This window comes from Typopeltis vanoorti, chromosome 2 (genome assembly GCF_054136105.1).
Source record: "Typopeltis vanoorti isolate ZY-2024b chromosome 2, IOZ_Tvanoo_1.0, whole genome shotgun sequence".
NCBI classification, from domain to species: domain Eukaryota; kingdom Metazoa; phylum Arthropoda; class Arachnida; order Uropygi; family Thelyphonidae; genus Typopeltis; species Typopeltis vanoorti.
The window spans coordinates 158947292-159091470 of NC_143550.1; the positions used below are offsets into that span (position 1 = coordinate 158947292).

The 144179-nt window shown below is 36.4% G+C and overlaps 1 protein-coding gene across 1 annotated transcript; it reads left to right on the forward strand.

Annotated features, from left to right (window-relative positions):
• Positions 1–46687: 46687 nt before the first annotated feature.
• klu (zinc finger protein klumpfuss) lies at positions 46688–93494 on the forward strand. Its single transcript, XM_090413583.1, has 2 exons — positions 46688–49053; positions 90133–93494. Exon 1 carries the CDS (start codon positions 46845–46847, stop codon positions 49029–49031), a length of 2187 nt encoding a protein of 728 aa, XP_090269709.1. The 5' UTR covers positions 46688–46844; the 3' UTR covers positions 49032–49053; positions 90133–93494.
• The last annotated feature ends 50685 nt before the right edge of the window (positions 93495–144179 follow it).

Consider the following 144179-nt stretch of genomic DNA (forward strand, 5'->3'; position numbering starts at 1 on the left):
AATGGATCTCTATGTTTCCTGGACGTTAAACTTACTAAAACACCTGAGTCCATAAAAATCTCCATCTTTAGAAAACATACACACAGAGACAGATATCTGCATGCGTCCTCACATCACTATCCGACACAGAAGATGGGTATCATCTCAACTCTAGCGCATCGTGCTAGATCTGTACTATCAGATGAAGAGGAACTAAAAAATGAGCTACAACATCTAAAAAGGACCTTCAAAAACAATGGCTACTCTTCAAAAAGTATCAATAAACAACTATACCACCGTCAACAAAACAACGTAGTAACGCAGGATGACCGTCAACAAAACAACGTAGAAATACAGGACGACCCCAAAGGCTATATCTCCTTGCCATACATCAGCACGCTCTCCAAGAAACTGAGTAGAATTTTAAGAAAGTTTAACATAAAAACGTGCTTCTCTACTCTTCCCAAACTAAGATCAAGTTTAAGCAATCACAAACAAGCTCACAACCATCTACAATTCCCAGGTGTGTACAAAATCACATGTGTAACTGCGGGAAACCATACTATGGCCAAACGGAAAAGTCCATCCTCCTACGTCTCGAGGAACACCAAAGAGACATCGCTTACAAAAGAACTAGAGCTAGTGCCCTCTCAAGCCATGTCCTGTTTTCGGTTAACACAAATAATGAAGGCCGCCAACATGAGATAAACTGGACAACAACTTCAAACCTGCACATATGCCACGACGAGGTAGAACGCCGCATAATCGAGTCTAAAGAGATTGTCATGGACCCTCTTCATATAAACAGTAACCTCAGCTACAACTTGCCTGACTCATTCAGCTCTGCTGTCAGATATTGGCGCACTCGTGAAATCACACGCGCACAGGTTTCTAGCAATAGAACTTTAACACGACTGTAGCTCCAGTTCAAAGTTAACTGTGGTTTATAGTCGATTTTATAATTTATGGTTTTATAGTGACTCGATGTTTCTTTACAGTGTTTTTTATTGGCTTTCTATGTACTATCACGCCTGAAGAAGTCGGCCACCCGATGAAGCATGTTGCGTATTTTAATAAATTTCATTATTTATTCTAATTATATATATTATATATATATATATATATATATACACACACTGACTGAGCCTCCATAGGTCAGTCAGTATAGAAGGGTCGGAAAGACCTGAGTTCAATTCCCATCTATGACGTGAGGAACCTTTATCTGGTCTCTTTCGACTAAAGGTGAGTTAGCTGGTCTCATACAGAAGTAGGGTTTTTTCACCCGGAAACTCTTTTTCTTCCTCCAGAAACAGGCAAACCGACCCATGAACACACACACACACACACACACACACACACACACACACACACACACACACACACACACACACACACACACACACACACACACACACACACACACACACACACACACACAGAAACCAGGACGCATAGGGTTAACCACCTTATTCTCGATACGGTAGCGGTTAAATGAATAGAAAATCCTTGACACTGCAAGGTAAAAGAGGAGGGAAGGACTAATAATAATAAGATATATATATATACATAATTGTGTATAACACCATTATTTATCTGTTTTTGACAATATATACACTGCTTGGAAAGCAATGAATGGACACCATAATGTGAAGAACAAACAGCCATGGCGTCCACCTTAATAAGATGTAGGCCCTCCTTTCGTCGCAATGACTGCAGCAATTCTACGGCGCATAATTTCCACAAACGTACGATATCAATCAATGGAAATTTTGGACCATTCTTCCTGTAGGCTTGGAATGAGTTCCTGGACTGTTGTAGGGCGGATGTCTCTTAAACTCACCCGACGCTCCAGTTCATCCCATAGATGTTAAGTATGGTTGAGATCAGGGTTCTGTGGAAGCCAGTCAAGTGTGGTGACGTCCATGTCCACAAACCATGCAGTTACCGCAGCAGACTTATGACACGCTGCATTATCTTGCTGGAATAGACAAGGGGAAGTTCCGTAGAAACGCCACAAAGTAGGAAGCATTGCATTGTCCAGAATGTTCAGATACCTCTCGGAGTTCAATGTTTATGGCACCACTAATAGAGGTCAGAGGCCAAACCAAGAATAATAGGACCATAAGGCACCACAATACTAGGGGATTGTAGTGCCACTAATCAAAGAGGTCTGAAGTCAAACGAGGAAAAACAGGATCATACCATCACACGGCCACCTCATAAGTAGGGTTGCATATTCTGGTAAGAGACATTCATCGGGCATCTACCACATCTACACTTGTCCATCTGCTTGGTAGATGGGGTAGTGTGATTCATCGCTCCATAAAACAGCTTTTCAAGCTTCCATGTTCCACTATACACGCTCTTTGCGCTACTGAAGATGACACTGCTTCATGTTGGCTTAGGTAATACGGGGCTTGAATACTGCGGTCCTACCATGGAAACGCATGTTTTAAGCCTCGGTTCTGAATGATTTTGCGAAGATTCGATGTTCGGGACTTCGCCTTCAACGTGTCGGCAGACGAATGGCGTTTTTTTTTTTTTTTTTTTTTTTTCATATTATCATTTTCATATTATCACGTTTCGTGAATGTGGTGGGTCGTCATCTGCGGTAGCACTTGCAGTTGATTCCCTGTACTTCCATCTCAGTATGGTATCGCTGAATGTTGACCTGGGATAGCCCAATTTGCGGAGTAGATAGTTCTGCAACATGGCATTTTATCACAACGCTTCTTTCAAACTCTATCATTTCCCTTCTCGCAGCCATTTCCTCCGGACACAGTTGCACTAACTTGGGAGCATCGTATTCTCCTACAAACACGTGACTCGTTACATGGCGCGATGCACCTTGCGCATGGTGGTGTCTAATGACTTTTTTTACCCAAGCAGCATATATATATATACACGAAAAAAAAATTCTTTGTATACAGAACATAAAAAGAACAAGTACTCAATATGCATTACTGCTAATTCGCCATACATTATAATAAAGACGAATATTGAAGAGATCTGTAACGATAGCAAATATTGACGGTGATGAGATAAAGACGAGACAGCGGACTATCTACGAGTAATTAGTTTTTGCAGCAAGATAGCCCATACAGACCATAAACAAAGGCATGATCAGGTAGCAAAAGCTATACACTGGACCTTGTGTAGGAAATACGATTTCTCAACTTGCAAACTCCTTTGGGAATACGCAGCGGAAAAGTTACTGAAAATTAAAATGTCAAGATGTTATGGGACTTTAAAATTCGGATCTTGAACATTATATGCGATACATCACTGTAGTCAAACGGTTTATTAATATGACAGTACCAGAGAACAGTAGAGTAGAAGAAAATGTGCATGAAAAACTGGCCAAGTATTGGCTGGAGATTGAAATTCAACGACTTTGGTGAACAATTGTCATAGAAGCGCTAGAATCAAGACCAAGAACATTTATGAAACATCTGGAAAAGATGAGCCACCCAGACATAACACATCTCAATTGCAGAAAACGTTTAGGGACATCTCACATTTTACGACGATATCTAGTTGATTCCTAGGCCCGAATTGGACTCATTTGCCAGTCAAAGATTTCATTATGTTTCTTGTTACTTTTTGACTGTGAACTCTTTAATTGAATATAATAATAATAATAATAATAATAATAATAATAATAATAATAATAATAATAATAATAATAATAATAAGTAGGTGAATAAAAAGTGCTGTCTTTACTGCTAAAGCTTATAATACATTTCAAACATTATCTGAGGTAATAATTAGAAAAAAGAAATAAAAATGTATTGAAATCTAATACAAAAATCTACGATTACCACTATCGATATCGGAGTTTCTCTTAGTATTGCACCATTTAAAAGACACGAATTCTGCACACGAACCGGTATGTTCGCCTTTTATCACTGCGTTTGACAGCTGTTTCGAGCTGTTGATTCTCATCAGAGACACGGAGAAAATTTAATGATTTGGCTATGAAATAATAATGTATTTATAATATATTCTTCTATGGTAACTTTATAATGCCAAATGAAAGCTTTCGTGACTCTCTTTTAAACTATAATAATACCAACTTTTTGTTTAAAAATATAATTCTGGTATTCATTGATTTAGAGTACCTTTGCCTTTATATTTGGATTTTGATGTCGACCGTGATATGCGGTGATTATTAATACCTTGATATTTGCTGAATCGACCGTGAGATGCGATGATTAATACCCTTGGAGGGTAATGGATGGCAATGCTGCAGCCAATGAATTTCTAACTGAGACTCGGCTATTGCTGTTACCCTCCTGCCATGATCAGAGCTTTAATAGCTCAATAACACCTTATCCCTACACTGTCCTCTACAGATAACGGGGAAGATGAAAAGCATTCTTGCTTCGCCCCTTTAAGCCAGTCCTTATAAGGATATATAAGGAGGAATTCCGCAATACCCTTGGAGGGTAATGGATGGCAATGCTGTAGCCAATGAAGTTCTAACTGAGGCTTGGCTATTGCTGTTACCCTCCTGCCATGATCAGAGCTTTAATAGCTCAATAACACCTTATCCCTACACTGTCCTCTACAGATAACGGGGAAGATGAAAATCATTCTTCCTTCGCCCCTTTAAGCCAGTCCTTATAAGGATTACCTTTACATTTGGAGAGAGAATGACGATACCACCCGGGGAGGGTAATGGTTGGCAATGTTGTAGCCAATGAAGTTCTAGCTGAGGCTCGGCTATTGCTGTTATCCTCCTGCCACGATCAGATCTTTAATAGCTCAATAACACTTTATCCTTACATTGTCCTCTACAGATAACGGGGAAGATGAAAAGCATTCTTGCTTCGCCCCTTTAAGCCAGTCCTTATAAGGATTATAAGGATTACCTTTACATTTATTTTTTTTTGTAACCCCGTGTGGTGGCCGGGATAAGAATAGCCCCACTGTAGTCCATGTATGTCGTACGAGGCGACTAAAATGGGTATCCAGGGAGGGTAATGGATGTCAATGCTCTAGCCAATGAAGTTTTAATTGAGGCTCAGCTATTGCTGTTACCCTCCTGCCATGATCAGAGCTTATAGCTCTATATTACCCCATTCATACACTTTCTTCTACAGATAACGGAGAATATGAAAGGCACTCTTGCTTCACCCATCTAACAAAAAAAAATGTAAAATACATTTATTTTTTACATTATAATCCCTTACTCTTCTCTATATACATGGCAGATCTTCCCAAGTTGTCCCCATCCATCACCGTCCTCCGTGCTCATGACACGATCATCATAGCCAGATCCCTAAGACCACAACTGGCCATAAACAAGCTGCAGATAGCTATCAACAAATTAGAGAATTGGTACAGCAAATGACGTATCTCAATCAACCCAGAAAAAAAGCTCCGCAGTACTATTCACCAAACGTAAAGCAGAACTGAACACAACCATACAAATGTTTTGAAAAATTATCCCTTGGCACAACTCAACCAAATATCTAGGAGTTCAGCTTGATAAATGCCTAAACTTCAAGACACACATAAATAGTGTCTCCACTAAAGCCAATCAGACCACAGCACAGCTATACCCACCCCTGAATAAGAACAGCTTCCTAAACATAAACAACAAAATTTTCCTCTACAAATCAGTGATAAGACCTCAACCAACTTACGCCTCACCAGTCTGGGGGACACACGTCTAAACAGACCATCCACAGATTGCAAACGATCCAGAACAAATGCTTAAGAATGGCGTTTAATGCCATTCATCAGTTATACCTCCAGTTATACCGAGAAGCTATCCTGCCAGATATCAAGACCTACATGACAGGCATTGCAGAAAAATTCTTCACAATCACAGATAATCACCCAAATCAACTAATTCGACAGGCAGCGGACTACAAACCCTCAGATCGCTTCAAATATAAAAAACCGAAATCCCCCATCGCAAGAGAAAGCTAATACAGCTTACAATGCTCACAAAAAGTGGGTAAATACCCACAATAATCCTCTCACCTACAAACTAAAACTCAGAGTCAAGGACTTAATCCATCACCCAAAGAAGTTCAAAATTCCAAGTTCATTACATGCTACAAGCTCCTACACATTTATCATATTATTTTTTTTTCCTGCAGATGCTTTGGGGTTTTTCTTTCCCCTTAAATAACTTGATATATATTAGTATTCTTGCTGTTACATTTATTTGCTATTTTTTGTTCATCATACATAAATACTGCCGATGGAAAAGAAAATTTTGAGGAAAGAGTAAGCATAAATTTTTATGCCTAAAAGCCTTGATATATTTCATCATCCTGCTTGTTGGAGGCCTGAAGTGGCTTGAAAAAATTTTATGTTTGGCCTCTAGAGTAGGATTTCCACTGTCTTCTCCTTAGACTATTCTACGGAGTTAAAAATAAATTAAAAAAAAAAAAGAAAGAAAGAAAAATTCCTGACCGGAATTAGATCTTAAGACTTTTTTTTTTCTTTTTAAAATCGCCTTGACAACAACAACAACAACAACAACATGGGCTTCTATTAGTGTTTCATCATTTCAAATTTAGCAAGAAAAAAAGAAAAGAAAAGCCTTGATCGCATTGAAACTCAACTGTCGGCGGAAAAGGTGCTGACAAAGAAAACTTAGATCGTAATGCCCTAACGCCTGTTTATTCACCACCCACACCTTCTCTTGCCGCCGAGAGATTAATTCCCTATGTCGCTCCCTCCGTCTTATTATTAAGGGAACTGATATGTAAAGGGCATGTAGGGTCTACAGGTTTTGCCCTCTTCACCTCACCACCGATGAGCTTTTTGCCTTAAGGGGAGAGTGGGACACAGAGCGGGTTGCTCGTCTACAAGCCTAACCACTTCCTACCCTCAATCTCTAGTTCTTTTTTTTTTTATGTTCCTCAGACGTTGTAATGGGGACTTAATAACACAGGCCCTGTCTTATTCCTGCTGTCTATACATCAAAGTAAACGCTGTCACTTATTACGGTCCTGGCCCGTCGATATAAATTAGGTGCACATGACACTACCATCGAGGCCTGTCCCCTGGAGGTTAAAAAGCAATGTGCCTATTATCGATCCTCATTTCTTTGCCTTCCCCACATCTAATTTTTACCTCCTTTTCCCGTCTAGCAGATGTTTTGGTGTGGAGTGACATGGGTGACGAATGATCAATAGGGCCATTGAAAATTATAATTTGTGGAGTAATTTTTGGTTTCTGCGTTCAGGGGGTGTGCGTTTTACATATTTCTTTCTTTTTTTGCTTCAATTCTACGTGCATGTCATACCGACAATGGACCGTGTTGTCCCAACGTGTAATTTGCATCTCCTACTATTAACGATTCATTAGCAAATGGTAGATGAAAAATTTCTTTAAGTATATGCTGCGAATGGGAAGACAATCGCTATTTAGGAAAGATCATATGAACAAAACACCCCCAAACTTGAAATAATGGCCTTTGGAATGTTACAGGTCCATTCTGTTCACTTGAGCTAATTCTATACATCAGTTACTACATGCAAGGAAAAACAAATGACTTCACACATTCCATTTCGAAAATTTGTGTGTCTGTGTCCGTGTGTGTGTTTTCCCCTACCTAAATACGCAGTTCTATTAAAAAAAGTTCTGAATAAATAAATGACAATAATTAAAAATCACTTGATAGCCATCGTATTCTTTTATTACATCGTTCATATACTGTATTACCCCGTTAGAAGAATCCCAACAGCAAAAATGTCAACTAAATTTGATGACATTTTAATAAATTTAAGAGATTTAAAAGCCAACATGACGAAAATGTTAACAGACATCACTGTTGATATTTCATATGGAAGTTTCCAGGTCGTGCCCATCTTTATACATGCTGATAAGAAACACACAAGCAGACGCAGAAGTCGTTACCATATCACTCCGTATATTAAAATATTTTGATTTTTTTTTTTTTTGGCTTAACACCAATGACGTAATGCCTCCATATTTCCATGGCAATAATAACTTACATCGTGGGGATCTTTTTTCCCTAGATATAACATGATCAGTATGGACCATCTTCTTGTGTGTTTCCTAATTCTCGAGTTTTATTAAATTCTATCCAATCAGGGTGAAATTATTGCGATATATAATTATTTCAACATGTTTTTTGAGATTGAAATAAAAGTTGGACCGAATCGATATTATTTTAATGATTCCAAACACCAAGTTTGAGTAAACCTAACTGGAGTGCTAGAATAATTTGAGCACTTGTCGGGTTTGTTTATTTTTATTTATCTTAATAAACATGTGGTCACAATACCGGGATCTTTCTTTTGAACTGCTAAACCACAGAAACCTACGCCTACAATTTGAGTACCGACGGACAAAATGATTCTATAGTTAAGCGTTTTGCGTTACAAACCTAATAAGATATTCGTTCCTCTAACAAAAGCCATTTTTCGTTCGAGACGCATATGGTTGGTTTATGACTACATGAAATATACAAGAACACGTGATTAATGCTTTTATGTTTCCATGACAACAGTAGGTTCTGGGTTCTGACATAGTTACAGCCTATGCCAATAGAGGTCACAGCAGCAAGTCAAGATGCACGCTATTATCGTCATCTGAATCCAACTATTTTCTTTTCTATATATATAAATAAAAGTTTCTTATATATATATATATATATATAAGAAACTTTTTTATATATAGACAAAAAAAGTCGCGATAATTCTCTTTAAAAGTCTAAATCCTCGTAGAAACAGAGGGATTGCGGGGGGGGGGGTGTAGGTTCCTTCTATGATTGCAATCATTTTCTACATAAACAAAGTTTCTGTCAAACTTCCGTACGAAAAGGAAGAAACCGAGAGGAGGGGGGGGGTAGAGAAGATCTCAATGCGATTAATTTTGTCCTCAGGGAGACGATTTCTCCATTAGCACCAAGGCAAGCTGCCGAATCTCATTAGCCAAAGCTGACCCGAGACTTCATTTTATGCATATTAACGTCTATCGCTACCCTGTTGCATGACGACCGTAACTTTGTGTTGTAGAAGGCAAGGAGCCGACTTGCCGTTAAACATGTCGCCATTAGGGGGTGGATGTAGGCGCCAAGGAGCCCCCAAGTCTGCTGTAAGCCAGAGTTACATGCAGGGGGCGGAGTTGCACGAGGTGTTTAAATTCTGTTGCTGCTAATGATGTATATGATTTGATGGTGCTTTCGTGTGTGTGTCCCTGATGTGTTGGACAGTCTTCTCATGCACTGTGGTATGCGCATGCATGTATGTGCGTGTGTGTGTGTGTGTGTGATATTTTAAGTCAGAAGTTATTACAAAGAACATACAAACTTGCAGTTGTAGGTGATTTAAACTATTCCTTTAGAATAAGTTTAGTCACAAATGTCTTACTACGAAAGGCCTCTGGAGATGTGAAGATTTTTTTAAAAATTGTAATGATACGAGGGCCTGTTTAATCCTCTCCCTCCTGTCCCCAAATCCATTCGAAAAAGGCGACATTGAACTCAGTTTATCTGGAAAACATTTTAAGCCGGATCGCTATCTCTTCTATAACAAAAATTCCACATCCTTTATGTGTGTCGCCTGCCAAAAGTTAAGGAATTCTTTATCATTTTTTAAATTATTTTATTTATTTTTTTTAGTTTTTTTTTTTTTACTTAGTCCTTAAACCCTGCTCTACAGACCAAACAGAACTTTAATTGTGATACTTAGTTTACACGGAAGCAACTGGAGGAAACAAAACTTTGTACCACTTTTTCGACAGAGCGGGATCAAAGTCCCGATAAAAAGTGTGACATCGTTTTAGGATAACCTCTTATTGATAACTGCAATAATTTCGACCACGGGATACATGGCAGCTGGTTGGAACATTGATCCGACAGTTATAATGCCTGGTGGGAACCAGGTGGCCTGTCAGTAGATAATTCTCATAGTCATCAAGATAGGAAAACGTGATGGCTACTTAAGTATTCCATGGGCGCAGTATTTAGGCCTAACTTCTTTGTCAAGTACGTGATAATCCAGTTGATTTGCTCAGTTTTACTTATCTGGAGATCTGATTTATATATTAAAAATAAATAAAAAAAAAGCTTAAACATATGAATTGTCAGCAAAGGAAAATAAACAGTTATTTAAATATAAAATTATAAAAAAATATAAATGTATAATATAGATTTCGAAAAATACACATTTAATGTCTGATCACGTTTGATTTTTACGTATTTCCTCTTGGAAATACGTCGTTAATTCTTGGAAGAATGCTTCCGACTAGCTAGAAGGAATCATCTTTCCCGTGCCTTATAATCAAGCATGATTGCACAACCATACTGACTACAATCGCTCGGCATCTCAACTTATGAGTTTTTTCTTTCGAGATCAATAGATTACATTCGCCTCTCCACACGACTGTTTCCGAAGTTAACTTCTCGCTGTCTTGACTAACTGCGTCACTGCTTTTACCGAAAACATTTTTGTGTAAGGACGACAAATTGTGAGTTGTACACGGCAAGTTTGATATATGGATTTCCCGCGTTGTAATAGCTTAGCAAGCTGCTGTGACCAAACTTTAACTTAATGGCAGGTTAGGGGCACATCCCTGCTGTTATCTGCCAGGGGGAAGTGATGGCGATCATTCCGTCACTACGAAAAACAAGGGGTCGGAGACTAGTGCGAGCTCAGACCACTTATTAGGCTTGGTTGGGACAATTATGACTGCGGAGGTCGGGAAGTCGGACCAGTTGAACAGCTCCTGCCGTGCTGCTGGTGGTAGCTACCTAGCACGTGATGCGAGTGCTAACTGAGCGGAAGATCTTGGGGATTGCAAGGAGGGAAGGGCAGGTTCTCCAGGTCTGCGATAAAATACTAAAGCGGGCTATTGTTTTGTACAAGCGGTGGTAACTGCCGCGCGGTGAAACTAGTCAATGCAAAGGGAGGCTTAACAGGCTTAATGAAAACTGTTAAGGGGTTCAAATGAAAGCTGGTCTGCGAAGGGGACGGTATTTTTATATCTCCCCTTCTCTGCATAGAAAGCAATATCATAAACGGTGTTCTTTACCAGGACTTAGAATTTATATTAGATTATATTATTAGATTATTATAAATATAAAAAATTAGAATAAATATTTACAGGGTGTTTCTAAAAGAATGACCCGATTTCAAATAATTATATTTAATAATGAAAATGTGGTACAGTTACAAAGTTACAGTTTGATATTTTTTTTTAAATAAAAGAAATCTGGGCCAAGGCCGTTCACATGGTACAAGTCGCATTCATTTGTGGTTCGTGGTTGCAGAGATATACAATTTTCCAATCGGGACATTCTCTTTGAAACGTCCTGTATATCGCAATCTCTTTAACCTTTGACTTTCTCCATTAAACTAGGGAATGTATCGCAACTGTGTAAACAACTCAAGACAATATTGGCAACACGTCAGTGCTGCCAATGTCTTCGTTTTAAATATTTTATTATTAAAAAATAGTTAAGTGCAATCTCCATCCAGGAGATTGACTATTGTAGATCTCTACCTCAAATCCATAAGGTGCAGTCGAAAGATAAGATGGTAAGGCTCCAATCTCTTCCATCTTGCAGTTAGTATCCTATATCTGTAGATATGTGTGTTCATGAGAGTAGTCTGTCTGATTTTGAGAGAGATAAAAAACCCGAGTTTTCCACGGAGGAGAACAGGATAACTCACCATTTGATTGAGAACACCTGTAAAGATTCCTCTCATCATAGACGAAATCTTTCCAACCAACTAAAGGACTCATCTATACCAAGTGAGCTACGGAGGGTAATTTTTTCCATTAATATATTTATATATATATTTATAACGAACATCGCCCAGCTGTACTTTGTCAAGAAGTACTACAACGAACCACTAGAACCTAGAAAGTTAACAGCTTTCTCTACCACCAAGACCACAAGCTGCTATTGCATGGTATATTTCCAATATTTCTATTTCCTGCTTCGTGATAAATGTTTTCAGTGGTTGAGAAATGCATATTCATAACGCATGGGCAAATATTCAATGAACATGACCCAGACTATGATATAAACCCAACTATAGTGATAATATTTCATAAATTCACTATCATCTATTTGCACCTAACAACTAAGTTTCATTAAAGACTGGAAATGAATGCTATTCTAAGATCACCTTCGTGGGTTTGTTTCTGGGCTTCTTATAAAGGCTCTGAAAGCCTTTGACATTTGCAAGCAGTTAGACATCTGCTGATGCATCAATGCCGCAAAGTACCATATGGAAGTTTGCAGCATTTATAGCGATGCTGCAATACATATGGAAGAATGCAATACAAGAATAAAATGGTGTTTAATGATCATAGTTTTTTTTTATGTGGTATCAAATGTCTGACAAACGATGGGAAAGGCAGCCATTAGTATAAGATTTACTGAGGGGAAAAAATCAATAGAATTTGTCATAGCTCTACTCGCAATATACCTCACCAGACTTTTATTTTTTTCGAAATTGCAAAACTGACCAACGTGCATAGTTGCAGTTAGAAATGCATCCAATGAATGCAATGTCCAAAATCACCATCAACCTAATTATGTGCAATTAAACTCCAGCAAATTCACTTGACAAATTTTGCAATGACGTAATAGAAATTGACCAGAACTCTTGCAAACAAGAAACCTTAAACAGGGGACGGAAGAGTAAGCAAATGTGAGAGAAGGTATGACGTCAATGATCTAAGCGACACAAACACGATTGAAAAACAATATTCTGCCAATTCCTATTGCGCAGCAGGTAAAATTGATAACTCGCTGATAAACACACACACACACACACACACACACACACACACATAGAAAAAATAAATAAAAATATAAAAAAAAACATCGGTGCATGCACCACTAGCAAACACGCACCACAACGTATGCCTAGAAGAAAGAGACATTAAGTTGATCCGGCTATGACGCAAAAACTCCTACTTTCTTGGTTTGTTTGTGTGCTGGCGATGCACTCGATGGTAGCGCTCCCTAGAGACGGCGAAGGTACAACCCGACCTTGACATTGAACCATATTCATGTCGGCAAGTGGGGGCTTTTCCGCTCGTTGTCATAGCAACTGCATCCGACATGCGTCAGTGCGGTTGCTATGACAACGGCGGGTCTGGAAAGAGAGAGAAGCTAAGGGTGAGGAAGCAAGGAGAACTCTTTGCCGTCCGGTGCTATCGATGCATTGATGACCTGTGCTCAGCCGAAGAACAAACCAGGGTCAAAGGAGAAAACGTCGTAGATCGACATTGTCAATCCAGACAGGAGTCGGAATCCGAATTAAAAATCCAGCGTCATTGTCATCTTCTCCAGAATCCCTATCCTGGAAGAAAGATCTACCTGACGCAATTCGCTAACGTTGCATACCTGGAGAGGGTACAGTAAGTTAGTTTTGTCTCTTTTTGAAGAATGTTCTTTGTGTTGTGTCTGCTTAGAAGTGGTATGTATGGATGATAAGAGTGTCTGCAGAGATTGTGCAGTGAGGATGCATTGCAAATATCGATATTTACATTTAGATTTATGTATAAAAGAACTATGTGAATGCGAGCTGACTTCTAAAACTTGAAAACTTGGTTTAGAAAGTTGTTGTTACGTCCTAGTTAGAGCTAGTTCAGTTCCATCAACTATTACGGCGAATAACTCGTAATTTTTTAATAATAATTATGTTCATTTTGGATGTCTTCTTACACATTCGTTTGCATATCTGTGCTAGAAGTTTATGAACTTTCTTAAATATTGATGTAAACTAAAAGAAAATATTGCATTCATGGAATGAACATGCGAAAAGTGAAATCAGATATATTTGATCTTAAAGATAAGCAAAGTTTGCATTACTTTAGATTATGTTTCTTAAAATCATGTCTTCCCGACACTGGTAGCATCCCTGGCGTATGCGTGCCCTGGAATGACGTCATTTGAGTAGGTTCCCCTTAAGACGCATTTAACCCTTTGCAGCAAACATCGACATCACTCAATCATTATATTGGATACGATATCTATTTTACAAAAGTTGTTTTTTCTTTAACAATTGCAACATCTCTCGTATATAAAAAAATTTATCGTAATTATGCGCGTGCCAAATGGTTTATATTTCACTCCAATTATTTATAGATAGATAGTTTTTTTTTTTTCATGTGGTTCACAAATTGAAATCTAGATGGCAGCATATGCAATTTCTAAGAATTCCAAAAACCGATATTCGATATCATTTAGGATGCTTGGAAAACAAACAATTATTTTAAGATCATGTTTAATCTATTTTAGTCTATCTCCGATTACCTAAAGGTCATTATTAATATTACTTTATAGAATAAAATTTACAAAAGAAATAAAATATACTTCATATTCATAGAGAGCACTGTTTATCAAATAAGTCATCGCGGTTATAGATGATTTTCACCGCCAGATATGACGCTACCACATTAATTCCCAGAGTGGCAAGAAAAGCATCTGTGGTCTATATAGAGCAGCTCCAGAATTATCTAACATTTAGCTCATGATTTTTATACATTTAACCTTTAACAGAGCAATATAAATTTATATAAAAAAAAGCATGTTATACGCATTAATATAAACGAAATTATTATTATTTTTTCTTCAAATTCATTCACCTGTATTTATATATTTTGCATGCAAACTGTTTTTCTCAAAAAAAGTTGCACTCAGTTTATTACGCCAATAGTATAAGAGAGAGAGAGAGAGAGTATATGAAAAAAAAATATTTATATTAATATATGCATATTCTATGATTTATATTAATTGGCATTATATATTAGTGACAATACTAAATTTCTTTGAATTATTATATATTTAATGCATGTCAAATTTTTGTCTTTCCAGGGAACAAGAACAGGCTATAATGAAGCACTTTCCTTTCGACAGGGTAATCAGGTTTAGTTTTTAAAGATCTTATGAATTTAGTGGTCTTTCTTAGATTACTACAAATATATATATAAACAAGAAATATCGTATTTCGTCAGATTATATAAATATATATATTATTATATTATACATTTTTATATATTATATAAATATATTATATTATATTATAAATTTTTATATTATTTTATTATATTATAAACAAGAAATATAGCATTTCGTCAGATCTTTTTTGCTAGATGGGCGAAGCAAGAATGCTTTTCATATATTCCCCGTTATCTGTAGAGGACAATGTAAGGATAGGGTGTTATTGAGCTATGAGCTCTGATCATGGCAGGAGGGGTAACAGCAATAGCCGAGCCTCAGAACTTAATTGGCTACAGCATTGTCATCCATTACCCTCCCTGGGTACCCATTTTAGTCGCCTCTTACGACATGCATGGGCTACAATAGCGCTTTTTTAAAGTAAAGCCCTGTTTAAAAATTAGAAAGAACTCTAGACCACTCGATAGTGGCCGAAAGATCGTCCAACTCAGTGCCAGGCTCACCCCGCCACCGAGCAGAGCCGCTCATATTCCAGGGAATGGAGTCCACTGACAAGGCCCCTCACGGGCCACGCCGGAGAACACCCTCCCCCAGAGACTCAAAATGCGCTCTCAGGACAAAACATCCCTTATCGGGAGCAAAATTCCGGAAGAAATCTAATAATAGACGAAACTCAGTGTCCCATTTCAGTCGCCTCATACGAGCCGGCCACAAAACGGGGAGATCATTCTTATCCTTATATAAGGACTGGCTTAAAGGGGCGAAGCAAGAATGCTTTTGTCTTCCCTGTTATCTGTATAGGACAATGTAGCGATAAGGTGTTATTGAGCTATTAAAGCTCCGATCATGGCAGAAGGGCAACAGCAATAACCGAGCCTCAGCTAGAACTTCATTGGCTACAGCATTGCCATCCATTACCCTCCAAGGGTCCGTCTTCCTCGATCATTCTTATTTACATGCATGATATGAATATACCGCTCTTATATTAACAAATAAAAGATGTTCTTTCAAAACTCGCAATATAATTTAAAATTTTGTAAATTAGCATTAATTTTAATAAATAACATGTGATATAATACTTCCCTTTGTATTTTATACAAAATATATAATTTTGATGCATAAGTAGAATGCTGTACTTTATTTTAATAATTACTTATAGTTCTTGTTTAAAACAAAAGTCGACTTCAGAAAATTATTCGTTTCATAATTATTTAAGCCAGGGATGTCCAAAGCACTGCCCGCGGGCAGCCTGTGTGTTTTGATTTTCACGAGCGAAAGAATAAAATAATAATTTGAATCGAATGCGTATTAGATATTTTAATTCTATCACTAATCGATAATCTCGATGTTGATAATTTTATTTGGTGTTTTTATCACTATATACCCACATATTTTTCAAGTATTAGATGTGTCAAAGAAGCGTTCTTACACTGTTTTGTTCCAACGCGTATGCTCCGGGTGCTCATGGGGAACGTGAGCGCGCGATTATTGTGCAATTAGTGTTGTTCGTTTGTTCAGCTTTCGAGGTTGTGTCGCTGCTGCTCACCAAATTACTAGACACGCATTGTGATGCGGCCATCGGATATTTTTTTTTCTAATGCGGCTCTCGGATTACCTAAGGTTGGAAAGCCCTGACTTAAGCAATGAGTATAATATTTCTGAAGGAATTTCTCATCATCCAACTGTGTGTTCTATACAGATTAAATAATTTCTTGTATAGATTGAATAATGATGTCGTAATCAGCACATGGTAGCTCTTCGTATAACAGTTCTATTAGTTTGATTAAGACGTATGTGAAGTTTTGCTTCCATGTTTCCATAGTAACGGTATGTTCCAATTTAATACACCAGGTGGCAGCGTATTCTCGGTTTATTTCAACGCTATCAATTGTTCAATATCCTGAATTTTACGTCAAAACAAAAACAAACAACAACAAAAAAAAAAAAAAAATCTTTAATCCATACGCAAAGTGAAAATAATAAAAAATAAAAATAATAATGAACTTCGTGCATTATTATTATTATTATTATTATTATTATTATTATTATTATTATTATTATTATTATTATTATGTGACAACTCCAAAGAGTCGAAGAGACTCATCATACAAAACTCCACTCCACTCCTAAAGACAACGCCATTAACTCGCGTGTATTCTCTTGCCGATTTTCCTTCACGAGGAATGAAACATCCGACATTTTCGGCAGAAAAAATTCTGCTGCCTATGTATGAGATCGGCCAACTCAATCTTAACTGAAAAAAAAAAAAAAAAAAAAAAAAAAAAAAAAAAAAACAGCATTGGCAATGAAACTGTGCATCAAAAATAAATGAAAAGTTTTAAAAAAGGGTCTGCTCCATTGCCAAAAATAACTTAGCTTTTTCTTTCATGTTGTCAATGAATTTTTTCTTCTAATGAAAGATTTTTTTTTTATTCATTTATTCTCGGCAAGTGTTTGTTGTTTATTTTATTTATTATGTTTTTTTTTTCTTGTGGAAATTGCGTGAAGCAAACGTGATAATTTAATTGTAACAAAACAATCATAGTGGTTTTCAGTTTTTCATTAAATATTAACTGTAAAGTGAGAAGATTCTGCTGAACATTAACAAAAGAGGAGAGAGAGAGAGAGAGAGAGAGAGAGAGAGAAGAAGAAAACTATTAATAAATAGGAATTTATCCATTATATGTCTAGTTTCTGCTAAAAAAATATTAACTAAAAACTTTCAACAAATTAATGATTAGAGATTTATATATACATACATGGACATATGTATATTTTATTTTTATAAATAAAATTAATAATAAATAATTCAAACTATATATTAAAAAATAAATATTTTTAATCATATTTCTATTTGTGACGATGTGAATCGTACTCAAGTCTTTTTCAATTGAAAGGCGCTCTGTCCGTTGTTTTTTCGATTGCGCTACGGAGGCAATAACGAATAGCTAAACTAATCTGTGCTGAAGAGAGCTGTTAAATGCATGATCTTTGCAATTAAAAATATTTAAAAGAAAATTTATAAATCTCTCAATATTTATTTCTTATTTAAGTAATCAAACCGATGTTAGCTATTAAAAAAAAAAAAAAGAGTTTTTGAGAGGGAAAAATAAGATAGCATATAATGTATGTCATGCGTCATCTAATTAAAACATGATCGTGAAGAAAATCTTATTTTGATTTTGAATGCGATTTCACTGTTAAAAGTTGACAGTTCAGTAGGTTTCATATTATTGTTAAGATTGGATACCGTTCAAAATTTTAATATTGTTGCTAAGTGCAGTACTAAAAGCAGAAAGAAAAATACTACTGATATTTTTCCTTTTTTTGTGTGGGAGGGAAGGGAGGGGAGGGTTTGCGAATATGATTGGTTTAGTTGAAGAAAATTCTGTATAAAGGAAAATAAAAAGAAATATTTGCGAAATATTTGCCATTTGGCAGGAATAACTGCGTCTTCTCAAAAGCATTTTTTTCTTTTCTTTTCTTTTTTTTTTTTAATTGAAAAAGAATAATTGTATTGATTTCTAGATCACAATTTTTTTAATAAAAAACTAACTCAAATAATAAATTAGCTAAATTTCTAAGATACTGTTTACCGTTATTTTTTTTGGGTACACGTGCAAGCGAATGTGGATAATTTGTCTAGATATTATTAGCCTAATAAATAATACACTACATTGAATACAGTATATTCTAAGATGGCAGATTAAAAACGAATAAAAATTCACTGGAAAATTATAGCAATAATTCCTGCCATCTATCGGGAAGAAGAAAAAGTAATAATAATCTATACAATCATCAGTAGTGGTTAAACGAAGTTAAGATCTACGAACCTGGAAGCAAAAGTATCTTAGGCTTCCGTAACCATATCATCGAAATCATTGTAAGTTCAGTTTCATTCGTTTATCACAAGGTGGCAGGTCATACACGCATGACATTCCCCAAATTACTGTTAGTGTTTATTAAATATCAACTCATTAGCCCTCGTGTCCCACCTCTCATTCTTCATCTTCGTCTGTCTGTCTACATGGGTAGCACTTGGTGGCATTGTCGTTTCCCCTCGTGCCTGTTAAAGATAATTAGCCTTAGATTATTGTTAATTAGTCTCCTGGCGACGCTAAGCTACCGAGATAATGCGTACTTCATTGTGTACTTAACCCGTCTCTCTCTTTGCTATGTTCTTTTTTACTTTGGCCAAGTGACACAAAGGATATTTCATGCTCGCTAGCGTAAAGTGCAAGGCAAAAGGGGAAAAAATTGGTGCGATTGCACAACTTGAACAATTCTGCAATTCAGGAAAAGTAGTGGAATCTGCTTTTGTAATTTCCCTAGAATTCCAAACCATAATTATCCTAACTTCGCAACTTACATGTAAATGCATGAAATTCTCATTTAAAATAAAACGAAATAAACAAAGAGATCTATTTCATATTGATGAATCAATATTCTGAGTGATAAAGGTTACTATGGTAACCGTGAAACTTTTTAAACTGTTGCTTTAGTTGTCAAGACAGCACGAGTTAACGTCAATTTCACCACACGTTCGAGCTGTGACGTAATTCGTTGTTACACCAGCGCACTCTTTTCTACCGCGCGTGCATTAAGAACACGTGATAGTTTATTAACTTAAATTATCGCATATTACATCGCATTTGATTTATGATAATGGTTTAGCTGTAATAGTTTAATTGTGTTTCATTAAATATTCAGTTCCTCGGAGAGGATGTTACTTGAAAGGGTTGCTTGACAGTGTTTTTATATCATTGCTTGCTTGCCGAATCACTAAAAAGCAAAGACGGCTTCGTCCAATCAAATTATTAATTCCAAAATTTACATTTATTATCCTTGAAGTTTTACTCCGGGTGCTCCGGATTTTCTCTCACTGTCTTTCATGCCAAATGCTTTGTTGTGTTTTGTTATGACGGTCGCGAAGTGCTGATCGTAATGTCGTAAATCATACCCGCTCTGACCAAGCGTACGTGATGCAAATTGCGCCTATACAATTTCATGTAAATGAGAAGGATAATGTTTTCCGCAAGCAAATCACGGCATGCGATATTCCGTGAGTGGGGTGATTGCTGAGGATCGATCGTCAGCGAGAAGACTAACTTTCACGCGAATGAGACAAAAAATGTAAGGAACGAGAAATTACAATCGTAATAGAAGCAAGATTTTTCTTAATACTGTGACAAGTTCACGTGATCAAATGAATTACAACATTATGAGATTTTATAGTAGCACAGTCATAAGGTTGGTTGGTTGAAACAGACATCATAACAGAAGAAATCTACTGCATACAGGAAGTGGTAGATTTTATTTTAAAAATGTTTAATCCAAATTATGTGCGGTATTATGAAAAAGAAAGGACACAAGCGCAAAAAAAAAAAAGCTGTTCACAATGATAAGGGGAGGGAAGAAAATAGAGGGACTTGACCCTTTTTTTTATCAGTGAAGATGGTACGCAATAAAATAGTTAGTCACATGGAACTGTCAGCTTGTCTTGGATGCAGTTCATTTTCAATGCCGAGCCAGAAGCATGGCGTTCCGGCAACAAAAACATATCGGGCACCGATATGTTTTTGTTGCCTAAGAAGTCCATTCTTATATTATTTCTATAATCCTGATGGCAATAAATGATAACTACACTAAACACTAACAATATTATCGAAACCGAAACTTTTGAAACAAAAGTATTATACACAAAGAAAAGGCTCTGTATAAACTCTATAGCTTGCATTCAAAGCTCAATACCAAATACTTCATCATCATCATGCCTATCAAGGATTTAGGCCTACAGTGGTCTGTTCCGGCCTTAGAAGTCATCGTTGAATCTTTTAAAAGGATGTCCTGGTTTTCTTTTTCCTAATGGCTTGTACTTTATTTTTATTTATAAAAATACTTCTAAATACGAAAAACTTTGGGTCAAAATCGTTTTAATCTATAGAAATGATGCACAATTATTTCTTGCTTTTTTTTATAAAATGTTCACGCCGAGCTGTTACCGGAAAAAAAAAAATAATGAATGGCCTTTCTTGTATTTATGATTAGAGGAATAGAGGAGTTGGAGGCTCTGAATAGCCATGTATGTGTGTGCCTGTTCGATAGTATGTCGACATACAATATTTAGCTTACGTGAGACAAATGGCATTACATACAGAACTTTCACTGCCATAAAATTGCATTTGTGAAAGACCTTGCAGTTTGTCACGTCATCAGCAAAGTGAGAAGGATAGAGCATGTCTGTGCTAATAGTGACAAAAGAAAAAATCGTCTGTTGTAGTCCAGAGTCTGCTTACGAAAGAGTCATTTGGGGTAGTTTCCAAAACATTCAAGTTCCATTTGATGGTGAACCTGTTTTTTTTTTTTTTTTTTTTTCTTCCCCTTCTTTCTTTCATACTAGTCTAAACGAACAGGAACTGAGATGGGATTTTGATTATTACGATTTTCAAAATCATAAAATAAAATACAAAAAAAAGTGTTGATTATTCTGATAGGTAAATACAGTGCCGTTGGTTGGAAATATCAGGGTTCGAATTCCGTCTATGAGGGGGGGGGGGACCTTCATCAGGTCATTTTCGATGAAATGGTAGGTTATCTGATCGCATAAGGAAGTGGTAGACTTTCTCAAAGAAATTCTAGTTTTTGTCCCTCCTCAAACAGTCAAACGGGCTCGTGAACACACAGATTTACAGGCAAATACTTATCCTTAGAAGATGCAGACTGCATTAATTGGTGATCCCTAACCAGGAGACGAATGGGTTGAAATAAGTAAAGAAATGTAACCTTTTTTAATGCAAATAAAAAACTGACGTGTATAACATCCAGTTGTTTTAGTAGAAATTACGGCCAAACAACCTAAGGCTATGAGTCTGTTAAATGCGTGTGTGTGTGTGTTCCGCGGCTGGTTTGTCTGCTTTGAGATGTCAATTTCGAGTTTGGGGGAGGGAATCTTGTCCCTGTCTGAGAATGAAGAGCACATTTTATTAAAATCCTTATAAAAGCCTTGCACCCTGTATTCTGGAAGTAATGGCGTACTGGATTAGACTATAAAGAATTTAACTGGATTGACTTCGTATTATTTGAATTTTAGTTAAATGTAAAGGAGGAGAACTTTTCTTCTTATAATAACTATCCCGTTTTTTTATATTGTGAGTATAACTTTACTATCTATAACAGCATTTAGCTGAATGGGGAGCATTTTAAAAGCATTTAGCCTTTAAAATTTTTTTTTAATTTCCTGACTTTGCACTAGCTGATAAACACGATGATCTTTAACGTTCCACGATATGCCAAAGTAGTCGTAATCTATTGTTTCTGAATGGTATGGGAATTATCAATTTAAATTTAACAACAGTGATAACGCGCGCGCACGCACACACGCACACACACGCCACGAGTTTGACGCAACTCTTTTGCATGAATATATAAGCACAGAGTTTAAAACTGTATTAAACCACAACAATTCCATAATAACTGATACAGCTATTCGAAGGTAAACGATCGTATTATAGAAGTTTTATTATGGTGTCAGTGTACGACAATCGGCAGTCGAGCATGCCGATTCTTTCTGGAAGATCGTCACCTTCCAGATAAGGACCGCATGTTGTCCCACCTTGCTAGAAACCATGGTTACAAGACAAAGCGTCACCAAAGTGTAACCGAAAAAGGGACAAAAAGAGCAATGCTGACTGCACGCAATATTAGTGTGTGTGTGTGTGTGTGTGTGTGTGTCTAAAGTAGCTTCAAGAGTAGGCGGTGTGGTATTGTTCTGCTCGCGTGTGAGCTTCAAACACGGACGTCTTCGTTGAAGTTCGCGTTACGGTAGAGTGTGTCTATGAAAAATGCAACAGTGCAGACAATTCGCGAAAAACCTTGGTGTGTGTGGCGATGTCCCTAACTTCCCAAACATCTAAACTGTTCTGTTTATTGTTGCTATGACAACGTCATGGTTCCAGCTGGTTACTCGTTCGTATAAATGTAGGATTGTCATCTTGGGTTTTTAGCCGTATTTGGAGATGTTTTTTTTAGCGTATATTTTTTTATGTGTTTGTGTATGTCATTTGTTCGTATGGAATGGGTCCGATGGTAGTACGGAAATGTGCGGGTCAAAGGATTTAATGAGAATAATAATGGCGTGAGTTATTTCAAACTATTTATTAGACTTGAAAGAAATCCTGATATGCATATTTATCCTGTAATGTAAGTTCTATTTTATCATAAAATAAAGAATTTATTATTATTATTATTATTATTATTATTATTATTATTATCATTAATGTTTTTTAGAAGACAAGTCGCTCTGGTTAGGCAATTATATGAGCTACCCGACTTCTATTTCATCTAATTGACGTTTGCCAACCAAAAGATTTGGATGCAGATCTTGTCCCTACATGGACGTGCGTAATGTGTTGCCACACACACACACACACACACACACGCACACACGAGCGCGCGCGCGCGCACTTTTATCCAAAATAGATATATCCATTATATATTGGTGTCCAAACCTAAGGACGAACAATATTTTTGAAGATTACAACCGAAAATTCAAACGAATCAGCTTGTGGCTATTTGTATAACTGACGATTTCGAGTATAGAGTGACTACACATTCAAATTTTCGAATCTCACGCAAAGGAGTCACGTGGTAGCACTCAACAAGATAAATAGCAAAAGGAAGCACTGAGTGAATTGTGTTTGAAGGAAGCTCTTTTCGTGAAGGAATAAAGTTGCAAAGTCGGATGCCTTGTAATGTCTCAAAGACATCATCTAGATGATTTCACGCGGGGAAGAATTATTGGAAAGATTGAAGAAGGCCGCAGAATTACTGAGATTGCCAGAAAGTTTGCAATCTCACATAGAGTTGTATCCAAGATCTGGACAGCGTTTCAAACCAATGGAATGTGCTCCAGAAGGTTGCTAAGAGGTCGCCCTCGCTCTACCACGGAGCATGAAGACATATATTTGGTTATAACAGTTAAAAGTAATGGACGGACCACAGCAAGTTTAGTTTCATTTATAATAAATGACACTAAATTATATTAAAAATTAAAACGTTTGCAGTGTCTTATCGAATTCCTTGGATTTAAAAAAAAATGCGGTTGGAACAAGATTGTTTCCGAGTTGTACATTAATCAATGTAACAGAATCGTTTTGATAGATGAGTAAAAAAAAAAAAAATAATAATAAATAAATAATTGGTAACTTAGCAACATTGAGCATGCGTACATTGTCTCGAAGTTGCATTTGTTTAGGTATCTATCGTTCAGGTGTCATTGACTGCATCCGGTAATTGCAATTAGGGTTTCGATTGGTGTGTAGGACATAATGGATTGCCCTGTGCGCAGAGTGGTTCGTGTGTCGGGACATAAAAAAAAAAAATAAAAGTGGTCGACTCTCAGATGAAGAAATAATCACCGAGCCAACACGTAACCGTTCCATCAAACCAAGACGGTGCGTGACCAATACGTTCGTCAGGAACACGTTCCAGCCAGGACAAGAACTCACGTGTAGGAGATTCTTGACAGCAGACACACTAACTCTTAAGGTTAAGCATCTTGGGAACAAGACACCTCCGCGTGTGTCTTTTAAGGTCATCACCTCTTCGTGCACGGAAGGTATCATCAGAGATAGCCAATGCACCTATGATGAAAGTTCTTCATTCTTCCCTGCCCCCTCCCCCTTTATGAAGTCCTGTCTTTTATTAAAGATTTTAAGATGATCAAATATTAAAACCAATCTAGAGGTTCTGCTTGCTAAGTCTCTCTCTTGTAATGAAGGCACAGAATCCAGCTCTTCTTCAGTTCAGCACCTGACTCATAGATGGCGTTCGTGTCTTTTGTTTGAAGAAATTTACATTTTTCAATTAGTATAAATGTAACCGTTTGCTTGTTCTCATTTGACTCATAGATGGCGCTGATGTTTTCGTCTTCCGGATAAATTTAATTATTTTTATTTATTTATATTATTAAGCGACCGGGAACAAATTGATAGAGATACAACTGATTTTCTTTTAATTCTTCGAATAAAAGGTAATTATTGTTAGCCTGAGTGGTTATATCTTTGGCAATGTTTAAATTATATTTTTAAAAAAATCACGTGTGATGTCATCGCAAATTGGCACATGTTGAAACAGATGCAAATGCTCGTGTTAAATTTTAAAACTACCACCAAACTGTTACAAAATAAGAAAAATAAAAATTAATGCCTTTCAGCTAAAGATGTGTTAGCCAGTCTTATACAGGAATATGAAAGTTTCCCTCCGGAATCTCCGGTTTTCATCTCGTAAAATGAGCAAGCGCGCCAGAGAGCACATGCCATTTACAATAATAATTACACTACCGTCGTAATTTATTAACAAATTATTATATCAAGAAAATTATAATTATTTATTAAAAATAAATATTTCGCAATCGTTATTCTCTAACATTGCTTGCATCACTCACTAAATAAAGCCCGGATATCTCGCCGAGCTTCATCCATTCTAAACATCCCATACCTTAATGCTAACATATTTACTGAAAGTCTTTCGCTGGAGGCGATGATCCACATCACAAGTGGCCACGAGATCGAATACGATGCTTATCTGTTTCGCAACTATCCTCAGATATCTTGCACAGAGCACTCCTTACTGCCAAGATGTTGATACAGAGTCATTTATCCAGATTATTGGCTCTTTTGTTCAGGAGCAGATATTTTTGTTTTGATTCTTCTACTTTTTTTTTAACATTCTTCTTTTTTTTGTTGCATCCTTCAATGCAACAAAAACAATGCCACGTGCGGGAAGAAAAAAATAAGCTAAACAAATCTACCCACATGACTTATTTTCTCAGAAGTAGGGGTTATTATTATTATTATTATTCCCACGTGGATAGATTTGTTCAGTTCATTCACGAATCGTATTTATTAATACAATGCAAATAATTCTATGTATTCGCATGTGATTTGCCTCTATAAATGTATACAACGCATTAGTCTTTATTTGTAAACATGAAATAGAAATGGACAATAAAAACACCATTCACTGGTTCCGTACTTCGCTTGTTATATAAATCCTCTACAGTTTTTTATTATGCAAAGAAAGTAGGCGGATCCCCTCTAGCCACAACTATCTTTCTCAAGACAGAGAAGCAGCTAATCTTCCTCGTTCGAGCCTTCAGTTTTCCGTGGAGAGAGAGAGAGAGAGAGAGAGAGTATGTGTGTACGGCAGATAACTGCCACTATCTCGTAGTCTTAAACCCCAACGCTCGTATTATTATCTGTAATAGTGTGAGTTCTACGGTCGATTTATTTTTCTTGATATTCATAATTAGAAGCCCGAGATTTTAACCTTGCATCTCAAAAATCTGGGAGAAAAATCTACTTGCACATGCAAACACATAAACTTTATTCCATATAAAAATGTGAACCTTGCACGTGTTTTTTCGATCGAAGTAAAATCAAAATTCCAAAAATAGTTTGCGACCAATTAAGAGCATTCCAACTACTTTTTTTAAATAATAATAATAAAAAAAAATTGAATCCACATATGAGAAACGCAAAACCTAAAGTACAGTAATGGCACATATTGAACAAAGATTAAGAAGATAGGGAAATGATTCTTTGATATTCTTTTTGAACAGCTGGGGGAGAGTGTAAAGCCCTTGAACAACTAAATGTGGATATTGTCTTGGATTAGGTTGAAATTGCAGTCAAAGCGAATGTCTGAAGCCAATACAACAAAATTTTTAAAAATTTAATTCATTATATATATATATATATATGTGTTAAAGATACCAAGAAATTTTATACTTGGTTTTAATCCTTTTCCCAAGCAACTCGTTTGAAAAAAAAAAAAAAAAAAAAAAAAGAACAATGTTCCTTCAATTAGCAAAATTTTTCTTCGGATGGTCTAGCATTGCGAAACCAGAAGCTTTGCCACAAAACTACATAGACCTCATACATAATTATTATTTGAGCTCCAATATGTAGGCTTTCTATATCCAATTCTACTGTAAGTTGAAATATCTCTTATGTGCGTAGGCACATGCGTATGATGGATTCACTTTTTTTTTTTTTTGCTGACTCTTAGTTTTATTGTTACCTCCGGATTAACATTTAGCATCCAATTATGTTTTTTTGTTGTTGTTGTTGGAAACGGGGGATATGTTGGGGTGGGTTACACCTTTTAATCGGGGTCAGCAATCATACACCTCATCATATTCTTGGCGTCCTGTTGTAGCATGTAGGATTAATAGCTTCTCTGGGTAAAGATATCCTTGCCCTGGGCTTAGCGGAAAGGAAAAAAAAAAAAAAAAAAAAAACTACACGCGCGTGAGGTCCTGTCTTCCTTCTGTTAGATAGGTTGTCTGGCTAAATGATTAATATGTGACCTGGACGGAAGGACACCTGCGCCAGGGAACTGACCGAGGGAAACCTGTATTCTGATTGCAGTGCGAGATCTGATTGCCTTGCTAATACATTGTGACGTTATCTGAACCACAGAATGGAAGAAACAGCACTTCAAATTGGCAATGAATTTCTTCACGCCAAATGTGCTTACCTATTGTATTGTGACTCCTTAGAATGATTAAGAAGAGAAAATATGAACTTAGAACTCTTATAACGAAGGATGCGAGTTGGAATAACAGTCAGTATAAAAGAAGATGGTATTATTGTTCAGTTAATTAAATGATTGGACTCATAGTTGAAGTCTTGATATCAATACTACTGGTGTTCCCATAGAAATGCATGGCATCGTGATAAACAAAGCTGGAATTGAGCTATAGAAATAAATCTAATGGGACAAAGCTAGAGTTGGTTGGTTGACTCTTTAAGATAGACTGCTCTCAAGGTTTGTCTGTTTTTGACAAATAGAAATTCCTGAGTTTAAAGGGGAGGAAAATCCCACCTCCGTATGATACCGATAACCTCACCTTCAGCTGAAAAGTCCTAAAAGTTCTTCCGTCCTACACGGAATTTAAACTCAGTTCTTCTTTCCAACAGCAGCAAAGAGAAGAATGCAGTGTCTGTAAATTGTATGCGTTTTGGAATGAAATGCTTACCATCTCCGTATGAAACTCACTAATCATTTTCAATAGAAAAATCATCATAAAGTCATGAAAAATGAATTCTGCTTTCTCCAACCAGAGGGCGTTACTTACCAACCAACTCAAGTTTATTGTCCTTACGAGGTGTTAGGAAACTTAGGAATTTGATGCAAATAACAGATTAAGTAGGACAAATGAATACTCAACAATGTAGGCTATCATTGTTGAGTATTTCATATGGAAGTTGCCAGGGTATACTCAGAGTTGATTTAGGAATGCACATTTCATTAAAAAAAAAATAGTAACAGACAGGAAAAAGAAAGATAGAATACCCTTCATACTTACTAGGTTCTTCTCCTTTGCTAAATTTTAATGCATTTAAATTGACGATAATTTACAACTGGCAGCAGAAGGATATTCTACAAACCACGTGGTATATGCAAGCAGAATTACTTATTGGAACGAAAAAATGAATCATAGATGTAATAGAACCAGAATTCTTCAAATGAAAATAAAAATAACATAATTTCCTAGATTGGCTCTTTATTTAAGTAATAAAATTAATGTCCGTCAAAACTGCAATGAAGATAAAGTATCTAAAATCATCAATGCTGTATTTCTAAAATCCATTCATTTATGTCTATTTTGACTTTGCTTATTCCTCCAAAAGCGTGCTTATGAGAATTTTAACCCTTTATTGACTGTTCTCTCCGATAGAGGGCACTGCATTCATCTCCACGCATGAGTTGCACAAACCATAACAGAGCGGGAAATCATTGGAGCGATCTCGTCGATTTCATCACGTGGGAAAACAGTTGCGATGCTATCCGTTGTCATGACGACCGTCAAGTGTAGTGCAACAGTTCCATAGAGCGGATCACAGCATGACACATCACTAGAGTGACAGCAGCTTGATGGAGAAATAAGAGCTTCGTGCCTGGGGCTTGGGGTCCTTGACCTTGGCGCCGTGGAGCTGCTCCGTCCTTGACGCCTTTGTAGCCTTCTCTCTCTCTCTTTCTCTCTTTCTGGTGTGTGTGTGTGTGTGTGTGTGTGTGTGTGTGTGTGTGTGTGTGTGTGTGTGTGTGTGTGTGTGTGTGTGTGTGTGTGTGTGTGTGTGTGTTGATTATTACACCCGGAAGTGTCGCAGGTCCAAAAAACTTAAGAAGTAAAAAAATTTTTTCCCTAATATTAAATCCAGATGAGGAACAACTACAGCTGTATATCACATCAGAAATAAACATACATCCGGGCGCTTAACTGCAATACCACGTGACAACCAAGTCTCAGAAATATGTAATTTTCTGACACACGAATTATAATTACATATTGTATCTTCAGATGCAATAGGAAATGATGGACGGATATATTTCTCACTACTGTTTATTTATAAATTTAAATAATATGTAAGAATGTAATTTGTTTTTCGAGTAGGAAAAGAATCAATAGATCTGATTGGACAGTTCTTTATTATTATTATTATTATTATTATTATTATTATTATTATTATTATTATTATTATTATTATTATTATTATTTATTTTAGATGTAAATATTGAATGTTTGAATGGCTAAAGAATTTGTATTTTTCGGGATTTTTCCTCCCTGAGAGATTTAGCCAGAAATAAAAATAAATATATTTTTGAAATTAAAAAAAAAAATGGGAAAAACAATAAATTTTATTTTATTTATTTAAGGTGAAAAGATTGCATGGTATAAAAATATCCCTTTTTTATTCTGGGAGGGACGAAAAGATCGTATTCATCTATTCTGTCTCTGTTCGAAGACTCAACAACTAATCAATTTAAACGAATTACAATGTTTTTAGTTGCTATACTGTAAATTGTTTCAATTGCAGTCACCCATGTAGATTAAATGTAACACTCTTGCCAGATCGCAGTCAGAAACAAACAAACAAATAAACGAATTTTTCTAAAGAACTTTGTTCTTTTCTGATTTCCCAGACAAAACAAATACAATGCAAGTCTGTTAAATCAATGAAAGGAGAGGAGATATCTCTACAGTGTTTGCTTTGTTTAATTTAGACGTACAAATTCGAATGAATAGGTACTAGAAGGACTTAAATGTTTCTTACATTTATTTTCTTAAATGTCTGCAAAATTACGGCAATAGGAATAATTATCTGCAAACAGAAGGCTTAGTGTTAAAGGATTGTGTGTAGCCCAGTTAGCGCTGGATAAGATCTGTCAGAACTTTTATTTACAGTCAGAAGCAAGTTGGCTGTAAATAAAAGTAAAACCTAATAAGAATAAGAGTGGGTTAAAGAGGGGAGGAGAGAATTAGAAAGATGAGTCGATCCAAAGAGGTAGGACAGAAGTGGTTTAATAGTGCAACAAGATAGTTAGCATAGCAAGTCTGGGGACAAGAGTAGTTATTTATCCTTCAGTATGTCAAGGGGATACAAACTACCCATAGGGCAGAGAGAGACGCTTTGGGGGAGGTAAGACGCCTAATTAAATTCCAGCTGCGCTACTTACTTCATATCGGTGTCCTGCGCAATCACGTGACTCTCTTTACAGCCACTAAGGATTGCTTCAGTCGAAAACAGGAGGGGGGGGAGGAATACTTGTAGTTCCGCTAGTACCACGGAGTCATTTGAGGGTAGGTGGGGGACGTCACATCCAACAGACCCGGGCCACTGGCGGCGGTCCAACGCTGCTAGCGTGTGTGCCCCGCCCCCGCCCTAAGCCCACTTGCCGACGTGGGATGGGGGTTAGGCTGCGGTAGCAGTGGCGGGGGTAGCAGTGTTGGCTACCCGCTGAGGGAGGTGACTCAGGTGAGACTGCCAGTCGTTTGTAGGGTGCGCGAGATCGCGTACTTGCGACTTGCGAGTTACCGTGTGCCGGAACTGTCGGGAGTGTGCGTGTGTGTGTGTGTGTGTGTGTGCACACGCGCCCGCCCGCCCGCGTGTGTTTGTGTCCTCTTGGGTGAGCGTGTTTATGGGGGAAGTGCCACCGTGTCGGACTTAGTGTCCTCTAAAAGTATGGACTGCCAAACAGGTGTAATATTTGCCATTACCAGCAGAATAACGGTGAGTATTCATTGGTCTTATATACAGTCAGTTACCTAGCAACGTCATTATATAGCTGAAACTATGATACTAGTTAATTCCTTTAAATTAAACTGTTAGAAGTTTATTGATAAAAACTAGTAAACAAACAGTACACCCAAACGTAACTTTAATTTTTCCATTTGGTAGATTTTTTTCATAATTTATTATCTATGATCAAATTTATTATTATTTTTAACGATTTTTTTTTGCATTGTACCAAAAATCCGCTAGATGGCAGAGTAGTAGACTTGATAGATTTACTGGGAATCCATGGCTGAATAAAGAATAATTTTCTGTAACCATGTAGTTGAGATTTTTGTATTTCTATTTGTCACCAAACTCTTGTAACGAGGCCTCTTTTTTTTTTTTTTTTTTCTTAAATGTTTTCCGAAATACTCTTAAAGATATCAACCTCTCATTCTTGGTAGTTCGAATGGCGTAACGAAATTTACACTAAGCTATATCATTCGTAGAGGGCGCAACATCTAATTTGCGAACTCAACAGGAATTCTATGAATTTAAAATCCTATTCTAAGAGGCAACGCTATACTGTATGTATTTTTCAATTATTCCCACCATAGAAACAACATGAACAATTAGTATACAAGAAATATATTTGTAACATGTAATAATGCATCTTATAGAAGTTCTTAAAAATGAAGTTTTTGTTCCATAGCTTCCATTATTACTATTTTAATGAAAAAAGTCTTTGCCCGTCAAAATAAACAAAAAAAAAAAATCCTATAAAGTTCTCTATGGAGATCTCAAAAGGTAGAAATACTTTTTCCATCCCTTCAAGTATGTAAAAAAATGAGACCGTATTCCATCCCAAATAACATAAATCGACTACGTACGATGTGAATTTGCATTATCAAAGACAACATCATAAGACATATCTTGTTAACAACAAATGAACAGTTTAAAATTCGTTACAAATGTCGTAAGAAATTGAATTTTTGAAACTTAAATAGTGAACAAGATTATTCAACACAGTTTTTAAGTGAGGTTGACCTCGTAAGTTTGAAATTTAAAAAAAAAAAAAAAATCTGAATATTATTTCATTCTTTGCTCCAGATGGAGCAAATATCTGTTTACCTCTCGGCGCCACCACACATTAATTAAAGGTAGCAACCAATGAAGCAATGCAATATAAGGTTTTGTCCTTTTGATACTTTCATACAACAAAGACTTCAAATGACATTGATTTATTCTTGAATCGCTTACTACTCAACTAATCGATTTACGATATCAGAAGCGCAATCCCCCCCCCACCCTATTTTTTTTTTTAATGTGAGCAGTGATACGTTTATTTTGTGACTTGAGGGTAGATGAGGGATGTTGGATGGAGAGAGAGAAGTCGGTACTGGAATAGGTGGAAGGATGTAGCCCCTAGTTATTTATTTTATGTTTTTTTTTTTCTTTAAAACTATCAAATGTAAGCAATGGGAAATACGACATGGTGTTTATAAATGATTGCACCCACAATATAATCCAAATTATGGAGTTGGATTTGGATTATATTGTGGTTGCACCCACAATCATTTGTACCCACGAGGGATAACATAATGACCCATTACGTTATCCCTCGAAAACGTAATGGGTCATCATGGTTAAGTAATTTAGTTTTCCTTAACCCACTTCTACTTGGATTGGATGGTTAATCCTACATAGCCTGCTACGTCTGTCCATGAGGTGTGTTCTCCAGGATGACTTGTCTGTTCTGTGGAAGGGGAAAAAACTGAATTTTTCGGGAAATAACAGACGTTGCGTCTGCATAAGAAGGGCTACTCACCATCAGACGAAAAATACTAATATTTTTGATTCCTAAGACAGATCTGAACTTGGATATTAATTGCAACCAGGCATCATCGCTAACGGCTGCACCATGCAGACCCTGTCAGTGAAATTCTGAAACTAAGATATACTAAATATAAAAATATATTTAAAAAGAGAATCTCAAAGTGAAATGACCTCTCAAGGAAAAGCTTTTTATAGAAATCAACGACAGTATTTTAGTAATGCTTTGCGACAAACGAGATCTATAAATAATTTTTGAATTCCCCAGAATTAAACTGATGAAGTCACTGCATAATTGTATCCTGATTATCCGCTCCTGGGATACCACGTTAATCAGGCTTATAATCACCGATTTGGACCATCCAAATTGGATGGTATTTCGGTATGCCACATCTGAAATTTTATAAAATTAAAATGAAAATAATATTATTATTTTAAAAAGAAAAAAAAGAAAGAAAGAAAGAAAGAAAAAGAGAGCCAAAGATGTGTAATTAGCGATATACTGCCATTATCATCTGTTATGGCTTCCTATTTTAATTTTGTGGCCATTTTTGTGTGTGTGTGTGTGTGTGTGTGATATTATTCTTATATCTTTCTACTGAAAGGCCACAAGAAGTGTTGCTGAGCACATGGTTGAGCACCATGTGCTTCCTGTGGTCTTCTACGTGCTTCTCTATGATGATGCTCAAATGGATGTTTGAGGATCATCATAGAGAAGCACATCTTTTCTGTTGACCAGTGGACTGAAGTCTCAGACAAAAAGGCTGGTTTCATCGATCCATCTTCTGGCTCCATCCATAGAAGATACTCTGCATTTAGCAAGACATGAAAGTAATGATTCATTTTATCTTCTAAATATGAAGCAAACAGTGAATCACTTTTCTCATTGCCACTGAAAATAGAGCATTATCTTCAGGATAGGGACTTTTCAATTGAAAGTAAGTTAGCCGGTCTCATAAGGATGTGGCAGAATTTTTCCTTCCGAAAACTATTTTTCCCCCATCCCTCAAAACAGACAAATCGGCCAGAGAACACACGTCATTTACAGAAAAAATTACAACCAATAGCAATATACTGGTTTCAGAAGATGTCATACCTGCTCCTGTGGCATAGGATTCACGACCGTTGTATCATACACTAATTAATAAAAATAACTTCAGGAAGCTTTGATCTCGTATCGTGCCTACTTAATGAAAAATAAATATTTTATCGCAACGTTCATTCAGTTTTTGGTGCGAATCAACAGTCTCCCAATGTGTTTGTGCTTAACCATATAATTTTCAAATAACTTGTATTTTTTATTCTGCTAAAAAGATCTACAGAGCCGAATATTTAAATCATTATACACAGTTCGTGCGTTTGGCGCATATATTTCTTACTAAAAATTGATTTCTCATATGAATTGTGATTGCGTCTTCACCCATCATGTAACTTCAAGCCAATGCTTTCTTTCTTACCATCTGTTCTAACTAATCCTTGATTTGTACCTCTTCTATGAAAGCCATGCGTGTCCTCAGAGTAACGTAGATCAAGGAAATCAATACGTGGGATGTTCAAAATATTTTCACTAGTTTCCCGATTACACGGACAAACTTCATTTGGTATCATATTTCATTTTCATTTAGAGAAAAGCGTTTAAATTTACTTAAAGGTGATATAAAGGACAACTTCCCTTCCCCGTCTGCCGATGTGACCTTATAATACTTACATTAAACATTTCCGCATCTGTAACTTTCCATTACCAACCTTTCCTTGTTACAGACGGAAATTGTTTATATGACTGATCACTCGCGTGCAACAGAAACATCCAATCTATCTTAGTGATGACCCAATGAACGTGCCGCAAAGGTCGCCTCTCGAAAAGTTGTGGCTTCTCTCTTTCTCTCTCTCTCCCAGCTAAACCGTAGATATATTAAATAGATAAACAGAAAGATAAGGAATCTAGTAGAGAATGAACGAAAAAAAATAAGAGAAGTGACTGAAGATAATATAAAAGAATGAAAGATAAAGAGTTGACAAACCAATGACAATAACGCATTCCTTTTCCTAATTTATCTTTCACGATAGTTAAGTGTCCTTTTGTTCGTATAGGATAATCAGATTTCAAGATCATTTGTTATATTTTCCAGTATACCGATACTGGAAAATATACCAAATACTGATACGAAAATAACTCTTTTGAAAGTATTTCAAGAACACTGTAACAGGTACTTTCGGTTGACGGAATGCAGACTGCAGAAAATCCAGTGATTTACTGTTAACCTGGATAGAATTATATCAGACTTCTAGCTATAGACATTAGTACTACCACTATGACTGGGCGAAGTTCTTTTTTTCAGTGGGGACTTGGCATTTATCTAGTGGCACCTGCTTAAGTTCAAAATATTATTTTCTCCAAATTTTTCAACGTTTAGAGGGGAAGTATTACGTGATGAAAAGGCTCTTAGATCTTCCCAACTAAAAAGCAAATTGTCCTGATGACATCTGATCTTCCCTTTCAGTCGTTTCCGACCGTAGGTGACTCCCCCCCCCCCCCAATTTTATCCGGGTTCGGGACCGGCACATGGCTGGGCCGTAATCATGACTAATCCATGTGTGTTCACGGAGCCGGTTTGCCTGCTCTGGGGGACGAAACACTCAAGTTTCCGAGTGGGAAAAAAAAAAAAAAAACGTACTTCTGTATGAGACTGGCTAACTTACCTTTAGTCGAAAGAGACCAGATAAAGGTTCCTCACGTCACTGACAGAAATCGAACCCAGGTCTTTCCGACCAAAGGGCTTCGTCTATACAAGGGGTGTTCAACCCGTCGATCGCGGAGCGATTTTTGGTCGATCTCTTATGTATTCCTCCTTACTAATTTAATTAAAACTGAAAACATAATATTTTATTTATCATTATTTTGTATTAGTTTTAATTCGCTTTAAGTGTATTCTATCCCAATGGCTTTAACAGGCCTTTAAGGCCCACAACCTTCCAAGCATGCTTGGATTTCGTAACCGAAATACGACGATAGAATGGTCACTCCTATGCCTCAAGGTGTTCTTGGCTGTATCCCTGTGTGTTCACGGGGCCGGTTTGCCTGCTTGCGGGATGAAAAACACCAGATAAACTGGCGGAAAAAACCCTACTTCCCGCGCCCAAGACCGGCTAACTTGGCTATGGCTGAGGAAGATCCTTAAGCTCCTCACGTCTCCGACGAGAATCGAACCTAGGACACTCCTTCCCCAGGCATATGGTTGCGAAGCGCAAAGCCACTAGGCTAACTGCGCGAACTTTAAGTGTATTGCTATTGTTTATTTATTTTTCGTTAAAATTGTCAAATCAGTAATTTTCTTATAAGTCCGGGTAAATGAATTAATTTGGATTAGTGGAAATCAAACAGCGAGCCGAGTGAATACGATTATAAGCAAAGTGTAAAAACTCGATTGTAGCTTAAATATTAAATATTCCAAAGCACATTACATCGATTTTTTACTTAGGTTAAGCCCCATGAATATGGTAAAAAAATAAACTTTGTTTGTCTCGGTATAGTTTGTATTAGAAGTTTTTGTAAATAACTCTTTTGAAGCTAACTGTATATACTGCTTTAATAAGAATATGTTAGAGTGTTAAAAACAAAGGCAATGTTTTTGTCGCCGAAGTGTACATGCGGTATTAGAAAGATTGTTATTGAAACTTGTATGTATGAGAAAGTCTTGCAGGCTCTAAGTGTAAACATCTCCGAAGTCAGTCAGAAAGAGTTCAAACAACTTTCCGATGACCGGCAACTTACAATCAAAAAAAAGCGGAGGGGAACGAAAGGCGTGATGAACTTGAAACTTAAGATGAAAGACTCATACCGATTCTTTGTGGGTTGCCAAACTTCATGCAAGGGCTCAGAGGAGGCCTAATAAAAAGGGGCTGAAGCAAGCAAAAGGGGTCCCGGTTCCAGAATTGCTGTCAGAGAGGAGATCGTCCGGTCCAGAGTCGCCGTCAGAGAGACTGCCCGGATGTTGCTTGAGAGAGGAGTTTCCCGCTTCCAGAAAGGAGCTTCTCGGTTCGAGACGTTGCTAGAGAGAGACTACTCGTAGGCAGCAGACAAGGTTTCAAATTGCCCAAAGGAAGAGTTCCAATTGCCGGAGAAAAGTTTCCAGGCTAGGTTAATGTCAGACATTCACCAGTGTGTTGCGTTTTCATTACAATTTGATGAATCAAACGACTTCACTGATATTGCTCAGTTAATGGTATTTATTCACATGGTATCTCAAGATTATTCAAGTAAGAACTTTTGAAAATTATACCATTATTGGGAAGGACTAGGGGAGAAGACATTTTTTCGGCATTTGATGAATTTGAGAAACAACACAAACTTCCCTTTTTAAACTTGTGTCTATTACTACTGATGGTGCTCCTGCAATGATAAGTAATAAATCAGGCTTCATTTCATTATGTAAAAACGATGACAAATATCCAGATTTTTTAACGTACCAATGTATTATTCACCAACAAGTACTGTGTAGTAAAAGATTTAACACAAAAGATGTTTTGGATATTACATTTAAAATTGTAAATTCTGTTCGAGGAAAAGCCCTGCAACGGCGGTTATTTAAATTACAGGCAGATGATGATAGGGAACTTCGGTTGTACAATAATGTTCGCTGGCTCAGCAGAAGTCAATTTTTAGAAAGATTTCTTGTATTAATTAACGGTATAAAATTTTTTCTTGATGAAAAAGGAGATATTTATCCACAATTGAGTGATAAAAGATGTTTTGTTACACTTATCATTTTTAGTAGATTTCTGTACGAAATTAAGCAATTTAAATTTAGAGTTACAAGGTAGAGATAAAAATTAAATTGACATGTTAAGTTCATCCAACAATACTTACTTTTATTAAAGAAAAATATAAATGACTGCGAATTTAGACATCTCTCATATTTATTAAAATTTTTTGAATAAAATCAAGAAATGCTTCGCTATGATTTAAAAGAATTTATTCGTAAAATAGAATTAGTTGAGGAAGATAATAAATTCAAGATTTAAAGATTTTAATAAAACTGAAATGACTGTATCTTTTATCAATAATCCATTTCAAGAAAACTTGAACATCACAGAAATTTCAAATAAAATAAGTGGGCTGTTTGATATAAACCAAGCTGAAGTAGAACTTGAGATAATAAACATTCAGAATAGTTTACGTTTAAAATCAATAAACAATGAAGTCATTTGGAAGTACATGTACATGAAAAATTCCCAAAAAATTAACTGATATTGCGCGAAAAATTCTGTCGTGTTTCGGATCAATATACTTGTCAGAATTCGCTTTTTCAAATATGAACGTCATAAAAAATCAATTAAGAAACCAAATTACAAATGATCATTTGGATGATTGTCTGCAATTGGCCACTTCTTCATATCAACTTCACTATGAAAATATTGCGAGGGCCAAACAATGCCAAATTTCACATTAACTTTTTTTCTTTTTTTTAATCAACCAGCATTTCCTGTAACTTGTGAGTTTGTAATCAATCTGTTGTTTTTTCTAAGTTTGGTTTTCCAAAATAGGGAAATAAATATTTTATTCCAATATATTTGTTTTTTTTTTGTTGTATTAAAATAATTAAAAGTGATAAATAAATTTTTAAATACACAAATAAAGTTTTTAGTTGTGTATTTTTTGTTGTTTATTTTTAGTTGTTTATTTGTGCGTAATCAGATATCAGGTTGGGGGAACGTGATCTATATAAGAGAGTAGATCGCCGAATAACATTTTATAGAAAAGTAGCTCGCGTAGTAAAAAAGGTTGAACACCACTGGCTGAGCTACGGAGGCTCTGTCCTGATGACTGAAATTAAATAATATATACTTAACTTACAACGACCCTTGTTTCTTTAGACGTGTATTGCTTAGTACTCAATACCTGGAAAACGTACTACTTCCCTTGTTAAGAACTTCATAGACTGTGATCAATCTCCTTCCCTCTTACTCGTAAGTTTGGTTACAAAGTCTAAGCCTTTTGTGTGAGGGCTGCACGTAATACCGTGTTTTGATTATTACTGTGATCTCTGGCTCTCTTCTTTGTATTTTGCCCGTTATTATTGTTGTTGTTCCACCTGATGACAACGGCATACCTCAACAATTTCGCCATTTATACTTCATTCCCAAAACTGTGTTCAGAATCGGTTTTATGTTTGTAAGGAAAAAGTGGAGTGGGGAAAAAAATCAAATACAGTCGACTACAGACCGACTTTGAAGTGATAAAAATAAATAAAATAAAAGAACAAGTGAGTCATAGATTAAGACAGTGTTTTCCAATCTAATTATATTGCGGAACTCTATCCGAATTCAATAAAAAATAGGAAAACCCTAACTAGAATTTTTCCATTTAAAATGAAATGGAAAATTAAGGTTTGTGTTTAGCAAACCTTGTGTTTCATGTGTCGCTTTGGCGATACATGAAACTCAGGATCCGACATCCCATGTTGGATCCTGATATATATATATATATATGTCATGATATTGTATATATATATATATATCAGGGGCCGCACTTGGTAATCATTAATCACTGACTGAATGTTTGGTGAATGAATGTGATAATGATCAATGATTTAGCACGTTAATAGTAGATTCTTATATGGAACGCTATCAATGACGTTTCTGAAATTCAAATAAATCACATCTCTAACACATCACCTTGGCCTATTTCCCTACACTTCATCATAAAAAGTAAACATATTTGTCATAACTGATGTTCCCTTGAAACCACTGTACTCCGATCAACGGGTAATCTATATCAAGGGTATCTGGGATACGGTTCCTAATTATTTCCCTCCCCCCCTCACCTTGTCATTAACATTAATAAAACTAAGTGGTCTATAATTATTCAATTTATGCAATGAATCGCTGTTATGAATTGAACTAGTTTTCATTCAGAAGTTTCTATCTCCAATCGCAGCGATTCATTGAAGACAATCAAAATCCGACTGATTAACCCTGACATGCATCTGCTTACTAGGAAAACAGATATTAAAATCTCTACTTTTAACTAGCAGTTAAAAGTAGAGATTATAATATCTGTTGCTAATTCACTAACAATAACACTTTCGCTTAATACATCACCTCTCTATCTATCTATCTATCTATCAATCTTTCAGGTGTTACTATACACATGCAAACTCGAGCTGGGTCACTCAAAATTATTCCTCCCAAAAAAAAGCTTAAATGTTAAATTCCTTTCTTTGCCTTTTTATTTTTTTCTGTAGAAGCTTTTAGATTGATCCTAACAGGTTCAGTTAAATGTTTAAAATAATTCAAATATTTCTTTATAATCCGAGTTTATCTATAGAAGTACATTTCACAATACATTGTATTGTGAAACATACTTCTATGGATAAACTGAGATTAAATTGTGTAAGATAGTCCTCGGTGTTTCAATCGAGGCTTTCTAATTACTACTTCTCTCCCCTCCAAGTCTTAATTCCATTTCCAAAGTCAAACGATCACTATCGCAAAGGGATTCTAGATAATTGAGATGGTCTATCATTAATTCCTCTGATTTATTATGAAATCCAAGTTTCTGTTCTCTCCAGTAAGTTCACGTATATCTTGCCTCACATAATCATCACGAATTGTTCCAAATATTCCTTTTTTTTTTTTTTTAAGTAACGAGTCCATAATATTATCATTACTTCTTCTACTATGGTCACACATTTCCACCCTCAACTTTTAAGACACCATGCTTACTGACACCACACTACGCGAACTTCTCTGCTGAATAGATAATTCAATATATTTGGTCTCTTATGACAATATTATAATTATCGTTATACATTTCAATATCGAGTACATCTTAGACATCTCCAAACTTATACGACTTAATTTCTACGGTTTAATTATTTGAATGACAGGAGCTTATTCTTGAAGTTTCGTACACTACTCATAACACCATTCAAAATAATTATTTTGAATGGTGTTATGTTTGAATTTCCCCTTCCGTCAGATCGAACAAGCAACCTTTCACTCACTTTCAATCAATCAGAGAAAAATCTAATGAATTTCCGTAATATTTTTAAAATAAAACAAAAACAGTTATGGATTTCATCGATGGATCGACCACTATTTAGATTGACATAGTCGTCGCCAAGGTTGGATTCTAATCGTCGACTAGAGGAGCTTTTTTAGGCTTCATTTTTCATCCGGTTCTCGAGTGATTTTTTGGCAGAGGCAAGTAGACTGTTTTCTCGCGTAAACTTGGATTTATAACACGATATCTTAGAAAAATCCACCGTATAACTCTATCTCTTTCTCTCTCTCTTCGATATTTTGTTTCTAAAATCACCGATTGTCATGGGGTCAGCTATTCGCGACGCTAAAGGTGAAAACTATATGTTTATCGATTTCCAAAACTCATTTAACGCAAAAAGTACTCCGTCTACTCCCTTTGAAGAATATAAAGAGGTTACACAGTTTATTATTATTATTATTTTTTTTTTTTTTTTGCTCTTTATAATAAATTAATCAAGTCACAGATGTATACAGCGCACAGCCTACTTGCAATTCAATTAGCTGGTTTTCTCTCTAGAATCCTTGCTGTCAAATCTGAATATTAGAACAGTTTAAAACTAACACAATTCCTGTATTTTGATTCAGAAGTTCATATAAGTGCTAATAAATTCTCGAGTTGTCTAATTCGATCTTGGAACACTCCTCCACGATACACCATCACCCCCCCTGCACGCACACACGCGCGCACACACACACACACACACACACAAACAAAAATTTATACGCAGTAATATCATTTCCTAGACAGAGATTCCTAACTTGTATATGTTATTCTAAATAACGTGCAATAATATAAGAGAAAAATTACATCTAAAAAAAAAGTTCCTGCATATTAGCAAAATAATTTCAATTATATTTGTTTCGTTTGGCCGTAGTTTAAAATTTTAGTTTCTGGTTCATATTAAAAAAAAAAAAAAAAAAAAAAAAAACGTTATATTTACATTAAAACGGAAGAAGAATAATTGTTGAGTAATTTGTTTTCGATTTCTCCAGCATTGCCCAATTATATTTAACAACATGACTTCCAGCTGAGTATCTGCATATTATCTTTTATGTACAATATGGTTTAAGGTTAAGCTAGACGGAGGCCAATACTATTTTCATAAACAACAAACACAGCTCTCTTATTATTATTTTTAAACCAGATGACATAAACTGTCAGCAAGTTGGGAATTATTTAAAGAACGGTCACAAACAAAAACAGAAACTTCGTTCACATTATGGCATGTTTCTGTTTTGTTTTGTCTTTTAAAGATGTGAAAAGAGAGAGTCAGCGGAACATTGGAGCTGGCTGACATGAGGAATGAGCCAAGAAAGCCATAAAAGGAAACAGAAAGAGAAAGAGAAAGAGAAAGAATTAAATGGACAGTTATGTAAAGAGTAGGATAGTGAGAAGGTTTTTTCATTACTCTTTCTTCAAATATCATGTTTCTCCCACGTACACTAGTCATCCCCTTTCCTCTAATAGTTTAATTGCTCAACCGTGTCGACAAATTGACGCCTACGCTTGCGACTTGCGTTGAACTCAGCGTCTTCCCGAAAACTAAAAGGCATCCTAAAGCCTTCTTCCCAACAGATCATTTTTATGGCTTTAAGAACCTTCTCTCATTCTTCCATACGCACGGCTAGAAATGGCATTTCTCTATAAAGATGAGACTTATTTTTTAACGTATGCAGGAGACTGTTCTCTATAATAGCTTTTTAGTTCTTCCAAAGCTGTCTTCTGGTTGGAAATTCTAACTCACATCAACCAACAAAAGAGAATTAAAGCAGAGTTGCTATCGGCAACAATGGTATCCTAGACGCCTCGTTACCAAGGTAACAAAACGAATTACAAAATAACACAAGTTTATAGTGTAAGTGAATCGATATATATATATATATATATATATATATATATATCTATATATATATTACTAGTATTTTAATAGAAGTCGATTCTGGAGACGGCAGTATCTGGCAAAAAAGGAGGAGTTTAGAATTGTAGACATTAATTCTGTCATTCTGTTGACAGAAGTCGGTAATGACTGTATTTTCATGGATACGATATGTCACTATCGCTACAAAGCAATTAGCATGAACGAGCCCTGCAAAGTCTTTTTTCCCCCTGTCTCTAAGCCATCAGTCGCTGCAGAAAACAGACTGACATCGGGTTTTAGAATGACTCATAAGTGTCAGTTGTGAAATGTAGTGTCACGTGGTTGCATTAACCAAATATAGGATCGGTTCTCAAATAGGAAGACACAAAGGCTATGTACGAGCTCTTATGGTCTGTATAACGCCATCGTTCTCAATTTCCGGAAGTCATGTAATGACGTAGAGGAATGGCCTGAAAATGTTCTGACCTTTGAAAAGAAAGGACCCCGCAATTTGAAGAGAACATGACCAAAACGTATGTCACAATTTACTGCAAAGTTGTTGTTTTTTTCGCTTCTTTTGTTGTTCGATGTATGTCAGTTAGATTTTCAAACCAGATATAACAAATAAAGGAACCACAAGAAGTGTACAGCTTCCGTTGTACAGTGAACATCAAAGAGCTATTATATTTCTTTAAATATTTCTTTAATGTTCAGTTCCCAAACCCTAAACACCAATCTAAGTACAGGAAGGGCAGAAGCATAGTTGAGTAACGATCTTAGCTTACAATGAAGTATTCTCCAATATGATTATTCAATACGCTACTTCATTATACATACATTTAATATTATTTGTACATAATCTGGAAATGTGTTTATACTTATTATGTATCAATATTTTCCATAAATTAAATAAATATAAATTAAAAACAAATGTGTTTTACTCAACCACATATATCTAGAAGAAGAGGACAGGTATACGAGATTTCGTTCCTGAGTTGGTATCGACGATGTCTTTGGGTATGAAAGACCTGGGTTCGAATCCCGTCTAAGACACGAAAAACCTTTATAAGAACTTTTAAACTGAAGAAGCTGAGTTAGCCGGCCTTCTAAGGAAGTGGTTAAGTTTTCCTTCCTGGAAACTTGGATGAAACATCAAAATCATAAAACAGGCAAACTGACCAGAAGAATAAACGCAATCATCACATAAACTAACTGGCCTCATAGTCTTGTTTATTTCGGCCATAAATCCAAACGAGATGTATTAGTAAGTCACTTAACACTGCACCAAAATATACAATACGCTTTTACAATTATGAGGTATAATGGGGGGGGGTAAGCATGCCATTTGGTGCAAGCTATACAAAGCTTATATGAAGATACAAAAACGCTGTTAGGTGATAAATTAACAGAAGAGGTTGAAATTAATCAAGGTGTTAGACAGGGATGCAGCTTATCTCGAACTCTATTCCATATATATATATATCGATCAGATTATTAAAATATGGAAAACAGTAATAAAAAGGTATCCAGTTAACCAGAAGAACTGTTATCAACACAATGCTGTATGCAAATGATCAGATTATATGACAAGACAATGAAGATGACCTTCAAAAATTAGTTTATCAGTTAAAAGAGGAATTAAACAAAATAAGTCAACAAAACAGTTTAAAAATTGCACCAAAGAAAAGTCATGGCATTTAAAGGTCGAGATCATGTCAGATCAAAAATAGTTATAGAAAATGAAATAAGAGAATAGGTGATGACACAGTTTAATTATTTAGGCTGCATAATAACATATCTAAAAGATAAAGATGAAAAATAACGAAATTTCAGAAAATCTGTGGAACAATTAAAAGGACACTGAATAATAATAATACAAAAAAAAAAAAAGACAAGAAACTCAACTAAAATTTTACAAAGTAATGGCCACTCCCACACTGTTATATGGTTCAGAAACATGGACTGTTAAAAAGAAGCATGAAAGTAAAAGACAAGTTGTAGAAATGAGATTTTTAAGAGCAGTTAAAGGATGCAAAACTGGACCATATAAAAAGAAGAACATATCAAAAGAGCTGGATATTTACAACGTACGTGGGCTGTTCAATAAGTAATAGGACTAATTTTAATGTGGCGAAACCACTCATCACAATATTAATTTCTGTGGAATAAAGAAATGTTGCTGTATGTATTAAGAAAAGAGGTCGATACATGGCGTATAGGGCTGATGTGCCAGAGTGTCACGTGACTAAACGCAAGTGCTCATCGGTGCGCCTACGAGGTGCGACCAGTCTTCGAAATGGAAGCGTCCTTGGAACAGCGTTATGCGATTAAATTTTGTGTGCGTTTGCAAAAATCGGCATCGGACACTTTCAACATGATACGCGAAGCTTTCCACGATGAAGCAATGTCGAGGGCAAGTGTTTTTCGCTGGCATAAAACTTTTAAGGAAGGAAGGCAAAATGTGGAAGATCTTGAACGTGAGGGAAGACCTTCAACGTCCATCACAGAGACAATGATCAACACAGCAGCGATTATCATCAAGCACGTCAAAAGGAAGCGTCCATTGCTGAAGAATGGCTTCTTATTGCACCACGATAATGCAAGGCCACATATTGCTAGTTGTGTAGTGGACGTTTTGCAGAAGAACAACACAGATATCCTACCACACCCTCCATACAGTCCTGATCTCGCACCGTGCGATTTCTGGCTGTTTCCTCAGCTCAAGAAACCACTAAGAGGCCGCCATTTCGAAAACGACAAAGCATGTGTAAAAGCTGCGGAGGCGGTTTTGAAAGAACTCTCAAAAAACGGACTCTCACATGTGTTTAAGAAGTGGAAGCAACGTTGGGACAAATGCATCGCGTCTCACGGTAGTTACTTCGAAAAAGACCATGTAAATGATGACGATTAAAGGTAATCTGTTTTCTGTATAAATATAGTCTTATTACTTATTGAACAGCCTACGTAAATGAAAAGATAGAGGAATGTGGAGAGAAATGGAAAGCGCATCTATTTAGGATGGAAAGATATCGACTACCAAAAGAGGTGGATAGATATAGACCAAAGGGGAAAAGAGAGAGAGAGGGAGAAAGACCCGCGGCAAGATGAAAAGACTAGTGAAGACGTAACAGGCAAATACCTAATCTTTGATGAGAAGAAGGAGAAGTTTTTATTTTTTAAGCACAGAGATTGCCTCCATTGATGTAAACAACTGCGCATGAGGTTCTAAGTTCCAAGCATGTGATTCTTCGTCACGTGCTTGGAACTTAAACTTGTCTTCGTCATTTTGTATATTCTTTGTTGAATGTGGGTTGTGTGTTTTGGTGCACAAACGGTATCGGTTTGTTTTTTGCTTTTTTCCGACCTAAATGAGCCCCGAACAACTCCCTCAAGGCTCCAATACGTTTATTGGAGCCTTGAGGGAGTTGTATAAGAGATCATTTTAAAGCTATCTAAAAGCTCACTGGAAGTTTTTTGCACGTGTTGCTAGATAAAATTATTGGGGCGCTAATTGTAAGAAAAACATCCCACTGGTGCCATTTACTCCCTACACGAACAGTGTCAGAATGTTGACGTCGATGAAAAGTGTAGGTATCAAAGGTGTTATTAAACTTATAAAAATATAACCTTATGTGCGCAAACGCTAACAGAGAAACAAGAGCAATAGAATCAGTCTGAATACCTTTTTGTTTCCCTGATGAGTGGTGAATCCAGAGTTAGTCTTATAACGGAAATGCTGTTAACCAATATTACGAATTTTTAGTATGTATTTTATTTCAAAATTTTGATTTCCGTTATAATTTTGAAACTAATCGGTTTCTTTTTTGCTATTTGAAGTATTCTGATTGAGAAGAACATTGTCCTTATATTATCTTTCCCTCTGGATCCAGCACCAAATCAGATCTCGTTAGAGCTAATAAATAAGCATTCATGTTCAATCCACACTTTGACTAACAGATAATCTTTTTTTTTTTTTTAACTATTTCAGGTAGAACCCAATTAGCCGTCTACAGCGCCACTAAAGGATTGCTCAACCACGTGATTTTTTCGCACCATTGACTCTATTATCCTTAAATTCAACCGTCTGAATGTTAGCCATTCGCTGCTGGTTTCAGCAGCTGCCCATTCCACCTGACATGAGGCCTGTGTATTATGGCTGATAGCACCTCCACCATGACCAGCAGTAATGAAGAAGATAGTAAAAAATCGGCCGAACTTGCTGAAAATACGCGAAAGCGCAAAAGACTTAATGCAGTACTTGACAAACTAACCACGCAGATCGAACGTCGAAGTGTCGAAAGCGGATCAGAGGACACCGCTCCTCAAAGTCCAAGAGAATCCACTCCCGCTATAAAAGAAGAACCTGCAGAAGGTATTCAAAGGATATTGGAACCTTCACGTCCCAAGATTCGAGCACATAAACCACCTCTAAAACAACTGTCAGTGGATTCGTACGTGAGTTTTTCCGTCCAAACTAAACTCGGACTCGAAGACATCGATCGAGTTGAATCCGAAGAAGAACAAGAAGAAGAAGAGGAAGAAATCTCGAACACTAAAACGATGCCGCCTACCACAGATAAGTTAGAACTTCTTCATCGCCAGAGGTCGCCGCGGTCACCGTTATGTCGCACGCCAACTCCGTCATCATCTGAGATGTCTAGTCCCATCGAGGGAGTCTTTAAACTCGAGTCTTCTGGACGGAAATCGCTTTTTCAGAGGATAACAGAAGAAGGAGATGAAGAAGGATCTCCTACAGAAGGAGCCATGGGATTGTTCACCCCACCAGCCTCAGATACCGCTTCCGGAGCAGGTGGAAGCAGAGAAGAAAGTGACGTCCATGAACAGAATCTCAGTCCCAGTCTAGAAGAGGAGTGCTTAGACGACCCCTTCAATGTGGAACCTCAAGCGCCCTCAAGTGGTGAACTTTCCGATATCTTTTCTCCCACTCACTCATCTCCACCACACAGAGACTTTCCAACTCTTGCTTCCTCTCTTGGACATCAGATGACACCTCACTCTCCAATCATTATGGGAAACGGAGCTACCAGAACCAAAATGCCAACAATGGGGAGTTCTTTCCCCCCTTTTCCTATATGTGACTGTCACCACTGCCGAACCCTTGCTTCCAGGACTGGAGGACGTTTCGGATCCCACGGATTTTTCGGTCCCGTGTGGGACGAGATGACTCAACAAAGAACTATGGCAGAGACGATCAAAGTTCTGTCTACCTCTCCAGTAGCTTCCTTAGCTCCCGTATCTACTGTGGGTCCCGGATTCGAAACTTTTCTCCACACGAAATTTCTCCCCGAACTTTACAGACGTCGCAGTCATTCGGACAGTGATCTTCAGCAGTGGTTAGAGGGTGCAACTGAATCTTCGGTTATCATGCCCCCACCTCCCCCTCGTCAACCGACTCAGTTACCTGTTCAAGGCGCTGTCTTACGCCAAGGGTCTCTACGCCTGCCCAGTGTAAAGCGAGAAGGAAGTCTGGATTCGGACCAATCACCTCAAGACTCACCTTTGGACCTTTCTTTTAAATCGGGCAGTCCGCAACCAACCGCTACCACAGATAAACGTTTCACCCCAGGCATTCCTTTATCTCCGGTGACCTTCAGTGGAGAACAACATCGGCTTCCGTTCACCCCTTTCGACATCCCTGCCTTAAGAGCAGGGATGGGTGCTCGTGCGATCATGTTTCCGAAAATGGAAGCTCCCTTCGGTCCAGACAATCCTCTTTCCCGGTACAGTAGCGAGGTAGCTCCGGTAGTGGAAGAAGTCGCTCCCGGTTCGGAAATGGCCTACGTGTGTCCGATTTGCGGACAAATGTTTTCTTTACACGATCGTCTCGCAAAACACGTCGCTAGTCGCCATCGGAGCCGACAGATCGATAGCACTACGAAGGCTTACGTGTGTGAAGTCTGTAAGCGATCGTTCGCACGCAGTGACATGCTTACTCGACACATGCGTCTCCATACGGGCATCAAGCCGTACACGTGCCGAGTATGTGGACAGGTCTTCAGTCGTAGTGACCATTTGAGTACGCACCAGAGAACCCACACGGGGGAGAAACCGTACAAGTGCCCACAATGTCCTTATGCTGCTTGTAGAAGAGATATGATCACCAGACACATGAGGACCCACGCTAGATACGAACTACCTGATAGTAGTTCAAGTTTCGAAGATGTTAGTGATTCGCCCCGGGAGAAGTCCCCTAAAGATAAAATCTCGTCCACACCACCAGTCGAAGAAGGACGCACCATGTCACCAACCCAAAAGCTAAGTGCATTGACTGTTGGTAGCTCGGCAACGCCACCTATCGAATCTCCAAGCAAAGACTGACAGGAAAAATAAAAACAAACAGGTAAGTGAGTGTTTCGAAAAAAATATTTGTTTTTAAATTTTTTTACAGAAAGCAACACGATGGTAACAATAAGGAAAACGAACTATTCGATATTAGTATTATTTTACTACTCAAATAGCATAATTTCTGACAAGCATATACGATACATCTTCTGGATCTTCCAGGAGAATATACAGGTTCAAAACAGTGTTGACAAGTCAGCAAATCTCTAAAATAACACTTATACAAAAGAAAAATATGGGAAACTCGAAGATCAGTATTGTGTATTTTAACAAGCAAACTGGGATCTCATCAGTAATAATTTAGTGTCAATATTCTATTTACTTTGCATAAGCGTGTATATAAGAAACACGTAACCTTTATGCATTATGATCAGGACTTATTATACCATGCAAATATTGAATTAGATAGTTGTGTGATATTTTACACGTCGCTCTCAGCAGTTTCGGTATCTCACACAATTTGCTATGTTTGCCAAATCTAGATGCCGATTCTGTTATACTAATATTTCAAGCAAAGCTAGATAGATAGAGAGAGATCTTGGTGCACGTTTAGTATATTATTTAGCATACTATTGTAATAAACAATATATTTATTTCCTTTTGCTTTCCTGCATGGTTAGCCTTGTGATTAACGCACTGCTCTCCAACCAACAGCCTATGGTTCGAATCCCGGCTTAGGCATGGATTTGTGACTGTACGAGATGAATTTCGTCCCCTGGTGTGAGACCACTGCCTCGCTTATTGGAGGCTTGAAGTGGCTTGGAAAAACGTTTCGTGTTTGGTCTGCATAGTAGGGTTTCGGATTATGTAAAAAATAAATAAAATATTTAAAACTAAAATTTTAAAAAATAATAAATCCTTACTCAATCCAGTATCTTAATGTACTACAGGTTTAGAATTTAGAACTTTTGTGGGAGAAAAATGGTCAGTGGATAGTAACTGTTTGTCCTGATATATCTCATTTGGGTATTCATGAAATACAACGGAAGCAATAAATGCTATAAGTTCTGAGTATTGTGTCCATTAATTGCATGTTTTCTTCTGATAGATTTATCTGTTTTACGGGAAGAAAAAAAAAAAAACAGTACCATCTGCGTATGAAAACAGCTGACACCTTCAATTGAAAGTAACCCTTATAAGGTCCGCGTTGTAAATTGGATTCGAACCTAACTCTCTCTCTCTCTCTCTCTCTCTCTCTCTCTCTCTCTCTCTCTCTCTCCATTCAAAGAACAGCTTCGATACCGACTTAGTTATGGAGACTCCTTTTACTAGACCATCTATACTTTAAATGCACATATTATAACCAAAAGGAGAACAGTATTAATAAGCATAATGCATTAACTTACATTTTTAATCTCATAAACAAAAGAATGTGAATGGGAAGTATGGGCCACTTTTTGCCTCCATATTTTCGCTGTTTTTGACATAAAAACTCGGAAATGAAATAGAAATTGGAATGTCAAGGCCTAGGAGTAAAGGAATAGTGAAGGGTTTTTCCTTTTGAGAAGAAAAACAGCCTGAAGAGTGCACACCACCAGATGGCCTTACCATCTGCATTCATATGTATCTTGCAAAGATCTTTTTGGTGTTATACAACTAGTTATGGAAACCCCAAATGGACGCATGTCCAGCATAATTAAAAGAACATAATAAATCAAACTACAGATGCAATGTCACTGATGTATTTAACAAGTTTTTCCCCTTCTTTTCTTTAACCTACTGTTAAGCCAACTTCCGAAACAACAAAAGGGGCCAACAGTCGTATTACCATCAAATGTCACGCGAACAGACTTCTTAATCAGACATTGCGTAACAGTACAGACTTTTGCAATTCTGTGTGCATGCAAACAGAATGACAAACACATCGGGGCTTGACATTCTAAGAACACAGATTCGTCAAACTCATTTAAGGGTAATTTCCGTTTGACTCAGATTTCGATCCACCTCCACAACTTTTTTTCTTCGTCGCATGCTGATCGCGACACTGATAACAGTCGTAAAGAGGGGATGTTAGAGAATTCTTGCAACAGTGTACGCGTCTAAAAGATTGTGTCATCTGGTTTCCGGCACCTGTCTGCTGATACGAGACATTTGGCAGAAAGGTACGGAGAGACAGAGAATTGCCGTGATGAAGGAAATTTAGACCCGACAGTAAACAAAATTTATTACTGTTGATGGCTTGATATAAAGTATAGCATCTGTAAGTAGAAATCCGGAAGCTAAAAAAACTTTGCTGCAATAAACAAAAAAAAATGTCTTTGTATGTTCAATATAAAATATAGAACTAATAATATGCATTGGATAATCTAAAAAAAAGAAAAAGCTTTTTCTAGAAAGTTCCGTAAAAATTTTTCAAAACATTTTTTTCTTGAAAGTTCCATAACATTTTTTTCAAAAAATTTTTTCTTGAAAATTCCATAAAAAATTTTCCGAAAACGTTTTTAAAAATTCGGTAACATTTTTTCAAAAAAGGTTTTTCTTGAAAGTTCCATAAAATATTTTTTCAAAAAATTTTTTCTTGAAAGTTCCATAACATTTTTTTCAAAAAAGATTTTTCTTGAAAGTTCCATAACACTTTTCCAAAAAAGCTTTTTCTTGAAAATTCCATAAAATATTTTCAAGAAAGTTTTTTCTTTAAAATTTCATAAAATATTTTTAAAAGTTTTTCTCTTGTATGGCTCTCAAGTAGGTAAAAAAAAGACAGAAAAAAACTATTTTTTTCGGTTGCATATAAAGCTGATTGTTCGTGTATTGAGTGCTGATGCTGCTCTTTCTGATTTTGCTGAAATGCAAAAATCGCCAGAGTTCTTTCCTTTAAAGTATTCAAAACATTTGGCATGAACGCAGCTTTGAACGGCCAACACTCTTCCTCGATGCTTGAACAGTTCAACACTCTTTTTGTGCATTAAGCTCATGTCAATGAAACCGAAAAGCGATGTCAACTTTACAAAGAAGAATTGTCACTATTTTGAAACACTCCTTTGCATTGTAATTATAAACTGATTGTATTACTTAAAACATATATATATATGCGATCATATTCAGATTAAGGAATTCTACTTCAACATTTCAACATACTTTAAATCATATGAAAAGGTAAGGAGAAAGTCTCCATATTCCCAGCCAAGTAATGAAACCGATGTCTACACTATCGTGAAAGCTTATGGAGTTGCCCAGGTATTGTTACTTAAAAAAGTTATTAAGACCTAGAAGGTGACTGTATTATTCCTTTTTTTTTTAAATTAGATTATTTTTTATCGCCGAGTGTGAGATTACTGTTGATTATTATAGGCCTAAAGGTTTCAAAAGTTAGGTTTAGTTTCCGGAGTTAGGGAAAAGAGTTATCTGAACTTTAGTCCATCCACGGTACCAATGTATTGATTGGTTATAGAGTGATCTCATGCGAGTAGTAAAGAGACTATGGAGGCGTCATATAATAATAATATTATTATTATTATATAATTACTACAAATTACGAAAAACTATATACATTTGAATCTCAAATTACAAAAGTAGTTTCCGCAGGAGTCTTTCTAAATACAATGTTTGCAACTATTAGGTTATCCTCAGAAGCCAGATAGAAACCCAGAATATCGTAGACTGTACACATTCCAACTAGTTTAGTCAAGATATATTTGAATCTCTTCCCTCCAAATAATAATTTCAATCTCAATTGAGTTCTTATTCTCAAATCAGTACATGTGTGTTATTAAGTCTTATATAAGTCACATCATTATCTCATACGAATCTTATATCACTCCATTTTTTTTATAGTAACATGGCAGAAGAGGGGGGGGGGTTGCCAAAGGAAGTGCATAAGCATTCTTCAAGGACGTTATTTACTCTTGCGCCGGTGATATTGCCAACTCTGCGAATCAGTGGCAGAGTTGTTCGAAGAGATCTTATAAGGAAGCATCAGATAAAAGGCAAACACTTAACGTAATACAATGGATGTGTTTTCTTCGTAGTGACTGGTGAGATAACAAGTTACTACTCATTAAGGAAGGAGGAGACACTACAGACAGAGAAAAAAAAGTTAGGCAGTTGTTCGGCTACTTCTTTTCAAGAAAAAAAAAACTATCGCCATTGATGCATCAGTATGGGATAGGACAGGTTTTAGTGATTACATGTTTTTTTCTTTTGTTTCATTTGTGCGAACAGGTTTAAAATGTGATACCAACGAAATTTCAACCAGTAGAGTGCCCGGATGAAGATGTATTCATCCATTCCCATCTTTCTTTGTTAGACTCAATGACTTGTTATGCAAGAAATTCGTCTTCTTATAAATCATATTTTTGGTGATGAGATATGAGATAATTTTTAGCCCCATTTTTTGCAATGTTGCATTTTGTAGTCCTTTTTATGTGTTCTGCAGCAGGAAAAAAATTGAAGTTTCCGGGATTAAAAACTCTATCACTTCTGTAAGCTGACTTACTTCAGATGAAAGGCCCTTATAAAGGTGTTTCCCTCCTCGACAACATTCGAACCTGGGTCATTCCAATAAAAAAAGAGCGTTGTTACTACAGACCACACTAGACACATCAATTATGCTTTTTTATATTAACAGCTTTCTTGAAATCGTTTTGTCATTTGAAAATCTCTAATTTGACAAATAACTGCACATCTTCTTCCGGTTTTTAATCTCTAATATAGTCTTGATTGCATCAATCGGCCTTTGATCATTTAACACTGATATCCCGTCACATACAAGCATACAACTTAAACTTCTGTTTTATTAATATTTCGTAAAACTTTTGTTACGAAATATTTTATCAAAACTCTTCTATAGAATATAAAAATAATTACCTAATTACTTCAGTAATTAGTTAAAATCCCATTCCAGCATTGATCCAGCGTTGTCATGTTATTAGTAATAAAATCAGTCTTGTTACTTTATTGTCAGACCTTATATCAGCATTTTTCCAGCCCCACCAACATCTCAAATCTAAAGCAATCGACCGCAAGCAAGGTGGCCGACAGCTTTAATGTATCAAAGATATTACGAGAAAGAGAATAAGAGTTTTATTAAAAACTCTTTCTCTCCATAATAAACTGACACAGAGAAAAAATATGCAGAACGCAGTAATACGTTTCATTTCGCTATTTAGTTGAAGTTCCTTCCCTTTCAACCCCTTTTACCGCGTTATTTGAAGTGTTTGTGGTCGTCACAACGTTTCCACGCTAAAATTGTTCTAGTTTTGGATCTCACGCTACTTTGCAGACAGTAATTACCCACTACTGCTATAGAAAAAGTTCACGATAACCGATTAATAATAATATATTTTCGCACTTGGACAAGAAGAAGGTGGGCAGTTAATTATAGACATTCTGACATCGATGGTTTCCCTTCGATCTAGTACTTCCTGAATGCTGCATTCTTTCCTAACCACATCATTGTGGTAAATATTGTAACACACCAAAACTCTCTGCACTTGTTGAATAAAACAGGAGATAGTCGGTTAGTATTACAGCATTTCACCACTAGAGTGAGCAACTCGTAGCCGATGATTGCTGTTTCTGCAACATAGTATTTTTTTTAAAAAAAGTAAATTTTAAAAAATTTATTTATTTTTTTAAGTATTTTTTAAAGTCTATTTTTTTTAGTTATTTTGGCCAAACCAGAAAGTATGCTGAAGTCAGAAGACAAGAACATAATGATTATATCAAGTTTATTCAATTCCGTAAGTTAGGTTTAGTCGATCATGCCATTAACAATCACAATAGTTATGTGGGAGTTTATTAAAGTCTTTCATATTAGATGCTCTTCAAATATGAATAATTTTAAAGAAAAGGTTTGCAGCTATACGTAACCAACTTAACCTAAATAAAAAAAAGATTGGATGCCCATTTCCGGAATGTATCAGGTGGCGATGAAAGTGTTTAATTAGATAATACGGACAATTTAGATAGTTTTTAAATTTTACGCAAACAGTTTAATTTTGCAAATGATTCTGAACGTATATGTCTTATTATACAGCTCTACAATATGTTTTATTTGAAATAGAAGTGACGTCATGCGTACTAATTTTGCAAATTTTACACGGTTTAGCAATGTAAATTATTTTATTTTTCTTATGAAATTACGATGTGATTTATATTTTATTTCGGAAATAAAATAAAAATATAAAATATGTTGAGATAATTTAAAAAATCCTGGAAATAATTAAACGCACTTTTAAGTATTTTGTATCATTTTATTACAAATAATTTATAACAAAAGGCTTTGAATGAGGGATTAATGTGGTTGAGAAGGTATGTGAGTAATGGATGAAACCCTGGGAGGGTAAAATGGAATGGCAATGCTGTAGCCAATGAAGTTCTAACTGAGGCTCTGCTGTTACTCTCCTGCTATGATCAGAGCTTTAACAGCTCAATAACACCTTATCCCTACACTGTCCTCTACAGATAATGGGGAAGATGAAAGCATTCTTGCATCGCCCCTCTAAGCCAGTCCTTATAAGGATAAGGACTTTAAATAATAGGATGAAAATGACGGGTAGGATAAGTCCTTTTTAGGACTTCCAGGGTAACAAATGGCAATGCTGTAGCCAATGAAGTTTTAACTGAGGCTCGGCTATTGCCGTTACCCAGCCATGACTAGAGCTATTAGCTCAGTAACACCCCATCCACACACAGATTTTCTTCATTCAGATGACGGGATAAAGAGTCAAGGACTCAGTCCATCTCCCAGTTCTTTTAAGAATTTTAAATAATACTACTATTTTTTTTAGAATTCTCATAAAAGGTGGTTGACTTAAACATTTGCTATCATAATATTACTTACTATAAAGAACTACTAGGTGTACAGAAAAGTTTTGTTTGAGAACGTGTGTGACACAGAAGCGATGTCATGCATACTAATTATATACGTTTTAACCGATTTCACAATATAATTTATTTTTCTTTTGAAATTATAACGTAATTTATATATTATTTATAAAATATAAACAAACATTTAAATATTTTAAAAATATTTTCTAGAATTCTGAAAACACAATATACACCTTTATTACAACTTAATATAACGTTATATTTAGTTGCAATATAATAATATTACAACTTAATATATAACTGGTATTAGTCGCAATATAATAATAATATAACGCTATGGTATTAAACCTTAAAATGATCAGAATAATAAAATACGTTATAATAAAAGGTCATCAAAAAAAAAAAAAAAAGAAGCTTCAAATAATATTTACGCATCGATTTCTGCTACATCTCTCAACTGCAAATCATTTGTTCATTCTTACTCTCCATCTGCCTTATTTTATCCTTTTCTTTACCTTCCCACGTCATAGGTCAGTACAAAATAAAACTGGCATCTCAATTGGCTGTGTGTATGAGTGTGTGAGTGCGCACGCCATTCATTCTCACCTCATCTTCGCCACTCAAAAGAGAAACCCAATAGCTACCGCAGATGTGAAGAATTCTCTCGCCAGACTGACCTTTGAGGCATTTCGTGTAGGAGGGTAGTCGTCAAATATGCCTTTCGGCATGGATGGAGACAGAGCGCCTGCAATCGAGGAGAAAGCATCAAGAAAAAGGGGGTAAGGAGAGAGGGAATGATATCCCCCCTGGTAATTTGGTGTAATTAACAATATGATAATGGTTTTGATAGCCTACGGCCTTCTGGTAGACTCAACAGACGGGGGGGGGGTCTTCGTACTTGTATACGGCACGAGAATTGATGGGAATGGGGATTAAAATGAAGAGAGGATGAACAAGCAGGCACGGACGTAACAACTGGTGGCACCAGTAGCACGAGCTGTGCTTCGATTCCCACCAAGAAAGGAAGGCCACAGAAGATATAAAAAAATGGAGTCATGAATGTGTGGTGTGATGTTGGTGAAAGACATGACGATGAGCTTTTCTTAACCATAATTTGGGAAATAAAGACCGCTCGTGATTATATCCTGGAGTAATTAACTATTGAAACAGCGCTTTGTGTTCTTCTTGATATATGAAACAAGGTCTTGCCTCATTAAGGAAAATACGATTTTTTTTTCTTGAGCTGCTTAGGTTAGAATGTGAAATTATATAAAAATCTATGATGAAATACAAAGGTTATCAAAATAATGGAAACACCTACAAATATTTTGGAGATTTTTTTATTAATAAGCTGTTGGCCCATCTTGAATTCGAAGTGATATAGACTGATACAAGTCATGTACGTAAGATAATGGAATTTGGGACCATTCTTCCTGCAAAATATGTCCCAACTCTACCAGTGATCGGAGACAACGCCTTGTCTGTCTTGAGTTACTGAGGTCCGGCATATGCAAATCACAGAGACAATCGGCTATCACACAGCATTGACATAGTCGATGCTGAGTTAGCTGTTGTACATGTCAGACCTCAGTGACCTACAAAATGAAGTGCGACGTATAGGAGCTGCCGTAACCAAAACGGCGGAAATAATAAGTGTATCACAGGCCACAGTTTCGAAGATTATGACAAGGTATGAAAACGGACAAGGCATTGCATCCAATCGGTTCTATCACATTTTCCGCCTGCAACATCACTAGCACACTTGCGACATATTTTGAGGAATAATGGTTCCAAATTCCATCATGTTATGTACATGACTTGTATCAGTCTATACCATGTCGAATTCAAGATGGGCCTACAGCTTATTAATAAAAAAAAAAAAATTTAGGTGTTTCCATTATTTTGATAACCCGCTGTATATACGTAGTGTATAATACAGGGGGTACTATTTTAATGTTTAGACATGTCACAACAGCACCACGTTATTATTATTATTTTTTTAAATTTTATTATGTCTCTTTGTTGTACAAGATGTTTACAGAAATTGCGATAGCAAAGACTGAATTAAGGCTGATCATTTTTTTTATATTAATCTTGAAAAATCACCATTGCAACCTTATGCAATTACCAGGAAAACATACACAGATGTCACCCCAGCAAAAGCAATTATTTTTCGATTGGTTCCAGTGTTTACAAAATATTCACGAAAACCTTGAAGATAATATCAGGATAGGCCAGCCTGTATGTCCAGAAAAAAAGTAATGACGACACTTGAAGAATTGGTCAGATGTTACTTATCATTGTTTTAGATTAAGCTTAAGCAATTACGCTTATAAGCCAGCAATCTATTATTGCTACATCGATTGTTTCTATCTCATTTGGCTGTTCATGTCTTTTAACTGCTATTGGCTCAATAAGATGTAATTGCATGGTTGTGAGCCACCAATGCATGGCCAACAACAGGCGAATAAAAATTGATAAATGCACTGCAATAACGAGAAATATCGTAGTTTGGAAGGACACAAATCAAACAATTCCCTTCTGCAGATATATGCATATTTGTGTTTTTCCGTCTATACAATTCTGGTTCCCCAGAGTCTACCATATGATATACATAATATATCTGTTACTTGGTATACTCAAGTAGAACATACTGTTGTCATGGAAACGTAACGTCACTAAATGACTTATAGTCTTCTGACATTAGATGTGCATCAACTTCTCATTAATCATTGTGTGTGTGTGTGTGTGTGTGTGTGTGTGTGTGTGTGTGTGTGTGTGTGTGTGTGTGTGTGTGAATACGTGGATAAAATAGATTGTTGCAGGACAGCAAAAACTCAGGAAACGTGTTCTAATTACCTAACTCTGTAACCTATTGTTATGGAAGAAAATTGCGCGATGAAAAATGTCCCGTTTGGGAGAAACTCTTACTATCCATTGTGCAATCTTTATTAAACAACCAGAGTATTTATCTTTACCTAAAACTGCTTTCCCTTCACTCAATCAAAACATTCCTTAAATACTCGTTCTGGTTCTGAATTTCCTGTTTGAGACCGAACGTGTTCTGTTCGCGCATCTATTACACAGTGTTAAGTAAGAATGCCTGGTGTTTTTTCTTTCTTTTTTCCCCAAAAAGAATGACAACCTGTCAAGTAATAAATTAAATGTATGTGAGTTAATATGTGCCTTATTATATTTATATATGTTTCCAGTATGCTCATTAATCGCGCTATTAACATTCTGGTCCGAAATTCACAGATCATCCAGATAACAACGTTGTATTGCGGGTAAAGAATCGGATTAATAAATAATGATAGATAGCTGGAAACTGTTAACGACAAAGAAATTTAGTTGGACTTCCTCGAACGCTTGACCTTCGCCTGTAAAAACGCCAAGTTTGGTTTGCTTGTTTGTTTGGTTTTTCCGAGATACGACTCTCGACTGCAAAACTAGACAATGGTGGCTACTCAACATGACACGATTCGTTCTAATTGTTAGCAATTATTGTTAAGTCACGCCGCTTTATCGTGCACAAGCCATTCTATGTCCTTTCTTCGGAAGTGCCTTACTATAATAAGTGTATTGGCCCATTGTTTGAGCTGTGAGCCGGGACCTCCCAGGGCATGTGATGGGTTCTTTACTAAAGCAAATAATTCGTGAGAAAGGAACTCATTCACGTTATTTATAAATAAGTAAATTAAAATAAGTGGGCGTACTGATAGGCTCATTACCCTCCCCGCAATTAGGATCTTAGTCCACAACTCGATGGGTGATTTTTAGAATTTTTTTTTTCAATGCATATTAGCGCGCTGGCACTCGTTATATTATCAAGGGGAAAACGACAGTAGACTATTGCAAACACATCATTATCTATTTGTATTTTCATTCTTGAAGATATTTTACTTCCTTTCACAAATGATTACTTGTACAATTCTCAGAAGCATGACTTTTTTTGTACATATCGCAGAAGCATGACGTACATTTCGTAGGTGACTTTATTTGCTTATTTCACATAAGCATGACTTTACTTGTACGTTTCGCAGGTGACTACTTGTACAATTCGTAGGTGACTTGCATATTTCGCATAAGCATGATTTTACTTGCACATTTCGCATACGCATGACTTTGCTTGTACATTGCATAGAAACATTTTCACTTGTGTATTTCATGGACGCTAGTGTAACATCCGTCTTATTTAACAAAGCTATTTTAATAATGTATAAAGACCGTACGGAGTGGCGGGAGTGGAGTAACAGGAGTTTCCTGAAGCGGAATGACCCACGGGATATTTATTATTTTTTAGATGCATTCCACCCACAAAAGGTAGTAAACCTATAGCACGTTATAATCTAGAATGCTCTAGAAAACAAACATACACTGTAGAACTTTTGTAAGCTACTTCAGACCTCCATCAAGTGGGTGGTAATCTCACACTCGACGATGACATTCATGTACTACTTAAAAACGTTTGAAAAATCAATGACTTCGGTAAGATTCGAACCCAGAGCTTCTTGATTAGCGAGCAGTACGGTAGTCACTCGATCAATCAGGCTTTGCTCATACCTAACTTAAGTTTCCACTTTATATCAGTCGCAGTTTACTTATAGTAAAGTTCAGGTAATTGATTATAGTAGCTAGATTTGTCTGAAATTTTTCATTGAAATGATTTGCACATGAAAGTTGTCAAAAAATATGCATCACTAGCTGCGGTGATCACATATATATATAATCAATGAAGAAGCTGAGCTGTATATACACAGTATAAGCTATCCTGAATAGTACAGAATGCGATACGTCAATTTGGAAAAGGTGTTACATCTGTGACTGTATAAATGGATTCCACGGCATGTACAGTTGTAACAGTGGGCATGTAGGATGCCGAGGAATATTTTTAACTAAAAAAAAAAATTTCCACGAGACTCCTGGCCAATAATTCTGGCTATTAAAGATACGAAACTATAACTATCTTTCCTTTTATTCTAGATTTTTTTTATAGAATTAAAGAGAGATGATTTGATTAGGCTACTATTAAAGTATCAAGGCAGAAGACTTCACTGTAAAAACAAAAATCAAATTATTGTTTTGATCTTAATTGAGAATTAAACGTGTCACTGGCGATTAACATCCAGTGACACATAAAATAACTAAAAATCTACAGACTAAATAATAACAAAGAAAAACTGCTCTATTCACTTTTTTTTGTTGTTTTCTTAGTTCTTTCTTTATTCAGCTTTAAAACATACAAAACTTGAATGCTTCGTTATCTAAATATCGCTACAGAGTACATGTTCGACTTAAACTGAAATAAACACTAAAAGACCTAAATAACCTGTCAAGCGAAAGACTTAAACATACAACAGCAAGAAAGAAAGAAAAAGACTCGATTCTTTTGCCAAAGAAAACAATCAACTGATATTTGCTGTCTGAGATAAAGCATTCGTAGTCATACCTCAGCTGTGATAGTAGTCGTCTATTCCAGTAAACACACACACACACACTGGAAGCTAATCCGTCTTTTCCATGACAGCAGTGGCAAAGTGGTGATGATAACTATTTTCTTCACGGCAAAAAGACTGCTGGTTCATACGTTAACATTGTAGACATTTCTGTCAAACTAAGGAAAATAGAATTTCCCTGCCTAATGCTATATCTTAATAATTGTTAATGGTTTTGTAGTTAAAGGATGTAATTGGGGAAATACACAAAAATCAACACAGATTTAAATCTGTTGGATGAAGAAGACCATCTTCAAGGTCATCCTTCCATCTTTCTGGTAGTCCAAGCATTCACCTTCTTTCATATGGATGGCACTGGGTGATTGTCTTCTTCCATCTATCGCTGTTCATCCGTGCAATATGTCCTTCTCAACTCAATTTTAATTTTAAAATTTCTTTCCCCATATCCAATACTTTTGTTTCTTTTTTATATCTTCATTCTTTATTTTGCTTGCAGTGTGATGCATAGCATGTCTCTCTCTCTCTCTCTCTCTCTCTCTCTCTCTCTTTCTCTCTCCATCCTGTGTCCCATTTTCCCCCATTTTTCTCTCTATTCTATCTAGTATTTGTTTGGTTCTACTCATATTTTCTGGTTTTATTTTACTACATAGGATTTTTTTTTTCATTTTTCCAATCTGTTGTACATTTATTTTTAACCTGCGTCATGTCCAGTTTCTTAATTCTTCTTACCGTTCTGTTGATTATGAATTGACACTCTACATAGCCATATATGATTGGAAAGACCTGCATTCGAAGTCTAGGAAACGAAGAACTCGCAGAGCTTTAGAGTTGAAGAAGAATTAGCCGGTCTCACATAGATTTGGAAAGAGCTTCTTCCTTCCAGAAACTCAAGTTTTTCATCTCGCAAAACAGACAAATCGGCCAGAGAACACACGCAATTACCAGCGAGGAGAGAAAGAGGAAAACAATATAAAAGGATGGAAGAATTACTTCTACTAGTCCAAAAGAAACTTTTAGTCCCCCCTTTCTTTCAAATCTTCCAAATTTTCTCCCCTTTTTTTTATCCTCCTATAACCCTATTTTATATTACATTTCTTCCACATATCGCTTCCTCCTAGGAAAATTCAGTGATGATGACAGGCATCGAATACAATGACTGTACATTCTGAGTGTGCTTTCATTTTTTTTTTTTTTTTTTTTTTTTTTTAATCCAGACTATTTCAGTAACTTCAGATGTAGGGTTGTACATCTTGTTCAGTTGAAATTTCGATAGTCACATTATGGCAATTGTCTTTTCGTGTTATCTCTTGCTAATCGAATACCCAAGTAGGTTTTACAATATTTGATCGGAAGCTTTTTTTTTTTCCCTTTTGTATTGTCTTGATATTTCATTGGATTTAGACTATATGATTTTCATTGTTTATACTTCGTAACTAGTAGATAGTATCATGTGTCATGACGAAAGGTACCCAGACATTAATGGAAGAAGTAACTTGGACAAGGATGGAAATTAGGATTTGTTTTATAACAGGTTAAAGACCCATCCCCTTAACCCGATCACCTGACCTCTTCAAGAGCGACTTTTACCAGAGGCCATTATCTAAGGTTTTGGCATCAATTATGTTTTTGTGTTCTATCACATTGCATCACGGACAGACATTATTAAAACATGTAACCTCAGCCCTTAGGTGACGCAAGCTCTGTAAAGGGACTAACCGGTACCTTTATTTATTTACTTATTACTTTTGTTATTATTATTTTTATTTCGGTGCCTTCATCTGATTCCTTAGGACATTCTATACGTTTGTCAAATAGATGGGCGTAACCAGCAGCTAACCCAGCAACTATCAAATATCAGTGGTAAGAGATCTTTCATTTCATACCGTTAAACGAATCATTATTGATTGGACCTTTGATTCGCGTTGTAGCCTTATACGCGTGGAACGTGCTGCTGATAGCTGATAAGCATAGAGGGTATTAGTTATAACAAAAAATTAAACTGACTGAAGAAAGAATAGTTTTTTCTTTTCGTATACGATAAAGCAGATAAACATCCTTTATTGTGTGTTTTGAGTTTTATTTAAGTTTAGATTTTATTAATGTATTTAATTTTGAAGTCCAAATACATCGCACTATAATCGTATTTTAAATTCACTATCGATTGTAAACAGTTGGTAAAATAGTCTCCAGCATTTGTTACTATTTTTTTTACGAGAGTTATTTCTGTATTAATGTGTAAAATTATTATTAAAATAGCTTTCGTTTATAAATCCAAAACGGGGAAATATATATACCAATGTTCCCTTTAGACTGTGCGCACATGGGTCAAAAAGACATCAGTATGAGAAATATTACATTAGCGCATACAGTGAGTCCGAGACTGGATTTCTACACAACATTCTCTTTCAAGCGTACATGGGCGGGTAAAAATTAGAGGGAATATTGCACATGTTTCTCAGGGATTCTCAGAAATATGCACTATTTGAAATAAAGGCAGATGAATTCGTACTTTCATCTTATTCTCACTTGATACTTGAAGTAATTTTGAAAACCAATACGTTTTCCAAAGTACTTATAATTGCTATTGGAAATTACTGGATATACGACACCTTCATTAAGTAATTCAGATAATATTTGAAATATGCTTAAAGTCAACCGAATTACTGAAAATAATTTCGATTATCCACTGAAACGTTTTAAAGTATTTAAAAGTGTCTTTTAAAAGTGTCATTAGTACTTCAAGTGTCTTTTAGTATTCGCCAATTCTGAATGAATCAGTTTATCATTCTATTTATTGAATATCCGGAGATTAAAGACAATATTAAAATGAATCTTACATTTGTTAACATACCTGCCACGTTATCTAAAGTACTTGAAGTACTTCAGGTAAATTGGTAAAATACTCGCCTAACTGTACTACAAGTACTGAAGATTATTAACAGTATTAGAACTCGTAACAAAGAACTTTTTTCAAATACTTTGTTAGTATTCGAAGTACATTTTAGAATTTATTTTCTGTATTAGAACAGAAAATAAATTATTTTACAGAATGGAACGTTTAAGAAGTACCTTTTCTCAAATACTCTGTTTGTACTCGAAGTACATTTTAGAGCTTTTACTGTAAAAACCGTAGAACGTGCAACAAACCTAACTCTTTTCCAAATACTTTGTTCGTACTATAGATACATTTCAGTTTTCTACTGTATTATTACGTGCAACAAAATACTTTGTCCGCGCTTGAAGTACATTTTAGAACTTTTTACTTTATTATTACGTGCAACAAACAAGTACTTTTTCCGAATACTTTCCTCATACTTGAAGTACATTTTTAGAGTTTTCTGGAAACAGTACAGAATGCGCAGTAAAATAACAAAAATTATTTTATACTTGTCACTAGAATAATAAAAAGACAGCAAGAGGGACATTATAATATCAGCAGCTGGTTCGTGATTTGCTAGCCAAAAAGGCACAAATCCGGGATCAAGAATCATTTATGAATTCATCATCAGTGGTTGTTCCAACGGGCACTTGATCGCTCACGACCCTCCAAGTACATTTACGAATTGCCAAATATAAATATCCGCTTACATAAAATAACAGACCGCATAATCTCAATTAAACTTGAGTTTCATATATTTGTAGGATCCCTTATAGATATCAAGACTCGTTAAAACGTAGCAAGAGCAGATAAATTAGCGACTCACGAGAAGACTGCACATCCTTAAAAAGACGTTCTGTTACTATTAGCTTCGCAGCGTGCAAAAACAATGCATTGAGAAACAAAAGTAAGAGAATTAGAAGCCTTAGTCAGGGGAATAACAATGGGGGAAAAGCAGGGGAGGAAGAGAGAGAGAGAGAGAGAGAGAGAAAGAAAGAGAGGGAGATAGAAAAAGAGGTTTGCCTCCTCGTCACTGATGAAGATAAATTCCTAGTGCAGATAATTATATTTAACCCTTACCACGGAATGAAGAACGGGGATTTCTATTATAGTCACACGACAAAACAAGACACCTACGAGCATTTTGTGACCCGAATTAGATGACCCGAGCTTTGTTCTCCCCCCCCTCCCCTCGCATAGTCAGACGGGTCGTCTCCAGTCAGTGGAAGCCGTTTTAAGAACAGACAACTTACTTGCTGGAAGAATCCGTTCGCATATTTTTCCCTTTCATCTTTTTCTTCGGAGACTTTTTTTTTGTGAGTTGTTTGTTATTGTTGTCACTGCTTCTTTCTTTCTTTCGTCGTTAAAAGATGGAGTTTAAAAAACTTCTGAAACGTCAGCAATTCTAAAATTGTAGTTCTTGCTCACTACGCCACTTGTAGATCAGCTCAGCCAAAATTGGCAATTACACCTACGAGGTCCAAACAAACAAACAAAAAAAAAAGTTATTTTTTATGATCGTCTTCACTACTCCCCCTATCGGCATCGCACAACCTTTCCATCAGACAGAGGATCTAGAAATAGCTGGACTTTGTAATGACCTCTCGTACTTTGTTTGACATCTTCCGTCAATAAAAAGTCGACATTTCAGGTCAGATTTTTTTTAGGAGGGGGAAGGGGGTTTGAGTTGTTTAGGGTCATACAGAGACAGTGGTAAGAGATCTTTCATATTTCAATACAGCTAAGACCACGTAGAAAGTGAAATATTTGCCAGCACTTGTTCACTGTCCGGTTGATCTCTTTTTGAAGAAACAAAAGCAGGTGACCTCCGACAAAAGTCTATTGAAAGTTCTTCTGTCTAGCTGGCACAATTTAAAAAAAAAATGAGAAGGTACCGAAGAGGGAAAATATCTTATTCTTTCTGTTTACTGATTGGAGTTAGAAAAGACCGTGACCTGGCAACCTCCATAGGAAACATTCGACAGTGCTGATGTTAATACCGAACGCCTATAAAAAGAAAGGCAATACGGATGGTATTTCTAGGGCTTTGTGAGCTTGGAAATCCTAATCGGTTGCATTGGCTGCAACCAGAAGTAGATTGAAACTTTGATATATGCAAGTTTCGTTTGTTTGTTGACTAAGATGTGACATTATACTGCCATATTTCCATGGTAATAACAGATTTTGTTTATGCCGATCAATCAGTGCATATTTAAGTTGTCGGATGACCAGATATCGTCGATGAATTGTGTTCTTTTTTATTTAGTTCTTTGCTGCTGAAATTTTCCAAATTGTGAGTAAATGAAATAAGTACGTTGTTTGTAATGTTCTATGATATGGTTTCGCTGGTTCTAGCGAAAACAAATCACGTGCTTTCAGTCTAAGCACTGACCGTCCGCTTTTAGCAAGTAGATCAGAGTAAATCTAATTTCGATATTTTTGAATCATAATATGAAATGAACGTTTAAAATAAATTTATTAATTCAAATTTATGTAAATTATATTAATAAAGAAAATACTTAAAAACTAATAACGGCTTATCAATTTCCCCTGCCACCACACACATACACATCAAAACAAAAACACGAATCCGCCACTGGCTACACCTTGCGAAGGTCATCCCTAGTGATTCATAGATGATCTGTCACCAATTTCCTTGAAGATTCGTAGGAAAGGCCGTCCTTATCTTCTTAGAATCTCCGATTTTCCAGTTTTTGTTAAAAACTTAAAACACTACAAACAACTGTATTGGCTAGCGTGACATCGGGGGATGATTTGTCATAACTTCTTTCTACTATGTCTTTACATAGCCTTTAACATCTTTCGTTGCAGACAATTTCTAACGTACTGTATACGGATTAGCTTAATAAAAGCTTAAATGGTGTCTAATAATGATGTTATATTGTTATCTTAAGTGTTATCAATATTATTAACTGCCCAAGAAAAAAAAAATAAATAAATAAATATTATTTGAATATCTTATGATTTGTTTTTCATAAGTCTTCGTATAATATTAAAGTCCATTTACCGCGTTATATACTCGCGTCAAACATAAAAATAAATAAATAAATAAAAATAATCGGATGGTTTCTCGAGATTTTTTTTTTTTTCACATTCTAGTACTTTTTTTTTATCCTTTCTGCGTGAATGAGTGCCAGCCCATTCGTTATATCTCGTTTCCAAGCTGTCAGCACTAAAGTGATTCTACTAAACAACTGTAAAAGTTAAATTTCCTCCGGTTTCAAATAGCGATCGCAAAACGTGCTGCTGCAAGATAAACGGACCTTATCGTAAATACAGAAGAGCGAGGGAGGTGAACTTAAGTTCCCTTGACGTCTGTTTGTTTCTCTAGTTGCGTTCTATAGTTATCGTAAATGACAAAAAAAGACCATAAAAAAATAAAGTTACATGGTTCTTTCCGTTTCCATAGTAACGTAACTGAAAAAAAAGTTACATAGTTCTTTTTTATTTCCATAGTAACATGAATGTGTAGAAAAAGAAAGTTACATGGTTCTTTTCCGTTTCCATAGCAACGTAACTGAAAAAAAAAGTTACATAGTTCTTTTTTATTTCCATGGTAACATGAATGTGTAGAAAAAGAAAGTTACATGGTTCTTTTCCGTTTCCATAATAACGTAAGTGTATAGGAAAAGAAAGTTACATGATTCTCTTGCGTTTCCATGGTAACGCAAGTGTATAGAAGAAAGGCTACATGGTTCTTCTGCGTGTCTATGGTAACGTAAATGTATGCTTTCCTATTCATTTTATAGAAGAATGAGGAAAGTGCCATCTCGGAAAAATGGGATCTTCGTGCCCGATATTTTAGCTTTAAAGCGGCATTCAGAGACTTCCCGTGTTTCTAAGTAAAAGGGTAAACAGAAGATCGGGTTCAAAGAGCGCGCAGCCGACGTTTGAAAAGCGTCTTAGAATCATACGATTTCTTCAAACACCGCGGTGAGTTCTCCCTGTTATGGCGCTATCGGTAGCTTGCGGTTGTCATTCTCATCCCCTCCCCACAGCGTACGTCATCGTCTCAATAGCACCTTTATGTGCACAGTTCGTGTTTAATCCCCACCGAAACAACCTTCGGGTGAGTGATCTTCACAATCCCGCTTTAGAAGACAGACAGCGCGATATATTGGTAACAGACCCTTCAGTACACCTCATCCCTTGTTCTTTCTCCACCCACCCACCTCTTAGCCGTCTCGCGTACTAAGCCGTAGATGCGTCTGTTCAAGGTTCATTTCCGTCGATTTGGGGTGGTGCCAGCAATTTTCTCGTAAACCGGCCACTTTTTTTTTTCTTCATTGTCTTCTTCGTCTCCTAGTCTCTCTCTGTCTTGTCTTTTTTTTTTTTCCGAAAGTGAGAAGATAATAATAGAGGTGGGAGTTGTAGTGTTGCTTGCATTGAACATGATCCAAATGCGGCTGTGGATGTTTGGCAAGAGGATAGCGGAGGAGAGAAAAGAGCCGATGTTACATGAGGATACGCTTGGTTAATCGCATTTGCTATGAGGCTGGGAAACGTATTGGATGGTAGTCAATGATCTATAAAGTTTTCGGCAACTTGAGCCAAAACTATTTCGATATTTTTTTCATATGCAGGAATTAAAAGGGAATTAAAAGGTTCATAAATTGTCAAATATTATGTTAGTTTTATTCTTCTTTCTGGAATAAATTTCTACATATTGCACTGTTCATCTGTTTATATCCGTATAATTGTTCAGTGAAACCCAATACGGTTCCATTATTATTCAAAATAACATTTTCATTTCTTTATTTTATTTTTCTAGTTAACGTACTATCGATGTCAAGGAGTAACTATTGCCATGGTATCATACGTCCCGCGCTAAAAGTTTTATATAGCAGCTATTTGGGGAAAAAAAATTAATTATATTTTAATTGCACATTTTTACTGACGTTCGAGTTTTCAAGTTGATATTAAATGCATACGGAGATCACGATTTGTGAGATTAACGCCTAATAGTTATGTCGATAACTCTTAGTCATTACTGGAGGCCTGAAGTGGCTTGAAAAAGTTCACGTTCGATCTGCAGAGCAAGGTTTCTGGAATATGTAAAAATAAATTTTAAAAAAAGGCATAAAATTATAAAATTAATAAATTAAAATTAAAATTTCTTAATTTTTAATTTTTATTGTTATGTGAAAATGAAGCAGATATAGAACCAAAGCTATCAAACTTTTTAAAAGTAACAGGCATTAGAAATAAAATTTTTAAACTCAATTATGTACAGAAGCACACACGAATAAGAATCTACAATGCAGTAGCTAAACCTACTTTACTTTATGGCAGTGAGATATGGACAATAAAAAAGGCAGATGAAAGAAGAATTGAATCATCCGAAATGAAATTTCTGCGCAGAACTGAAGGAGTCAAAATAATGGACAAAATGAATAGCAGCGAATTCAGAAATAAACTTGGAATTACAAACTCCCTAAATGAAACAGTGATTTTCTATAAAGAAAAATGGAAAGCACACATACCGAGAATGAATACAAACAGAATACCTAAAGAAATTCTTAATTACCACCCAAAAGGTATCCGATGCAGAGGAAGACCCTTAAAAAGATGGAATTGAGTCCGGAACAGTCCACTTGGCCTATAAGCCTGGAAAGGAGGACGAAGAAGAAATAAAAATAGAAAATATCCTTAGCCCACTCACTGTACAAATGTACTAAAGGCTTACAACTTTTCATGAGTAGGAATCACATAAAAAAAAGATAAATAACTGATCCTATCTTATTCCATCCACTCATACACTTACGCATTGGGCTCAATAGTCTCTCAGTAAGGTAATCTGGCTGATTGTGAATCCAATATCGACAATGATAAAACAGTTTTATCTTGTCTCGATAGCGTACTATGTCTATTAATGTTCCGCTGGACGGCGTGTCTGTTTTGTAGGGAAAAAAAAAACAACAACTCGAATTCCCAGAAGTAAAAAAAAAAAAAATTGCTCTCACTATGGAATAACTTCCTTTCAGTTGTAAAGCCCTTATAAAGGATCTCGCATTCTAGACAGAATTCGAATTCGGTTCTTTCCACCACTGTCATCATCCTAACGTACTGCGCTAAGGAGTCCCACAGTGTATGTGTGTGAGGGGGGGGGGGGATTATCAAACTTGAAATGCACTTGTTTCGATACGTGGTTTATTTCTCTGTTGTTGTTTGAATCATGCACTTAAAATTCGGAAGGATAGACAACAGCACTTCAATTGAATCAGAACCCAGATAGAGCAAGGCCAACTGACTCAACAGCGCAGGTCACCCAAATATTCAGTCAATTTTTTGTCTTTAAAGGCGTTCATTTACTCCGTTTGTCCTAAATCTTTACGTCAATTTGCCATCTAGTAATGCGTACAAAAATATTAAATGTCACCTTTAAATTCCCGGTTCTGATTTGATTAATGGTTTTAAAGTGGAACACGCTCGCGCTTGGCTCTATTCATTGCGTTGTAGAAACCCCTCGTTTGGCAGCTAAAATGACAGGGTTTTGCCCCACCCACACGAGATGGTTATTACCAATGGACAACCACCTACACCAACGCAATTGTAAGCGTGCTAGAAGGTTGTAACGGTAGCTACATCTAGCGGCGACCTTACTTATGGAACGCCTTTTTTAATCCACCCTCCGTACATTCGCCTGGTGTGTTTTGCCTTCCATCGTGACCTTCATGGTGATGGCATGGATGATAACTGCATACCTTTCTAACATAAATGTAATTAGCTCCCTTTTTTCCTACTGTAGCACAGTGAACGGCCTCTCACTATGTAGAGTATCAGAAACGTGTGTTTCTGATACTCTACATAGACAAAACACAACATCCACTTACTTACAGAATAGTTCTCCAGAGCGACGATCCTGAACCATATTTTCTACATTTTCAAACAACAAATATAGAAAAATAGGCTTCTCCATACCGCAATCTGTCTCACGCCTATTCAGAAGCCACTTGTTTTGTTGACGAGTACTTGAGAAGTGGTTGAAAAATACTCAATTTCCTTGTAAGAGAAAACTGTTATTTTCAGATGTTTTATAATAATTCGCAAACAGTTATTACGACTGTTTTGCCTGTTTCTCTAGCTCAATGATAGAGAGGGGGAAAATATCTCTATATAACAGAGCTGCTCTGATCAGTGCAGCCACTTTCTATTTTGTTTGAAATCAGAATTTCAGTGAACCAAGATATGAAGTTATATACTCCAATATTGTAAAAACTAAACCAGTATAATGTTTAACATGAAAGAATAATGATGGTGTCAACAAACATATGGTATGAGAATCTAGGAACAAACCCTCTCACCGTTGTCATTGATATCCCATAATTTTGAATATTAATAATAACAGTGAGTTCTTTCATTATTGCTAATGTCTTAATGCTGAGCCCCTGTATATTTCAGAACCAAACTCTGGATCATGCCTCTGATCCAGACACAAATATACAATAAAATAGGAGTGCAACCAATTTGTCGCGTTGCTACCACATACACGCTGCACGCACAACTCAGATTTTCGGTATTAGCAATTTATGCAGGTTGCCACTAAGTTTTTTCCTATCTGGGGAAATGTTTTACTCGTCTTATGTTACCACTAATATATATTTCTTGAGAAAAGTGTTTTTACCCATTTGAAAACAGGGTTTGGATATCTCATCTCCATTAACTCAACGCCATCGTAAGAACGCTCCAACTTTATCTTCAGTGAGATCTTTACAAAGGACTTTACAGCGTTTTCATGAGAAAGTGAGCTAGTAAGTCTGAGGTGGCAGAGCTTTTTCTCCCGAAAACTCGTGTTATTCACTCTGATAAACAGACAAACCAGCCGGAGAACACACTCGCTTAACAGGCACACTGTTATAGTGGCTTCGTATCCTTTAGCTGCGTCGACCATTAATTATTAACGATATCAAGGTAGTTTAGCATTTAATAATTTCAGAACAATTTTTTTGCTTACCTAAAATGCAATATTGTTCTCCTACACTCTTATTTCAACAAAATCATCTGAATACAAAGCAACAATGACACACAGAACACAATTCAATCATGTAGGAAATATTCCATTTTTTAACGGGAATTCTACCAACGAAAGGATGCTGGACTACAGTAGGTTATTATTAGTACAAAATGATTTGAAACCGTGTTCTTGAGACAATGGACGCCTCAAGCAACTTCTGGTCTGTAATAAGTAGTGTTGATCTCCTTCTGAGAGATGAAATTCATCTCGTCCGATGATTACCGTCGTGCATTCCCTTATAAAATCAGTCAAACATGCTGCAACAGGGCAGCAACTGACAACCAAAACATCGCTCTTTTTGGTCGTAGCATCGATAAGTCTTCTTAAATATTTTGATTCCTGATTCAGTTTGTTTGGAATATTCCTTGTGACAAATACCAAACATACTTTCCTGTGTGCATGTGCGTGCGTGGCTCTCTCAGCGACTGTTTACTTTGGACAAAGCAATGCCGACTGACAGAAATTTGCAAAATGTGTACGAGTGCGTGGGTGGCTGGCATGTTACCTTTAGGTGGTGTAACTTAAGTAAAAGTGTAGATTTTTTCTAAAAAAAAAAAAAAAAAAAAGTTCGTTGCCCGTCTTCTCCTTTATCACTCCTCGAGGTTGAGTCTTCATTTTTAATTCCCAACACTATTTTTACGTGAATAACTAGGAACGTTGAATAGATGTAGCGTAGTCGGTACACCGAGCATTTTTTTTTCAAATGGAAAGACACCGTTAAAAATATAGAAATGAGAGAAATGTTTCTAAAGATTGTGTATGAAATCTATAAATGAATACAAGTGTCCGACGGTAGAAACACTTTCTGTTGCTTAAAACAAAGAGATATACGTAAACTTAACACTCCAGTTGAACTAAACTTAGTTGGAATAAACTGAAATCACTTCCCACACAGGTCGTGATTGAATATTTTCAGCAATTATTGTGATTCTCTTTAAGATAATAAAGTTATCCTCTTTAATCCTCCAGAAGAGAATAATGGATTGATCATGTTTTCCGAGACATTTTTGTTCCAAAGCATTTGCTTTATTATTTCTGACATCTTTCAAATTCTGTAGTCAGGTATGTATTCCAGATAGGCGAAAAGAGACTGGTTTTTCCGGCATCGGAAAGACCACTCTTTCCATCATGCATATATGGAATAATAATTTACTAGAAACTCACAACGAACTCAAATACTTCCAACATCTAAATTTTGCAAAACACAAGTGGTTAGCAATTTAGATATCTGATAACTGATGCAAATTTAAAATATTGAACAGGTTTTACTATCCTAAACAAACTAAACTAAAACCCTTTGTCCTTGGACGAGTTTCATAACATGCAGACCAGTCAAAGTTTTATTTGTGGTCCCTTCGTATGTATCGCTGGACAGTTGAAGGTGGCCAGATCTGATTAATAGGCGAACTGCTAAGCAAGTGTTATAGAAAAATGCGTCTTCGTAGCTATGACAAATGCCTATACGTTTTATTTTCACAAAAATATTTCAATGCTAAGAAACGGGCAAGCAGGTTTTTCCTCCCGGAAACTCGGGTTTTTCGTCCTGTAAACTCAAGAAAATCGACCGTAGAACCCACATTATTTCAGACATTAAATATATTGTGTTAGGGTTAGAGACCACGAGATGGCGGCACATTTGAGCCGTCTCTCTTCACTGCGTACCGCTTAATTAGTGATAGCCTTGGGCCATCTGTCTCTGATTGGGTACCAGTGGAGATTGAATTGCCCACTCAGTCTCCAAAAGTTAGATAGGGCTAAATGGCCTCGCCTACTCCCGTATATACGGGAATAAAAAGGCGTTAGCTGATTTTTTTTTTTTTTTTTTAAGAAACTGCACAATAGAAAACCTTCTCGTACATATCTCGCAACCATCTAAAGCAAAGTGGAAATTTTAATATGCAAAACGGAGAAAAAATGGAGCATCAGAAAGAACTACTAACCACGGGAATGGAATCTCCTATGATTTTCTTTGAACTTCAGAAGACGCTGCAATATTACTTGAATATTTTTGTAATATCCACAAAAATTGAACTACAGACTTATAAAATGTGAATATACACACTTTTGTATATAACAGGAGCCTCCATAGCTCAGTCGGTATAGACAAAGCCCTTTGGTCGGAAAGACCTGGGGTCGATTCTCGTCAGTGACGTAAGGAACCTTTATCTGGTCTCTTTGGACTAAAGGTGAGTTAACCGGTCTCATACGGAGGTAGAGTTTTTTTTTTTTTTTTCACTCGGAAACTCGGATTTTTCTTCTCCAGAACAGGAAAACCTGCCCCGTGAACACACGCATCTACAGACATAAGACACACCGGAGACATAGGGCTAACCACATTATCCTCGAGGCAATAGCGGTTTCAAATTCGTAATAGGCCTTACCTATTACGAACGTAACAAGCCACTAGGCCTAATATACGGGAAAGGGGAGGTGGAGTATTTAATGGCGATTGACGTGTAATCTGATTCATATAAAGTGATTCATATAAGGAACTGACTCTGAATTAACAGGCAAACAAGTTAGAAGTGAAGTAACAGAAGCAAAGTCAACAAGTCAGCCTTGATTTGGAACGTTTATTTAGTTTCGAGTATCTTCAAAGAGGGACAAAAGGATGAACTATATCTCAATATATAGAAATTTACGAGATTAATTATAACATTTAGAAGGATCTTTTCTGTGTGTTGGGATAAATCGAGACATTATACAAAATATGTAGATAGAGTTGCTATTTTCGGAGTCCTCCACGGCTTGGAAAGAACAGTACGTCTAATATATCTAATATACAGCATACTGTCCAACGTTATAAATATAAAGTCCAACGTTTGAATCACGTCAAAAACGCGAAGCACATATTCTAGGTCTTTTGAAGTGAAGCCAAATTTGTCCCAGTGTCTCACAAAGAATGGTACTGATTTTCTGCTGGAAATTGATTATATATATATATATATATATTCTCATAAAACAAACAAACCCACCGAAGACCACAGTTTAGGGAAATAATACACTCGTTTTATGGCGTTAGCTTGCTTGGTGCTAATACGTAAACTAATCCACACAAGTCTCAATATTTTCATCCGATAGATAGAAAACTCTGCTGAGAGTTTGACAAACGTTTCCATTGGAAATGCAGTTTTAACTGTAAAGCAAGACCGTGGAAGTATATTAGTGTGAAGGATGCTTTTCATAGCTGAAAGGAATATTTTTATTTATTTTACAGCTGGCTCTCCACACTTAATCACAGTCACGAGACACCATAAGAGACCTCTGATGAGGTCTCTTACATATTCTTTTTAGTCATCAGCACGACAATCAAGAAAACGAATGGAATGTTAAGTTTGTAGTTGTTTGGGACTGATCACACAGTTATGACTAGCCATTCCAAACAAGTGAGGGCACAAAGACAGCAATTCATTGACAAAATGGCGATATAAAAACAGTAGCTTGTAGGATACGCTACGGACTTGATTCGTTGGTCCTTGATTCGTTACATCATGCTTTTAGACTGCAGACATTCGGAACTTGATTCATCCTCATCGTTAACATGTATATATATATATATATATATTAATCTGAATTTATATTTATTCAACAAATTGGGTTATTGTTCTTCTAGTCCGGTGACTAAAATCGAATCAATAACACTTTTCCTTCTGCTAATCTAACCTAACCTAATGTACTAATACTGTTTTCCGAAAAGCTAACCTACTAATAATACTAGTTTACTACTTTTTAAATATCGATGGAAACGAGGATATAAATATAGAAATGAATGCACTCCCAAGAACGCTGATACATAATCAGGTGAACACAGTCTAGATTTACAAGACAAATATCCGTTTCAGATCATCTCGGTGGAACTTGATCACGTCTAAATGAAGCCAGAAAGATGCAAATAACAGTGGGCTCTCTTTATTGGTATCAGTCAATACGTATATCTTCAAAATAATGTTAAAAGAGCACTGTCTTATTATTTTTTTTTTTTTTTATTCGTTTGCTATGTAAGATGGCGGAAAAGGAAATGCCTGTTATATCTAAACAGGACAGTTAATTCTTTATAACATAATGTGTAATATCTGTTCATTCCACTGGCCAGTCTGAGTGTTTTATGAGGGGGGGGGGGGTTCCTAGTCAACTCTCTTTAGCTGAAAGGCCTCAAAAACTCCTAGTACCCTAAGTGGATCGAACTAACCCCAGTATGCGTTGCCGCTACAGCATGTGCTAAATATTATTCTTTCAAAATAAATACAAGCATAGATAAAATATTGCTAATCATTCAATGCATATTACGGGGGTGTGGCTTTTTCGGAAAACAACAATGCCTGTATAGGCGGATATATAAAGATGAAGCTTATTCATTTTGATTTAAATCTTGATCTCTCTCTCTCTTTACACTTTATAGAAAAATTCCAGTTGAGACATATCTGTAACATTTTAAAGTCTAAAACCGGTTGTCTGTTTAAGTTAATTGGCATCCAGTTTATGCTCATTAAAAGGAAGAACGATTTTAATTAAGATATAGCAGCAAATGTAAAAAAAAAAGGATTAAAAATAAACACAAAGAAGGAGTACAAAAAATAACAATCTTATTTTACATGGAAATATTTTTTTTTTATTCTCTGAGTATTCATTCTCGTTAGAAGAAAATGTACGAAATGATACATCCGATTCATCATCTTATCAGTCATTTTGAAAAATGTTGCGTTTTTTTTTCTTCACAACCAGGATGGAGAAAAAAACACATCAGGAATTTCAGCCGAGTAAGAAAAAAAAAAAAAAAAGAAGGGGCTTTTATTTATATTATCCCTTTGTTTCGAAAGGAGTGAACGTAAAAATTAGTCCTGATTCGATTGTGCCAAATGAGATGTATTGATCAAGATAACACGTCAAATACGTATTTTTACGTCCAACACGGAGCAAAGGCATTTCTTTGATACCGTGTTTATGAGAAAGACATCCCGTCAAGCAAAGGAAGGACAGGTGGAGAACTGGAAGCAGCTGAAATACCTCTTGTTTACATTACAAGACAGCTCATGTATCAATTCTAGGTGTGGACGTCCCAAATTATCTCATTTGCAGGTAGCACCAACACTCAGCTGTGTCTCGATGTTGCCAGTAGTTAATTTAGTGATGTATATGTTTTCCCCTACGCTCCACTTTACCCTGCTTTGTCTTGTGCCATAAGGAGGAGGCAGTAGGGATGGCGACTTCATCTGGTTTTAGCATCGGACCGAAAAGCTAGTAAAACAAACCGTGGAGTGAGTTAAGTGATGCAACAACACAAAGCGATACAACTAATGCAGCAAAGAGAAGAAAGGAACGCAGCTGTAGAAAGACGTATCTGATGCAACGTCCCCCCCCCTTCCTCCACCCCCTAAGTAAATAGCTAAACTTTTCTGATCATTCCGCAGTTCCATCTAATCTCCGGGGTCATGCCGCTATAAATAGGCGGGCATTCTCTCCCGGGAGAGAGTGTGTATTCCTCCCTCGGAATGGAGGGTGGCAGCTATTTAGGCCTGTCAGCTACGGAATGCCTGGTCTGGCCGACACAACCGCTACGGAACAAAGATGTTAAAACTGTTCCCAGTCGTTCCTTGCGACAAAACCTTCACTGGCTGCATTGTTTCCGCATGCACCGAAACAGCCCAGTCAGCAGTCGGTACAATCACATTTGTCGGTTGTAGACATTACTGTTGTGGGTGGGTGGGTGCTTGAGTGTATTCTCTCTGTGTCTCTTCCCCCTATACTCAACCCTGCTTTTCGGAGAATGCCCTTGTGTTTATTAATACTTCTCTAGTAACCTTATTCCTATGAGAGCACTTAAATTCTGTCCCCCCCCCTCGTCCACCCTCACTTCTTACAGGCGCAAAACCTAATAAATGATGACACAGTTTTAGCACAAAGCCATAAAAAATAAATAAAAAATCCTGCATTGTCTGTTGTTCGCGAGTGAGTACTATGCAACAGCCAGGTTTAATTTCAACAGAAGCTAAACTAAGCCACATGCTGACAGGCTTTGTTTCTCGTACTTTCCATGAATCAACACAACAGCGAAATGTAGAATCTTAAAGAGCTATCTGAACAAATTGATGTTTTCAAACAGAGAGAGAGAATAAATCATATGTACATGCGGCTAATATCTTTTAAATAATCCATTATTAACATTCTACCTTGTATAATCGTTTCCTACGCTGACGATGGCTTATTAGTTTCAAGCCGAAATATTTGTAATTATTGACATAAAAGATAGTTATCCATTTTAATTTCACCAATTAAAATTTTCCTGAGAGCTTATGAGAATATAACTTCCGGAATGGGAATCAGCCTTGGTTTGCACTACTTAAAAGACACGAGCTCAGCCCACCCATATATTCGCCTTTCATGAATGCGTTTAAGTTTTATTTCACTGGCCTGACAGCTGTTTCGAACTCTTTGGTTCACATCAGAGAGACAAAACCAATCATCTCGTGTCAGAAAGTTATTTTTTCATAAGTGAACTCCCGATAGGTGCTATTATGATAGTACTTATAGACTTCACCTATCGCACCTGGTCTCTGATGAGAATCAGGTGAATGTATGGGCTCCTGTGCTGAGTTCAATTTTAAGTAGTGCAACCAAGGCGACACCATGCCGAAGGTTATAGTTTCATAAACTCTCAAGAAAATTTTGGATCTGGCTGTGAAAATTAAATGTATATGATATCCTTTAGTCTGCGCGGTTAGCCTAGTGGCCTCGCAACCATATGCCTGGGGAAGAAGTGATCTAGGCTCGATTCCCGTCGACGACGTGAGGAGCTTAAGGATTTTCCTCAGCCATAGCCAAGTTAGCCGGTCTTTGGCGTGGACAGCAGGGTTTTTCTTCCCAGTTTATCCGGGGTTTTTCATCCCGCAAACAGGCAAACCAGCCCCGTGAACACACACGGATACAGTCATGAATATCGGCCTTAGGGGATGCAACAGAGGAGTGGCGAACCGGCTGCATTAATACGCCAGTAACTCCTTATTAGGAGGGGACTCAACCCGTCCTAGACGGAGGAGAAGGACAAGATATCCTTTAAGTGAATAATTTACTTTCGCTATAACCAACCCTTTAGGCGCGCTTTGTTTTAGTAAAATGTTTGCACTACTTAAGTTGTAAAATATTTATAATATATTTTAAACTTATAAATTAAAAAAGAGACTTATAAATATTTTATATATTTATAAGTTCCGTATTTAGACTTTTTTACACTCACGATATCACTTTGGCTGATCGGATTCAATGAAATTTGGTAAGTAGAATCGTAATAAAAATTGTTGAGACATCTCAATTTTAGTCTGAAATGGATCATTAGTAGAAGGGGGGGGGGGAGGATTAGGTTAGGTTAGAAAGCCAGCATATCTGTTACAGCGTGTATTCTTAGGCTTACTTTGCGGGATGAAAAAAATATCCTTATTCGCCCATATGAGAAAGCCTCACCTTCAGATTAACGAGTACTAGACAGGATTTAAAACTAGAGGAACAATTAAACCAATTGTTTCGAAATTATCCATACTACATCTATCTGGAAAATATTCAATGAAATTTGGTAAATTGAGATCGCTGCTAAAAGTTATTGAGTCTTTTCAATTTTGGCTGCTTAACTGGACTACAAAATTAGAATAATGTTTTGAAACCATATGAAATTTTGTATTATGTACGACAATAAATAACATGTCTACAGTACATGTGCCAATAAACTGTTCTAGGTTCAATTGCAATGATAACAATGATGTCACTATTTAAAAATTACATAAATAAATTTGAAAATATAGAAATGCGATTTTGATGTATCATTCCTTATTAAATGCAGCGAAAAACTCAAAAGAGGCGATGTAGTTCCCGACAAACTTCACTCATCACTTGATTGTTGATCAAAAAAAAAAAAAAGAATACAAGATTCTCCGCTGAAGTAATCAGTCTAGTGTTTGCAACTCAATAAAATCAGTCTCGTTACTTTATTGTCGGACCTCCTAAGTACTGGACGTGTACGGACGCTATTTTGTACATTGTGGATAATGCCATGGAAGCAAGTGAAGCGCCAACTGGCACTCAGATGTAAAACAAATAGCAGCTAATTTTATCTGTTCTTTGTTAAAGCACTTTGTATCAAAACAGTTTTATTTCCACTTGTACAAATAGTCTTCTTGTATCAAATAGTTGACTCACACATGTTCTTAGAATTCATAGCAAGAAAGGATATAAATAGTTTTGCCTACTTAACAAGGACCTCTACGAGAGCAGAGGTCCTTGTTAAGCAGGTAAACAAACTTCCTCTAGATTTCGATAGCATAAAATACTTAATAAGCGCATTAATATGGGTCAGCGATGCATAGTATTTCTGTTCTGGCCGCTTGCAATCAAATCTTCATTGGGGAGGAAAGTTGTTAGTTATAGACTTACGAAGTACGATGAAGCAGTCCGAAAGTAATGCCTCTATTGTGATGGCCCCTCATTCAAAAGAGATACGTCAGTGAAATAAAAAAAAATAAAGAAAGAAAGTGGAATTTCTACTTTGCTCATTTCAAATAGCTATCATAGAGGTTGAATTTGAAAATGTAGAACATTCTCCCCACAGCCCCCGGACTTGTATTTTCACAAGAGTATGCATTTTGAAAAGACGAAGAGGTCAGTACAGGCATCATTACTTTGGACCTCTAACATATGATTCTGGACAAATGAAATTCAAAGCCAACAAGACAGAAATGAGTCTAATTTTTCATTGCTGAAAATTATGGACTTATTTAGCGAATCTTAATATGTTTAGTTTTACGTAATAAAAATGAAACATCTTGCGGGCCAAAACTGAAAGACAATGGCTACATGGGACCGAGATATGCATCGCCTGACTAAATCTTCAGTGTATTATGACTTTTCAATATGGTATTTAAAGTTTATCACTTATTCCTCAAGTTCTTCATTCCATTTCGAGTAGTAGTGAAACTTCAATGGCTCAATTGTCCCCGCGGTTAGCCAAGTGGCTGTGCGCTTCGCAACCATACGCCTGGGGAAGGAATGTCCTAGGTTCGATTCCCGTCGACGGCGTGAAGAGATTAAGGATCTTTCTCGGCCATAGCCAAGTTAGCCGGTCTTGGGCGTGGACAGCAGGGTTTTATCCCTCAGTTTATCTGGGGTTTTTCATCCCGCAAGCAGGCAAACCAGCCCCGTGAACACACACGGATACAAACAGTTGTCAGCTATGCCGGTCCCGAGCCTGGATAAAAATAGGGGGGGGGGATTGAGGTGGTGCCGTACCTCCCCGTAAAAAGGCTCACGGCCGTTGAATCACCATACGAAATGAATGGCTCAATTGAATCCTTCCCCCCCTCCCCCCAACGAAATAGAGGCCAATCATGACCACATTTATAAAATCCTTTCAAATTTAATATTAATCAATATTACTATTGACAAGGAACATGTAATTCAGTATTTAGATACTCGTAAATGAAGAACTTGAAGACTTGAGATATTAATTATCTCATATCATCTATTTCTACATGTAATTGAAGAGTGATCATTTTAAAAACTGAAAGGAATTATATCTTTTACAGCGTCTCTCGATCTTAGCTACACTTTTAGAAGGGACTAAGTTAAAATTAGATACATGAAGACAAGCAATAATTTTGCGAAGGTACAATCTTGTACACAAAAATGCTTGCATAATAATGGCATTTCTTTAATGTGAATTCCATCCAAGAAAGGTTCTAAAATTATCGCACGATGGCCACTGGACTCGAGTTTCCGGATTAAGTTAAAAAGAAATAAAAAGATATATACATTAATATAAAAAAAATTAGGAAAACCAGGACAAGAATACTATGGGGAAAGAAGCACTTTTTGTGCATTACATAAGAATTATCAATTGGGTCTTTACATCTAATGTTACTTAAGTTTGTAGTTGATAAATCTCTCTCTCTCTCTCACTCTCTCTTGGGTGGTTTCATTTCAGGAATCTCAAGAAGGGCATTGCCCTAAACCCAGCAATGTAGGTGTTCAAAAAAACTTCGATTTCAGACGTATTAATAGCCTTCTAATGATGCACCGGTTGAACACAGGTTGTTTCTATATTGGCTTTAGCTTCCACTTGTTTTGATGCATAGTAAGCTCATAGCTATTCTAAGGTAGCAGCTTATCTCCCTAATAATTAGTTAGAGTGGAAGTGAGGAAACAAATAACATATCAACTAGATCCATTTGCTTGCGTGTATCTTTCTAAGGACTGCGTGCAGCGAGTGTGGTATGTGAAAACTTTTGTGTAATTCACTGACACAAAAAGTTGTTTGGGTTGTGCGATCCATATTAAAAAGGATACGAAATGCATACAATTAATGCCATATTATACAGAACATGCACTGTATCGAATTTCTAAGAAATAATATCAGCATGGAGTTATATTCCCGCATAATAATATTTATCCTTGAGATTCCCAGCGACAACGTGACATACTCATTTCAGTGCCACAAATATTCAAGGACAAAGATAACATAAAATCACACTAATCAAATATAATGAGGAAATTTTTAATGTTTGCTTATCATTTAAACTCAACCAATTTTTATGTTCTTTATTTTATGTCTTCATTCGATTAGAATTCAAGAATTACAAATTATCATATTTATTAACATCGGTAACACGAATTAAAGCAAAACTCTTCCTGGGATTACGAGTTTATTTCTAGGAAAAAGAATAAAAACAGGGATATTAAAATTTTAATTTATAAAATACGCATCCAAATGAATTGCTGTAGACTTTAAAAATAACGCGTGGTTATCAATATACCCACTAGTGGGTGTTCTTGTCAGCCTCGTGGTAACAATACTTCTGCCTCCATAATGCTAGATCTCCAGAAGAAACACCGTTATATGTTCAATTCTAGTCACCGATAAAAGAAACTTTTGTAGTCCTTTTTTTCTCAGCTAGTTGTCGAATTAGTTAATCATTGGCAGATAAGTAGTTTTCTTCTCCAGAAAACTCAAGTTTTTAATTCGCTACTCAGAAAAATCGGTCCAAGAACTCACGGTAATTGAGATAATAATACCAGTTATGGTTTGGGAACACAAGATGATAGCAGTTATCTGCCGTTCTCGCTTTCTCTCTCTCTCTTCGAAAGCCTAAACTATCGGTGACAGGCTGCTTATCGATTTCGAAAAAGTTAGGATTTAGTTCCGTCTGCTCCTTTTTTTTAGAGAATAAAAGGTGTTCAAGGATTTATTTATTTTTAATATATTCTCCTTTGAGTTCGAAAACACTCCATAATACTTGCAAAATTTTGTAGTTTCTCTAGCATAAAGGGACCGTATGTTCTAGATACTAAAACAGTGAATGGCTTCTCTCTCTCTCTCTCTCTCTCTCTCTATGAATATGAATGGCTTCTATCTCTCTCTCTCTCTCTCTCTCTCTGAATATGAATGCCTTCAGGAATCTTGCATTCCTGTAAATTTGAGACGAATACTAAAGTATAAATATCACTTGCCACTTTTTGATATTGTAGTTTAACAAAATTACTTGATATTATGTAAACTATATTGCAACAAGATATTATCATGTCAAGAAAAGAGGGCGTTAAAAATGAAATGAAATAAAGTAGTATTATATACAGTGGCGGCTCGTGGCTTGAAATCGTGGGGGTGCTGCAGCTTTCGAAATATACATACACATTGTAAGTACAATGTATACGTGTTTGGATAAAATATCAAAATTATGGTGAAAATTTTAAAAAAAAATTGTCTATTATCGATAAAATTATACAGTTTAGTATAATTCAAAATTACTTAAAAAATAAAATCCATTATCATAACCCCAATAATGTTCTAAAATAAAAACTATAACAAATGTTATGTCTTTAATTGTAATGTCCAAATATTTAAAGAGACGGAGTAAACACGATAAACACTACGAACACTACACTACTGGCGCAAACTGAATATAAACAACAGTGGAACTGCGGGACGGACAGTGCCGCATTACGCTGACGTGCATATGCTTGCGCGCGAAGCAATATGGTACTGTGGTAAACACAGTGCTGCTAGCGTCCTTTCCCCCTCCTAAGTACTACAAGATGGATTTTTATTATTTTTTATACAAAATAAGATAATTGTATAGGATTGTTGATGATAAAATTAAATATTACAAGTAAATATAAATAAATTAATAAATATATTTATGTATCGAGAAAAATTGGGGGTGCTGGAGTTCCGTAGTGCCTATGCACGAGCCTCCCCTGATTATATATAAGATTATATCGATTAGTTAATCATAACTATACTAACTGATCGATATAATCTTATATATAATACTACTTCAATTTAATTAAATCGAGCTGTTAATTAAAAAAAAAAAATAATAATAATATTTTCCCTGAGATTTCGCCATGAGTTTTTGCTCCATTTCAATCTTTTCAATCTTGATTTATCTGTATCGCCGTGATGTTGCTATTCCATCTATGCCTTTTCGAGGGAGATTAAGAGAGGCGTGACGTCGTGTGATAAGAAAGGATATCCACAAATAATATGACAACACACGTCATAGTATATCTTACGGAAGGAAAACCTTTTTTTTTCGATTACGAAAAATAGATACTTTAAAATACATTTAATTTAAATGTCATTAATTAAATGATTTTAAATAGGATCATCCTGTTGGCATTCATTCAATTGCCAAAGACGATGCGAATATTTGACTATCTTTGCTTGGGAAGATTTGTTTGCGCATCCCTTCTAGGCCTTTTCAGCTTAAGATGAACTTAGAACAGGCCAAAGTTAATTAAACACTGCATTATGAGACTGGATAACTCATCTTTAATTCAAAAGGTTCATAAAAATGTTTCGCTAACAGACGGGATTCGAACCAAACCAAGTCTTTCCAACCTAAAGGCATCGTCGTTATGTTCATGGCTTACGGAGATCTTGCTTCATGTTATACTCAATATATTCAATCTCAATCTTTTGAGATCTTGACGCAAGCATTTCATGGAGTCATTTAATTGTGTTCATTAGCGCCTATTAAAACGAACTTGAGTTAGTAAGGGCTTCTTTATGTAGCAAGTAGATGAAGAAGTAGTTACTAACTTATCGAATTAGTTGATAGCCAATCCCTTTTTGGTGTGAGTAAATTCACAGATCCGTAACATTTCAAGGATGAAACATATGAACAATTTTGCTTCTTTGAACAAAATACTTAAAGTGCCGAAAAGCAGGCACGAACATTAGTCCAGTCGTTTCCTCATACACGTCCATGTCCACGCACACATAAAAAATATGCATAAACTACCGAAACCAAGTTTTACATCCGTCAAAATTAGGGGGGAAAATTAACTAAAAATAGTTAGACTTCATCTCCAAATCCTCATGATATTGTTCCAAGTACTGACAAGTTCGTTAGCATTGAACTCGATCTTATAAGAGCATCAAACCGAAGCCAATACAATGCGTTATAGCTATCGAACAGACTGGTTTGCAAGAGGGGGGGAAAATATTGACAGAAAAGAAAATCTTGTCATAAGATCGACTACTTAACCTTACATCAAAAGCAGTCCAATAAAGTTCCTTCAATTACAAACAGAATTTGAATTCAGTCTTTCGAGCAATGCTCAAGGAAATACTCATCCAAGGGAGAGTAAGAAAATAAAAATAAGTTGTTGGGGAAGTAAAATGCGTCTAGAAATCTCTTCTTCTTATCATGATTTTGGGCCAAGTGGACTGTTCCGGTCTCATGTCTCGGTCGCCTAATTCTTCACCCCCCCCCACATTTAGTTTATAACTATACAATAGTTTTGGTAGTCCTATTGTCTATTTGATCATTTGATTTAGATGCTGCTCAACCAAAATGGAGCAGCATCTAAATCATTTGATTTAGATGCTGCTCCATTTTGGTTGAATTTACGTAATAATTTTCTGGCTTTACTTTTCTGGATATACCTTGTGGTCCTACGAGGTATATCTAAAATAGTTTTATGCAAAACCTTTTACCGTTACTGTTATAATGTCTTTTAATATTCGTTTTGCTCTCACCAAGATGAGATCATTAATGTCTAAGCAAGAGTTAAAGGGAAAACAGGAATGTATTGATGTGTTTATTGAACAGCTGGCGATTTCAGTCTCTGGAAAAGACAGCATGAGGGAGGTTGTTCTGAAGAAGAAAGGTAGGGGAATGAATGAGGAGGAGAGAAATGTTGGTTTGGTAGGTTGGAAGCTGGGGAGTAAATGGATGCTGAACTAGTAAACGAAAGACGAATTAACATTTTAAATATAAACATTAAAATTATTGATAAAATAGTTTAGAAAGAAAGGTTAAATATGATAGATAGATTGAAAGACATATTTTTCTACTTTTTCTTCTACTACCTTCTGAAAGATTTGAAACACAGTTTAGATTAGAATTGTTCATTAAAGAAATGTTATAATAATAACTGTTGTTGGATAAAAACTGGAGAGATAATAGCAGAACAAAACATCCACAAATGTGATCGAACTGACAAAGTGGATCATTTTGCTGGCCTCGCTGGCTAATTGGGTGGTAGCATCTTTAGGTTTTGGATTAGAATTCCACACTGGCACGGATGTTAAGTTGTGGATAATTTTCGTTATCGGTGTGACAACACCCCTTACACCTTGCAAGATCGAAGTCACTTGAAAAATGTGGTACTTTGGTCTATAGATTAAATGAATTGGATTATGTAACTCTCCAAAGTTACCAAAACATACGATGTTTGCAGTTTTTCGTTGGGCAGGATTCGCATAAAGAAATAAGTTGGTCTTTATTGAATGATATCAATTCTTGAAGCTAAAGGTCGAATTTATAAATTATCTATCGAACCAATTATAACATAATCAATGTAAAGAAGACGAGATAGAACAAAACATCAAATGATGTGGACATGTCGGACGAACACCAAATGGAAAACAGTTGGTCAGACTAGATTAATGAAATAAAGAATGAAAGCATCCGAAAGGAATATAATAGAGCATTAATAAGCGAAAGATAACCGTAAATAATGACAAAAGACAGAACATAAAACTCAGAGGTAGGAAGACTGTGAAAGAGATGGTCATATTGAACACAAGAGGCTCTATGTCTACTGCACCAAAGAAAAGAAAAAAAAAACAGTTTACATTCTTTTGTTCGGTATTATGGATATTATTAATTAAAGACCACACACACACACACACACACACGTGGACGAAGAGCTGCATGAAGATCGTGAGCTAAGGGTTGCCGAACCTTGAATCACTAATTACTTCGGGTAGGGTTAATTTTTGGTAGTTTTTGTGGGAGGGGGAAGAAGGGATTCAAGAAAGTCAAGATTATTTTCTTATTATGGATAGATAGTAGTGGTGACAGATAATTTTCTTTTGATGTTTTCCTGTTTGATTGCTGCTAGTTCCACCTGCAAAATATGCCGCAAGGAACACTCGGCATATTTTTGATATGTCGACCGGTTAATCTCCACCCCTCCTCTTTCCTTCCCCACCTTTATGAACCGCCCTGTTGCTGACCTCTCATGTAATATCTAATTTCTAGGATGATGAGTAGCAGAACTCTTTGGTTTTGCTATTTTTGATATGGTATTTCTTCTTCCGTTATATCTGGGAGTTGAATTTGAACTCGCCAGTCCAAACCTGTTTTCTCAGGTTTGGACTGGCGAGTTAAAAAGTTTAGCATCTTTTTGCCGGATTTAGTATTAAAGACACAACGTAATTTGCTGGTACTCTATATTGTAAATTTTGAAATGGTTCTGTTAGATGTATAGCAGTGGTCTTTCTTCATTATTTTTAACTTGATGTTATAGTAGAACTGTATTACTTGACAAGAATGGATTCGATTTCACCTTTCTTTCTTTTCTGCCCAAATTTCCAGGGTGTTTTTCACAATTATTTGTAACAAAATCCAAATTAACACCACTGTCACGTGGATCAATGCAAATGATTCCTAACTCCACCAAATATGCCTTTCTGAATCAAGAAAGTTAGCTGCCACTCCAATATCCATGATAAATGAATCTTATCATTCATTTTTCTTTTAACTAATGGCATTTTTTCCCGATTCCCCATTTTCCTCAAAATGCTTTGTCATTATCCACTTATGGAATTGTGGTTTGCATCGCATAGTTTCATTCATTTTTCTCTTCAACCGACTTCTCATCTTGATCATCGCTCTACTGTTGAACCAGGAAATCTGTTGCATTTCTTTTTTCAGTCTGAAATATAACTGAATGTACATGATCTATTACGTCGTCTTCCATTTCTAAGAGTACAACAATCTCAAAAGAAGCCAAATGCAATAAATTTACAAAATATTACTTATAAACTTATTCGAACTCCCAGCTTATTGATTGGATAGCGTAACCACTCTCCAACCAATAGGCTGTGAGTTCGAATACATTGTAGGCATAGATGTTTGTAAATATTATTAGGTGGGAGATAAATCTCGTCGCTCGCTGTGAGATTCTCTATTGACTGATTTCTCTATTACAGTTTATATCTCCGAAGTTTTCCACCGTTCTTTTAAGGCTATTTAACTAGCATAAAGTATTTAGATCTTTTGGCGATTTTCCATTGTGATGTGATAACATAAACTTAGATATTATCAGGTGTTTATGTCAACTAAGACTTGTGTTTAAGATGCAATTATAGCGTCAGATGTTGATACGTCAATCAAATTGAAACCAATGTCACTTAATAATATATCTGTGACTCTTATCTACAGCTCTGCAACTTGAAAATATTATTGATAATTATAGACTATTCAATCCTTTTTGAATTTGACCGCTAATTTTTTTTTCAATGTCTAATAATAGCGTGTGATAGTGTGACTGATTTAGATAAATGAAAAGCTGTAACCTCATAGTGATAAACTTTTTATCAGTACAGGAAGTGATAATTGGATAAAGTAATAGGACTATTGTCAAATTCTTTTTAATGCCAAACTGCGTTGTTTGTCAGATCACAGTAGACACTTTTTATGGCATGACAGTTGCAAGTCATCAGTCAATGTACTCAGTAAAAACATTGCACAAAGAACCTGATAAAGAGATAAACGAAAATAGGAAGAGAAAACTAAGACTACAAGCTGCAAAGTTTTTTTTTTTTTAAATGAAAAAAGAAAACAAAAACGGGCTCCTGAAATCCTCTAGGATACATAAACCTAGAGGCTTTATACCAGCTACAGTGCATCTACGATCAGTTCCTGAACTTGAAAATAAAGCCAGAAAGTTATATTTATTGTAATCGAATTCTTCAGTTCAGTTACTTTTAAGATTCTTTCGCCATTTTTAAGAATCTTAAAGGATATTTCACTTGGTATTATAACTTATTAAAGAAAGAATAAAATTAGCCATAGTTGATAGCCAGACAGACAAACGACATGGCCTCCAAGAATCAAACATTAACTCAGTTAAGCTCCTGAGACCTCAGCAGCCTAATCATTAATCAAAGACAACAATGCGGACTCTCACTTTGGACATCGTGTATTTTAAGTAGTAGAATACCAGCACAAGGTCTTGTCAAAAATTACCATACTATAGATAACAGAGCGAAAGCGCGATTTATTCTACCATCGAGGCCCGCATATGTATTAAAAATTTAATATATCTTTTTGAAAGAGTTTGATTTGTTACAAAACATATATAGCTGCATATTCACAGGGATTTAAATCGAAGGAAAAACATTTTACAAACTCCAATATGGAAATTGAAATGAGAAATTGCACGCATTCTTTGCTAGAGTTAAGATAGATACTGCTGGATGAGTGATTTGATTTCTAAGGCATTTCAACTCCTCTCTCCGGGAAATCTAGTTCATATTTGAATATCATATGCTTGTATCAGGTGATCAAATAAAAAAAAAACAGTACATAATAGAGTAATATGTTAAAATAGGGAAAGGGTTCTTGGTTTTTACTGACTGTTTTTTTTCTCTTTCTTTAGGTAGAGCTGGAAATCTTTCTTCGTTGAGGTGTTTGAAGATGAATCTCCTGAAATATAGCTGAAGAAAAACTTAGGAAATTATTCTTTCTCAAAACATGAAGTCTCTAAACGTGAAGTTGAATGTGTCATTGACGACATCTGCGTTCTCATCTAAGAAAGAGACAAAAAAGAGCGATTACCTCTTTTTTTTTTCAAAACTTGTATCATAAATACTCTAAAATACCAATCATATACATCTCCGTATGTAGGTTTTTGTGTATGTATATATACATACAAAAACAGTGCCGAATGATCAATGGATATTTCTCTTTTTGTTTGATTCAGGATTCCGCTGTACTGATGACACAGTAAAATTTTTTAAAACAAATGCTCATTTTAAGAGGAAATTAAACTGTTTTAGCACTTCCTTTAAGCCATTGGACTGACAAGAGCTCAAAGCATTTTTAAAGAAACATACCGATGCTGTGCCACACATCCAATGCTTCGATATGCCAAGGAAGAGAGAAATACATGTGTGTATCAGTCTCAAGAAATAGTTGTTTTATAAGGTATCATTGATGTTGATAGTCTATTGCTCACAGTAATTTTATAAAGCCCGTGCGTGTGTGCATGTCTATGTTTGCTGTATTTGTGTAGTTTTTTTTTTTTTGAGATGTTAATTATATAAATGTAAGAGTGAAGATTTTGTATCTGATTGCTTGTTCTCATTGTAAAATACTTGTGTGCCAAAAGGCGTTGTTAAGCTATACTGATACCAGTACTCTGTATATTAGAAGGTTGTATATTGACCAATGTTGTGCTCAAAAACTGTTTGCTATATTAATGATAAAAAATATTTTTCCCTCCCTCGCGAGTTTGAATAAACAGATTTGCTCATCAGCATGCCATTACTATGCTATAGTTGTCACTGAAACGATAGATCGTAGAGAAGTATTTCGATGAAGAATCACAAATAAGGACAGATTAAAAGACAGGTGACTCGACCAGTTAGGAGGAGAAGAAGATGGGAAAAAAATCAACTAAGTTGTTACGTTTACAATTCCCAAACAGTAAAACCACCACATATATAGTCACGAGTGTGATTATAGCCGTGAATCTGATTGGTGTAAAACTGTGCATCCCAGGAGGGGGTGTTAGATAGCTACCCTTCTAATGTACATCTTACGTAACAACGAACAGTGATATTAGCGTGTGTGCCAAACTCTGTTCGTTACAATGACAGCTATGCAGAATATTCCCCCGAGTGTCGCTAGGTGGCACTGGTGAGCAGATCCCTTCCTGATAGGCTCAGTACATGTTGGGTTTAGAAGGAATAAATAAGAGGTTGTAAGTATGGCAAAATGCCAAACTCAGGGTCCCATTTAGCCCGTCTGTGAGTGTGTGCGTGCGTGTGTGTGTGTGTTAAAGATGTACATTAACAATGGAGGGAATTTGCCAATTGCTTCTATTGGATTGCTCAAGTGTATCTTTATACATCGGTAAAATGAATATAATTTTTTTTTTATTTTAAAAGGAAAGTTACACATGTTAATATTAATGATGTTATAATGTTGTTTTATTTCCTATATTCATGTCACTTCCTATTGTCTTTCATTTTTATTACCCTGTGGGCCAAATATGCTCTTCAAACATCAATCCTTTTACTGTCATTATATATCTTTCTGAACAATTTGCTCAAAGATAAATTAGCCCTCGCTGTTAAATAAATAAATAAATAAACACTCAGGCACTAAATCATACCCTTAAACTAATTACGATAAAATAATGAAAAAAATTCTTTAATTATATTTCGTTACTGGAGATAGCCTTATTATAATTTCATTATTCACAGAATTGTTTATATGTATTCATTGAACTACTAAGTAGTCAATAGAGTGAATGTTATCTTTCAGTATGTGTAGTAGACCATTCAGTTTCTGAATATCCAATCTACTGTTAATCGAAATGGCAAATATTACGTGAATATATATTTTAGATTTTTTTCCATTGACCGACTTTTTAAACTCAATCTAATATGGCCATAAGAATTTTCCTTCATATGTTTTAAAATTGTCTTACAAAACATATTCCTTGTTTTTGTTGCTATAGCAACCTTCCCAACCCTTCGTAAATGTTTTGCTCTGAGATTTTTTTTCTACTAAATTTATCGGCAACTCAGACATCACAAAACCACCTCTGTTTTAATACCTCTAGTTGCTGTAGTAACAGCTATTCTGCCTCATCTCATTATTCACAAAAGAAAAAAAAAATAGCCAGAAGTTCAACTTTTGGAGCTCAATTAATGTGTTTTTAATAGTGAAAAACTTGTTACTGTTGATAGATGGTAGAAATAAAATAAAAATAAAAAACACGCTTTGCCGTCCAAAGACGTCTATACTGTGTGCCGCCCAGACTTGGAAATACGGTGTGACGTAATAGTTGCCCAACTAGGAAGTCTTTAGAATAGTTTAAAAAAAAAAAAGGAAAAATATATATACAACAAATTAGTCGTTTTAGAAGTTCCGTGTGATATGAAATAAAAAAAAAGGTTATTATTTTTGTTAACAATAAACTGATTAATATCCCTAGGAGGATACATGTGATAAAAATTGAAGGCATTTATAAGATGGAGTTTTTTTCCCCTTTAAGAAGGCATAATATAGTTGTTGATGCTACTGTGCATATTAGCTATTTTGCTACGATAATTAGTGATAGTAGTGATAATTAGATAGCTGTTGTTTTGTTGTCACAGAGATATTACACATTAGCCTCAGAACAGTGAAATGCCTACAATACAATGTACAGTTAGTTACAAAATATTAGACGATCCAGATCAATCATATTTATAGTCCTATGTATAAATAGAGGCGGATAAATTCTCTTACCTAAACCGCCAACTGAACGTAAGAATAAATTCACAGCTATTTCTTTAGACTACACAGTTACGATTTTACATTCTTCATCCCTCAATAAGCAGCTAAAAATAAATATATTTCTGTTAATAGGTGGCGCTGAACTTTTATCTATGAATGCTTTTACTACTTAAACTATGTTGGACATCGTTGATATTAGTTTGTAAACTGAATAGTTACATGTTTCCCTTTTGTCTACCCACTTCCTGACTTAAACCTGCTGAAATGTAAGTAGAAGTCACAAGGGGATGATCCTCTTGTGACCTGTTATGTTGTCTGTTAATGAATGTTTACAGCTCTGTGGGAACACCTGTACACACATATTCCAATGCGTTGTTATCATAAGCCTTACTTGTAATTATTTTGTTACTTTTTTTTTGTACAGCAAACTACTGTGAACTCTCCTGTCAAAACCCCAGTCTTTTATTTAAAAGCAAAATAACTATGTCTAAATAAACATTTTTTCTTAAATCTTGCTGCCTGTTTATTGTTAAAAAAGATATAGATACAATGTACATTGTTGACACACGCATATATATTTTTTTCTCAATTTTTTTGCGAGATATTTAAAATTTAATGCCTCTGTTTTACAGTTATGAATGAATAATAATATACTTTATAGTTTAGAACAGTAATGTATTCTTCTGATTTCTCATATAGGTCGACCAATCCTATTTCCGATATTAGCACTGAATAAAATAATGGAAACCATACAAAAAATGTTTATCTGCTCGGAATAGAAATCTAAAAATTCTTTGCCGTTTGATCTCCACGATCAAACTTATTTCTGTAGAAGCAAAGTTCGAAGTTATCAACGGTCTTCCAACTTCTTTAAACTCTTTAGGATCACAGCAATGAAGTCAGTGCCATGGGTGAATTTCATTGAAAATGACGCACCAGGATCTTAAACATATTGTAACTCTTTACTTCTAAAAAAATATTGTAAAAATCTCAAAGAAATGTAGACCCGCAAGTTCACACTTACACGGTATACAGTGTAAGTGTGAACAATGCCAACATCACCTACAGTCTGCATGTAGAACATTCCAACATTACCAGCAGCGATCAACGATTATAATTAAATGCTTAGGAGCTCTGAATAAAAGCAGTTTAAGGCTGGAACTGCTGGATTTAAGCCAAAACAATTGAAGGTTAGTGCATTATGTCAGTTAATTGCGTATGTTGGATGAAAAACGCGTATCGGTAGGAAACTGTTCGCCTTCATATGAAACTGGCTAACTTATCTTCATTCGAAAAGTCCTAAGAAAGGTTATTTGAGGACAAAGGGAACATCAGCACTGGACATACGAAGACTGCGAAAAAGTCATATGAATAATGACTCATAGTTCCTACTATGCTTAGTAAGCAGCGGTGTCATGGTCTGGGTCTATGTTTCTCTGCACTTCTTAAGTTTCTTGATACGATTAGACTAAGGGGTGGTCTACGTAAATATCGTTACAGACCAACTGCACATCCATTGCCATTTGTATGGCAATGGATGTGCATTTGATCTATCGTGCACACGATAGATCTTCCAAGAAAACAATGCGCTATATCAGAGTCAGCCACGTAGCGTCTAGATAATGACTTCACCTGAAATTAGAGGAACAGACTGCTCACTCAATGGATCAGGGTCCATTCAACATCTTTAGGACGTGTAGAACGAGATATTTGGGTCAGGGATCTAACCTCAGAAAATCTAATGGAATTTCAGGAATTAATCGTGTCCGACTGTGATAGATTACCAGTGGATTGAGTTTAGTGTTCTATGGCGCAAGGTTATCCAACGCCCATAGCGTGCAAGGAATATCCCGGAAGCCACAAATATTGTAACGCAACAGTGGTGGAATAAAATTTTGACTAAAACAATGCCGATATGAGTTGAGTAACCTCAGTATTGTATTATTGTATTGCAAAATACCTTTATGTAGACCAAAATAGTACCGATTAATTGTCCACAATACACTGCTTGTTTTAATAAAAAAATAAAGAAATAAAAGTTCTATTTCACCAAATTCATACGCTGTTACATATGTCACATGATGCCTATTTGATAAACAGCATTTTTGGGAAACAAAAAAGTATTGTTAATGATACTCTTATTAACTTTTAACGCAATATTTTTCGTACTATTTGCGTTAATACTGTGATGTCAAGAAGAAGAGTGGCGTGTTTATAAATTCTTTACAGATCAGTAATACAGATCAGAGTTGAAGATGTAGCAATTGGTGCGTCCAAGACTGTTTTGAAATGCTATAATTTAACATTTTAATACGATGATTTTCAATGTAGTCACCAGATTACATTTATAATCAGTGTTGGGATTGGATCAATAACTTTTTGATGAAAGCAGAAATGAAACTGCTTATGATCTCGCATGTTTTCCAGGAAGTAGAAAATGGAAATGCCAATTGCCGTATTATTTTGTAGCGCGTGTGATCTTTATAAAGATGCAGAAGGATTTGAAAATCGATAACATGTTGATACCATTTCGGAGAAAAGTTTAGCGTTTTCAGGAATCTGAAAAAAAAAAAAAAAAAAAAAAACACTGTTTCTGGGGCTTGTGGTTTATATAGGGATGATATTTTTCTTATGATATTTATGAGAACTACAAAATACCCATTATTAGACCAAAAAAGGAACGAAGACATTTTAAAATAACTAAAAACAAAATCAATAGAAGAAAAACTTAAACAATTATAAACAAAAATGGATAGAACATGTAAACAAATACTAAAATATAAGCCAATTGGAAAGAGAAGGCAGGGTAGACCTCAAAAAAGGATGTTGGATGGATAATGAGACCGGAACAGACCAATATGGTCTATAAGCGTAATTAGCGTTATGATAATGATATTTTTCTTATTTACAACTGAAGCTGTAATTCAGAAAAACTGAACAGCTGACAAATTTTCTGTGGTTTTGGGATCTAGCAGCCGAAAGGATTAGTGGATCTTTGGTGGATAATTATATGTCTTGTGGATTGAAGCTTTATGATCTCGAGAATCAGTCAAACCCTTCAGCATAGAAGACGCACTGAATTGCAATGTTCAGATTATTGCTCAGGATATTAGCATGTTCCCCCCTTTTTTTTTTTTAATTTCTTAACCTGCATTCCGAAAACAAAGTGCTTCAGTAACACTTTGTTTTCGGAATTTTTCAATTTTGCAATTTTTTGCAAATTTTTAATAATAACGTATCGGTCCGTGCTCAGAATGTATTGAGGATTGCTTCAACGACTTAGACGTTCCATAGAACCAGGCACTTAACAGCTGCCGAGCTGCCTATGAGAGCGTTACTCCATCGCCAGTTAGTCCTACTTACCTCCAACTGAGATACATGTCCCCTTTTTACATTTTCAGCTAGAATTTAACACGAAAAATGTATGCAAAATAAATACACACATTCCATATCACTTGCTAAATTTATTGATTATTCAGCACAGTATTAAAAGGGCTCATCTAACTTTGGAATCTCAAAATTTTTCTGAATCAATCGAAATAAGGAGATAGTGAAATAGTACAAAAAAAGAAGAGAACAAAAAGCCACAATACATCTCCCGTCACAGATATTATAAGTACTCAAAGCATTACAGATATGCGGTATGTTTGTTAAAGACAACTTACAACGGTAGATGGCAGTGATGTGACGCCAGCGCCCTCCAACAATGATCACTATTTGGCAGTAGCTTCAAGGAAAAAAAAATATTGGAACCAACAAAGGGTTCTTGGTATGCCTAAAAACAATGTAGCCTCGACTTTGCTAACACCAGACAGAGACTGAGACAACGCGACAGTTTTTTTTTTATTTGATTATTTTAAATCGTTTTGCTTGTTCAAGCTGGACTGAAGAGGAAAGACCCACTTCCGCTTTCTTATCAACACTTTCATTAAGTTGATGTTCTAGTTCAATTATTCGTGAAGTAATATGCAATACTGAGATTTATAAATAAGGTTTTCTTTATATTAAAAAAAAGTATTTTTATCCTTTAAACAACGAGGAACTTTGCCTAAAATCCAAGTTAAAAAATAAGTAAGAACATGATCAGAAAATTCATTCAAGTTTCCTGTCTTGCCTGATTATGTTTTTGGCCTTTTTTAAGTGGGCTAATCGCCGTCATTAGTTCCATATTAAAGCAAATACTCAGAAATCGAAAGTGAAGACAGAAGACTTCATAATTATTAATAAGAGCAACGTACTGAACACTTTACGGAGATCAAATGAAATAATTCAAGAATAAAATATCCAAAACAATCATTTACTATTTGCTTGTTCTGTAATTAAGGCTATGAAAGCCAGTATTATGCCTGTTAATTGTGGAATGAAAAACCCTTTAGTACCGTATGAGATGGGCTAACTCGCTATTCCAATGCAAAGCAATAGTGGACATTCATGAACTCGGAGGTCCCCATTTAGTGAGCAAGATGAACGACTGCTTTGATTCTCAGCTGAATAATTATGATCAAAACTAATTGCTGATTAGTAAAACCAATTGTAATTAAAATTAAAAGAAAATAGTTAAGCCTGATTGTCTTAAATGAATACTGAAAACACAAAACTCGTTATAAAAATATAACTGTGCATGGTTATAATGTGGATGCTAGATGATTTTGATCGCACAGTGCAAGACCACCGTGGAAGTTGCGTGAAAAACCATGCTGGTTATTTAGGGAAGTTGCATACCCGTTTGTGTAGCCAGTAATCCTCTCCTAATCTCTGACACATTAGTACTGTAGGTTCACCTTCGGGGAATCTACAGTCCTGGTATGGCGTAGATTTCTGTGCTTTTCTAGTGGAATTATTATAAAATATAAAACTTATTAGTTGTATTTTCCTATAGAGGAGTCGGCCAAAAGTTTGTACACTCCTAGCTAAACCCCAAATATGTAAACATCCTACCTATCGAAGCTCCGTTTCATCTGAAAGTATATATTCATTATTAAGAGGGGGGGGGAATGCACACGAAGAGCTCTATAAACAAGCTTAACAAAACTCAGAATACTTTAAACAGTGCTACGCAGAGTCATATCAGTTTCTCCCCATTAGCGATTAATATGAAAAATCTCAGAAAGGGATGCCAAAATCTTGTAATTAAAAAAAAAAAAAAGCTTGTTTGATCGTCGGTCGTTTTGGATATACGACAGAGATAACTACGCCAGTATAAAAGTATACACTGCTTGAAAATAAGTCAATGGATACTATAATGTGAAGAACAAACAGCCATGGCGCCCATCTTAATAAGATGTGGAACCCCCTTTCGCTGCGATGACTGCAGCAACCCTACGGGCATACTTTCCACAAACGTACAGCGATCATTAAGAATTTTAGACCATTCTTCCTGTTGACATGAAATGAGGTCCTGGACTGTTGTGCGACGGACGTTCCTTAATCTCACACGAAGCTCCAGTTCGTCCTGTAAATGTTCATTAGGGTTGAGATCAGGGCTCTGTGGAAGCCAGTCAAGTGTGGTGACGTTCATGTGCGCAAACCACTCAGTTACAGCAGCAGCCTTATTACACGGTGCATTATCTTGCTGAAGGAGACAATGGACAGTTCCGCAGAAACGACACAAAATAGGAAGCATTTCATTCCCAGGATGTTCAGATACATCACGGAATTCAGTGTTCTTGGCAACACAAAGAGAGATCGGAGGATCAGGAAAAACAGTACCACCATCAAACGGCAGCCTTCAAATTTCATAATTGGGGTTACGCACTTTCGTAAGAGACATTCACTGGGCATTCGCCAAACCCACACCAGTCCATCTGCTGGGTAGCGTGATTCGTCGCTCCATACTACAGCTTTCCAAGCTTCCACGTCTCACTGTACACCTTTGCACCACTCAAGATGACACCGCATGTTGGTTTGGGTAATGTGGAGCTTGCATATTGCAGTCTTACCGTGGAAACCGATGTGTGAGCTTGGTCAGAATGCTTTTGCACAGATTCGTGTTCCAGTCGATGTCCGGAAGTCCGCATTCAACGTGTCGGCTAACATGACCGTACCACCCTACGGTCATGTTCGGTGAGTCTGGTGAGCCATCCACTGCGGGTAGCACTTGCAGTTCACTTCTGCGTTTCGATCTCATTATGGTATCACTGACTGTTGACCTGGGATGGCCCAATTTGTTAAAAGTTTGCCGAACAGATAGTTCTGCAACATGGAACCTATCCCAATGCCTCGTTGAAACTCCATCAATTCTCTTCTCGCAGCCATTTCACCCGGACACAGTTCCATTGACTTCGGAGCATCATATTCCTGAAATTTATGTCAGCTACAAACACGTGACTCGTTACATGGCACAATGTACCTTGTCCATGGGATGTCCGTTGATTTCTTTCCAAGCAGTGTATCTATAAATTGTGCGTGTTCCATGGGCGCCGGTTTGTCTGTTTTGCGAAGGGAAGAAAATTTTTTTGCCTACGTATGAGACTGGCTAACTCACCTTCAATTGAAAAGTCCCTATAAAGTTTATTGGTCTTGTGGACAGGTTTCAAACGCAGGGCTTTCGAATCAATGTGCATTGCCGAAACCGAATGAGCTACGGAGGTTCTAAAAAAAAAAGGATATTTGAAATAAATTTACAATGAATCTTATTTATAAGACCTGCTTACATGTGTTAGCCGAAAAGCTCTTATAAAAGTTTTAGTCCTATACGAGATTGAAATTAAAGACTTTTCAACCAAACGGTACATCGGTTTTTCAGAAAATGTCCAGTAAAACTACGTTTCACTACCCCAGTGTTAATTCTGTTAGCTCAAATCAATCATAAATCAGTTCAATGAGGGAATGCCGTTTTTATTCGCTAAACCAAAATATGAGGGTTGCAGCACCAGTGGTGCACCCAGAGGGGGGGGGGGCCCTGGCACCCCCAAAGAAAAGGAAAAACACTAGAAAATTTTCCAAAAATCTTTTCCTAATTAAAATTCTTTTTTTTTTTTTTTCATTTATGTTGTGCGTGTCTTCTATTTCTATGCTACTTATGAATTAGTGATCACTGCAGATGCTCAGTCCTAGGTCGTATGCGATGCGTAGTGTGTATTCTCAAATCGTCTACTCAATTCGACCCCCCCCCCCCCCCAAGATTAAATCCTGAGTGCGCCACTGTGCAGCACTATCACATTCTTCCATACGCTAAAGTAGAAAGTTTTAAATATGCTGGCTTGGTTGTCCGAGTGGCTTGCACGCTCTCTCCAACCGATAGGTGGCGGGTTCAAATCCTGCCGTGGACATGGATGTTTGTGATTGTTTTTAGATGGGAGATGAACTTCACGAGCCACCTCCCTACTTTTTGGAGGTATGAAGTGGCGTGAAAAAGTTCGATGTTTGGTCTCTAGAGCAGGGTTTGCCGGACCTGGTAAAAAATAGAAAAATTAATTAAAAAAAAAAATAGAAAGTAAAATCCTTAGTCGAGCCGTCGGATGGAATTTCATCTAATCAAGACAAGTAGGTTCAAGTAATTACAATACGAGCACACTGAAACTAATTTATAGGACGAGATAGACTCAGTTTGCAGAAAATTAAATCACTGTTATTTCTCTAAAATATGCCACTTTAATCTTCCTGAAAGAAAATTCGGAAATTTGTTTCAAGATTTGAATGTTAATAATTCAATTAGTTACCAAAAAATTAATTTAATTAAAAAGAATTAAATTACTAAAAATCCGACATGAGTAAAGTACTAACAGTCGCCTATTTGACATCATGTATGATTAATAGCAAAGCATACAAACTACTGTCACTGTAAGCAATAAACCTGTTGTCGTGGAAACAGAAGCATAACGTATCATTCGTCTATGAGATTACAGCCTTTTCGACAGATAGAGAATAAAGAACTGGGGGGGGGGGGAAGAGCGTTGTAGTTCTCACTTCACTTAGCATTGCACCAATGTTTATGGGAAGTTCAGAAGATCGTTTTCAAAAGAAATTCGACTTAGTACAAAGAAAGAAACGCTCCATAAGGGTTATCTATATATGGAAAGAACAATTAACTATAAATAACTGACCGGTAAGCACTGTCGGCTGTAGCGGCCTACGTTACTGTTACAATGATGTCACTTTTTCTTACCCCACGGGTTGCAGTCCAGCTGAGTTTAAAGTGAATCCTCGAACTCTTCCTTAATTTGAAATTTCCTAGTAAAGTATTTTTTTTTCAATTTATTATTTGAACTGTTTCCCAGCAAGTAGAGCTAGCAGACAGAGAGAGAGAGAGACTGACGAATTTCCCCCTTTTCCCACGGAAAGTGCCCTTCCAATAATACTTTTCTTTGTAATAACGGGGTACTCAAGCGATCACTTCAGTCTTGAAAGGAGGGGGGGGGGGGGTTCTTAGACGTGAAATATACCGTTCTGCGTTTGATCCAAGGACTGTCCCTAACTCTCGGTCAAATTTAGGGTGTAACGTTATTGCAAGCCGATTTTTACCTTATTTGTCTGTCAATAAGAACAAAAGATAGAAAAAGAATAAAATCGGCAACACAGAAAAGGACGCATTTAATTCCTAAGGGCGAAGGGAAATGGATGTTGTCATGTTCCTCGTAATTTTTTTTTTATTTATTTTTTTATTTTCGATACGATCATAACTTGTTTTGCCATTGGATATCTATCGTATCACCTGCACATTGTCAAAAGAAAATAACTATCAGCTTTGCTATCTAATCTACATTGGTGACGTATAAAACTCATTAATTGTTGTTCAGCACGCGATAGCTCGTGCAGTTGATACAGTTGCCAAGGTGAAACGTCACCATTGGCTTCCCATTCCTTCATTTTAACCAAGGCTTCGAACGTAACAATGCGCATTTTGAACTTTAAACAATTAGACATTGAGAACTTATCTACATTGGTGATCAGCGTTTACTTTATAAAAACTGTCATATTGTTCGCCGAGTTTCGAGAAATTGTAGCGATACATGCCCAAACAGTTCGTAATAACATTCTATGTTATAATAGCGTAAGGTCACGCCAAAATATTTATGGCAACTAGTCCTATCAACGATAAAGGATTAGTGCGACTTATTATAAATGACATCATTAAATAGTAAATATAACCTACTGCAGATATATCATTATGAATCAGTACGCAATTGCTGGCAACTGTCGGGATAAAGTAGTAGGTCGCGAGAATAAGGAAAAGTCGAAATTGTGTAATTAGAGATGGGAATTTACTATTTTGTTTTTGCATATAAGAAAAAGCAACACGACATAGTTTAAAAAATACTTTGAATAGTTTGGCATGCGTAGTCGCGGTAGCTATCAGTGGCTAGTCTCTCTCTTTGTATGTGTGTGAGTGAGTGATCTTCTATACAAACTGATGAGCAGTCAAACAACATGAATCCTTCGCGAGACTTTTAGTTCTGCGTTTTTAATGATTGCTGCCACACACGCGGAACTGCATACAATAAAGGTCAGAAAGTAAGCCATTGTCTAATACGACAGAATTGAGTTGCATCGTTATACGAAGCATAGACAATAGCACTTCCATTATGATAAATATGTTAGATTTTTTTTTTCAGCTAAACAAATTTTTTTCTCAGCCTGCAGATCCAAACTGAGAAGAAAGGAAATCTTAAATCCATAGCTTGACTTTTTTTTGTTTTTATTAGTAGGCGGTCCCTAACCCCTCATGCGATGAGTCATTCCACTGCTTAGGCGGTTTCCGTTACAACAACTGAGGCTAAAAGCAGGGTTTAAGGTATATTTGGCGTTTGTAAATTGCGTGTGTTCTTTGGTCGATTTCCCTGCTTTGCGTGATGAGACAAAAAATTGCCGCCACCACCACTACCGACGTATAAAACCCGCTAACTCGCATTCCGGCTGAAAAGTCTGTGTAAAACCTTTAAAACAAAAGTTTATCCATTGTTTTAAAGGTGTATAAAGGTTTCTCACATCCTAAATGGGATTGGAATCCGTGCTTATTATAATGGAATAAACTTTCTTCCCAATTTGGTATTGGAAGGAATATTTTTAATTTTGTTCTAATAGTACGAACGTCAAAACCCAAACCTGTTACATATACAACTGACCATTTTAATCTACCGAGTAAAACTCTACAAAGACCAATTGACATCTAGGCTTATGAAACCTAGTGCCGAAAAAAGGCTCTTCAATACATAGATAAGATCAGCCGTGTTAGGATAACCTAAACTAAAAAAAAAAAAAAAAAAGAGGAATTGTGAATGCCATCTTGCTGTATGTCAAACCGTCAAACCTTGTAACTCATTAAAGATGAGATGAAGGCAATGACTGAGGTGAACAAGCACCTTATGTTATCCGGGAAAAAAAAAAAAAAGGAAGAAAAAATAAATAAATAAAAGAAAACACTAACTGGAATATGGGTGTATCATTTCCATGATACTTACTGATTGAAGCATTTTTTTTTTTTTAAATGACAACTTCTTTGACCAGTTCTGAAACCTGCTCTGGTAATGGAAAAATATATGCACAAGTTGATGTTATTTTTGCGTGCGTCTTATTAATACTGAAAAAAAAAATAAAATGAAAGAATAAAAAAGAGATATCCAAACCATTCACAAATCTTGCTGTGTTTAGAAAGGAAGGAAGATATTTGGATGATCGAATTTTTGTTTAAATTAATCTCAGTCGAATTTCAACAAGGGATTTATCCATTGTTTTAAAGACAGACATTGTTTTTATGTGATCATTTTAGATTGATTATTTGTAATTCAATTCGAAGCAACTCAGACTAAACCAAACATACTCACCAAACTGATTCTCAAAACGGGTAATATTTAAGTACCGTTATCTAATAGCTGTGTGTGTGTGTGTGTGTGTGTGTGTGTGTGTGTGTGTGTGTGTGTGTGTGTGTGTGTGTGTGTGTTCAGGTTTCTATTTAGCTAATCTATTGCTAGAGGAATTAGTCCCAATATATGAATATTTACAAAGAAAAAAGTTTTGGTAGCTCTCTTCGGACAATTTTAGCAATAGATTAGCTATAGACTTCGTCGATATGGTCATCTTCAAAATATTTCCTTTTATTACTCGCACATTCGTTCTAATTCAGTTAGAAAATCTCGAAGTAATTTCGAAGGCATCTGTCCTAACCATCTTTACCGCTTTCGTTGATGATAACTGTCTACTCTTCAGATAAGACTTTATTTGAGAGAAGTCAAAATCTCAAGTGGGAACTCAAGAAAGCAAGTCCGGAGAGTATAAAATCCTAGCAAAACACGTGCATGTTTTACATTAAGTCGCGCTGCCACAACCATCGCTACTGTGCAGTGAAAGCTCAATCAAACAAATAATTATTTCTATCTGCTACTGCTAGAGGAAAATCAAATTAAAAACAGAAAAACACATTGTGTCATGCACTTCTTGCAAATGTTTTTGACCTCCTAAACGACTGTTTCTCAAATCAGATCACCACAGGGTCATTTTAACTTGTACGCCCTCTATCTGCTAGAAGGGAGGAAGCACCTGATGATGATCATGTCACTCCACGGCTACCAACTGCAAAACAAGGAGAAAAACACGACGAACAAAAAAACACTGGCCTGCACGAAATGCTATAATTACCTGAACCCCTCTTTGTTCATCATCTTGTAGGGTTGACTCCCAAGACAGCGAGACTGGATATGTGCCGGTATGAACTCTGATCTGAGGGCCAGGTATCGGAGAGTACTCTACCATTATCTCTTTTTACCATTGTCCTTATTACTGGCTTAGCCGTCACTCGGCAGCCGGGGATGCTGGACAGGTTTTCCAGCCCCACCCACGACCGTAGGATCTGGAAGCCATAAGACAGTACAGAGCAGATAGGAAACAGTGCTGATGTTTGGGGGGGGGGGGGAGAGAAAGTACGTAGAATCCCTGAAGGCAACATTAACCCTCGCTCTTTTGCCTTGCTTTCCTCGACCAAGAGTAATAAGGACTTTCTTCGGTAGCAGGTGTGGGAAGCTCCACCAAACACCTTTAAGACTCTTGAGTGCTTCTCTCTCCTTCCCTGAACCCCCTCGTTTGCTTCTAATCTTTCTTATGCGTGCAGTGAACGCCCACCTGAAACGCCTGGGAAGGACTGTCATTGGCCAGTACGAATTACAGTTGCATCCACTGTGGGATAATTGACCAGCTTGACCACGTTCTAAATAAGCAACGACACACACACACACACACACACACACACACACACACACACACACACACACACACAAAGAGTCACACAAAATGAAAAAAAAAAAAAAGAGGCCAGTGGTCTTTCTGTTTATTTTAACTTGCTAATTGTTTTTATATCCATCCTGAGTCCATTTGTCATATTCCCGCCCAGTTTTTTTTTTCGTGCATGTTTATACGTAAAGGTGTAAAAATACTAGTTACATATTAAAATCGCAATTACTAAAAAAATAAACAGTAAAAAAATAAATTATTAGAATTTACTACAAACTACTATGTTCATTACTTATATTAATTTATTAATTTTCTTGTGATAATACAATCGAATAGAGAGAGAGAGAGAGAGGTTGGAAATCCAAACACACGTAGTATAATGAGGAGCCTAAAGGTTAAAAGAATTAGAACCCCTCTTTGTTCATCATCTTGTAGGGTTGACTCCCAAGACAGCGAGACTGGATATGTGCCGGTCTCAGTTGGTTGGATTTTAATTCAAACCAATCAATCCTGAAAGAAATATATCAAGAAATATATAGCCAATATACAGCAGATATTAACATCAGAAAAGTTGTGTTTTCGATTATTTCTTCTGTCTTTCATCTATTTCACTTGAATGGTAATCATCCTCATCTTCACTGTGGAGCAATGACTACGCTTGTCGTCGATGATAGGGTACTTCGTGGTGACAGGACGATTGATTCCGGTAGTCTGCTATAAGTACAGATGACGTGTGTTCTCTGACTGGTTTGCATATTTTGTAAGATATAAAACTCGAGTTTCTAAGACGAAAACCCTGATCACCACCATATGAGATCAGTTAACTCGCTTACTTCAAAAGTCCTTATAAAGGACTACAACACTACAACAAATCCTAGTTGTTGTTGTTGTTAAATCAGGAGAATACTTCACTACTCACAGAGCTAGGGAAGCTCCAGCATGAATGTTAATGTTAAATAGCCATAAGGAATAAAAACCACAGCATTTAAATATTTAACTGAAAACAGCTCAATCTGAAACAATACATGATTGTACTTATACAAAAATTCATTTTCGGTCCTTTCCAATATTTTGTTTCCATATCTAATAACAAGCTATTGTTATGATTGCAATTTTTGTTTCTATTTCTATGTTAAAGATGGAGCCTAGAAAGCGGCGTATAAACAAAACCATTTATTAAGTTTCTATATAATTTTTCTTTCTTTAAAAAAAATGCATCTTTCCACTCCAATGGTAACTAAATAGCACATGAAGAACCTTTCAAAATGGAATACCAAGCAATTTATCAACGTGAACAGCGATGACTAAAAACGTAATCAACTGCCATTTATATTTCTTCCGTCCATCACCATGTGCTATAGTCTACCGACAGCTGCATACGGAAAAGAAAAAAAAAAAAGACCGGAAAGGGAGAGACTACTTCTCCCCTCTTAACTACGTGTTTTTTCTATCATTAATTTGATGTTTAAGATACGGTGTTTATCTCCTCTACGTACATTAATGCCGCCAACAGAACAGATTAAAACTGGCTGCGAGGTGACACCGAAGAAGGATGTGCTATTGTGAACAAAATGTTACGCATAAGTTAACACACGGTGTTTTTAAGGTAAGGTTAAACATAGCTGTTTCTCAGATTTTGCTTTCTCTTTTTTGCTACTGCTGTCGGCTCTCTCTCTCTCTCTCTCATCCCAAGAAGCACGTTATATGAAGTGTTTTACAAGCTGCTCACTGAAGTGTGACTCAATTGCTACTGATATGACAGCAGCAGTGAGCGGGTAAAAAGAGATGCCAAGTGAACTTAACGACCTCAACAAGCTCTGTTGACGGTCAGCTTAAGGAAATTGATCTCGGAGAGATGAACGTTAAACAGACCGTAACCAACAAACTCGTGGATTGTTGGCGTATAAACAAAGTTCGTAGACTGGTTTTGGGATAAAACTGTCTTAGCACCTTTCGGTGAAAATCATCGACCTCTGAATTGACATTTTGGGTCAGCAAAGAGGAAGAAGTTGAGGATGGTATGGTAAGAGAGTGCACACACACCAGCTTCTTAATGGCATTTTCTTCATGTGACCATGGAGTATATCCATGCGTGAAGTATACTCGTATTATTAATATGGGTATTTATCTTTATCTTGCCCTTAACGCATTATGAATCAATGGGCAGTCATTGTCAAGTAACTTGAATACACAAAAACCTAACAGCCATCATAAAGCAGTTAAGCCTAATCACTTAGTTAACTCTGTTACATAATCTAGACGATTTGTGTGTCTTGCAAGATGAAAAAACCTCAGTTTCTGGAAGGAGCAACTCCCAATGAACTTATCTTCATTTGAAAAGCCCTTATTAAGATTATTCGCGTCCTGGACGGGACTCGAACCCAGGTCTTTCTAACCTTGACTACTAACCAAAGCCTTGGATAGTTGTCAAGTAAAGTCATAATTTCTGCCTGCATAGTTCAGTCAGTAGCTTCATCAACTGAATGTCAGTTGGCTGGTCTTGTACGGGGTGGGGGGAGTTATACCACGCAACCAACAAGCATAACATATAGACTTGACAGCCTTAATTGCTTCAGCTGTAATTCAAAATAATCCCATCGAACATACTCAATCAGTTGGTTCACTACCGAGTACTGAACCGCTATGATGCATTTCGTACGCTTAGCAATTGCAGTACACTCTCGATGGTCCCATGGAGAAAGGACGGAGGGCATAATTAGTATTTTTTTTTCCTTGCTGCAAAGAACAATAACGAAAAAAAAAGTTCTAAAAACTATTACAGATGATTATACAATAGTAAGAAAAATAAAACCAGGATTTTTTTTCTAATAAAAACAGCTGTATTCAAGTGTACACCATGAAACCGTATTTTTAATATTACTAAAAGAAAGAGCCAAAAGGCTTCATCAGGTTAAAATAAGGCTCCAAAAGTAAAAATAAAGAGCGAAAAGTAATTTTACTATTACTAAATATTGTAGTATAGCTTAGAGCTCGTACGTAGGGAAGTTTTGTAATGGGGGGGGGGGGGGAATATTTTCGTACGAAACCGTATTTTATTTTGATGTCAGCCAGAATTTCTCTATGTCCGATGTGTGAATGTTTTGCATTTGACTTTTTTTTTTTTTTTGTTTATTTGATAATTTAACATGAATAAGTACAAGACGTAACGGAAAGAGAATTCGTCATTTATTTTTAATATTGTAAATTTATGTTTTAAAGCATATATTTGATTTTTTCAAATAGTAATTTACTTTAAGCGTACTCGAAACTATAGCTGTATGCTACGATCGGTAGTTGAGCAAAATGACTACAATATTAGTTCTAGCTTAGGTATACTCTAGCAACAAGCATCCTCGAAGGTTTGTGTTTGAAAGATTTCTGTTTTCAAATGGTAGTTTAACATATCTAGAATATAGAATTCCTCTCTAGGTGACTTTTCCATAGCCACTGTTGTATTTATATGTATTATAGTTTATTAACTGTGAACCTATCATATGTCATGTCATCCGGTTATTCTGTAATTAACAACACGGTAATTTTTCATTATAATTATGTAGTGGCATAAGAGTATTTGTAGTTTATGTTCTATCATTAAGGTGGGCGAATAAGATAGCGTCATCTCTGCTTCTAGACGATCAGATTTATCATTTATACTGTGCTGATATTAACCTGTTCAGTTTATAATGTGCACAAGCATGCAATACATGTTGTAGCTTATTTTAAGATTTTCCTCGTAGATTAATGTCTGTATATTTAGGAATTAAGTCTTTTATCCTGTATAGTTTTTTTTTTGCTATTGTTCGGGATTTGTTTTTAAATAATTTATGTGGCTATTCCAGTTCGAGCCTACATCAAGGTAAATTCAAGGCATTGTATTGTTTTAATTTGCGTGATGGTGGTAGCTATATCGCTGTATGCGTCTATCTATATAAAAGGGTGGATGCTGATTTGCTGATTGACTCATCGAGTTTCTAAATATCATTGTCTTATTGGAGGTTAGCGTGATGGAATTTATGACAAGAAATAGGCAATTCATTTGCCTATTTTTTCTGTTTCGATGAATGCATTTATAAAATAATTTCTTTTCGAAATGAGATCAGCGAGCGCTTATTTGTGAATATATTCTTCTTCTTCACCCGATCCATCCCTTAGGAGGGGATAGAGTTACCTGATTAAGGGTGAAGGTGAATTATTGCAGCTGGCACGCTAATCCTCTGCTGCATCCCCTAAGGGAAAATATCTGTGTAGATCTATGTGTTCATGGGGGAAGGAACGGAACCCTCCACCTCCATCTGAGACTGAATAACTCGCTCTCCTCACGTCACAGACAGGATTCGAACTAGGGTATTTCTAATCAAAGGGCTCGTCTATATCAACTGAGTTGCACAGGCTCCTGTGAATATATTACATAAAATAAAAAGTTAAAACTATCCATTAAGAAGTTATTTTCCGAAATCTAAAAAAAAAAAAAAACATTAACTCCTTGACTGTTCACGAGGGCCACTGCTCTGAAGACTGCTTTCCCAACTTCTTTGTATGTTGGGAATTCATTTGTGTTACTTTTTCATGTTCCATAATTTTAAAGAATTCGCCTCCATTTTCCATACTAAGATTCTAGAACTCAAAACCTTTAAGCTAATACATTTAAATGTCACCCCCCCCTAAATGGACAACATATCCTATCAATTAAACAAGTACTGGACATAGCTAGTTAACATAGAGAGCAAACGAACGAACAGTTTCGGGAGGGAAGGATTTAATGGATTCAATCTCGTTTCAATCGGGAGATCGAGACCTTTGCCACTTCCAATACCACACGTCTACCTCTTTCGGTTGAACTGTGGTCATCAGACATTTTCCGCGCGCGCATAGTCACCACACCCATTCATCTCCTCTGACACATTAATTCTCTATCTGCCTATAGGGATACTTTTGCCTCAGTGGCGCCACCATGCAGTCTAGACGAAAGTTCATCGGGTGGTTTAATGAGAAACTTTGTTCCGTCATTTGGTCGGAGGGCGAAGAGGTCGGTAGACAACCACACCCTCTTCAAACAAGCGGGACCTCATCTGCCCGCGTGCGGGACAGGAACAAACTACTGATTACCGGAGCAGTAGTAGTAGTAGCAACATTCGTTGTTGGCATGGTTTCGGGGGTAATATTTCACGACAAGGAGTTTGGGGGAGGGGAAAAGGGAATAGCAGGGATATCACAGAAAGTGGAAGGACAGAGGGCCCTGTAATTAGGATAATGAATCTGGTAGTAATGATGCCTTGTATCGAAAGCTGCTGCCGTAGCATTATAGCCAATAGCTAATTGTTGCCCTCCGGTTTGCCCTTTGTTACCATCAGAGGGAGCTAATACGACAACGAATAATTTTGGTTAAAGTTATCAATACTATTTAGTCTAGCCAACTAGCCATCAACGCAGAAAGATACCTTTGCAACTTTACCAATCAAGTTGCTATGACAACAACAATAATGAAACAAACAAAATGCTCAGTGGCTATTTTATCCAAATGGCAAATGTCAGTTTTACTCCATCTCTCTTCAAGGGAATGCCAGGCGTCTATTTTTTTATTTTATTTTTTTTTAACAAAGGGAAGTTTTAAGGGTTATGAGAGTAAAAGAAAGAGAGAATGTTTCTGTAAAGAATTCAAATTTTGTATGCAGTTTATCCTTCCTTTTCTTCCTTCTGTTTTTCTTCTTTAAGGCTATGATAGCTATCATCGTTCATCCTTTTTTTTTTAGCATCACGTTTATAGTTTTCCCACCTTAATAAACTACGTTTTCTCTTGTGATGCTGTATTTTATCATCTTCCGACTTTAAAGAAAGAAAACGTGGGGCATCTCCGTGTGAACACAAGCAGAAGAGAATCCATTAATTATCATCGTTGTTGAATGCTTCGTATAAAAATCAGGCCATGTTCATTAACGAGTCTCCATATTCGTGTACAAGGCTGGTATTATGTGTTTTCGTTTTCAGTGCTAAAACCTTTCTGTTTCACTTCGTATCAGAAAGATACCACTAATGGGATGACATCACATCTTTCTGAGATGGAATCCCATCTTTAAGATGCATTAAGAGAACAAGTAAAGGCAGTCCCAAATGAATGCCAATAGAATGGTTGCAAAAAAGTGATTTTTAAAATGACCAGAATGTCGTGATTAATTTATGAAAAGTAAAAAAGATTTTTGTTAAGCATTGGTATAAGACCGACGCTTTACAGAATCCGTGTTATTTTTTGTGATTTAATAAGCATATGAAGGTCTTATCAACGGTGAGTTCCATACAGGAAACGTCCCGTAGGTCTTTTATTATTACCAACTTATTTTTGGTTGCATACTATAATTGAAAAGTCCTTTAAATGTTCCTCTTGACAGGCATTAAACAAAGGTTTTTCAAACAAAACAAACAATAACGCAGTCCTGATGAATAGAAACAAATCAATCTATAATGTAAAAAAAAAGAAAAAAAATTCTTTAGGTCTGATACTTTTCTTCATACGGTGCCTCGTCCAAAGAACAATGTACCGTGGTCGAAAACGACCACGGTTCCACTCTTGTCCATAACAAAGAAACATTCATATGAAATAAAAAAAGAAACAGAATAAACAGACAAACTACCCTAAGAACTCATAATAAAGAACTTCCATAAATAGCAAAATTAGGAGTTGATTAAATAGGAACCTGGATTTGTAGGGTAAGAAACTTGAGCCTAGATCTGGGAATGTCCTGAAGGCGCTCTTAGCTCCTGGAAGAAAGTCCTCAGAAATGGATACTCAGAAATATCAAGAGCTAACTTTGATATTTCTGAGAGAAAGTATTTAATAATCATATTATTAAGAGAGTATCTCTCTCTCTCTCTCTCTCTCTCTCTCTCTCTCTCTCTCTCTCTCTCTCTCTCTCTCTCTCTCTCTCCCCTTCTATCCCAGTCTTTTAAACTGAGTTAAGTGTTTTTGATGCTCTGATTGTCGACGGTCGTCACAACCCAAAGATTTGAACATTGACTGCTCAAACAAAAGAGAAAAAGAAAATGTATACCCGATGCTTTTGTGATATAGATTAACCAGAAGCAGACTTATGAAGCCAAAATCTCATTACTTATATTTCAGTAACATTCGGCTTTGAAATAAAGTTGGATCTTTAATATCCACTATCTCTTTTTATTTTACATCGCTGACCTTTCTTTGATTATTATGCTAATAGATTTTAGTTCGTTGCTTACCTTTGTACATAAGTAAGCACGCCAATCGAATAAACATGTTTTATATGAGGAGATAAAATACGAAAATTACTTTGGAGACAAACTTGGGCACAGACTCCTTTGTTATTAAAAGAAAAAAAAAAGAAAGGTATAGCATATATTAATGACACTGGACATTTTTCGGTCTGTAATTGTGATGGAGCTGCTAACTCCTTCTGTCTCTAATTTATCTGAGTTTAAAAAAATAAAAAAAAAGAAGCGACTGTTTGAGCTCAAGGTAGCCGCGATATGTTTTATAATGCATGACGAGAGAGACTTATTCTTACAGCACAAAGACTTAAGAAATTAATCACTTTCCGTGAAGGTGCCCTGAAGGATTACCTCCCTGAACGAGCCACTGAAGACGCACTACCTCGCCTACACTCGATGTCAAGTGGTAGTCGTGAGAAAGCACCTGCCCCCGCTACGGGGCTCGGAGTTGCCCCTCTCGTAGCCCACAAGGCAAAATAGCGGACACTGTTATTAAGGAAGGTATCGAAGAGTCCTGGCAGACTACGACCTCTGATTACGTTAATAGCTGGGCTGCACGCAGAACACAGTTGCCAGGGGGCGCTACCTGCCCACCCCCACGGGCTCGCTAGCAAATGCCACGGAAACCCAACCCTGTTATCACCGCACTCTTGCGACCTGTCTCTAATGAAGTGCACTTCAGAAGCCACTCGTTAGATGGCCTCCTAATCGCTGGCCTCCATTGTTCCGCTACGGACGCTAACCACGACCTCTGCCTTCTAACCACCCGCACAGACGACCGACTTGTCCGATTCATTACCACGGCGGATAGAGAGAGAGAGAGAGAGCGTCACCTGCACGCGATTGTGATGATGTAGGGCTGTTAGGAACGCCAAGATTTTTGAGGTGAAAAAAAGAGGGATTCGCTTCTCCCACAAGTTCTCACACCACTCCCTACTTGTCACCAGTCTCAAACGAAACCTTAGACAATGAAATGCTAAAAGTTTTAAAGCGTTTGGTTTATCCCTTTAAGGAATTTACTGTGTGGCCTTGATGGGAATAGTTTTAAAAAAAATAATAACACATACGTGCGCAGGACAAAAAGAAAGCAACTTTCAATAAACATATTAAAAGCTCTACCTTTTCATTCACCAGAGGAGTAAGGGTCTTTAGTCCTAACTCTCTAAAGATCAGTAGTTCTAGTTCTGTGCCTTTCCCCATCGCCGATATTGAATGCAGTGAGCTAGATAAAGACCGATTTTTTTTTTTTTTTCTGTCTCGTATTTATGTGTACGTATTCGTGAGTCTAGGGTCGACTTTTCGGAGTTGAAAGATTAAATACTCCAGTTTGTTCCAGGAGAAAAATCTCTACTGGCAACTTACCTACTTTGTAATCCGCCAGAACAGCGATTTTCAACCAGTGTGCCGCGAGATTTATGAAAACAAATTAATTGAAAGAAATAATGTCATAATTTGAGCATTTATTTATTAGTATGTGGTCTTCCATCTTCTTGTGTGTGTAAATCAATCAAAATTATATGAAGGACAGAAAATCAGAAAACATCAACGGCGTCAATAGTGAACTCTTAGCACAAATAAAACAGTAGCTATTGAGTTATGATTTTTTTTTTTTTTTAAACCGAAGATGGCAACTTAAATATGGAGTGAAAAAAGGCTGGTAAGGTGGAAAGATAGTTATATAAATTTGTAAGGAAGATGAGAACAATCAGCCAACGAGACTGAAGGTATACAAAACAATTCGAATCCATTTACATATGGAGTTTAAAGATGGGTTAGAAACAAGACATTTGATTGTAGATTAGAAATAACAAATATGGCAGTTCTTAGGAAAATTACGGAGGCGAACAAATGGTTTCGATGGCATATCTTTCGATTGGATATCTCAATTATGAAGTTACATTCATAATTGAGATATTTCAAAGGAACGGGAGTTTATTCAAGAATTTAGAGAGCCTTTGGTTAAAAAATATATAAATAGAATAAAATAAAAAATATTCCTAAAATAACACTGCTAACATTCCGTTTGAACATTATTATATCGGATTCGTTTTTTTTTTTTTTTTCCGTGAAAAATTAGGAGCTCCAATTCCCCTGACCATCGGTTATAAACCACATACTGCTTAACTTGTTGACAGTAGTCCAGTGAAGGAGCCTCCATTCTCAGAATTCTCCAACAAAGTTGTTATCGCCTAATAAATCGACAAGGTGCAGGTCTGCATGCTCGTGGTGACTTCAAACTAATGCCCATATCCCGATAGACCCTTCAGGCAGGGTTCTACTGAACTGCCGTTATACTTTAGTTAATAATATAACGTGCGAATATTTAATCAAAATGTTAACTTCTCTCAAAAGGAAATTTGCACAACTCCTACTAAATATCTGTAGGTATTTACATTTACCAAACAGTAGGTGTTTATTTAGCAGGTATTTACACGTGCTGATATTTATTCCAAAAGGTGTAGTTTCTATCTTTCAGGTTTGTTTCAGGTTCAGATCTGTGATGTTTAATTTCTTTCATGATGACTTATGACCGAGTCACACTTTTTACGTAATGAGTTTCAGCGACTAATAGAAAAATACGAATTTATCAATTGTAATTCAACTGGTCAATCCATTTTCCCTTCTAGTTGCAAATAAATATTGTCAAAAGGATCGATAGTAATGTACTGTAAAAAAAGAAAAAGAAAAAATGTTCGATCTAGGTTGCAATGTGGTAATTTTTTATCCTATTACTTTAACCATCTTGAAAAAACTTGAAGAGAAAAAAAAAGTGTATTTAAATCATGCGACCTACCGCAGCTGTTGTTATTAAGAAGAGATATTTGCTGTCGGGTAGGACAACACTATTTTTTTTTTTTTTTTAATCCACGTGAAATACTTTGTCAGAAAGGCTGTATTAATGACTTATTAGCGAGCTAAGTAGCACGTGCTATGAAAGGTACCATCTAGAATTTCAGACACGTGGTGTGAGCGAAAACGGCAATTCCAGAGGCCACGTGTTATAAAACAAGTCCATTTTTATCATTAGCAAAGCGCCATCTGACGGTAAGCAGTTGAAACGAACACGTGAAAAGTACATTGTTAATGACGTCATAACGAAAAAATAGAAAAGCGTCGGAAACAAAGGAGCAATTTCAGCGGAGGACGGTTATTTGTTCTGTAAGCGTTGTTGAACACTTTTGTGTGGCTAAATGATCAACTCTACCGAAGAAATCCCGTAGTTATTTCGGGAACCCGCCGACGACGCTAATTCTATAGGTCATGACAGCGGAAGACAATGTACGGATTGCGGACACAGAGAGACAGAATGAGAGAAAGAGAGTGAGAAGAAAAAAGTGAGAAGAAAAAACAGCTCGCGTCTGCCGGGTCTTTAAAGTAAATTCAACTCGACAACCCCTTATAAGGTGACGGGACCGAAGGACAGCTCGCGGCGGGTGGGATGGGGAGTTTTTACGTGTCTATTAGTCTCTGTCATCAAGCAACTAAGTGGAACAACACTGCGAGGAAAGGATGGAAGAGGCTGAAACATTGGACCGACCACTTTCACAATACACAAAGGGATGCAAAGGAGAGACTCAATGGGAAGATGCTACACGACAAAAACGCGATAAGCATGATAGAAAGTGAAAGAGGGGGCGGAAATAGAAAGAAGAATAAAACTAGACATAAGAAATAGAATAAAAATTGAAAGAACAGATAGAGGAAAAAATTGCACGAGAAAGATACTGAAGGTATCTTTCAGTATCATTCTCGTGCAAGATACTGAAAGTTGAATAATAGTGAATAATAGGAAAATGATGTAAAAAGATAGAAAGAAAAATATAAATAGGAAAACGGAAAGTACGAAAAAGTGCAAGAAAGGTGAAGTCAAACAGAATAAAGAGAGACAATTAATTTTTAAATATGGAAGATTAGAAAAGGCTAAGGTGACAAACTTAAGAATATTTTAATCCAAGAACTTCTCAAGACCATTTATACACCTCCGACTTGCAGTTGCGATGTTTGTCATTTTGGACACACTGGTAGACCTTCAACTATCACATTTCAACAAACTAAATTGGTCCTATTCTTTCGACATAAGCTATCAAGAGTGACTGAGCATTGCTGTTTATACTTCCTAAACAAACAAATCTCGAGACGTATACATCATGTTGAAATAAATATTTGGGACAACAGTGTATTTCAGAAAAACCCAAACTGCATATACCTCAAGAGCAGGTGGATTCTCCTTTGATCCCGCCAAAATTATCAATTCTTCTAGGCATACTCTTCACCTGTTTGTGATTCTACTTTCAACATAACCAGTCGACCATGTAACATTGTTGAACACAGTGGTACATCAAGCCTTCGAAGTTTTGTCGAAGAGAGGGAGGTGTTTTTTTTTTGGACTGAAATGCAAGCCAATTGATATCATCATATTATACTGCAGACGTATGTATGCAGTCTACAGCATGTGTTATGATATGAACTCAAAAGATCAGAGTTCACCCGTGTGGTGTGATTGATTTCCATGGTTGATGTATGAATGTTAAAATCCTTCAATAGAACTTGGACTATAAAGTTCTATACAAAATGTTCTACTAGTAACCTGAACCATACAGATTCATTTCCATAGGAACTACTGAGATTACCACCCTTAGCGCTTACGTCCAAAGTTTTCCTTTCAAAGAAGTGTTGTGATTGGATGCCATGTTGCAGGCATATCTGTTGGGCAGATTGTTGACAAACTGGGCCATTCCGTGTCAACAATCGGTGAACGCAGGGAGTGAACTGCAAGTGTTACCCACAGTGGACGACTCACCACACTCACCGACGTGACCGTAGGGTCACGTCGATGAGTGTGGTGGGTCTTCCCACAAAGGATAATATGTATTATGCTACGAAGGATAATATGTAAAAACCGCGCTGGAACACTGGAACACTCAGAACCGAGACTCACAACATGGATTTCCATGACAAGACCGTAATATGCAAGCTCCACATTATCCGAACCAACATTCAGCATCGTCTTCGGTAGTGCAAAGCGCGTGTGGAAACTTGGAAAGCTATGTTATGTCATACTAATTATGCTACGCCCTCTACCGAGCAGATGAACAAAACGAGTGTGGGTGTGGTGGATGCCAGATGAGCGTCTCAGACCAGAGTGTGTAATCCTAACTATGAAATTCGGAGGTGGCGGTGTGATGGTATAGTCCTGTTTTTCCTGATATGGCCTCGAACTTCTTTTTGTGGTGCGACGAATATTGAACTCCGAGAGATATCGGAACATTCTGGACAATGCACTACTTTCTACGTTTCTACGGAACCGATCATTGCCCTTTCAGCAAAACAATGCATCGTCACAAGGCTACTTCTGTAACTGTACGGTTTGTGGACGTGAACGTCATTACACCTGACTGGCCTTCGCAGAACCCCGATCGCAACCCTACTGAACATCCGTGGGATGAATTGGAGCGTCGGGTGAGGCCAAGACACGTCCGCTCCACAATAGTCTAGCACCTCATTACATCCTACATGAAGAATTGTCCAAAATTCCCATTGATCGCTATCGTACGCTTGTGGAAATTACGCCCTGAAGAATTCACACTTCTCACCAATTCCGTATACACGGAACCCACAGATGTTTTGCATTCACCGCCGTGCATTTGTTGGAATAAAATAAAAGTGCTGAATTGATTTAGTCAGGAATGATTTTTGATGTCTGACGTGCGGGATTTTGATAGTTGATATAAAATGTGATTCAAGGAATTTTGACTAGTAAATTTAATAGTAGTCAAGTATGATAGCAACCAATCGCCACCAACTGACAGTCCGCATTCAAACTCTTTTTTCTTCATTGAAGGATAAACTCTGCAGCAAAAAAAAAAATAAAATAAAAATAAATAAATAAATAAAAACCGCAGTTACTTATGTTGAAGAGTCTCTAGACTTTCCTCACGGAACCTTATGACCTAGAGACTTCTTAGCTGCGGTATCGACGATGCCCTTTGACTGGAAAAACCCGTGTTGGAACCTTTCATAGGACACGAAGAACCTTTATCGAGATTTTTTCAAGATATTTCAAGTGAAGATGAGTTAAGTGGTCTTATGCGGAGGTAGCAGAGTTTTTCATCCCACAAAATAGGCGAACAGGCCAAGAGAACGCACGCAGTTTATAGACATAACACACCACCTCCCTCATAAACTCAGTTGCTTTTGCCGCAAATCCCAAACAACCAAGCAACCAACCTTATAACTTTAATACGCGTAAGGTTACTATTCTTTAACCAAGTATAAAATTTATTGGTATCTTTAACGTATAATAAACCGATGGTAAAAATCTTTCTACATCTTTCTCTTATCCAGAGATTTTTATTAAGAAGGTCAAGCACCTTTTGTCTACTTGTATATGAGATATATATGGCCTCTGCATCAACCTTGGTATCTGAATCGACCGTGAGATGCGGTGATTGATTCATTCAATCCAATACCCTTGGAGGGTAATGGATGGCAATGCTGTAGCTAATGAAGTTCTAACTGAGGCTCGGCTATTGCTGTTACCCTCCTGCCATGATCAGAGCTTTAATTGCTCAATAACACCTTATCCCTACACTGTCCTCTACAGATAACGGGGAAGATGAAAAGCATTCTTGCTTCGCCCCTTTAAGCCAGTCCTTATAAGGACTATTAAAAAAAACCTTGGTATCGGGATATATATATATATATTGATATAGGTTGATATTGATATATAGATATATATCGGGATATATATATATATATATATTGATATAGGTTGATATTGATATATAGATATATATATATATATATATATATATATATGTCTTGCAATATATATTGTATTGCAATATATATATATATTAATATATATATACAGTATATATATATATGTATATATATATATTGATAACCTAAATATATATATATATATATATATATATATTGATAACCTAAAGTCCTTTTCAGGACTTCTCAATAACACCCCATCCACACAGATTTTCTTCATTCAGGTGACGGGATAAAGAGTCAAGGACTCAGTCCATAGCCCAGTTCTTTTAAGAACCTTGGTATCGGCTTGCTGAATTGATTTAGTCAGGAACAATTTTTGATGTCTGACGTGCGGGATTTTGATAGTTGATATAAAATGTGATTCAAGGAATTTTGACTAGTAAATTTAATAGTAGTTAATAGTTTTACTATTATAATCAATCAGTTTGTTTTAAAGTGGTCCAAAGAATCAGCTCACTAGGTAAGTCAACAATTTTCAAAACAAGGGCGATACGCTAGGCCTACTGCCGTCAGTATCGCCATTGTTTCATTGCTTCATTTACGTCATTAGAAACTGTCTATTATTACTACTGTGGAAAGGGAAAGTCATGTCCTGCTCTACAGAACAAGACTTGGGTCTAACCATGGATGCACCGTACGAGGAACTTAATTTTAAGCAACTTCTAGCAATTTTTAAACACGTAGGAAATCTGCTTCACACAAAATGGCCAGGAAAGATAGTAGCTCATGAAACGAAAGAAGCTGATACAGATGACTTTGAACTCTTAGAACTTCTTCAAGACAGCGCTAGCGAAATAGCAACAACTGCTGAGGATAATCCCCTTACTAACCACACTGATTATCAGGAGGTTCGCGCACGCAAAAAGCGCAAAACTGCGGCCTCTGAACCACCAAATCTGGATTTAATGGAAGAAGATGGCTCTGTCCCGGACTCTCCTACCTCCTCAAGGGAAAAGATACCCCAAATTATTCTGCGTGAAAAGAATAAATGGATGTTCCTAAGGACTACAATGTACAACTTACAGATCTCATACAGCCAAGCAAAAAATGTCACAGACGGCATTAAAATCCAACCCAGAACAGTGATGGATTATCGACGGTTAACTTCTGAATTGAATACCAGAGGTATTCAGTACCACACGTTTTCACTGGGATCAGAAATAAACCTCAAGGTAGTGATTAGAGGTGTATCTGAAGATGTTTCCACAGAAGAAATCACTGCAGATCTACACCAGCAAGATTTACCACCCGTAAAGGTCAGCAGAATGACCAGGAGAGACAGTACTCCAATGCCACTGGTGTTAGTAGAGATCAGTCAAACCTACAAGCACACATATGATCTGACGTCCATCTGTGGACTGAAAATCACTATAGAACCATTAAGAAAAAGGGCTTCGACAGGAAAATGCCATAGATGTCAGAAGTTTGGTCACGCCCAGAAAATGTGTAGGGCTGAATTTAGATGCTTAAAATGTGGGGTCGGCCACCCAACAAATACATGCTCTAAGTCAAAATCCACCCCCGGCTAAATGTGCCAACTGTGGCGGTCCTCACACTGCCAACTACAGAGGATGCATGTACAATCCAAGAAATAGAAGATACATCTCTTAGTGAGATGTATACTGCAATACATTATGGATGGGGTCACTATGGATGTATTGCAGTATACATCTTTTCGTGAGATGTGCTTTACATTATGGAAAATACTGAGAATAGTGATCAGAGCTTTATCCACCTTTACAATGAGTTGCCCTGGTGTTGCACCACCTTTAGACTTGAACTACGTTCAGGCGCAAACTTAACTGTTTGCTTACTTGGGATTAGGAGTAAAATAACCAAGTTTATTTATAAAATTACTTGGTAACCCTAATACATACATTACCTAATATATACATAATTAAGTAAAAAAACTTATTTACATATATAAAATTACTTTAATAAATTAAAAATAAATGAAAATTTGTCTGAAAAAATCTATAAACCAAGGAGTAAGACAGGGATGCCCTCTGTCTCCAACACTTTTCAATATTTACATTAATGAAATATTAATACAGTGGAACACCTTAAACAATCAAGGTATAGAAATTTCCCGGACTAACAAAGTAAATACGCTAATTTAAACATTATAGTAGAACAGTTTGGAATGAAAATTTCCATAGATAAAACTAAAACAATGGCATTTTGTGGACAAACTCCAGTTAGAAGCAAAATAGTTATTAATAATAAAATAATAGAACAGATAAATATTTTCAGTTATCTTGGATGTGAAATATCATATGAAGAAGAAAAAGACATAAAACTTCAAAATTTTTACAGATTATAGGCCTGATAAATAGAACACTCAACCAAATATAGTACAAAAAGAAACACGCTTGAAAATATACAATACTTTAGCAGTGCTCACATTATTATATGGCAGTGAAATTTGGGCAATAAATAAAGAATAAAAACAAGTGAAATGAGATTTATGAGAAGAACTGCAAAATGCACATTATTAGATCAAAAAAGGAACGAAGACATTTTAAAAGAACTAAAAACATATATATATATATATATATATATATATATATATATATTCCTTTTAATTGAAGGAATAAAATTTTTACATCGTAGTATATTTAAATGTTGAAGCCCAAGATAGAGTTCACTGACAACACTGAACAACGCGCATAATTTTGTATGTAGTTCCATGTATAGCATGAAAAATTGATGCAAAAAATCCGTCAATTTTTATTTTCCAAACAAAATTAATTAAACAAGATAATGAAAGAGCGCCGATCAATAAGACTGTATTGCAACGAATGGGCAATATTTGAGAGAATTGTAATTAATAACTAAGACCTTAAAAGGTCATCCGAACACAAGCCTTGACACACACACGATCTCACCCCACGTAGCACCAGAAATCAAAGAAGCCAATCTCTGACCCATTCACATCGGGGAAAAGCAAGAGAGTGGAGGCGGCCTGTTCACACGCGCCAAGCGACTAGATCTCACGACAGCTTCTGTTGTACAATTCGTCTTCTGTTTTATGATTGGCTACTTACAGGTTCCCCCGCTTAAGGAATGTTTGTCTAGAACACCCCAGAAATGCAGTCGGGTTCTCTAGATTATTATCGCCTTTTTTCTTTTCTTTTTTTTTTTAATACCTTTAACCCCAAGCCACGAGAAAAAAAGGTTGATAATAAAGCGTCCTATCACGTAGCCGATCGCAGTTCGAAGTCACGCAATGCACCCCCTCCGGCCATCCCCGTGTGCTGTTAAAGCGAAGTGAAGTACGCCGGCGACCAAAGTGGGATTATGTTGTTTTACGGGTCTGCAAGAGCGACACCTGCTCACTAGACGGAAGATATCACTACACCTGTGATTGGGACGGTCGGATGAGAGGGCGACTGTGTCGCCGCCTGGTGATCCTTCTAGAAAATAATCTCTAGTCTTTGGAATGATTTCGCTCTGTCGATTGCACGCGTAACTTCTACCAGTTTATTTTCATATCATGTAGAAGAGCCCATCATGGCCTCCTCTTGTCCTTCCTAATTGTGACTAGAAAATTGCAAACATCCTACGTCATTTTCTATCGTTTCCTAGGAGTGTTTTCTAACCTTGCATTCCAAGTGTCTCAAGACCCTTCGTCTATTTTAAATGCATATCAATCGCTTTTTTAAATGTCCCTCACTTCCAGTCATCTTACATCTTGATATTTGGCAAAGTTTCAGGATCGTTGTTCTTTCCAATGACCACCAGAGCATTTCGGTTTCTTCAATTCTTTTTTTTTTTTCTGAACTACTCCACACACACACACACACACACACACACACACACACACACACACACACACACACACACACACACACACACACACACACACACACACACACACACACACCACCTCTCTCTCTCTCTCCTTCTTCTTCTTCTTTATTGGTTAGATTAGTTCGGTATTAGATTAGCATTAGGCTTCGCTAAAGTTAGATTCAGACTGGGAATTAGATTAAAGATTATGTCAACTTTAGTTTGAACTTTTATACCAATTTTCTCAATTAAACTTTTACCTACGCAAATATCTACCCCTAATGATAATAATAACAATAACAACAATAATAAGCATATATAGAAAGAGAATGGGCTAATACTCGATCGACGAAACTCTCACTGTGATTAGCTGCCAATTTTATGCAACAAATCCCACAAGAGCACACAACAACAGTTATAACTATTTGCACAGCACTATCGTGCAGAGATCCTTAAAGTAAACGCGCTCATTGGATTTTTTTCCCCTCTAATGCTCTCTACATATAATAGTTACTTTTTTTCCCAAAAACGTTTGGCGTTCTCTCCTCTTTTATCACATCTTGATTTTTATAATGATGTATAATTATTTACTATTTTTAGTTTATTATCCGTTTTGTCTATCGGAGAACGTTTAAGTGCTCATCTAATGAATCTACAGGAAAATTTCACTCAACTTATCCAATTCATATTTTTGTTATAAACTTTCATTTCCCTCAATATTTTCGTTTTCCTTTGTCACTTTTCTCCCCCTTTACAGTGGGATTATTAATCGATTTTGATTCAGTTTTTCATTCAATTATAAATACTATAATGTCTTTACTTTTTTTTTCTTATGGTGCAGATGATTTCGTAAACCCCATATGGATTTTAAGAAGTACATTGAAACGAAATATGTCCCAGATCTTCATCGAATTTCAAACAAAGGCAATTAGAATAACAGTATATATTTCTTCTTGTTATATTTAGTCTATATACATATACAGTTTATAATTAACATTCTATTCCTATTTTATTTCATGCCAGAGTAGGTACACATCAAATTGCTAAATGGTAGTCATGGAGAAGACAGTGTGAGGTTTGTTTCATTGGAGCTTCAGCCGAAGCAGCTAAAGCTATAAGAACAATGTTTATTAAAGTCTCGAGTCTTATTCTATAAACTGGATTTAACGAAACATGCAATGATTTTTCATTATTTGTGGGCCACAATTATTCTCCCTGGGATTTTGCAATTGCAGTCTAAAATAAAGATGTTTACTTCTCGCTACTCTCTCTCTCTCTCTGCTGCCGACAAAGTTGTCACATTTCCCGACAAGCCGTTCCTGCTATTTCGATGCTAGACTCCCTCATAGCGTCGAGTTTACAGTGTCATCGAAAACACTCCATCAAGCCACGCACGTCCTCAGAGGGAACATTTTTTTTTCGTATGTTAAAACCATGTATGAACCATCAAAGTACGTTTCATCATAGCTTGTTAATTGTTCTTTAGTGTTCTCTGTAGTTATTTGTGCGTGTGCACATGTAATTATAATTGCTTGTTTACAAGCAACGTATCTAAAAGCCAGGAAAGATTACTGAAGTGTCTAAATATCAGAAGATAATGGTCAACGAATCGTTTATGAGTCTGTTATTGATAACAGCAGCTTGCCTGGGATGCGAATGAGTTCGAATGTTCGAGGTTCGGAAGACAGCTTTCCAACTTGCTCATGTCAGTGTAATTTCGTTTCTTTTTCTTATTACTGTCACATACATAGTATAATTAACTATAATAAATAAACAGGCATAATCTGTCTTGCTATAGAATAAAAATAGTTATGTCGTGGGCGAAATAACCTTGATAGATGAGCGTCGTGCTTATGTATCCCACTTGTGGTGTGTTGCAGTGAGGATGGGTAAATGGAGTTCGCTTAGTGTAGGATGAGCATCATTTAACTGCGATTTATCAAATACTTTGAAAACTTTATGCCATTCTGTACAGTAATGCGTATTGATAAATTGCACTTGGTTTACAAGAATAGAAAGCATATAAAATAATAATGAAAGTGAAGAAGGCAACGTGAATATTGATACTAAGAAAGAAAGCAAACCAGTATAGAGGAGACAGGAAGAGGAAAAAGGCGGGCAAATCTTTTTTTACTGATTCTAGCAGATGTACTTCCATGACGTTGGTCATTCTTTAGCAGATTTTGTAATCAGTTCAGTTTTTTTTTTAATACTTTATATCCACCTCCCGTAGAAGTTAGAGGGGAATTCACAAGTCAATTGGATGTTACGAGAATTTCCGTTGTGCAATCATCCACTCTTTTACGACCAAACTGCGAGCTATTCGACTTCCTCCAGGAATGTTTTTCTATCCCAGCAATGCAGTTGACTTTCGAGATTATTATCGCCTGTTTTTTTTTTTTTTCCTTCTCTTTATTCTTCCTTCCTTTAAGCCACGAGAAAAATCTATGATAATAAAGCATCCTATCGCATGGAAGATCGCCAGTCAGAAGTCACGCGATACACCCCACCTCAAACCAACGTCTGGGCTGGTAAGTAAAAATTAACCAAAGTGTGTTGGTGACCGAAGGCAGGATTATGTTGTTTTACAGGTCTACAGGAAAACGACACCTGCTCTCTGGAGACGGAAGATGTCACTACACCTGTGATCGGGACTGTTCTGTATACTGGAAAAAACAACAACAAAACACGGTTGTGTCGCCATCTGGTGATCGCTGAAAAGATTTATGACCGCAATTTTGTTTTACCTAATTGCTTTATCTGCGGTGCGTCAGTCGCCTCTCGAGGTTTACATACCATCAAGCCAGGACAAAGCGATTCTAATAATCAACTACTGAAATAGTTTGAGATAGTTTGTCCTGTTCAAACCTTTTCTCCTCTAAAGATGCCAGAATACGAGAGACGTAGGGGGAAACCACATAAAGGGAATAAAAAAAAAAAATGGCACATTTCCATTGGGATGGCTGCCATGTTAAGTGATATCGGATAGTCTGCTTCATCGTAGCAATGATTTAGCGTAGGAGGTTACCACCTTGCAGTATCTACGTATGACTGACACTCCGAGATTTGAGCCATGTGTTTACAACATTCAGCCTTCTTGATGATAGTCATCTTTTAACACCTGCAGTTCGTATACAACCAAATACCTTTACGCACTTAAAAAAAAAACAAAAATCCGTGATAGCAGAAGCATTAAGCAAGTGTAGCAATTATATGTGCCTCAACAGATGGCCTTGTATGAGTTCGCTTTTGATAAATGTCTAATGCATTCGTGGACTAGGTCTCTTGACGAAAGACTAACCATGACTTGAAGAAATACTGTTAGGTGACAATCGTAGGACATGCATAATCAAGATATCATTACACTTATAATAATTTAATGATTATTAAACTGTTATTACTAATCATTAAGTTGTGTTATCCAATTGTGTCATCGGAATTATTAGGTTATTTTAAAAATAAAATCTTAAACCGATTAATTTTAAAATCATTTTAATTATTAGGGAGCTTAAGGGGTTTGGGAAGATACCGTTTGATATTTACATAAAAATATATAAATTCAAAATTAAATGAAATATGCGATTCTTAAAAGTGCTACATTGAAATCGGAATGTTTTTAACATGCGGTATATTAATGTTGATATAATTCTTTTTTTCAATAGTAAATTATAATTTAACATTGTTCATTTTTTTTTTATCATGCGAAGAAACTATACAAGTTAAAGAACAAGTTCAAATTACCGATATGAAGTTATTGAACAAACAAGAAAAGAATCTGTGTAGCCTTCTATTCTACATCCACCATTCTATTTATGGAATACTTCAAGTGGTTTGCCAAAGTACCGTTTAGTCTCTAGAACATAGTTCCTAAATTTTCAACCATTAGCCCAGCTACCGCACTAATAAGCTACAAAATATCAACCTTACATGGGTGGGATTATCATAAAAAAATTAACCGAAGCTTGGAACTCTTCTCTGGAAATGTCACGATTCTTCCACCAGGAAGTCCAATTCTCCTCGGTTTCATGGCGGTGTGCAAATCAACGTTAATGTAAGTGGCTCTCCCACAACTACTCAGCGGGGGGTGAGATCTGGAGATTTGAGAGGCTTGAATGATCTGTTGTTCAGAGCAACCCGACTATGATAACCAACCTTGTGAAGCTTGATTCAAAGCGTTTTAGAAAATACGAACTTTTCACGAACCATTCTGCACACATTTCGTCTGCGGTTTTTCTCCTTTTCCTTCTTATTCTCCCCCCCCCCCCCATCCTCCGTTCCCTTGGGCTTTGAAACAGTTCGATGGCTTAGCAATCTTTGCGTCCTTTGTCACTGCCCACCTTTAGAAGCTTTAGAAAAGTGGAACTCCTGATAAACAACAAATCCAAAAATGAATTCATTTTAGTCTCTTCTCGTAGCCATGTTGTATTTTGGTTTAAAAAAAAAAAATTCACTTTGTTGTCCGGTGCAAGGCAACGAACATATAAAAGTGATTGCGATGACATAATGACCTCGAGTACACTGACCTTTCCGGTGGCATTCATTATAGACTTTATAAACTTAGTTAATTATGTTTTCTATATAACACAAACCTTATATTATGGTAATGAACTGAAGCTACTATCCCCTTCCCTATCAGATTTATCAAAATCCGTCCAGTAGTTAGGCCCTCGTAGTCGGTCATTTGAACTTTATTTATAGAGAATGTCTGATCATATGAAAGCGCCTCCTGTGGAATAACCTGAAACCAACGAATACTGAATTAAGTTAAGCAAAAAACAATAACACAGTAAAGGCAAAGAGCCAAATTGATTTTTTGAAATGTTGATATTAGAATGAAAATATCTTCAAAATTATGGTTCATGTCTTCTTCTTGAAAAACCTGGGTAAGAATATCGTTTAAGGACCCAAGAAATAGTTCGACATTTAAACGAAGACTGAGTTGGTTGCTCTCTCTCTCTCTCTCTCTCTCTCTTGCGCGCGCACGCACACACACACAAAGGGGAGAAAGTTATAGTTTCCTTCTTCTCGCAAATCAGACAAATCGGCTGGTGAACTCGCACAATTGATAGAATAATACGCCAAACGACTCACAGTTTTAGTTATTTTGGCATCACTTTTCAAACAGTCCAATCGAAATCAAAGAGCCCGCTACTAATGACTACATTAAACACGGACACTCTAGTAAGAGAAAGTTATGAATGATTTTGTCGCCAACTATTTGATAGGTGAGATGCAAAAACACCAGCAGGCTACTTGAGTACTATCTGATGGTGAATTGAACAGAATACCAACTTTTAAAAGGAGTGTCGAAACGTAAACTTTAAAACGGTGACTGAATTCCCAGTAGGAAACGAAACGCGCGATTGGAGCCTTTTATAAGGGATATTTACTCAATAATGGACAGCACCAGTAATTGAGTACGTTTTCAACTTTTTTTTTTTTTTTTTTTTACTCTGTCACACTAACACAGCACAAAGATTTATAAGATAAATTATTAAGCTTATAAATGGAGTTTGTTGCACTTAGGGCTCGGCGAATGCTAATATACTGCTGTCTGGAGAGAGAGAGAGAGAGAGAGAGAGAGAGAGAGAGAGAGAGAGTAAAAAAGAATTCAATAAGAGTATAAATAAACCCAAATAACGCTGGGATACCTCAAAATTACACTGATTCAAATTGGGTAGTCAAGCAAACAACTCAAATGAAAATAAAATCAAGCACATTTTCCAACAGTTTTTAACTCCATTGATATCCTTAAACTATAAGAAGAAATAAAGTTCAAAGACAGGAAGACTACAAACAACAAAACAGGCATTTATTAGGTGCCTCATACTTTTTTGCGAGTAGTATACTTGCTTGTACAAAGGAGCTTTTATAGCTGTCTACATTGTCCGAGCATGAACTTGTAGCTAATAAGCAGGTAGCAAGCGAAACTAGCTTCTTATTGTTATCTACGAAAAAAAGAAGAGAACAATCAACTAAAGACCGCTCATCATCTTTCTTTGGGCTCACTGTGTGTGTGTGTGTGTGTGTGTGTGTGTGTGTGTGTGTGTGTGTGTGTGTGTGTGTGTGTGTGTGTGTGTGTGTGTCGAAGATGATTTCTCAGTATCCTAATCAACACCATCTCTTGGACATTGAGCTTCCTCTCCACGGCTGAGAGCTGTTTTTAGCATCCTCCAACATTCCCATCATCTCCCCATTTTACAACCCACAGTCGGCGGCTAGGTCAGCCTTTTTACTTACGATCATATTGACATCGGACTACCGCTCGTGAGGAAAGAACACGCGCTGTGCGTGATATGCATCAGTTGGCAGCTTCGGTAGCCGGCCTGGAGAAGCTACCGAAGCGCCACCTTCTCCCCCCAGTGTAGGAGTGTCGCTACTCACGAATACCCCTACCGTAGATCATAATCTGAGTTTTCTTTACTTTGTTGCTACATCCCCTTCTCTTTTCCCCCTTCAATTCTACGTTCCCTTAATGTTGCTACCGACGGTTAGTACAATGCACTCGGGACAAAAGGAGGGAGTTCGTAAGTTGGGGGGGAGGGAATCAAAGAACATGGTTTTGTTTAACCCTTAACTCTAGTTGGTCACTGTCAATAACCTCGCATGACCTCGCCTGTTGTTTAATGACAGGGTGATTAGCCAAGTCCTAAAGAGGACTGACTGGTAGGGGGCGTCACAGATCTCGAACTACACCTACATCTATTACAAGTTTCGGTATGCATGAAGCCCTGCAGGGTAATCAAGTTCCTTGAGAAATGATAAGCTTTCTCAATAAAAAAACAAAACAAAATCAAAAAGAACCAACAGTAGGTTCCTTAGAGAATATAAAACCGAGGACAGGATACGCCTTCATACTACTGTGGGAGAGGGAAATTATAGCGGGATTGAAGAATCGCTTGGATAGGATACTTTCTGAACTGCAAACATTTTTGAAATGTGTTGATTCGATTGATAACAACAGTCCGTGTTTGATAAAAGAACAAACTTCATGAATTAACTGATGATAAACTATTAAAGGCAACACCACTTGTAGACCAGTTTGACGCTGACGTACACTTGCTTGCTCAAGCTATCACTGACGCTATCGATTGAAAAGTGGATAAAATATGCTCTGAATATTTAATATCCTGCATTATGGTATAAAAACTAACCAAGAAACTCAGCAAAATTTCAAATATCATTTTTGCAATTATAATTTAGTAAGTTTTGGCTCTTCACCAGGATTTTAGTTTAAATAAGCAAATATTGTTTGCAATTGATATCTGGGAACGACATCTGAAAACGAAACGCTTGCATCTCAATTCAGACGCTTCTGAGGTCCCTGATGCAATCATACGCCTTGATATGGATTATTGTCACATCACTGACATCACTGGTACTTACCAAGTCTATCACCAGCGAAGTCTTTCCGTCCAAAGAGACTGATCATCCATACCGAGTAAGCTACGTAGCCTCTAACATCGATTAATTGCTGCTAACAATTCATCCCCAGGTTGAATTATATCTTTAAAAATATTTTAGCACAAGTAATAAGGAATGGATTTAAGTATTACTTAAATCCATTCCTATTACTTGCGCTGAAATTGTCGGATTTTAGCAAAAGTCGGATCTGCTCCTGAAAGATCAAAAGTTATATACCAAATGAATGTCGACAAATTTTGTTAAAGTCAGAACTTAATGTCAAATGGACTGTCCTTCCCTCATCCCAGATCAGAATTTTTTTTTTTTTTTTTGCATCGCTTAAAGAGGAGGTCAACATTTTAATTTTACTATACACACCTGAGCAACAACATAATTTCATCTCCATTTTATGGGAAAAGTAAATTGAAACACAAGGTTTAAGTCATTCAAATCACACACACGAATACACAACGAGATTGTTGTGCAGTCTACTGTGCTAACACCAATTAGAACATTTAATAATAATTAATATTAGAAGACTACGTACATCACCTGCTGTTACTTAGAATAATCAGTTGTAATATGAACTCGCTTATCCAAAGGGAAGAACGCCGTGAATTTAGTAATTTACAATATAGGAGCTCATGTACAAGCTGTCATATAAAAGACAAACTATATGATAAATAATAATAATAAGATACCTCAGCATAAACGTGGTGCTGACATCATCGGAAGTTGATTCAACCATTGTATCAACCATTAAATGATGGCACCTATTAAATAGACTGTTTTTTTATAGTTTGGAGAGTAACATCAATTTTGTATGTTTCTGTGAGACTACCATCTTGTTTATTGGAAACATGAAGTGATTGTAAAATATGTTTAGTCTTTAGTGTGGGATCTCTGTGTTATCTAACCCTTAGCATACCCATTATACACTGCTTAGAAAGAAGTCAACGGACACCTCCCCGTGGGCAAGGTGCATCATGCCATGTAACTAGTCACGTTTTTGCAGCCGGTATATTCTATATAATAAAAATATTCTATCCCGATATTGTTGATTATCTTCTGATTAAAAGAATAACAAGAAAATTAAAATATTTATTAAGGAATAAAAAAAAGTCCCGATGTATACATACACTTTATGTTTATAGTATATATTGACAATCAATTTAGAATATTGATTGTCACGAACTTATTTTCTCAAGAAATTTTCAATGATGAGCCCATGAAGTCCAATATACGATGCACTATGTTTCTCATCCATCCCTTTCTCATAATAATTTCTTCATCGTTGTGCGATGGTTTGTTTTTCTTTTTTCTTTTTTTCTCCTTTCCAATTGCTATTGTGAAGTTACTGATTGCTTTTTATACGGGGTGGTCACGATTTCTCCATCACTTATCTGATGTCCACAATCACTTAGAGATGTAACAATTTGTTAGATCAATAAATGCTCTGTATTTCGGGGTCAAAGTTTCTCTCTTGGCGTGACAGTTGTGAATTGGCTTACTTAAAACATCCAAGAAATAATTAACATATAAATCTAATCCGTTAAATTGATTTTTCGCATGTTTATCCCTTCCCACTTCGTTTAAAATTTTTATGGAGCATTTCAAAGACTTGATTATGTTTTGATCTATTGGCTGGATAAGTGATAACATTAAGGAATAAATATCCTTTGAGTGGTACACTCCCACTTCCGTAGCGCAGTCGGTAGCAAGGACACCTTTTTGACCGGAACGACTTGCTTCGAATCTCTAGGACCAAAAATGTTTAGAATAACTTGACAACTACAGCCAGTCTCTAAAAGAAGTCGAACGCTTTTTATTCTCTGCAAATGTAACAAACTGCTCAGAGAACACACGCACTTTCAAACTGTACATGTCATTAGAGTGACATGTAAACAAAGAATAAAGATTGTTGAATATTTCTATCGATTTTAGATTTTTTTTTTCTGTGGTATCAGGATTATCTGGTTCTAGGTTTTAAGAATTTGCTTCCAAGAATCATTTTAGTTTGAAATGTTTAGTTTGGTTCAAAGACGAAACCTAAATAGCATGTTCATTCCTTATTCTCTAAAGCAAGGTTTCTTCTGTGTATGGGACGTTTTTGATCTTTCTTGAGTAGAATTGCCGTATTAAAAATAGACTAGTCCACTGAGTGTGTATCGACCCAAACGGGAGCTTGCTCCAATTGTTTTATCAGTACATGATTATTACAACTCCTGCTCTGCGAATAAGGTTTCTCATACAAAATGTTGGCATACACAGCGCATGCGTAAAATATCTATAAACTGCGCCTTTGAAATGAAGCAGTTCAATTATGATCACATTTTGGAGAAGCTCTGGCGGCGATTACCAACCCCAAAAGATTCCTCCGGTTAGGTTTGTCTAGAGAGGTAGATTTCACAGAATTCCAATTTTGTCATCTTCGAGATTTTTCAAAACACTTAACTTACTGGAAGCTGCATCGTCTAGATTGATATTCTCATATACCCTTTTCATAATTCTGTATCATTCTAATGATTTCCCAAATTTTGACTCATACGTCCGTACGGACGTAAGATATCTGCTAATGAAACAATGTTGTAAGACAAAAGCAGTATAATAAAAGCGAAAAAAGTATGTTTAATGTTTGAAAGCATGTTCTCCTGACCAACCAACGCAACAATAGAAGGATACGAGACAATTATATACATATAGACTGTATATAAAAGGTGCATTTTACATTCGCATTCTTGTATAGTGAAATCATTTATCAGAGAAATGGAACAACCTAGAACTATCCACGAACTAGTTGATAACATATAATATTATAAATTTCGAATTGTTTAGACTAATTTTGTCAAGTAAAATGGCCTAATTAAAACAAAATTAAGATGAAGGGACAAATTTAGTGGACACTACACATTTCATTCAACCATAAACAAGTGGCATATTTTGCCATTAAAATCGGGCCAGTTTGAATGACAAAATTTAGCGAATCCATCAAGCCAGTGCAGAAATTGTTATACACTTATGTGTGCAAATATGTACAGGAGAGACAGAGAGAGAGAGAGAGAGAGAGAGAGAGAGAGAGAGAGAGAATCTAACAGGGCCGTATTTCGCGGAACACATAAAAACAACATCATTTTAAGGTTCGAAAAAAAAAAATAGCAAAAACAAACTGGAATCCTATAGTGGCGCCCTCAAGTGGAGGAGTGACTGCACATCCCGAAGATTCTCTTCTCGAGTGTGCCATTGTTAATTACTTCTTTCCGCTGTAATTAGTTATGAACGACAACTTCACAATAGGTGAACACATGGTTTCGACTCGCGTTAGATGGCATCACAGAACTCCTAATTCCCACGTGTCGTAATTACGCAAGGTGGGTTCTACGTCACATTTATTATCCGAGACAGGCTCCGAGTACAATCCGCCAACTTACAAAAGGAGAGAAGGCAACATGCGTTTCGTGAACTTTGACCTTTTCCATTTGTAACGTCTCTTTAACCCCCTTTTGCGCGAAGCGAACGCCGGTTGCAAGTAATTTAAAATCCAAAGCGTAGCCCGGAATACTTTTTGAGCATGCTAATGGTCGTCTGATGAATTTCTTTCTCGTTATTGTAGTCCGGAAACTTAAAGAGCACCGCCCACTTTGATCGTCCGTAAATTTTCTTCGGAGATTCTTTAAACTGTAGATTTATAGGTTACGGACAGTGTATATTTACTCAGATGCGGATCTTTGTCAAACCTACAGGTTACATGGACACAAATTTGCAAACTCTGATATGCCTAGGAAAGGATGCATGATGAAATGAGCCCGGATTTGACCTTCTCCCGGCAAAACATGCGTAGCCAGAGGCTCTTTTCTAAATTTCTAACCTCTGGCTTCGGAACACGTCTCACTGAAGCCTCTATGCTGTACACCAATCGTTTTTAACTACTTCTAATCTTCCATTTGACAGATAATCATTTTTACAAACTAATGAATCTCCATCGGACCTGAATTTGTATGTAATCCTGTTTCAAGCTACTAATCTAGTGTGGAAATATTTCCATCACCTTATCCTGGCTCTAATCGTTCTGCAGCATGCGATACTCTAGCTCCATAGCAACATACCTGGAAAACTCAATTTTACGGATGTCCAAAAGATGTAAATGTGAATGTAAATTATGATTTTTTTTTATCATTTCCATTTTCTTACCAGGGCTTGTAAACTTTTTTTTTTTGAGGGGATAAAAAACTTCAAATATGTGCGGATAATAAATTAGCTAGCACTGAGCAGAAAATACAAATATTTTCTAATATTAAATACAAATTTCTAATAATATAAATACAAATATTTCAAAAAGATAACATTTCTAGGAGTTCCATCTTCTTTTATCCCAATAAAATCTCTCCAAACTCTCAGGGAATACCAAATATTTGAAAATGTTTTTCTGCTTAAGACCCAAATAGATAATATTTATAGACAAAAATAAGAAACCGGTCATTTTTTATAAAATAAAAATTTACTCAGAATAAAAAGTTTATTTTCTTGTGGTCCACTTTCTATCCTCTGATGGCACTTCAGTGAATCCAGCTTACTGGTTCAGAAATTGCCATAGGTGGTCAAAAGTTATTTTTAAATGAAAAACGAAAAAAAAGGCGCAAAAAACCCAAAATGCTTTATTCTCTGATAGAAAAGTATTCTTTAAAAAATAAAAATCAAAATTAAAAATTTAAAAAAACGTAAAAGAAAAAAAAGCAAAAAGATAACATTTCTAGGAGTTCCATCTTCTTTTATCCCAATAAAATCTCTCCAAACTCTCAGGGAATACCAAATATTTGAAAATGTTTTTCTGTTTAAGATCCAAAAACAATGCTTAAGATTTTTCCTTTAGTGTTACTATAGCAACCTTGAAACGGCTGTCATGGCTACTGCCATAATTACCAAGACACTGTTGCACCAACCTTGCGTGTGTTTTAAGACTTTCTAGACGTGGGAATAAACATTCCTCGTTCTCCCCCTCGTATTTTGCAGCAAGAGATGAGATGGTGTAGGCTAAGTAAAGTGCCTTAATTAGAGCTTTGCACACGTGCCCCACCTAAACACTGCTTTGCAGTCTGCTATCAACTTATTATTAATCTTCAGTCCATTAGTTTCAAGTGATCGCTGGACAGCAGTAGCCGATAATTTGTTGGGGTTTCACTTACTGTTACCTGCCCCTTGTTCCTTTGAATGTCCCCCTGTTGCACTCCCTTCAAGAGATGATCTCCGTACTTGACAGTATTTGGGGTAATAGCAGAGTGGAACCTTCCACCCTGCTATTTGGGAAACGGTGTCGGCTTCGTAGAGGGAGCCACCGGTCTGTTTAATGACGGATGACAAGAGGTCACTTAACTAGCTTTTACTGAACTTAATGGTCAACGGACTGAAATGAAAAGCGAACGGCACGACGGATACAGCTACTTCCGAAATGGTTGTCGAAGGAGAAAAAAAAAAAAAATCCCTCCGGGTGTCAATTGAAACATTCAGAGAAGTTCCGACGATGGTGAGTGAGTGAGTGAGAGAGAACATGTCAAATGATGTAGAAAACATTGGCTTTTTTAGGAAGGGGGGGGGAGATAGCTTAAGGGTATGCGGTGAGGGAAAGTGGAGGTTGTGTTACAGACAAAAAAAGACGACAGGTGATGATATTTTCCCCTCTCTCCTAGAAAAAAAAAAATTACAATAGGGTGGACACAATAAAGAACATTCAGATACAAAGAAAGTGCGACAAATAACAGATCGGAGAGAAATAACGAAGAATTAAATGTTAAATGTGCTTCAAAGTCCTGTACTCTAAACAATCCCACGTAACACGGAAAGAGAAAATCAAGGTCCTATTAATGGTTTTATGACCAAGTACTTTGAAAGGGTCAAAACGACATCTTAATTTCTGGAGAGTTTCTAAGATCAAATTAATTCCGTGAAATCAGAGATTAGATCTCACCCAATAACTAGTTGTAGCTTATAAGTTTTTTTTTAGCAAAACTATCAGTTATTTGCGCTTTTATTCTTATTATTTTTAATGTCATTACCTTAAAAATAAAATATATATAAAAAACTTCACTCAAAACAGGTATAGTCAGAGAACACACAATTAACAGTCACAATACGCTGGTCTCATAGGCCAACTTGCTTTCAGCCAAATGTGGAAATAGCCTGCATGATCTGACCTCTAGAAAATGACTCATCACTGCTTACTGCATTGTTTTTCAATTTAAAAATGCACATTTTATGAAGTCCATTACCATATTTTGCAAGAATTATTTTTACTATGCGAAATGCTCTTCAAAAAATTCAAGACCTTTTAGCGCTAAAATATTCCTCTGTGGAGGAATATTTTATGTGGAATGTTTATTCCCAAAATGTTTTACGAATGATATGTTTTTTTCTAGAAAACGTTGAGGCTGAGCTACTATCTTCTCTATTTATCTTGAACCACTTGTCAATACCTAAGGAAACTTAGGTGATCATTAGACTCGATTTAATTTTACTGCACTTTCCATATGCAGTCTCTTGTAATTGAGTAGAAATAGCAGATGTCGACTGGCGTGCAATTGCAAATTTTTTTTATTTAAGAAATTACCAAAAGAATAGCAGGAAAAATGAAAAAGAGATGCAGAGATGTCAAACATCTCACTGCGCTACAGACAAAGTAATATTCTTTGGAAAGATTTTAAGTAGAACATAAATGCATTTCTCTTCCAAGAGTCCTGAGGACACTGTTTGGATTATGAGACTAAATAACAAATCGCCTGGAGGATTTTCGCAATGTTGCTGGAATTGTAATAACTTTTACTTAAAAAGTGCTCAACGTAGTACGTATTAATATTGTATTATGACATAATGTATTAATATTGAACATATAGTAGAGTACTGTGTATATGGTTTAAGTAAACTTGGATACACCCACGGTCACCAGATGAAAAGAACTACATAAATGCATCTAATTGTGCGTATTAACTGCATGGATGTCTTATGACACATGACAAGGCTAGTCTTAAGCCGACTGAACCGATTAGAGCTAATCTGGTCCAAATCAAGAAATTAAAATTTGATAAAAGTTTGGAAGATTTTGCTGAAGGAAAAAAACAAACAAAAATAAATAAAAATAAATAAATAAAATATAGGTTGCAATAAAATTTCCCTAAAAGGATATTTTTATGTGGATCCAAATAACAAATATGACCTTTTTTCAAGTCACTTCAGACCGCCAATAAGCAGGGTAGTAGTCTTTCACCGGGCGATGATCATCACCTGTCAACTAAAGACTTTCCCAAACGCCCATGCTACAGACATCACCTACTTAGGCAACTAGTTAAGAAAGTTTTGGAATCTTACGAAGGAATAACGATAAAAAGAAGAAAAAAAAAAGATTAACAGTTCTTGTATTTTAATTTAATTTCATTAAATGTAAAAGCAGAAGGAGAAATGAAAAATTATGTCATCACAGGACATTAACCACGCTTAGCGCTTATCTGGATCAAGCTTTCTATGAGTTTTGTCGCAGTGATCACCAGAAGAAGCAAGCTATGAATATGTCCACACGAAAAGAAATCGGTGAATTAAGATTAAATACAATTTTGGAAGGAACAGAAATCTATGCAAGATTGTCGCGAATTAAAAATAACAGATTCGAAATCGCAGAATCAACTCACATAAATTCACCTCATTCACTCAGGCACGTAGAATCCAACGTCATGAAAGATTGGTTTCTACGTTTCAACTATTTCAATCGAAGTGCGTCGACTTTCAGTGATACGTATCGTTATATAAAATGGTATAACAGTTCGACCTCGAAATCAAGCTTTATGCTATCCTTTTCTTCTCTGTCAGAGATAAAGTCAGTAATTTCGCTGAATAATAGCAAAAACAATAATTCTCCTCACCTTAACAATTAGAAGCAATATACTTTTAATCATAGATGCCTATGTAGCTCTATGAAAATAGCGTCTATCTCCATAGCGCTACACTCTCAGAAGAAAGACAGTATTAGGTTCGATTCTAGTCACCTACCACAGGAACTTTTTCTATGAACTTTTTCAGCCTGTTTCTGAATTAGTAAACATTTAGCAAGGGCAAGTAGGGTTTTTCTAGCCGAAAACTTTGGTTCTTGACACCGCAGTTCAAAAAACAAACCATACAACTCACACTATTTTAGAACAATGTTATATGCCTTTAAGGATTTATGCCAACCTGATGGCAGAAGACTTTTATTGTGTTCTCCTGATCCTCCTCGAAGCATCAATAATCTTCGACTCAAATACCATTGACAAATAGGGAAAACACAAATTGCTTACCAATTATTCTGTATTAAAAGATTTCCAACTAATTCCCTTTGGGAACAAAAGTCTTAGAGGAATTATTTCTTTTTTCATTTTGATTTAAATGATTATTCATCATTTTTTCATCATTAATATTATTAGCATTGTTCTTCTGCCTTAAATTTCGTTTTCATACTTTACACTTATTTATTTAATGCCACGAAGGCTTGTGTAGGTCACTGGTAGTGACACTTACATCCTCTGCGCATGGCCGCTCGAAGTTAGACCTAGGTTCAAGTCTAGTCGCCGACTGGAGGAACTTTTTCTAAGCCATTCTTCGACCGGTTCCCGAGTTAGTTGATCTCTGGCACAGGCAAGCGGGTTTTTCCTCCCGGAAACTCGGGTTTTTCGTCCCGTAAACTCAAGAAAATCAACCGTAGTACCCACATTATTTCAGACAATAACATATCCTGTTAGGGTTAGGCACCAAGAGATGGCAGCACTTGTTTGTTGGTCTCTTCATCAGTAGCCACCTATAATTAGTGATAGACATGGGCCAGATATCTCTGATTGGCTACCGGTCGAGTTTGAACTGCTCACTCAGTCTCCAAAAGCTAGGTAGGGTATAAAGGCCTCGCCTACTCCCTATTAGGGAATAAAAGGCGTTAGCTTATTCATTCATTCTGATTCATTTATTTAATGCCACTTTGTTTCATGCTTTTATCCATCCTCTAATAATATAAAATACAAACGACCCCTTACAGTTAGGTAACTTTTAATTTTCATAAACTTAACATATGATACAATGGGGTGATTAATCCTACTAAACGGCCTATTACAGCTAGTGACTCTTGAGCTTTCATTAACCTAATGTATGATACGATAGGGCGGCTAATCCAACTACACGGAGTTCAGTGTCTGTCAACTGCACGTGTTCTGACAATATGGAATTCGGAAAGAAACTCTGCTAGATCAGTATTGAGATATGCTAAGTTTCATATGAAAAGACCAATGTTTCGAGAGTATTGTTATGTTCTATATGGATTCACATCAAGATCTTTCTAACAAAAGTTTATGCATCATCCTTCCGACTGCATTACAAAGATTCTCTCCATATTTTGTGATTATTCGTTTTCATCAAACGAATGCTTCCGTGGTAATAGTAGATTCTGCTTGATGTCGTCAATAACAACATGAGACAGATGATAGTTCAGCAAACTATGACAAAACTTCAGTTTTAAGAAAAAAAAAAGTGTGTTTTGCAAACTGAAATATATTTTTCTTTACATAATGGTTATATTATATACAATCAGCACTAGACGTTAAACTTTAAAATAAATAAATATTGGTAATATTTTCGTGCCGGCCTGGTTGGCCGAGTGGTTAGCGTATCCGCTCTCCAGCCAAAAGGCTGCAGGTTCGAATTCCCGTAGGAGTGGATGTTTGTGAGTGTCTTCTCCCAATATGGAATGGGTCACCATGGGAGTCGTAAACTCAAAACCTCTCGCAAGGGGAGAGCCCTGCAGTGGGTAGAAAAGTAGGCTATTAATATTATTTATAATATTTTTGTAACAATGCTTGGAATATTTCACGGCTTATAATCATAAAAGCGGTGAAATATTCCAAGAAGGAAACTCGGTCCGAAAGAAAGATAAAAGGTTCAGAATCATTGTATTCAATACCAAACATCTTATCCTAGCTGCGAATGGTATGCTACATTTTATTTTATTATCAAAACAGGGCGTTTATTAACCTCCAACATTGCTTTCCCTTTAAACCTGTTAGAGGGTTCTACAGCGGCAGCAAAAGACGTTGAAGGGCTGGCTCGAGAGACCGCTTAAAACATTACAAACAACCAACTTCCCGCCTTCGTTAGTCCACGGTAGCGACACGGAGCTCGTTCAACTTTACCACCTTCTTAACCCGCTATTTGGCATGGTTAAATTGAACGCTCCGCACAATTAATATTTCATGAACGCCACCAAGCGTCGGTTGTAATCGACAATGGGCTTCTGTGCAATCACGTGACCTTTTCGCGTCTGTTCCGTGACAGCAGTTGACCGACCTTTGTCCGGAGGGCCTTCGCTAAAATTATGTTGGACCATCTCGGCCCCGGGGGGAGCCCCGCGTTTCTTATGCATGGCTCTTGGTTACCGGTTGAAGCAGTTAATTTGCGAATGACCACGATAGGAATGGAGTCTCCGCACTCAACAACAAGGGTGCCGCTCAGAGGCACGAGATACATGCAGTGGCTTCGCTAACGATTACCTATAATTAAGTGAGACCCACGAAGAAATAAAACATGGGGTTTACGGAAGGAGGGGGGGGGAATGAAGAAAGGGGGACTGCAGGGCGGAGTCACTTTGTAAGGAGTGGTGGAAATAATTTCTTTCGAGTTGAACTTCCTAACTATCCAGAGGTCTTTATCATTAAGCCACGTGATGAAGCAATGAGCGCCCTCTAAGCGCCAAACTCTGAGAACAAATATTGGCAACTTAACAGAGCGGACTGGTTTTTAAATTGGTATGCTTTAGTGGCAGGCGATGGTGAGTGGAAACACAGCGCCAGCTACTCATAGCAACTCAAGCTTAATCTTTATTTATTAACCCTCATTACGTCAGGAGAACAATTGAAATCCTAATAGCACGTAGCATGTTATGTAATAATAACTTACACGTTACCTTACATCAAAAGATTTTAACTTGCTGCTTGAGCAGAAGCTTAAAAACTATCCCTTAACCCTTTTATCGATGAGAGTTTTCATGACTGAGAAGCTCAGCTAGATCCACTCTAGGAGGATACAGCGAATAGAAGGGCTGAAGAGAGGAAGAAAATAAAGATTAATAACAAACGTAAATAGAGGGTGGTCAATATTGGAATGTATGGATTCCTAACACTTTCATTTTCAAAAAAAAAAAAGAGGGATGAATGAAGATAAAAAAGATATTTGGGCGGAATTATAGATGATAAGAGTACATATTTCTATAATTTCGTCTCAGACAGTGGCGCACCCAGAGATGGGGCCAAGGGGCCCTGTCCCCCTCGAAGAAAAAGAAAAAAAAAACACTAGAAAATTTTCCAAAAATCTTTTCTTAATTAAAATCCATTTTATTTTATTTATGTTGTGCCGTGTCTTCTATTTCAATCCTACTTATGAATTAGCGATCATTGCAGATGCTCAGTCTTAGGTCGTATGCGATGCGTAGTGTGTATTCTCAAATCGTTTACTCAATTTGTCCCCCACCCCTCAAGATTAAATCTTGAGTGAGCCAGTGGTCTCATATATATATATATATATATATATATATATATATATATATATATATATATATATATATATATATATATATATATATATATATGTATGAGTGAGCCACTGGTCTCATATATATATATATATATATATAAACAAGTGAGTAACAAAAAAAAAAAAAAGGAATCTATTAACAAGTCTGATTGTACTCAATTATTGAATCCAATTTCCATCTCAGATGTGTAAATTCAGTAGCATTCAGTGATAAAGAAGTGTTCATGCGAAAAATAATATTTAAAACCGCTATGGGCAACACAAGATCCACACACACCATGAAATCCCCCCCCCCCCCCAAGTGCATTTCGTATTGTCTGTCATCATGATAAATCAGCCACAAGGAAAAAATCACTGGAAACTAAGTAAAGATAAGAAAACAAAACGAAATGATTAAAGGGAAATGACTCATAAATATTAAAGAATTTTGAAAATGAACACTGTGATTAAAATCTTTATCAATAAAACCATCAAAAATTAAATCCCTTTAAATAATTTAAATTACACTTAGATTGTTTCCTTACACCCTAATTACTGTCATATTAGGGGGAAGTTTTCCGCTACAGTGGAGAAGCACAAGTCATATAATTATTGTCACGACTGCAACTGAAAAAAAAAAAAAAAAAAAAACGGGGGGTTATCCATCCACAGCGAAAGAAACCACAAATTGTTTTTCGGATACATAGGAAGTTATAAATGGTTAAGCTAATAAAGATTAAAGTAATATTGAATAGTGAAATCTCATCTGTCCAAGAGATTTGAGTGTCATTGTTTTTTTTTTTCTTCGTTTTTTTTAGTGAGATTACTAGCATAAAACTTAGCTACATTATTTTACTCATAGCATAATAAGATAACCAGCATCTAGGGATTTAAAGATACTCTAAAATCGCTTTAAAAAAGTTAAAGAAATTTAGGATCTAGTTTTCGATATAAAGAAGGGTAGTTAGAAAACACGCGATGCGATATTATATACAGGCGGCACAAAGCAGAACATTTTCTGTTTAGGACAGCAACCTTAACTTCTCAAACCAAGTTGGTTAAAAAAATCCTAGGTTCGATTCCCGTGAAGCATGCGCAAAACGTTTTCTATGACTTTTCAGTTGAGGCTGAGGTAGTCAGTCTAAGACTGACGCGTAGACTTTTTTATGCAAAACAGAGAATCTGACCCAAGAAAACCCATAGGCAGCTGACAGATATAATATCTGACGATTCATGGCCATTTGTGATAATTCTAAACAACTTAATCCAGAGTGAGTATAAAGTATTAGCGGGATAATAATTCTCGGCAGCTATTAAGATCCGGTTCAGGTAAAACTTGCAATATAGGTGGGTCAAAGTTAACAAGTCGTGATATGGAAGCTACCGCTACTGTTCATGGCAAAAATTTGGCTTCAAAGTATCGAGTGTTAGTTTAGAAAGTGAAATGGTGAAGGAAGCAGCTACTAATTTTCAAAGTTTATCGTAAAGAACACTTTTAAGATTGTAGAATTTCTATCGTTAGAAATAACATTAAAAAAAGGAATTATTTGCAGGAAAGTGGTAACAAATAAGGCTATAAAGAATCGAAAGAACAATTAAATATCGTAATTATTATTAGCGATGTTTTGTTTCATGTATTGATTAAAGCAACACACATACACAGAGTAAAATCGGTAATAAGGCCTAACCAACAAGCATTGCGATTTCTTAAAAAAAAAACGAGCAACATGGATAAATGGTAACATTAATTACAAACAATACTGATTTGTTTTTGTCAATAACAAATAGAAAAGCCTCATAAGCTCAAGGGGCTACATAAGCTCTTCTACATTAGTTGTGAATTTTACAAGTGCCTCCCTTGAAACAGGATTTGAATCTTTGCGATAGTGGATTTCGTTCACCTACCGAGGTAGGCGATTTCTTTCTTTATTTTAGTTGCTGTATATATAACTAAACTCGTGACTTCACAATTTTTCCAATATTCTAAATAAGAAATCTAATTTAGTAAGAATTATTTGAAACGTAAGGAAATAAAGTTCATCTTTGGATACTTTTGGTAAAGTAATTTATTTACTTAAGTGTTTGATTTAAAATACAACTTACGTCGTTAGGTAACTAACTAAATATTTAAGCTATTTTGCCCACACCATAAAATTACTTTCGCATTCTTTATTAACTAAAATCGGCACGTTTGCAGATAGGTTTATTTGCCAAAAGCAACCTCATTCAAACTTAACTGTAGCTGCACTGGCT

Coding starts and splice junctions, on each gene's coding strand:
- klu (XM_090413583.1), top strand. CDS start 46,845: ATGGCTGATAGCACCTCCACCATGACCAGCAGTAATGAAGAAGATAGT.